Source organism: Myotis nattereri (genome assembly GCF_964212035.1).
Source record: "Myotis nattereri genome assembly, chromosome: 16".
Classification (NCBI taxonomy): Eukaryota; Metazoa; Chordata; class Mammalia; order Chiroptera; family Vespertilionidae; genus Myotis; species Myotis nattereri.
Window position 1 is genome coordinate 24,191,209 of NC_138091.1, and position 126,863 is coordinate 24,318,071.

Genomic DNA, 126,863 nt, shown 5'->3' on the forward strand with positions numbered 1-126,863 from the left:
TTTTTATTGATTTCAGAGAGGGAGGGAGAGGGAGATAGAATAGAAACATCAATGATGAGTGAGAATCATTGATTGGCTACCTCCTGTACACCCCACGGGGGATCGAGTCTGCAACCCAGGCATGTGCCCTTGACCAGAATTGAACCCGGGACCCTTCAGTCCTCAGGCTAATGCCCTATCCGCTGAGCCAAACTGGCTAGGGCCTTACTGATATTTTTTTTAAATATATATTTTTATTGATTTCAGAGAGGAAGGGCGAGGGAGAGAGAGAAAAAAACATTAATGATGTGAGAGAATTATAGACTGGCTGCCTCCTGCATGCCCACCCTACTGGGGATCGAGCCCACAACCCAATCATTACCCTGATTGGGAATCAAATTGTGACCTCCTGGTTCATAGGTCGAAGCTCAACCACTGAGCCACACTGACTGGTCATCCTTACTGATATGTTTACACCTCATCCCCAGCACTGCCCCCTTTTCAAGCAGCTGGGTTGTCTTGTGCTCCTTGCCTCAGGAGATAATGTCTCAGCAATAGAGTTGCTTTCTGACCTACCTCTCCAGACACCTAACCTTGGGGGGAATGGCGAGGCCTCTGAACACAGACTGAATATTCAAAGCAAGTGTCAGGGTGAAAGCTGGGTGGGATAAATCTGAGAGGAGTGGGGACTCCCTCCAGAAACTAGAGCAGCTTCCTCCAGGCTGAGGGAGAAGGAGCAGAGGGGAAGCGATGACTACGGAGGCAGCCATGAGTGTACTGGAGCTGGAGCTGGCGCAGCTGAAAGGGAATGGTGGCATAGGGAGGCTGGCAGATGGGAACTCAGCCCCTAGGAGTTCTGGGCCCTCAGACCTGGCATGGATGTATCAAAGAAAGTCAACAGAAGAGAAATAAAGGACATCTCAGCAGTAACCCCTCTGCAGGTCAATGGCTGGACGGACAGTGAAGGGCCCAGCTATACTAATCAGGGGCAAATGCCATAGAGGGCTGAATGCTTCAGCTTTGCCGTGGGACCCCTTGAAAAAAATCCCAGTGTTTGTAAAGGAAGGGGATCCTAACACAGACTGGGATTGAGCTGAGTTACGTTTAGCACACACACGACGTTCCCATCTGTATCTTAGACCCTCCAGGAGAGGAGAGTCATTCCTGCTGCGCTCATGTCAAGTACTTCATAGCTTTGACAGGAAGCTGTGGAGTTGGAGTCACTAGGTTTGGACTTGAACTTCAGCTGAGTGACCTAACCTCTCCACAGGAGACCAGTGGGCGAAGTGTGGCTCAGGGAAAATGGACAGCACCCTGCACCCGACTAGCCCAGTTGTAGGAGGCCACAATCCCAACAGCGATTGTCCCTGGTATGGAGGACTAAATCACTAAAAATTGGGCTAGATTGCCCTATCTGGTTTGGCTCAATGGATAGAGTGTCAGCCTGCAGAATCGAAGGGTCCCGGGTTCGATTCCGGTCAAGGGCACATACTAGTACTTTGGTTGTCGGTTCTTCCCCAGCCCAGGCCCTGGTTAGGAGGCAACCAATCGATGTGTTTCTCTCACATCAATATTTCTCTCTGTCTTTCCCTCTCTCTTCCACTCTCTCTAAAAATCAATGGAAAAATATCCTCTGGTTAGGATTAAAAATGTGCTGGATCACCCAATTTTTTCAAAAGAAGCCAGAAATGTGGATTTTTATGTGATTCTCTTGCCGTAAAAAATTGGCAACAAATCAAGACATTTTTGAAAACACAATGTTAGCCAAACAAAACACATTTATGTGCAGAATGCAGCCTGCAGGCTTCCATTCATGACCTCTGCTTTCACATGTGCCTCGTGGGCTGTACTGCTGGGGACCTCGGGAGCCGGGCCAGGACGAGCGTGAGGGGAGTGAGGCAAGCCCCAGGCACAACATTTAAGGGATGCCAAAAAACTCAAGAATCAAGATAAAGAATACTTTGATGCAATATTTTTAAAAAATTAAAACTAATGCAAAAAACACCCCATGTTGACCAAAATAACAATGTCTCCTATCAAGATAAGATCAGTTACCACGTGGTTCCCGGCCACAGTGAAGCCTGAGGCCAAAGGAAAAGCCCATGTCAATGATTTGGGACTAAAAGAGCTTAAGGACCCTTCTGTCCAGTGCCACGCTCTGGCCCAGTGTCCTAGGGCGTGGGGAGGGCGAGAATACTCTAAGACTCTTCCTGTAGACTTCCTGCCTTGGCTCTTCCTGTAGACTTCTATGATCTGTGTTACTCGCAGGAAGGCCAAGAGAAGTCTGCCCCGTAGCCTCTCCCAGCCCCAGGATCCACCAGGTGTGGGGCTGATGTTGTGATAAGGCCTGTAGCTGCTGCAAACCTGGGGATTCACTGCTCCTGACTCTGCCAGGTCCTTGCTACGTGGCCTTGCGTGGCTGCCTGGGGCAGCACAAGGTCACATGATACGGGGTGGGACTTCTAGCCAGTCAGAGCATGTCATTGACCCCTTTTGTGGTTTTCCCTTTTGGATCCTAGAATCTAAAGTTCAACTCTTTCATCCCCTGCCTCCACGCAGAAAAACAAAATTGCTCAGCCTAGACCAGTGGTTCCTATGGGGGTGACTTTGTTCCCCAGGTGCATCTGGCAATAGAGATATTTTTGATCGAAGTGACTTGGGGGTGGGGATGCTATTGACATCTGGTGAGTAGAGGCCAGAGATGCTGCCAAACCTTCTACAATGCACAGGACAGTCCCCTATAATGCAGACTATCCTGTCTAAAACGGCCATGAGCTGAGGCTGAAGCTGAGGTTAAGAAACCCTGGGCAGCACAGAGAAATCTCTGTCCCATTTTCAAAGTTCTCCAGAGAGACTATGTTCTCATCCACAGCTTTAAAGCCCTGACAACCAGGAACATCTAACCTCATTCACTCATGTTGTTATTTTAGGATCCTCCCCCCTCCCCGCTCTTTAGCCTTCAAGGGAGATAGCAAATAAGTTTCTCAATCCCCACATTCTTCTTGGGCTAGCTGGCACCCACCCCCCCATCATTTCTATGCCTTGGTGATCCCCCCCCCCCCACTCCCTTCTCATGCCTGGGACTCAGAGCAAGAGGAGGAGGGTCTCAGTTCTGGTTTCTGGGATTTGAGAAAGAGCCGAGCCCCTGCTTTGTGGAGAGGGAGGCTAGGGGGCTGGGAGATGAGGTTTAGAGTCTGTTGGGGGCCACGGACTGACAAGGATGAGCGGGGAGCCCACCTGATGGTTAATAAATATTTGAACAATGGGAGACAGGTAGTTTTCTTTTGCTATTGACTCCTGTCTTTGCTTCGCAAGAAGAGAAGAAAGTTCTCACAGGCCTCCATCTCCCAGGTGCCTCCTCGGTCGGTCGGTCGGTCGGTCGGTCGAGGGCAGACATAGCATGCCAGCTCTGTGGTAGCTCCTACTTCCTGGGGAAGTGTGAATAGTCAGACTGGGAGTTTTCAGTATCTACTTTCATTTATTGATGAGCACCTACCAGGTGTCAAAAACTAGGCAAGGGTGTTTAACCGCCACGGGTTATCTCAATGTTGTGTGTGTGTGGTCAAATATATAGCTTAGGATTTACTATTTTGATCATTTTTTAGGTTTACAATTTAGTGGCTTATATTCACAACATTGTTCAATGATGACCACTATCCATTTCCAGAACTTTTTCTTCATCTCCAGCAAAAATTCCATATCCATTAAACAATAACCCCATTTCCCCCTTCCCCTAGCCCCTGGTATCCTCAATTCTACCCTCTCTCTCTGAATTTTGGGCAAAGAGTTTTAAAAAAAATACATTATCTGTAATCATCACTGTCTCTGCAATTCCATATTAAAATCTCTACTTCCCAGATGAGAAAACAGGCCCAGAAGTTAAGTAATGGCCCTAGAGTCATATAACTAGCAAGCAACAAAACAGCATTTGAACCCAATACACATGTATCAAGCCCCTAATTCATGTTGCACATAGGAATAGTGATAAATAAGATGCAGTCTCTGTCATCAAATGATTCACATCAACTGGTAGAGATAAATTTTATGTAAGTAAATGTGGATATATATATATATATATATATATATATATATATAAGCCTAAGCAACTGGTTGACCGGCAGATCAGCCAGTAGCTATGATGCACACTGACCACCAGGGGCAGACACTCAATGCAGGAGCAGAAACCACAGGCATGGAAACGTGGAACAGACTGATGAATCTCAGAGGGGCGGGGAGAGGATGGGAAGAGATTAACCAAAGATCTTATATGCATATTAGTGGCCCAGTGCATGAAATTCATGCACATTAAAAGGGGATTAATTACAGGAAATATTTTAATATTGCTATTTTCCCTTTCTCTATAATAGGAATGTCAGAGATGAAAGAAAATTAGTAAAATGTATATGAAAATCTTCCTCCTGTCAGAGTCTAGGACACGCCATGGGACCCAGAGTCAAGTCCCCACCCACCCACGTGCACCTCAAAATTGCGTGAGACCCAGACCCCGCCAGCCCCCCCTTCATTGGGCTAGACTCAGACCCAGCCGATTCCAACCTTGTCAAGCCCCGCTGGGCGGGGGTTGCAGCCTCAGGTCCCCTGGCCTGGTGCCGGGGTTGGGTGCGTGGCCTGAGGTCCTGCAGCCCGGGGCCAGAGCGGGGGGCACGCCTTGAGGTCCCCCGTCAAGCCCTGCTGGGTGGGGGGCATGGCCTGAGGTCCCCCAGCCTGGGGCGAGGGGAGCAGCCTGAGGTCCCTTGTCAAGCTCCATGGCGGGGTGGGGGAGTGGTGCAGCCTCAGGTCCCTGCTGATTGTTCGTTAAGGTTTGTTACAGGAACTCAGCCTCCGCTGTGGGTGCAGCCATCTTGTGTTATAGAAACCCTGCTTCCAGTGTGGGCACTGCCATCTTTGTGGCAGAGTGATGATCAACTTGCATATTCCCTCTTTATTATATAGGACTAGAGGCCTGGTGTGGTGGGGTCCCTTAGCCTGGCCTGTGGGGATCAGGCCGAAACCAGCTCTCCGACATCCCCCAAGGGGTCCCTGATTGCGAGAGGGTGCAGGCCAGGCTGAGGGACCCCACTGGTGCATGAATCCATGCACCAGGCCTCTAGTATGTAAATAAATGGAAATGACAGTCATTATGTACAACAGATAATGCACTAAGCAGGAGACCTCCAGGAGGGTGGTCAGTACTTTCTGAAACAGGGTCTGGAAAATTTCTTAGAGAAGGTGCTGTTTGAGCTGAATATTGGGAGGTAAATAAGATAAGAATCAGCTGGAAGGACAGTGGGGCTGGAGAGGCAGAGGGAGTGTGAGTAACTGCTCAGGAGTACGGAACTGCCTGGATGTGTAGGACTTGCAGGAATTTTGAGTGCTAAAGAGCAAGGGGCCAGATCAGGGAGGGTCTTATATGTCATCTCTGGGAGTTTGACTTTATCCTGAGGGCAATTGGTAGCCATTGGGGGCTTTTAAAGCCGGGAAAGAAATCACCAAATATTCATTTTAGGGGTACAGCCATTGAGGGAGGTAGACCAAAGGAGCAAAACTGGAGGCAGAGCTACTTGCTAGGATTGTAATAATCCTGTGAGAGAAGATACAGGGCTGGACTAAGGCTATGGTCTGATGAGAAAGCAATGGATGTAAGAGGTATTAGGAGGTAGCACTGAGGGGACTCAGTTAGCAATTCGAAGCGGGGAAGACGTGAAAGGGAAGAACTAGGGTAACCATCAGGATTCTGAGTTGGCGCTACTCACCAAGAGAGGAAGAGGAGCAGGTTCGGGGGAAAGATAATAATACCTAACATTAATGAAGCACTTTACGATGTGCCAAATACTGTTCTAAATCCTTCACATATGTTAACTCAGATAACCCTTATAACTTCATGAGGTAAATAGCGTTGTCTCCATTGCACCCACGAAGAAAAAGAAGCAGAGAGAGGTTAAGCAACTTGCTCCAGGGCACACAGCTCTGGGCATCTAAGTCTAAGCTTGTGCTTGTAGTCATTATGCCACTCCTTCTGGAGGAATAAGTTCAGTCTAGACATGCTGCGTTGGAGATGCCTGTGGCCACCTAAGGGACCCCATCCTCCAGGATCAGCAAGAGGTGGGAGACACCGTGAGAAACACTTAATGTCTCCATCTTGGAGAGTGGAAGAACAGCACGTTGACTAAAATGGAGCAGCCATTTAGATAAGAATCAAGACAACTTGGCTTTTTGAAAGTTAAGGGGAGGAACGGGTTCCCGTGGCAGCTCCAGGATTCTGTTCAGGAGCAGATTAGGAAAGGCAATCAGTCAGCAGTGAAGGCTGGGTCCTGTCTTGACCCCGAGTTTGCACAGTAAGCACGCTGTTGCTGCTATACTTAGATTGTATGTGTATTTGGGAGACAGGAAGAGGACGCTGATGGAGATAAAGGGTGTAAATGACCACTCCCCCCCCCCCCCCCCAAACTATGCCCTGGAAATGTTTTCTGTAATTCCCAGAACCAGAAGCTGCAGAAATGGAAAGTAAGATGAGATATTTGCAAGGCGAGGCCGTAAAGAGCACCCACTGGGGAAGCAGGGGGCTGTAAGACCTGTCTCTTCCAAATCCTGGCATGGTGACCAAAAGTCACACGTTACCCTGGAACCTGGAGGAAAGACCGTCTAAGTCAGCGGTTCTCAACCTGTGGGTCGCGACCCCTTTGGCGGTCGAACAACCCTTTCACAGGGGTCGCCTAAGACCATCCAGCATATCAGATATTTACATGACGATTCATAACAGTAGCAACATGACAGTGATGAAGTAGCAACGAAAATAATTTTATGGTTGGGTCACCACATGAGGAACTGTATTTAAAGGGCCAGAAGGTTGAGAACCACTGGTCTAAGTCATGAAGCGTCTGCTGTGACATCGTGGGGAAAATATGCCTGGTGTAGGGAGGCCTGAAAAAAGCGCCCAGGACAGTTGGAAGGTTCGAAAGCCCATTTAGTTAGGAACATGTCAGCGGAAACCTAATTGCAGCACGAGCGTGCAGACTGTCGTGGTTAATTTGGGATTGCACTGAGGCTCCTGCTAAGAGTGGCTGCTTCTGTCCTTCATTCTTCTGTATCCTTTTCTCTGCCAGATTGTTCCTCGTGTCCTTGTCAGGTAGTGAGTGGTGCGCCTGCCTGGGTGGCAGGCACAGATGGAACTGGAGCGCTTGCTGTGGGCCAGAAATAGGGATACAAATCATCTAGCTGCCGAGGCTTTACATTTTCACCCCCTTTCCCTTCCTACTCCCACCCCCACTTAGACTCCTTCCTTGAGGCTTGTGATTTCTGTGTCCACAGAAGAGTGACTGGTTATTCCTGGGCGGGCTCCTGACCAAGTGCAGAACCACTCCACCGTGGTGGGCCAGGTGTGGCTCACTGTCCCCCTGGTGGGAGATGCAGTCTACGGGGATGAGAGGTCCAAGTTCTCCTGCAACACCCTGCAGCCTGGCTGCACAAATGTCTGCTCCGACCGCTTCTCCCCACATCTGTTTCTGTTATTTCCAGATTATGCTGGTGGCCATACCCTCTATCTTCTATCTCTTCTATGTCCTGCACCAGATCGCAAGGGAGGAAAGAGTAGCTGTGAAGAGGGAGTACCTGCTGGGCAGATTGCAAAAGCTGGGAGCCCTGCAGATACCTAGCCTGGGGTGCCTGGGGTCTTCTCGATTCTTAAAGGGACAGCTTCTGGTGGGAGAGAGAATTCTCCCCGAAGGCCTTGGGGCTGTAGACAGGAAGCCCAGCCTGCGGTCACACAGGGGCTTGGCCATCTACATGGCCCACGTGGTGCTACGGGCCTTTATGGAGCTGGCCTCCCTCGTGGGGCGATACTATCTGTTTGGGTTTGATGTTCCATACTTGTTTCACCACCACTCCTACCCCTGTCCCACTAGTACCAACTGCTTTGTGTCCAGGGCCACAGAGAAAACGGCCTTCCTGAACTTCATGTTCGGGGTGGGGGTGAGCTGCTTCCTAAAGACCTAGTCAGTCTGTCTTTGCGGCCTGCACCAGCTGCTGCCACTGCTGGGGATGGCCAGTCTAATCTCCCCTGTCCTACTCTGATGAGGACAGGACTGGCCTCCAGGTGCCCTCTTGCCAGTCAGGGCCTGTAGGCCCCAGGACAGCGTGCACACCACCCTGCTTGGTGGTGAGAGGCCGCTCAGTGTAGCAGCAGAGACCTGAGATTGGACTGGGCAATGCCACCAGTCCCCCCCTCCCCAAAAATAAATAAATAAATAAATAAATAAATAAATAAATAAATAATCCTGCCATTGCCATCACTCTCCTGCTCGATCCTTGCAGGTGACGAATGTGGAGTGGGAGTGAGGAACCCTGCTTCCTCCTGAAAGCATTACCTCAACAGACAAGGACAGTGAAGTGATGCAGCGGAGGCCTCTGGAGCCAGTCGCCTGAGTTAAAATCCCAGCGCTGCCGCTCACCAGCTGGATGGATGCCCTTGGACAAATTGCTTACTCTCTCTGTGCCTCAGTTCCTTTACCTGAAGAGCAGGGATAATAATAACAGATCCTACCGCATGAGAATGTTGGGAGGATGAGATGAGCTTATATATGTGAAGTGCTTACCAGTAGAAGCTGGTTGCGATAGGCAAGAGCCATTGTATTAACCTTCGCTGCCTGGTCCACTCAGGATGGTGGAAGCAGTTGTCAACTCCTCCCTCCCTGGCTCCAATAGCAATTGGTAGCCCAGTCCCCACACAAACCTTCCTTCCTATTCTCTCCCATACCTGTCCCCTCCTTCCAGCTTCCACATCATCTCCCTGGCTCAGACGGGCATTCTCACGCCCCTGGAGCCGCCCCGAGCACCTCCCTGCCTACACTGTGTCCTCTCCCTCCAACTCAGCCTGCACTTGCCTCCTGGTCAGCTCTCCTGGAAGCTCCTCAGCCCGGCAGCCAGCATCTCCAGTGAACCAGCCCGGATCTCCCTTTCCAGCCTGATCACCCACTTTTTGCCCATCCAGATTCACCAGGAGCCGAGCCCGGGCCATCATAGGCTTCCTCCTACATTTTGCTTGTGCGCCCTCCTGGGGAGCTCTGCCCCAGGGGGCTTCAGAGCCCGACTAACAGGGTTCGAATCCTGCTCACTCACTGGCCACGCGACCTTGGGCAAACTGCTTGGTGATTTGTGGTTCAATTTCCTTCTCTCTATAAAGAAACTAGTAATACCTACTTCACAGGATTGTTGTGAGGACTAAATAAGATAATGTAAACAAAGTGCCAGGTACACTGTATTTCTTAGCAAGCAGTAAGTGCTAGTATTACCATCTAAATTCTACGATTATGGGCTCAAATCCAACTCTCTTTCTCTACAGCCTTCCTTGACTCTTCCTCTGGTCTTTTTCTCTTCTGAGCCTCCATGATGATTCCACTGGATACTTAGTCACGCACTGTTTGGTGACTTCCCCTTTACTGCGGCCCTGAGCGGTGATTTAAACCCATCCTGCCTGGTAACTTCGCATGCGGCTCTGACTGGTCTTGGACCTCAGTCGCAGGCAGGGGGGAGATGGTAAGCTTTGCAAGTAGAGGACGCACAATCCTGCTCTCAGCTTAGTGCTTTGCATGGAATAGAGGTTCTTACAAGCCAATGTAACTTAGTTTTGATATCTTCAGGCCAGAATTAGGAGTAGGACTAGACAGGGCTACACCTGAGGCATATCAGAAAACCGGAAGAGACTGGCGTTCCTTTACCTCCTTCCACAGCTTGGGCCAATTATAACGATCCTTTCACAGCTGAGAAAGCTCTTTCCAAGCTCTAACTGGAGTCCTGCTTACTACAGCAGAAGCTGTTTTCAGGCTATTGATGGGCCCCAGGCTATTGATGTCTATCTAGGCCCTGAGAAGCAAGGGGGCCAGTTGCCTTTGGGCTATGCTGGGAGGCTTGGATTCTATTTCCCAGTCCAGGGCTCAGCAAATTATAGTCTTCGGGCCAGATCTGGTCCTCCACCTGTTTTTGTAAGTAAATTCTTTTTGGAACACAGACATGCCTGTTCATGTTTGTGTTGTTTATGGCTGCTTTTGTGCTACAATGGTAGAGTTGAATAGTTGAGGCAGAGCGCATCTGGCCCAGAAAGCCTAAATATGTACCATCAGGTTGTCATGGAAAGCGTTTGCTGACCCCCCGTGCGAGGTCATTGGGAGCCATTGGACAATTCTAAGCCAGGGGGAGACATGATCATATCTGTCTTCTAGGATAATCATTCTGGTAGCCACATGGGGGAGAGGGGGGAGGGGATGAGGTGGAAGCAGGTGACCGGGAAGAGGCAGCGGCAATTGTCCAGCTGAGAGCCAGGAAGGCCTGAACCGAGGCAGTGGCCGTGGGGATGAGCAGATGATGCCAGTTGGAGAGATATTTATGGAGTAGAACCAATAGGACTAGATACCTGAGTAGATGGGGGCTGAGGGAGAGGGAAGAGGTAGGGAGAGTGGACTTCTGACTTCATGAACTGAGGGTTAGGGTCATAAACCGAACAGAAGAAGTTGGTGAGGAAGGTTGTACATTTGGCTTTGGACTTAATTCATTTAGGATATTTGCAAGAGATGGTAACAGAATCAGGCTAGCCTATAGAGCAGCCGTGGGCAAACGACGGCCCGCGGGCCGGATCCGGCCCGTTTGAAATGAATAAAACTAAAAAAAAAAAAAGACTGGACCCTTTTATGTAATGATGTTTACTTTGAATTTATATTAGTTCACACAAACACTCCATCCATGCTTTTGTTCCGGCCCTCCGGTCCAGTTTAAGAACCCATTGTGGCCCTTGAGTCAAAAAGTTTGCCCACCCCTGCTCTAGAGTGATTCCTGCTGTGGGAGGTGTTTGGGAGACCTGGGGAGGAACACGAACCTCCAAGGAGGGACTGTAGACCCTAGAGGCAGAAGGCAGAGGCAGAAATCCTGGGAAGCGCCAGCATTGGGGGTCAAACAGAGGCGTATGATCCACAAGGAGATCCAGGAGGGGTTCTGGAGGCCAAGCTGAGAAGAGAGTTTCTGGAAGGAAGGCAGGTCAGATAGGCAGCAGCCAGCAAGCCTGAGGGGAAGATACTTGAACTAGCACGTGGGAGATCCCTGGTTGGGTGGCCAATGTGTCCTCCTGTGCCTGGGCCTTTCTGTTTTAGCACCGAGATCCCACATCCCGAGACGCCCTCAGTGGTGGGCAAACCAGGACAGTTGGTCATTCTACTGCTGATTTTGCCAAGAATGATGACAAGAAAAGTTTAGCTTGCAAAGTGGCCAACTTCTGGAGGCATCCCAATGAGTTGCTAAACTTACGTCCTAGTGATATCCCCTTTGAATCACTCCAAGCATACTGACAAAACAAAGCCCTCTCCTTGTACCCGTGACCATGATATTACCTGATTCAACCCTTACAACAGCCCTGTGAGGTAGGTGGCTGTAGCCCTGACTTTACAGGAATGGAAACTTAGAGAGGTCGAGTCACTGAACTAAGCTCTGATGGGAAGTAAGTGGCAAAGACAGCCCCAACTCCAAACCTGGGACTCCAGAAGCGTGTGCCCCAGCTGTCAACACAGATGCTGTCCATAGCCTAGGACACTGGGCTTGTGCCTGGTGGGGTGTGGATCCCCTGCTCATCGTGGAGTTAGGCAAAGGCCATGAATCTCTGGGACGCACAGAAGGAGCCCTGCACTATGTATCGGTCAGGACAGAATAAGGCAGTTGGTTTAGACAAAGGCCAACATATAAACCAAGGCCATCAGGGTTTGTAAGAGGGGCCTTATTTTATGCAGTAGCCGGGCTCTTAACATAAGTTTTTGTAGTAAAATGTGCATAACATACAATTTACCATTTTAACCCCTTTCAAGTGTACAATTCAGTGGCATGAAGTACATTCACAATGTTGTACAACCATGACTGCTATCCATTTTCAGAACTTTTTCATTGTCCCCAACAGAAACTCCATACGAATTATACAGTGACTCCCATTTCCTCCTCCCCCCAGCTCCTGGTAACCTCTATTCTACTTTCTGTCTCCATGAATTTGCACATTCTAGGTACCTCACCTAAGTGGCATCACAAAATATTTGTCCTTCTGTGTCTGGCTTCTTTCACTTGGTGTAATGTCCTCAAGGTTCAATCATGTTGTAGCACCTGTCAAAACTTTCTTCGTTTTTATGGCTGAATAATAGTCTATTGTATGTAAACACACATTTTGCTTATCCGTTCGTTCATCTGTTGATGAATATGTTCTTTTTATTCTTACATTTCTAGTACAGACAATCATATAATTTTGATCTCTTAAAGTGTCATTTCAGAGACAACAGGACACTGTGTGCTTCCTGAAGAAAGACCACACTACCTATGAAGTATTATTGCCAAAATAAAATAAATAAATAAAAATTCAGCCTAGCCGGTGTGGCTCAGTAGTTGAGCATCAACCTATGAACCAGGTAGTCATGGTTTGATTCCCGGTCAGGGCTCATGCCCAGGTTGCAGGCTCATCCCCAGTGTGGCGCGTGCAAGAAGCAGCAAATCAATGACTCTCTCATCATTGATGTTTCTATCTTTCCCTCTACTTTCCTCTCTGAAATCAATAAAAATATTTTTTTAAAATATATAAATAAATAAATAAATAAAATTCAAAGCTGTTCAAGTCTTTAGATCTATTTACCAATTTAGAGAAAATACAGAGGCCAGATCATCATATTAAACTATACCATTGAAGTGCAATCAGCCAAGTTTGGATTGTAGTAAATCTGCAGCATAAATGACCTAGTTTCTTCACGAAATGAGGTGTGAGGGGGAGAAAGAAAGACAGAAGAGAAACCTGTAGATTATAAGAGACTTGGAAGTCACGTCAACTGACTGCAGTTGTGAATCTCAATTCAAACAAACAAGCAGTTTTCAAAAAGACATTTACAGAGATAATTGGAAATGTGAACACTGATTACTTGATGATATTAAGGAATTATTGTTAAATTTTTTAGGTGTGACAATGACATTGTGGTTTTGTTTAAAACAATCCTTTCTTTTAGAGATACACATTGAAATATTTGCAGATGAAGTGATATGGTATCTGGATTTGTTTCAAAATTATACTGGTAGCAAGGAATGCAGCTAAAACAAGATTTCCATGAGTTGATAACTATTGAGTTGTATGATGGACACTTTGGGGTTTGTTACATTATTTTGCTTACTTTTGTATATGTTTGAATTTTCCTAAAATAAAACTTTTTATGTCATTTCAGAGACAAACTCCTTTATTTTAGGCTGACCTTCGGCAGGTACTCTCTTCTAAGAATTTCACTGTTCAGTTTCCTGGAAAGTACTCTCCACCCACACTCCCAGCTTCTTTGCAAAGGGATAAAGGATCTTAAACTAATAAATGCATTCTGAGGAACAATATTCAAAGTGTGCTTTTTGTCACCTGAACACTTGCTCTCAGGCAGGTTAGCAAGTTGATGGGCCTCTTGAAAAGCTGGCTTGCTTATTTGTGATCCTTTTTGGAGGGTCATATTGCTTACCATGTGAAAAGAATCATCTTACATGCTTTATATTTGCTATTTCTTCTAAGCCTCACAATAACTCTCTGACTTATATATTAATAGAAGCCCGTTGCATGAAGATTCGCGCAATAGGCCTTCCTTCTCCTGGCTGCTGGCACTGGTTTTCCTCCGGCACCCAGGCCTTTGGTCCGGCCGCAGTGGAGAAGCCAAGCCTCTTCAGTCTTCAGTCTTCACTCAGGCCGGAGCCTTCAGTCTTTGCTCCGCGTCTGCATATGCAAATTAACCACCATCTTTCTTGGGTTAATTTGCATAGTCGCTCTGATTGGCTGGTGGGCGTAGCAGAGTGACGCCAATTTGCATGTTTCTCTTTTAGTAGTGTAGATTATCAGCCCCCATTTTACAGATGAGGAAGTGAAGGGTCAGATGTTAACATCTGTTAACCACTTACTATGTGTCAAGTACTAGGATAATAATTGCTTCAAATGAATTTGCTCGTTTTATCCTCTTGTACCCTTATGAGATAGGCACTTTATTATACCCATTTTATAGAGGAGGAAATTGAGGCTCAGAGAGGCTAAGGGACTTGCTAGCAGCTGCTAGATCAAGGGCCTCTCAGTGTGGGGCCCCAAAGTCTATACACTCTACACTCCTCCCAGGACAGGACAGCAGAGTGGCTCAGAGCAAGTGTTCCAGCTGTGCTATTTATTAACCATGTGTACTTGGGCAAATTCTTTCTACTTTTTTCTTTTAAAAAAATATATTTTTATTGATTTCAGAGAGGAAGGGAGAGAGAGAAATATCAATGATGAGAAAGAATCATTGATTGGCTGCCACCTGCTTACCTCCCACTGGGGATGGAGCCAGCAACCTTGGGCATGTGCCCTGATTGGAATTGAGCTGTGACCTCCTGGTTCAAAGGTCAATGCTCAACCACTGAACCATGCTGGCCGAGTTTTTCTTTCTTCCTTCCTTCCTTCCTTCCTTCCTTTCTTTCTCTCTTTTTTTCTTTCTTTCTTTCTTTTTTCTAATACATCCTGGCATTGTGTAAATTTATTTTAGGGTTTTTTTTTTTTCCAATTATAGTTTACATTCAGTATTAACCTGTATTAGTTTCAGATGTTGGGCAAATTATTTCATCTTCCTAAGGCCAAGTTTCTAATCTGCAAAAAGAGGATAATAACAGCACCTTCCTAACAGGATGATTGTGAGGTCTAAATGAGAGGATGCCTGCCATAGTGCCTGACCCGTGGTAAGGGCTCCATTGATATAGATGGTTTTTTATTATTTCCAGATTTCTCTCTGAGGGGACTTCTCCCTTAAAGTCAGATTGCTTCAGGCGCTTAGAGATCTTCTGGGAAAGCTGGCCTTTCCACGGTCATCTGGGCTATTTTATGTGGACACTGCTTTGACATTTTCCTATAAAGGGGGAAGAGGTGCATTACTTTTACTTTTACTTTCACTTTTATTTTACTTTTACTTTTACTTTGAGACAAGGCAGGGATTCTTCTGACCTCTGGGAAGTTAAAGACTAAATACCAAATGACCTAGGATTTCCTCTTACCTGGTCTCTGAAACTGGTTCCTGGTTAGCGATGCTCTTAGGCACACTGTGTGCTACCTCAAGAGTGCCCTAAATGTGGACACACATAAATAAAAGTTGTTAATATGCTTGTTCATTCCCTGCCGTGATGTAGGGAAAAGAACCAAGTGAGCCACACCAGCCAGGGCTTATGGTTGAGTTTTAAGAGTGTTTTGTATATTTTGGGTGAGTCTTTTTTTCCGATGTATCTTTTGCAAATATTTTCCCCCGATCTGTGGCTTGTCTTCTCATTCTTTCGATATTATCTTTTGCAGAGAAGTTTTTAATTTTAATGAAGTCCTACCTATCAATTCTTTCTTTAGGAATCATACCTTTTGGCATTGCATGTAAAAATTCATCGCTACACCCAAGGTCATTTAGATTTCTTCCTATGTTATCTTCTAGCAGTTTTAGGTTTGTGTTTTGATCTATGATCCATTTTACTTTTTTTTTGAAGAATGTAAGGTCTGTGTCTAGATTCATATTTTTGCCTGTGGGTGTCTAGTTTTTCTAGCATCATTTATTGAAAAGACCATTTCAATAAATGATCTTTTTTGTTGTTGAAAAGACTAAACTCATTTAATTTTCAAAACACACTTTGAGACAGGCACTGTTATTAGCGCCATTATTTTCAGATAAAGAAACTGAGGCACAGAGAGGTTTTTATAGATCACCCAGGGTAACACAGCTAGTACTTGACATAGCTGGGATTTGAACTAGCAACCTGGTCCCAGAGTCCATGTACTCAATCCCTAGCTACAACAATAATGTCCCCCTCAGAGGTTTGTTGTGAGGAATAGAGATAGTGTCTAGCACATAGTGGGTGCTCAGGAAGCAGTAGTGAGTCATTGTTCTACCCAGCCTTCAAGGTTCCACTCAAATGTCAAGTCCTCAAAGCAGCTTTTGTTCCATCCCCCTTCCCCCGAGCCCCCATTTGAGGCCCCTGGAGAGAGGTTCTATGTCTTATTTCTCTGTGTCCCCCAAAGTGCCTGATGGGGCGCTTGGCACTTAGTGGCTCTCAGTAAATGTTTGTTGAGTTTGGTCACATGCTATTCTTTTATCTACAACACATATCCTGGGTGTGGTCTATGCCTCACGATCTCCCCGCTCTCATTCAGTTCTTTGCTCCTGAGCCCTCTCCCTCCAGCCTTCCTGGGCCTGTCAGGTTGGGCCACCTCTGCCTGGAGAAGTTCCTGGTTGGGCTGTCTATGGAGGCAACTGCCCTTGTCTGCTACACCTTCTCTTGAACGACTCTTTTCCGTTTCTTCCACATTCTGAGGTCCCCACTCTAATATGAACACTGCCTCTAGGAGTGTCTTCATCTCTTCTCTTTCCTTCTCTCTCTCCTCTCTTTCCAAACTCAAGACAAAGCACCTGCTCCGGAGGCCTGGTCTCTAAATGCCTCTGGCCTTTGCCAGGCAGGCTAACGTTCCTTCTCACTGGGTAGATCAGCTCTCTGGAGATTTACAGAACATGGGAGGCTCAGGGGCAGGCCTCATTCAAAGAGCCTCTGAAAGGGGTTAATCTTGGCATTGTCGGCCGTAAGGCGTGAGTGCCGCTTATGGCTGTGTCCCCTGGGCCTTGGCACACTCCCAGGCAGCTCCCTCTGAGGCAGGGCGCTTTCAGATCAAGCCACCAGACACCTGTGTCCACCTTGGGAGTACATTCCTCCAGTCCCACCTTGGACAGGACAGGCGGTGTCTGCTTTGGACGGGGCCATCTGGCACCATGGAGCAGCGCCCTATGTCTGCCTCTGCAGAGCCACCCTGGGGAGATGTGGCCAGCAAGACTGCTGCTTCCTCTGTACAGCATTATCCTGGGCAGCACCCTCTCGGACACAGCAGAGCCCCGTGCCCGCCTTGGACCGAACCTGTTCTACACATTCAGCATGACCCTGTGCCTGCCCTGGGGATGCCCAGCAGCCTCTAGTGCCCGGTGCAGGCAGGACCTCAGGCAAGGCCTCTCAGACACGAACAGGGGTCCCCGGGGCGGGGAGGGTGCTCGCAGGGCCCGCTCTGGAGGCGCGCCCAGGCGCTGCCCGGAAGGCCGGGCATTTATCCCCGGAGTCGCCAGCAGGGAGCTCCCTTTCGGCTCCGCTCGCGCGGCCGCGGGGGGCGGCGCTGGGTTGCGCCGCGCTGCGCTCCAGCCCGGACCCGGCCGGGGCCGCTGGATGCCGCGTCTCCGCTTGTGCTGCCTGCCGGGCCGGCTCCGGCGGTCGGTGAGTGCGGGGCGGCGCGGGCAGCCGCCTGCAGGGCCCGGCGGGGCGGCGAGGCGGGCTCGGGCCGGGAAGGCGGGCGGGCGGGCGGCGGGGCCCGCCGGCTCCCGCTCCCCCCGTGTCCCCTGAAAGCAGCGGCCCGGACTCCCGGCTCCGTCTCTGGTCCCAGCGGCGCCGGCGGAGCTTGGCGCCCGAGAGTGGGGGCGATCGGGAGGGGCGGGGAGGGCGAACTCCGGCCCCCCTTGCCTGCTGGGGGGGTGGGGAGAGCCGGGGGCGGGGAAGCAGGGCAGGGTGGCTTTCAGTTTGGGGGGATTTGGGGCTCGGGGGAGCCCCTGTGGCCCTAAGCTGCGGGGTGGAGGCTGCAGCCTCGGGGGGTAGGGGCTTCTCGGAGCCAGGCCCCGGTCCCCCAGACGGACCGACCCACCGAGCCTCTGGAAGGCGGCCGGGAAGGCGAGCACCTCCGCCGAGCCCTTTATCCCTCCCAGCGGCCTTCACCCTTTCACTGCCAGGCCGACAGCGGGCTGCTCTCGAAGGAGCAGCTGCCAGACAGCTGGCTAAACAATGGAGACCCCGCTTCCCCAGGCCCCCTCCCCTTGGGACCGAAGATGGGGGCGGCTGGGTGCATGGGGAGCTTTGGAGATTAGGGCGTGCAGGCTGTCCCCGGTGACTGGCTGCTCACCTCACCTTTTCCTGCAAAGGGGTGGGGTGTGTGTGGGTAGGTCGGACAACCTGCCCCAGGCCTCCGGGAGAGCCTGCCCCGACGCCCCGCCCTGCTAACCTGTCACGCCAGTTGTTTCAACAATGGGTAGGGGAGGTGGTCAGGTTAGCTGTCCCCCACCCCCGCTGGGGGTTGCTGCTGGGGGACCAAACCGGGTGAGGAATGGGTCATGTTCCTGGCTGCGATAAGGCCTGCAGGGACACACCACACATTGGGGCTTTGTTGTGGGGGTGGGGTTTGGGGGTGTCACCCTGTGGCAAGGCACATGTGCCCTGCTGATTAGTTGCAAAGACTGCAGCCGGAATGAGCTGGGGGTGGGGTGGGGGAGGCATCAGGTTCTAGCGGTGCTCCTTCTGCCTGGCTTCGCATGAGTTTGACAGTGGCCTCATGGTTTGTGTTTGTGTAGGGAGACTTGGAATGATGCTTCCTGGGAGGAGCTCTCTCTCCTGCCTGGGGCCTTCCTGCCCTCAGAGGGTCCCCCAAGCGTCTGGAGTTGGATTCTCACCCCCATTCACCTTGCCCATAATGACTTGGGCTGGTTTTCGAGGTTTCGTTTTATCTTTTGAGTGCCTGGCCCATCTGTGGCTGAGGAGGCCTTGTCAGTCCCCCTGAGTTTGAAGAGTGTATGCATTGGGCCAGGCTGGAAGGGAGGAAACACATCCAGGCAGTTAAGAGTCAGATCACCTTAGCTTAGCAACACATTGACTGGAGAGGGTCAAGCTCCCTTTCTGTGTACTGATCGGGTCTGGAAGCCCTTTTTCTTTTGGGGTGGGGGGGGGGGCGGGAGCAACTAGGTATCCTGTTGTCATGGCAATGGGCCCGGCCTTGCCTAACTGTTCTCCTCCCTTTTGGTTCAGGGGCTCCTTTCTATATGGGGATACTGAAAGTTGCTCTCCTGAGGTCCCTGGCTTCCTGCCGGCCTCACTGGCTCTTTGTCAATGGCCTGCCACCTCCTCAGCTTCCCCTCTGATGAGGTCTTTCCAGGAAACATCCTCCTGTTTGCTGGACATGACTGGTTATATATAGCCCTGGGTGGAGGTGTGTGTGGCCATTTGGGGCTGGGGACACTGGAGTTGGGGCCTCAATTCCAGGAAGACAGTAGGGGAAGCTATTGTGTTGGGGGCTTAGGGGACTGAGAAGGGTTGCAGGCGGGGGTGGGAGGGATAGCATGCTGGTGGTCACTTCCTTCGGGAGCCTTGAACTTTGAACAGTTGATGACCTGGTGCCCGGCAGCTCTGATCATCTGGTTTGTTTACTCTTTCCCAGTCTGGCTCAGGTGCCAGGGTGTGTGCCTGAGGGCTTCCTCCCATGCGCCGGCTCTCCTCAGCTGCCCTCACTCTGATAGCGCCTTTCCTGACTCCTGCCTGGCCCCTCAGCCTCACTGCCTGGCAGCCGGGCAGCCAGCCTGTTGCCTGGAGCTCCCTTCACTGGCCCAGCTTGAAACTGCTCATTGAGGGGTGCATGTCTCTTCAGAAGTTGGGCCTGAAAACTCTGAGGTCCCCCCACCCCCTCCCCAGAGGCAGGTACCTGAAGGCAGACAGGGCGGGGCAGAGCTGGAGCTGGTCTGAAAGGGAGAATCCACCCTCCTGGGTGGAGCAGGGAGTTGTTGGAACTAAGGGAGGCTTGATCCCTACTTGGTGTGTCACAGGTCTCCAGGGCAGCAGTGCTGTCCTTGCTCCTTCAAACCCAAGGTCTGTCCTCAGCCAGACCTCCCTCGCCTGACGTGGACACCACAGGCTGGAACCAGAGCACCCATGTGAGCAGGGCCCTGTTGGTGGCCTTGTCCCAGGCCTCTCCTGGGTTTGGGGGGTAATGCTGAGGTAGTTGAAAGGTGTGAGGGGATCAGAGGCCCAGTCCGCTTTGTACTGTGATTGACAGGTTCCCGCAGGACTTGGGTGGGGCTTCATGGAACTTTGAAGTCCTGCTTTGGGTCAGGCTCCCGGGTGCTTTAAGATCTGCTCACTGCACCTCACCCCTCATCACCGTTTTTTTTTCTTTCTTTTTTTACCCCCATCACCATTTTCTGAGGTGGACTGAATCAGAGGGTGGGGTGGTGCAGTGGTAGGAGCTGGATTGGGAGGGTGGGGAGCAACCCTGGAAAGCCCCTCTCCTCTTGCTTTCCTGCCCTTTCTCTGGAGATAGGAATTGTTTGGCTAATAAATTATCCACATTCCTTTGACATTTCAAATAGCTGAGAGTCAGGCAGCAGTTTAAGTTGTGGACTGACGATTTTACAGGGCCCAGGGCCCTCTCTCTCTGCCAAGTACTTTTATCGTCACTTACAAGGGATTGTTTTTTCATTATCCTCTGATATTCCGAGATATTGGATGAAGGGCTCACGGTCACACAGCAAGGCGGAGGCAGGCCAGGATTAGAACCTGCAGTTTGTGGTTGAGCAGCATACCTCTCCAGCAATGGGCCAAGTCTGAACTCTCAGGCCCATAGTTGAAATAGCTGAGGCCCGGAGAGGGGACGGGACTTGCTCAAGGTCACACAGAAGGTGGGTGGGGATGGTTGTGTTTACTGAGTTCAGCGCCCAGCGGGCTGCGGCAGGCTCCCCATGGAGCAGAGGCGGTTCACCTGCAAGAGCAGCCCCGGACCTGGACCTGGACCTGGACCTGGCTGGGCTGCGGGCACCTCTCCGGCTCCGGGCCCTGCTGCCTGGCAGTGCTTGGCGGCTGCTGGTGCCCGGAGCGGCGGCGGGCAGGGAAGGGCGTGGGGAGCCGGCGGCGGGCGGGCGGGCGGGCCGGACGGCCAGCTGATGTCATGTGAGAAGCGTGCGGGCGGATGAGGGAGCACACCTGGAGCCAGGGAGCTCCATGTGACCTGGCGGTGAGTCACGGGCTCTGCGGAGCTCAGCACAGCCGCCGGGAGCAGCTCGGCCGGCCGCAGGCACAGGCGTCCTCCTGCGCCGCCCGCTCTCTCGGGCTGGGCCCCCCGCCGGCCGGCCGGCCAGGTGCCCTGGGAGCCCCACCGGCCCCCTTCGCAGCCCTCAGCCCCCGGTGGGCCCGCGCTGAGATGCAGGCCTCGGGGCTGTAGGAAATGGCCACTCGGGGAGGTCAGAGGCCAAGCGAAAGAGGCCGGCTCTCTTGGGAAAGCATTTCCTTTGTATTTATTTATGAGTGTGGTCTGGGGTGGGGAAGGGGGGACTGACCCTTTTAAGTATCCACCCACGGCAGCCAGGCCCGGGGGCCCTCGTCTTGCGATTCTAACGCTATAGTTTCCATTTCCTGGGGTTTCTACTGTGCCAGCTGCAGGGTGACCCATTTAAATCTGTCCCCTCTTAAAGCCACAAGACAACAGGGCCATCTATTTTAGCCAAGTCCCCCAAGCCCCTGACATTTTTTCAAGGCGTGAGAGGGCAATTCTTAAAGTTCCCATTGCAAATCTTGTTTACAGCTTTCGTGCTAAGTTGATTGCTTACTGCTTCGTCAAACCTTTCTTTTTTCTTTTTCGTTTTTAAAAAAAATCTTCACAGTCACGAAAGTAACATGCTGAAAAAAGGTTTAATGCAGGAAGTGTGCTCCATAGAGAGACAGTGTTATCCCTCTTTGCCACTACTCCACAGAGAAAACCACTGATGAATTATTGTCATGGATCTTTCCAGACTATTTCAAAAGCTTGTTATATGTATTTTATATATTATATATATTTATAGGTTAAGATCTTATATGTTATACAAATATAACTTTATAAAAACACTTAAAAATATTTTTTCTGTAGGAAATAAAGAACATGCACAAAGGTAGAAGAAAAATTATATAAACTCCCACTATCTAAAGTCTTAGATTTAAATACACACACACCTACCAGCTAAATTTTCTTATTGTAAAAAATTAAAACAATACAGATAACACACAAGTCTGTTTTGACTCTTCTGAAATCCCTGTCTCTTCCATAGAGCATACGTTTTTCTATGAATATGCAAATATTATACATAACGGAAATTTATATATATGCACACATATACATAATTTTTTTAAAAATTCATAAAAATTATATACTATCTGGCAACTTGCTTTTTTCACTTAATAACATACTATAAAATCTTTCTAGGTCAGCATATACAAATCGACGTTATTCTTTTTAATAACTGCCCAGTTCTATAATTTAGCTATTCCTCCAGTGATGGTCATTTATAGTGACAGCGTTTTGCTATGATAAACAATGCTGCAAAGGTTAGCCATGTTTATTGTGTGAATATATCTATAGCTGTCTTATAAGAGGAACTGCCCAGTCAAAGACTATGTACATTTAAATATTTTCATAGGGACCAACTTACCCTCCTTATACCAATTTATACTCCTACCAGTATGTATGAAGTGCCCTGCTTCCCATCCTCTAATTTATTGATATTATTAATCTCGGTAGTTTTTTACTAAACTGCTAAGTGAACAATGATATACCTCTTCTATTTCACATGTCTGAATATTACTGCTCATGCTTGTTGGCCGTTCGTATTTCTGCCTCTCTGAGTTGCCTGTGCTTATCCCTGGCAGTAACTATATGGGACCTCTGGACTTGAGCCAGCGTGGTCCAGATTGGCCCTGTGCTCACTGGATTGCCTTCACTTCTTGGGCTTTACTTTCTATATATAAAGGTCCTATCCAGCAGTGAGACTCTGTGCCTAGACTTATTTTAGTCACACTCGTGCTGATAGTTATTTGTGTACTTTCCTCTCCTCTCTACCAAGTCCCCCCTCTACTCTAATGGTAGTCTACACATCATTAAGTGGAGTTCAGTCCCATGTAGATGGTGAGAATATGTCCTGCTTCTATTAGTTACCGTTCTTGAGGGCTTACTCTGAGCTAGGCATTATATGAAGGGCTTCTATACATATCTCATTTAATTCCCATGCCTTATGTGGTAGGTACTATTATTATCTCCATTTTACAAAAGGAAAAATGGAGGCACAGAGGCCTTACGTAACTTGTCCAAGATTGTGTAGCTATTAACTTGAATTTGTTCCTAGGTTTGTTACCTGATATCTGAAACCTAAGCTCTTTCATTAGTTTTATTTATCTTCTATCCCTTGCATTTAATAGGTGCTTGATACATACATATTTCCCCAATATTTTATTATAAAGCTCTGTAAGCATTTAGAAAAGTTAAAGAATTTTATAGTGAACAACCCCCATATCCTAGATTTTACAATTAGCACTGTCCTTGCTTTATCACATATTTATCCCTTGATCTATTCATCAAGCTATCTTACATATTTTATGCAGCTCAAAGTAAACTGTAGACATCATACTTTGCACCAAATACTTTAGTATACATATTATTAACTAGAGTTCAATACTTACTTACAATTCTTTTTTCTTTTGATTGAATATTTCACACAATGAAATACACAAATCTATGTGCACAATTTGATGACTATTGATGAATATATACACCTGTTGATCCAACCCCCTATCAAGATATGTAACATGAGCATCACCCTGGAAAGTCTCCTCATGCCCTCTCTCAGGCAATCCCCACCGCCATCCATACTCCCACCTCCCAAAGGTATCACTGTTCTGAGTTTTTTTCCAGCTTAGGTTGGTTTTGCTTATACTAGAACATCATATAAATAGTACTATACCAGCCCTGGCCAGTGTGGCTCAGTTGGTTGGACATCATCCCCTGCACCGAAAAGCTGCCAGTTCGCTGGTTTGATTTCTAGTCAGGACACATCGATGCTCGATTCACATTGATGTTTCTCCCTCTCCCTTCCTCTCTCTAAAAACCAATAAAAATATATATTTTAAAAACAGTACCATACCAGTATGTACTCTTTTGTTAAAGCCTTCTTTTACTGTGACTTGACATAATGTTTTTGAGATTCATCCCTGTTGTGTGTATCAGTAGTTGCTTTTATAAAAATATATATATTTATTTATTATTGTTTTTTAAAATCCTCACCCGAGGATATTTTTCCATTGATTTTTAGAGAGTGAAAGAGAGAAGGAAACACATAGAAATATAGATGTGAGAGAAACACATTGATTGGTTGCCTCCTGCACGAGCCCCAATCAGGGCCCAGGCCGGGGAGGAGCCTGCAACAGAGGCATATACCCTTGACTGGAATCAAACCTGGAACCCTTCGGTCCGCTGGCCAATGTTCTATCCACTGAACCAAACCGGCTAGGGCTAGTTTCTCCTTTCTTATTGCTGAGTAGTATTCCATTATATGAATGTGTAAATTGTTTCGCCTGTTGGTGAACTGATAGATGCATATTTGATTTGAATGGTCCTTGCCCTCAAAATGCTTTCTGTTTTAAAGTGATAAAGCAATTGAATTGACTGAGTCAATGGTACTTTGCTTTGATTCTGAAGATAGTAGGCTCACGATGATTTAGGTACATCCCTAATTTACATACATACTCTAGTTTACATGCATACTTTTTCTTCCCTTAAAATTAGGAAGACCTCCTGGAGTAGGGGGAGGGGAGAAAGGCAGAGAAGGAAGTCAGAAAAACTATAAGGTTGGAGAGAGTAAGAGACGAAGGGGGGCTGGTAGAAACTACAGCCTGGAATGGAGAATGGGGAGGTGGTGATATCATTGCTACTGGAGACGTTGGACACGAGGACAGCAGATGCTGGAAGGTCCGGGGTCTACAAAAAGACAACAGAGCCCAGGTCTCTAGTGAATTGGGTGCTGAGGAGCATAGAGCTGCACTACAGGTCTGACCCAGAAGGGGAAGGTTATAGGTAGCTTCAGGTATTTGGCCCTGGAGAGAACCCCGACCTCAGCCAGGCCTGGCAATTGTAGAGATGACAGTGGGGAATGGGTACCTTGTGAGCTGTCAGATAACAGTGGCAACACAGGGGGGATGAATGAAGGGCTGAAATGGACTCAGTCTCCAAAGGCCCCCGGGTTGGGATGAGAAGGGGTAACGTTAGCAGAAAGTTAATAACTAACCTGTGTCCACAAGAGACTTAGATATTTGGAATTTTAGAGCTAGAAGGGACCTAGATCACCTAGTTCAACCTTGAGCAAAGTGACAGGCTCAAGGTCCCCTGGTGACTTGTTGACAGATCCAGGCCTAGATACCAAATCCCCTAACATTTCTGGCCAGCACTGTCCCCTGCGCTGCTGCTGTGACTGTCTGTCTTCCTGCCTGTCACAATGACAGTGAGGGGCAAGCTTTTGCCAAGACAGGGGTTTACATGAAATTACTTTCCAGGGACCTTTCTAGCCCAAAGATTCTAGAATTTGGGGCCTCTTTTCTGTTGATACTGCTCAAATGTTTAGCCCCCAGCAAAGAGCCACGGTTGTGTAAGGATTGAAGAGTGAGAATCAGAGACCGAACGGTGTTTTGGTGGGACAGCGGTGAAGGCATTTGGGTTCTCTGTGGTTGAGTTGAGGCGGAGATACTCGTTCGTCCCCGCCAGGTCCCCGAGGTGGGTTTCTTTATTCATTTTCCCTCAGGTGGCCCCGGAGCCCTCTTCCAAACCAGCCCTTTAAGACAGTGCAAGTAGTGGTGGGTAAGGTGGGTAGCAACCAGCTGAAGATCTTATTTATGTCCTGGCATGTGGTGGGTCTATGCCACACCCCCATCAGTGGTTCAGGAGGAGACAGAGAGACTCCCCATGTCAAAGGATAGCCCTAAAGCAGTGATGGCGAACCTTTGAGCTCGGCGTGTCAGCATTTTGAAAAACCCTAACTTAACTCTGGTGCCGTGTCACATATAGAAATTGTTTGATATTTGCAACCATAGTAAAACAAAGACTTCTATTTTTGATATTTATTTTCTATATTTAAATGCCATTTAACAAAGAAAAATCAACCAAAAAAATGAGTTCTCATGTCACCTCTGACACGCGTGTCATAGGTTCGCCATCACTGCCCTAAAAAGATGTCTGCTGTTCGGCACTTCCCCAACCCAAGTCAGCCCAGACCCATCTGGCCAAGGTTGCCCCTGGCTGTGTGCCTCTTGGGCCCTAGATTCCTTGTCTTCCTACACCCAGGTAATGTGCATGAGCCTTTGGAACCAAAAAGTTCAGAGGGAACTTTGTTTTACCAGATAGAAACGGAGGTGGAGGAGAAAGGGGGTACCTGAGAGGTTCGCAGGGAGCTAGTGACCAGACCAGATTCCCCACCTCTTTGGATGTGTTCTACACCTGAAGATTTCTCTAGAACTGTACTGTCCAATCCTCTAGCCAAGCCACCTGGGGCTGATGAATACTTGAAATGTGGTTGGTCTGAATCGCAATGTGCTCTAAGCGTAAAATATGCATTGGATTTCAAGGACTTAGCATGGAAAAGAGGCTATAAGATACCTCAGTGTTTTCTATATAGATTACATATTAAGATGACAATGAATATCGGGTAGGTTGATTTCACCTGCTTCTTTTTACCTTTTAAAATGCGGCGGCTAGGAAATTTTACATTACATATGTGACTTGAATTATACTTCTTTTGGCTAGTGCTGCTGGAGGATACACTGCTCTCTCAGGAGCCACTGGGAGAGAGTGCTGGGCAGTTAGCCGGTGTACCTGGGCCCTTGGGAGTTCCTGGCCTTGATCCCTTTCTAGGCTCTGTATCTGGGTTGGAGGTCCCGCTCAGTAGGATGGGGAGCCTGCTTGGTGGTGGGGGTGGGGTACACAGAAAGGAAAGGCCGCTCCAGGGCCTTGCAGTAGGTCATTGCATCTAGAGTTCAGGGGGAAGGCCTTCATGGAGAGAGAACAGAAATGACATTTTGCTTCTAATTAGCTGGTATGGCCTACTTCCACCTCTTGTTCCCTGCTGGTTAGAACGAGAAAGGCCCTCTCCACTCCACCCCCATCGGTTTTTCTCACTCCTGTCCCGGTCAGGTGTGCATTGGGGCGGGAGTAGGTTGGCGCCATAGGCACACGTGCCCTGGAGCTGAGGTCTTCTCTCACCCGCCACAACTTTCCTCCTGAGGCTATATTTAGGTGTTGGTCTGGGGAAACGGATGTGAGTTTTTCAGGATCCTGTTTATCCAGTCGACCCCCTCCCCGCCCTCCCCCATCCCCACCACACAGCTGCCTGTCCTCTGTCCAGACTGGAACTTCCCCTCACTTCCCTCCCGGCTCCAATTTGGGTGCCCAGGACCTAGAAAGAAAACAATGTTTGCCATTGAATCCTGACAGTGCCACCTATTAGCTATTGGACAACTAACATCTACTTAATTTTTTCATGTGTAGAGATAATGATACTTTTCTTGCAGGGATGCTGTGAAGTTCAAACGAGGTAGTGTGTGTAAAGGGCCTGGCATTATGCCTGACAAGTGGTAGCCATTAAGCAAGTGTTGGTTCTTTGAGGTCCTCCTCTGTCGGGCAGTGGCTAAGGCTGCTGTTCTAGGGATACCGGGCTTAGGAAAGAGCCCAGGGGCATGCGATGTCTGTTGCCTTAAGGGACATTGGCTGTGGGAGGTGATGGTGCACAGAGTCTCTTTTCTTTTTCCCTTGTGTTTGCATCTTCAGTCAAGTCCCAACTTGGCTTAATGGCATCCCCTGGCCAGGAGGTCAGATCGCGCAGATGCCACCTCCATGCACACCCAAGCCTGGGCCTATCAGAGATCATAGGAAATGAGAGACTCTGGAGTTTGGGTTTTTACCACCTTATCTAAACCTCAAGTTTCCTTATTTGTAAAATGGGGGTAACAATAGACCTCCTCATAGCAGTGTTCTGAGGCTTCGCTTAACTGAGACAGTATTGTGGGAGGCAGAGAACCTGGCAGAGATCGCTGTGAGGGGTAGCTGTGCTCAGTAATTGGCCCCGTCTGGACTGGAGACGGGCAAGAGGCTCTGCTGGAATCACCTTTCTCTTTCTCTCTGTTTCTATCTGCAGCAGCAAGGTGGAACAGAAAGGCCCTGTGCTGAGCACCCATAATCCTCTGGGGGTGCCCCCCCCAAAACAGCACCCCCACCATGTTTAATCTAATGAAGAAAGACAAGGACAAAGATGGAGGGCGGAAGGAGAAGAAGGAGAAAAAGGAGAAGAAGGAGCGGATGTCGGCGGCAGAGCTGAGGAGCCTGGAGGAGATGAGCCTGAGGCGCGGCTTCTTCAACCTGAACCGCTCCTCCAAGCGTGAATCGAAGATGCGCCTGGAGATCTCCAACCCCATCCCCATCAAGGTGGCCAGCGGCTCCGACCTGCACCTGACTGACATTGACTCCGACAGCAACAGGGGCAGCATCATCTTGGACTCGGGCCACCTCAGCACAGCCAGCTCCAGCGATGACCTCAAGGGTGAGGAAGGCAGTTTCCGGGGCTCCGTGCTGCAGCGGGCGGCCAAGTTCGGCTCCCTGGCCAAGCAGAACTCCCAGATGATTGTCAAGCGCTTCTCCTTCTCCCAGCGGAGCCGGGACGAGAGCGCCTCTGAGACCTCCACCCCCTCGGAGCACTCTGCTGCCCCATCTCCTCAGGTGGAGGTGAGGACTCTAGAGGGACAACTGGTGCAGCATCCTGGCCCAGGCCTCCCTCGACCGGGGCCCCGGTCCCAAGTCCCTGAGCTGGTGATGAAACGGTTTCCGGCTGACCTGCGCTTGCCCCCCGTGGTGCCCCCGCCACCCCCTGCCCTCCGGGAGCTGGAGCTGCAACGAAGGCCCACTGGAGACTTTGGCTTCTCCCTGCGTCGCACAACCATGCTAGATCGGAGCCCCGAGGGCCAGGTCTATCGGAGGGTGGTTCACTTTGCTGAGCCTGGTGCGGGCACCAAGGACCTGGCCCTGGGGCTGGTGCCAGGTGATCGTCTGGTGGAGATTAATGGGCACAACGTGGAGAGCAAGTCCAGGGATGAGATTGTGGAGATGATCCGGCAGTCAGGGGACAGCGTGCGGCTCAAGGTGCAACCCATCCCAGAGCTCAGTGAGCTCAGCCGGAGCTGGCTGCGGAGTGGCGAGGGACCACGCAGGGAGCCGGCCGATGTGAGTGTTTCCCTTGGGACCTGGGCATCGAGGGATGAGCAGGGACTGGGTTGTTGATGTCTACTGTGATTGTACTTAGGTGGATGATCAGGGTACTCAAGAGCTGTAGTGAGAGCCTAGCAAGTGTGTGAGCGGTAAAGCCTGGCCACTCCGTGGGCTTCAGGGACCATTTACCTGGCTGGTGGGGAGAAGGCACCTCAGGTGGGGGCTATACACGGTCATACAAGCTTCATGATACAAGCGGGGGTTAGGGTTTGGGCACCATATTTCCTGAGCCCAAAATTGAGGCATGGAGGCTAACACATGCCAATTCCAGATATGAGAGACAGACAATCTCATATTCTGGACTAAAGTATAGGATTTCCATGTTATTTAGATATTGGAGGTGAAAAAAAAATAAGTTATGTCAAATCAGGGCTGTCATGGGACATCTAGGATGGACAGCTGCTTTGGTAGCTCCTGGGAAGATGATCTCAGGCCTCCTCTTGCCCCTGTGTGAGTGAGGAGTTGAATACCAGGTAAGGTTGCCGAGATAAGCAGGGGCCAAATCATGAAAGACCTTATAAATCGTGGTAGGAGTTTTGAGTTAACCCCATTGAAATGAGACCATTGTATGTTTTGAAGCGTAGGGGAGTGACGATCTGATTTATACAGATCACTTGTGCTCCCAGAGTTTTATTATCTTTCCTGGAGGAAGGCAATGCATGGACCTGGAAAAGTAACAGGGAATAAGCCTACAGAGATAGTATGACCTGATTATCCCTGAGACCCCTGCCCACACAAAGCAAAAGTGGGAGAGGGTGACACAGGCCCAGAAGAGATTGAGGTTAAAGGTATCCATCAGTTTAGCAAATACCTGTTTACTTCCCAAGGACCTACCCAATTTAACTCCTGGAAAGATGGTCTCTAGGGAGATGGAGATCTGTAACCCCAGCGGTCTCTTGATAGGTTGGCTCCTTACCAGTTTGGAATGCTCTGCCTGGTGGCAACCCCTGAAGGACAAGTTGGCCTCTGATCACCCCTCTCTCCAGCTGTGGCTTTTAGGACTGTACATGTCCCTGCAGCCTGACCAGCACATGGCCTGGCTAGGACCTTTCAGCCCTAAGTGACCAGCCAGATGTATCCAAGTCAGAAGTGGGAGGAAATGCTAAGGAAACAGGCAGAGTCCCGGTCCTAGCTTTCTCCCGGGGAGGGGAAGTGGCTGCTCAGATGGCTGCTTAGCCTAGCAGCATGTCGGGCCTGGAGGGCCTGGGAGCCGCAGGGTCAGACTCTGGCAGGAAGCACTGGAGTTGGGTTCCAGACCTTCCTTTACCCGGGGGCTGGTGGGGTCAGGCAGCTTTGCTAGTCAGGAAGGGGTAGTGAGTGGGAGGGAGCCTGTCGTAGAATCCAGGAAGGGGCCTGGACGCATTAATTCCAGAAATACATTGTGCACCTACTCTGTGTTAGCCACCAGGCTACACTGAACTTGGGGGACTTCCCCCAGCTTAGAGGGAGTCTTTATCTCAGCACCAAAGACCACACCATGTTGCCACGTCTGCCTACTTTCTCCCAGGCTAACATTGCCTTCAACAGATAGAACATTCTTCCTCTTAAAGAATGAGTCCCCTGGGGATTGTTGCCAGGTCCCCGCCGAACCACAGCACAGGCCTCTGTGGGGCTCAGGGCTTGGCATCGCAGGTGCTGTTCAGTTCTTCTCTTTATAGCACAGGATCATCCTGGCATCTCATGTTTCCCGGCCGCTCTCCTTCCCAACTAGCTGCTGTTACTGCATCCCTGGGGAAGTGGATGGTTTAGCTTTGGAAACCCCGGTGGATCCCACCTTCCAGCTGGTATCTCAGAAATGCTGGCTTGCTCTGGCCCATGGGGCAAGCCCAGCTGGTGCCCAGAGGACTTCTTCCCCCACCTCGGAGATCAAGCAGGGGACACAGTTGAAAGTCCCTTCCTCATGAGTCTCCTAGAACTGACCGGACAACAAGAAGCATAGGGCTGAAAGAAGCCCCACGTCTCCTCTTACCTGGGTAGGTGGTGGGGTCTCAGGCCACAATGGAGAGGAGCAGAATGAGCCTGGCATTCTGGTTTCCTGAGACAGACCCCGGAGCTGGTGAGGGAGTGCTGTAGCCTCGACTGAGGCTCTTATCCTCTATCTCCTCTTCCTCCCACTCCTACTCCTGCTCCTTTTCTTGGCAGCAGTTCTAATCCTAGTCCCATGCCAAGAAAAGAGCCTTCCCACCTCCTCCATGCTCCCGGGCGGGGTACCCTGACAACTCTAGCCCCACAGGGACAGCTCTGGTGGCCACCCTGCCTGTCAGGCCATCCATCAACTGTGTCCACACGTTGCCTGTCCCCAGGGAGCTCTGAAGGAGCTGGCTAGCCATCTGTTCTCTTTCTGCACACAGATAGGGGCCAGGCCCCATGGCTCCTGTCCATGGCCTGCTCAGAAGGCCCCAGGGAGAGACAGCCCCTTGGGTTTCCTTCTCACATGGTTTGTGTGTCCAGAATGCTTGGCTCACACCTTGTTCATATGTCTCTGTAGCTGCCAGACAAGGCTCCACTGGGAGGAGGGGTGAGCCACAGTCGTCGGATAGACTTGGGACCTGATAGAAATCACTCAGCAAGTCTGAGAGAAGCAGCCCTTCTTCCGCCATCTATTCCTCCACTCATCTGTCTACTAAACACACGTTTGTGGAGCACGTCCTGTGTGGTAGGCCCTGGGACCCAGCCGTGTGCAGCACACAATCCCAACCTCCAAGATGGAATCAAAGAAGGATGTACACCCACCCCCAAGGAACTCAAAGCCTAGTGGGAGAGATGGTCAAGTAGCAGGTCATCAAATGACATTGCCATTTGAGAAGGTCAGCGAAGGACCAGTACGGGGTACTAGGGAGCACAGAAGGGAACTTCAAGTCTAGTCTTTGGAATGAATCAGAGAGAGAGCTGACATATAGGGGAGGCAAACGGAAGGAAAGGACTGTAATAGACACAAATCAGAGAGAGATGGACACACGTGGGGATAAGGCTTGGGGACAGCATAGGGGGACACTATTGAGAGAAGCAGCAAGAGAAGCAAGCAGGGGCCAGGTCACAAGGCCCTGAGAGTCATGCTAGGGAATGTACACTCTAACCTAAGGGCACGTAGCCATTTAATCGGGGAGTGATAGGCACAGATTTTAGAAAATCTCTGGCTGTTTATGGGGAATCCTTTCGGGTATAGCAAGGGGGGGATCGTGAGGGAGCTCTTATAGTAAACCTAGTAGAGTGAATGGAGGCCTGAACTTAGAGAGAGGCATTGGAGATGGAAAGAGGTTTCAGATGTAAGCAACTGAAGTAGGCTCTAGAGCAGCCGTGGGCAAACTACGGCCCGCGGAGCCGAAAGAGCGGAGGGTTCTCTTGCTCTCCCCTCTGCTCCTTCACCAGCAGCAGTGTTAACATGTATTAGTTCACACAAACACTCCATCCATGCTTTTGTTCCGGCCCTCTGGTCTCCAGTTTAAGAACCCATTGTGGCCCTGGAGTCAAAAAGTTTGCCTGCCCCTGCTCTAGAGTCTTGGTGACCAACTAGGGTGAGGGAAGGAGGAGCGGAGGGGGTAAGTGTGACTACCAGGTTTGGGGGAGGATGCTAAATTCTTTCCATGATTCTTCAGGGAAAGTGTTTTGGGGGCATCTGTTTTGAGAAAATTATTCTTAACTTTTCTAAAGGCAAAAAGAGTTCCCTGAGTCTGATGAGATTAAGGAAGGTGTTGGTAAAGGGGTGGATCTTAAAACCCCAGTTGGATCAAAATTCTTCTCTCCAGTTCCATGAGTCTGGGTAGGAAAGTCAGTGCCCATTGAGAAGGAGTAGGGGCCGGGTGGGGACTAAGGTCTGGGAATAGGGAGAGCTGGTCGCTTCCATTTGTATCCTCAGTAGGCCCATCCTGGAGGCCAAGTGGATTGTCTGTGAACGTACGATGGTTCTGCTGAGCTCAGAAAAGCCCACCTGGCTAAACCCTGGCCAATGAGGTTGTTCTCCTGCTGCCAAGAGCCAGAGGAGCTGGCCTGCATGGGAGCCCTACCCAGAAAGCACTGCTTCCTGAGTTTATGAGCTTGTGGTAGGAGGGGAGGGGGGTGCTTAAAGGAAGGCCTACCACCCCTTCCCAGTCAAATCTAGTTTCCTGCGCCCTGTGGAGCTATCAGGCACTTGCTGGAGATCTGTGGTAGAGTGTCTTCTCCCATTGGACCTTGGGGTTTGTCCACAACAGTCACAGGGCTGTGAGGTTCCTTAAGAGGTCATCCTATCCATCTAAACCACCCGCACATTCAGGGGAACCTAGGAGAGTGCATGTCATAGTGGAAAGAACATGGACTTTGGAACCAGAAAGATCTGCTTGAGTTTTACCAAAGTCACCAAACTTTTGTGAGCCTCCGTGTACTCATTCCCTTGAACAGGACCAGGCACTGTACTGGGCGCTGGGGGGTTAAGTAAATAAAGTAGACTCTTTCCTTGAGGAAGCATAAGCATAAGTAAAGAAAGGCAACTCCGCGCATCATTGCTATCATAGGTGTCTGTACAGGTAAACAGTGGGGTGGGGAGGAGGACGTGGCCATGAGAAGAGGCCTCTGAGAGGATGGGACCCTTGTTCTCTATAAATGGGCCTTATTCTGTCCTCTCAGAACTTAAGAAGATGAAATCAAAGAAGGACGTACACCCAACTAACCCACTCCACATCCTCTGAGAAGGAGAAAGGGAGCCTTGTTTTTCACTTTGTGTACTCTCCTTTATGGGTCTTTATTTAAGAGTCTGTATGTATGCGGTGAGATCCCTTTGGCAGACTTTGGCAGGTCGGAAATGCCTAGGAAGATTAGTATCTTTCTCTCTGCCCAGTCTCTGAGGACATCCAGGGAAAGTAATTTTGCAGCCTCCTTAATTAATCCAGCCTAGTGTTCTCCCATCATGGCTCCTGGTAAGGTTTTCTTTCCAATAGGGACTCCTGATGCTTTTGTCCAGACTCTTTCACTGTAGGTTTTTGTTGTTTTTTTAAAAAGCCAGCTTAAAGGTGAGGTGGGCCCCTGGGTGTCCGCTAGCTTTTCCTAGCTTCTTAGAGCCCAGCTTCTCAGGCCTGTAGGCATGGAGACAGGCCAGACAGGGTTGCCTGGCTGGGGGAGAAGGGCAGGTCCCTTTGCCATAGTGGAAGCCCCACACCCCTGGGTGGAAAGTATTTGAGCCTCAGCAGCCTTGTCCACAGGTGCTGTCAGGAGTGGGGACTGCAGATTCCAAGGAACCTCGAAATGGTGCTGCTTCCAGATCCTCTGGGCCAGCTGCCGGCCAGTGGGCTTCCCCAGGGGCTCTGGTGGTGCTGGGTGCTGCCTGGGCTCAGAGTTCTAGAATGCTTCTGTTCCTCATGTTGCTCTAAATGATCCTTGGAGGGGTTTTTGTTTTTTAAACAGAACATTTTTACTTCATTTTGTGCCAAAGCTGCAGGCACTTCTGGCATCAGTCTCCCCATGTGAGAGCCCTGGCTTGGGGGCTCAAAGCAGGACTCAAACAGAGTTCTTTTGGAAATGAGGGGCCAATGGGTAGGTTCAAGGGCATGAGAACTGATGGGTGAAAGGTTTTTAGGGACATTTTGGAGGTTATCTACCCTGGATTGGAGGTTACATAAGGCCAGCAGGATAGAGTGGTGGACTAGGTCATTTCTATTCTGCTAGGTCTCCCTTCTCTGTCCTCATTCTGCCTTCTTCCCAGTGAGATGCTGGACAAACTGCAGCACCCTATGTGCCCTGACCACCCGGCCCGTGGGTGGTGGGCCCAGTGCCCAGGCCACATTGAACTGGGTGTGGGTACATGCCATGGTCATTGGTTGTTTTGCAGGCAGAGCTTGGAGCCCTGGTGCGGGGGCAGGGCCTTGGTTGAGGTAGCCTGCCCTGGCCCCTTGGGCCTTGGCCAGAACCCCTCTGGCCCACCCAGATCCCCTTGGCCACCCTGCCCTCTGCTCCCTTCTAATCTCTCTTATTTACATTGAAATGGTTCTGGAAAATACCAGATATGCAAACACCCAGACTGGGGGGTGGGTGAGGAGTGGGGTGAAGGGGGGTGTGTGGCGGGTGGGAACACAAGTATTTTAAAAATGCTGCAAATCTCTACAGTGTTTCCCAGAAACCACAAGCACGCGTTCTGCCTGCCAGCAGGGCTCCCGCCACCCCACTACTCCAAGCTGCTGGATTCTCCTCCCTGTAGCCTGGGGTGAGAGCAGCATCTGTGGGGGTAGGGACCGGTGACCCAGCTGGGGTGGGGGCACCCCTGCTGCCTGGGCAGGCTGCCTGGCGCCTCCGTTGTCAGTCCTGGGCAGTGGTACGGCTGTGCCCCAGGCACCCAGCAGCTGGCTCTGTGGGCGCCCACCATGCCAGATCTGCACTGCGAAGGAGTGGAGTCTTCATGGCTCCCGGCCTCCTGCTGAGCAGCTTGGAGGGGGAGGGGGCAGACGGACCCCAGCCAACCCTAGAATCCTGCGTGGTGTTTGGCAGCAGCTTCTGTTCTGTTAAATACAGGGGACAGTGTCAGCAAAGCTTATTTTGTTTTCAGTTGTTGGCTGTAGTCTGGTCGGGAAACCGTTTCCTTAGACCCAGGTCACCACTCTGGCTCCCTTGATCTCCCGCCATATGTTCCTCGGAATCAGGGCATGGCATGCTTCCCCATCGCGGCTCAGCCCGGCCACTCTGCAGAACGGAGGGTGCCTGTCCAGTGTTCTGTCTGGCATCCAGTAGAGTGTGTGGCACACACGTGCTGCCTAAGTGGTGTTTAATTGATCTGATAAAGATTCAGCTGAGCAGAAAGGCCTTGAGGAAAGGGCATGGAAACAGCAAGGATGAGGATTATGGCTGGCGTTTGCTGCACATCAGGCACTGTTCTAGGTGTTTTATACATATTAACTCACTTAATTTTCCCAACGGCCCTTTAGGTATTATAATAATCTCTACTTCCTCGGTGTGGAAACTGGATTACAGAGAGGTTAAGGTCAAGTAAACCACCTAAGATTTCAAGGCTGTTAAATGACTTGCCAGGATCTGAACTCAGGGCATCAGCTCCTTGCTCTTCACTAATGTGCTCTCTAGTAAGTCCTCCCTTAATGTCATCAATGGGTTCTTAGAACTGTGATGGAACGACGGATAATGAGACCAATTTTAGCAGAGGCTGATTGACATAAGCAAGAGTTACGTGCCTACCGCATCTCCTCAGTGTTATAATAAAATGACGCTGCACGAGATGACATTATTGGAGGACCTGCTGTACCAGGCAGGGGAAGGCAGTGCCTGGGTAGCCTAGCCCAGGCCTGGCCCTTCTGATTCCTGCTGCCCTAGAGGCCTCTTCTCCAGAAGGGACGGGAAGCCAGAGTGACTACACCCTTGCTCTTGTTCTGTGGACGGTGAGCGTAGAAGGTGTGGCCATTGCTCTCAGGCCCTCCTGAAGATCAACCAGAGGCTATGAGCCCGAGGGGCAGGCAGGCAGGGTTTCACCTGGTGGGAGCTGGGAGAGGTCCTGGCAGGAGAGGCCGAGGAAGAGTGGCGGCATCTGCCTTGGCAGCATTTGGGTGCGTCACCCAGAAGTGGTGGAGGGTGCACTTTTGCCCCTTCTGCATCTCCCCCGTGAGATCCTGGAAGGCAGGCGAGTTGCCCCCTCACCTCTTTGGCCCTTACTGACATACTAGTACCTACCGCCGCAGCCCTTGGGTTGGCAGGATCCCCGTTGTCACCTCTGACCACGAACGGGTCCTCCTCCGTTGCACGGGGCGGATACTGTTGTTTCCTAGCGCGCACTGTGGGGGAAGGCAAGGCGCACGGCCTGGCAGGGTGCCTAGCAGGTAGTGGGTGTGCAGTGCAGAGTTCTCATTTGCTGTTGCCATTGCGCTCCTGCTGTTCCTTCCGTCCGTAGTAATGCTCTCCCCTGCCCACCCTCATGCCCTCACACTCATGGGCTCGGTTTGAATATCACTTCCTCAGGGAAGCCTTCCCTGATCCTCCCCGACCCGGTCAGGTCTGCACTCTGGTGGCACCCCGTCCTTCTCCTTCATAGCATTCACCGAGATTGCAATTACGGAGTTGTCTCCTTTCTCCAGGGCTGGAGCACATCATGAGAACAGGGGCTCCTTTTTGAAGAAGATGGTTCTCTAGTCAGGAATTGGTTTCCCATCCTCTGTCTAGTTTTCCTTGTGTAGCTCAGGTTGGGTTCCTCAGACCCTCCCCGCTGGCCTGGGTGACCTGTCTGCAGTACATGACCATGCCCTGCCTCAATAGAGGCCAGAGGGAAACTGGGCCCCCCCACCCCAGAAGCCTGGGGGACCACAGTGGGCTGTGACTTGTCTGCAGACATTACCATGACTCTGTTTCTTGTGTCCCTGGCACTTGGCAGCTCCCACAGGCGTGGAGGAGAGATGGGCTCAGGCGTCTAGGAGCAGGAGCCTGGGGAAGGGGCTCTGGGAGGGGGGGTTCCTGGGGATGGCCTGTCTCCTGCCCCTGCACTGGAGCCCCCGGAGGCACAGCTTGGGTCAGAAGCACATGCCGGGTCACACCGTGTCCAGCCCTGGGAATATGGATTACAGAGGGGTGAAGGTTAAGTAAGTTGCCTTAGGTTTGTTGCCTAAGATCCCCCAGGGGGCCCTGGAGGAATGTGCCTGTCTTGCTGGCTGCAGGTCTCGGGAGGGGGCGGAATGTGGCCCTCAGGGCTCATGGCTTCCTCCTCCCTTCTGCTGCTTTCCCTGGCCGCCTTCCTGCTGGAATGCCACAGGCTGGGAATTTTCACGGCCAGGCTTTTTCCCAGTCAGAGCAACAGATTGCAGCTGGAGCCCGGGGACAGCTCCTGGCTGGGCAGAGGCTCCTGGAGAGGGCCATGGTGGATGCCAGGGCCGCCCTAGCTCCTCGCTCAGTCCCCACCCTCTTTGGAGATGCAAACATCTGTCTCCCCATTGGGCCGGGTCTGGGGGAACCTGGGCTTCTGGAGCTGTGGGGCTCCCGGAGAGGTCATGGGAGGCCTTGGGCACCAGAGACTCCACCTCAGTGAGGAGAGATCATGGCCATGGTCTCACTTCCTCCAGCCACGCCTGAGTCATGAAGGGAGCGGCCTCGGTTTCCGCCCTCAGGTGGGGCTGTGCCTGCCAGGCCCAGGCTCTCTGGCCCATGGAGGCACCCAGCCTTGGTAGGAGGTGGCGCTGCTGAGTGTGTCGCCTGTATCTGTCCTCCACTTGGTGAGCCTGGTTCCCTTTCCTAGTGACCTTTCTCCTGTGCCCTTTGTCCCCTGGGATAGTTTTGCTGGCTCCTCCCTCCCATTCCCATTTTTGCAGGGAGCTGACTCACTTCCTCTCTCCCTCCCCAACTTCTGTCACTGCCAGGCCCTGTGGTGTGCAGGGTACCCACAGGGAGGCAGCTTCCTCACTTCCCAAGCTCTTTTCTCTCTCTGGCAGCAGAACAGGCTGCCCCTGGCTCCGGGTAAAAGAGGGCTGGGGGTGGGTTGGAGCAGGAAGGGGCATGGCTCTGGACTCCAGGGAAGGCCAAGTGTGAATGGCCCCGGAGTCTTAGCACAATCAAGGCAGGTGTCAGGAAGCCTCAAAGAGCACCTGCTCCATGTCACACACACTGGGCTTGATTCTGTGGAGGAGAAAGGCTGAGGATGCCTCCTTGTGATCAGGGGCCCTCTGCCTCCTCTAGAGCAGAAGACATCTGCAGCAAGAGAGAGCTCAGCCCAGAGTGGCATGGGCTGGAGGCCAAGCAGTGACAGCCCCGTCAGGCACATGAGACAGGCACGACTCTGTGATACCCAGCTTCATGTCCAGCCCCATCACAACAAGGGGAAAATGTCTGGAGATGCCAGGGGAGCTTTCCAGGGATGTATCGAGGGGAAGGGCCTGATACTATCTCTTGTGTTTGTTCTTCTTGCTGGGGCCTGCAGCCTGCCCCTCCCCTCCCCTCCCCTCCCCTGCCTCCCTCATCTGCGGTCTGGTTTGATGGTTGAACTGATTGCAGAAGCACAGCTTCAGACAGTGAAAGATTTCCTCCCAAGTGGGCTGGTATCTCCTACCTCGCTCTCCCCGGAGCTGTCCAGGCTGTAGGAGCCTGAGTGCCTGGCACCTCAGGCACAGAAGACCCAGCCCATGCTGGGCCTGGCACAGCCTTGCACCCTTTGCTGCCGGTAGCCTAGGTTACCTAAAGGACACACGGGCGCAGGATAAGGTCCCCACTCACTTGGCCATGCATCAATATCAACGGAGACGTGGAGATGGGCCCACCGCCCGAGAAGCCTAGGGGACCGCTGTGGGCTGTCTTCCTGCAATCCAGTGACCAGCAAACACCCTGATTCCCCTGAGCGCTTGGCCTTGCCTGGCAGAGCCCCCTTGGCATGATTCTGGTGTCAGGATTTCTGGCAATGACAGCAGTCTCTTGTTCAGGTGAGGCTGAGGGTGGCAGGCAGGAACGAGGCTTGGGCTTGGGAAGGTGAGGGTATCAGCCTGACCACCCTGCCCTTCCTGGTGGGATGTGAACTATCCCCACAGGCACATAGATGCATGCAGCCTGCACGCTTCCCCCAGGGCCCTGAGCTTGGGTAGCAGAACCAGGCCCTGTGAAGGGACACCCAGCTTGGAAACGGACACACACACACACACACACACACACACACACACACACACTACAGACTTTAGTCTGGGTTATCCTTTTGTCCCAGACTCTTCCAAAACACGTCTGCAATCAGCTTCCAGTCCAGCCAGCCCTCACCTTCTCTGTCCGGAGGAAAGCTGGCCTCAAACTGGAGGGCCTGGGCTCTGGGTGGGGGGAGGCAGACTCTCCTAGCTTTTATCCGGGCCCTGGATTCTCTGCCTGGCCCCTGCGTCTTTCTTTGCGGTCTCTCTTCTGTGCCTCTGAAAGAGGGGGCCCTGCGTAAAAAGTCCCCTATCTCCTTCCCCACCCATTCTCTTCAAAATCCAACAAAAATGGCAGCTCTTGTTGCTGTAGAGACAGACGCTCGGCAAATATGAAGTTGGATAGAAGAGCTGGTTTGGGCTGTAGGAAGTGCCTTCAGTTCATTTTGGGGCGGGAAAGAGGAGGAAGACGGCCGTAGGGCCCACAGATTGGGAGCCGCATAGGACTGTGTATGTTTTATTAATAATCGGTGTATATGGACTCTGGGGCTAGACCGCCTGCCTTCAAATCCCGTCTCTGCTGCTCACTAGCAGGTGGCCTTGGGGAAATTATTAAATTTCTCTGTGCCTCATATTCCTCATCTGTAAAATAATAATAAATAATAATAATAATAATAATAATACTTTCCTTGTAAGATTGTTTGAGGATTAAATGAATCAATACATAAAAATCACTTAGATTAGCATGATCGTTATCATCACTAACCTGTCTCTGAGTGTTGGGAAGCCCTTGGTGCTTGGAAGTTTGATGAGTCCTTTGCCCGCAGGCCTGTTAATGGCTCACTCTGCTGGGGGTGCGGGCTTTACTCTTGTCCTTAAGACGGTGCTTTTGATCAGGTGGGCATAGGGAAGTTAGGCTCGGACGGGTCCCCAAGGGCCACAGCGTAGCCTCAGAGTGGGATTGCTTTGCCCTGAGCTTCTGGTCTGTAACTTGATGCCAGTCTTTAAAACTGTGCTACTTTCCTGCGACTTCCTCCCATCAGATTCTTGGCTGATGCCAATACCTTTGGAATGCCAGACTTCTTTCTGCCTATTTGTGTTCCAGTGGAACAAACTTGACTTTTTTGTGGTCTCCCTTCACACCTGTCTTGCCTCTGACAGCCCTTCTGGATTAAGGCTAAGCAGGTACGGAGGACAGAGCTGAGGCACCCAACAGAGAGGCGGCCTCGACCTGCCAGGTCCTGGGTCTGATTTCCGCTGCTCCTGTCACACACAGAGCTTGCCCAGACGCTCCCACTGGATTTTCTAACAACGGTAGCAAAACCTTCCAAATAAAGTGCCTGTGATAGACTCACAGATCTGCACCCTTTTCCCTCATCCCCCTCCACCCCGCCCCTTGGATACAGGGCTGGGGGAGCTTGTCTCTCTATCATGGCAAGCATGCCCCAATGTCCTTTCTCCATCATGTCCTCCTTCCCTTCTTCCTCATTTGGTTCATCCAGCTGGCGACACAGGAAGGCGTCCCTTTATGGCCCTCACTGCCCCGTGGCCGAACTCCTGGCATGCTGCTCCAGGTGAGGCTTCATTGGCCTTATTTGCCCTTGAAATTTCAGGGTTCTGCTGTGACCTCCCTCTCCTGGAGCGTTAATATCAGCCGAGTCCAGCAGCGGGTGGTGTGGGGAAGCCCTCAGGCCACTACATTCCAGATGTCTTACCCGTGCATGGTCCAGAGACTCCAGAAACAAGCCATGATTGTGTGGCACTGAGAGGCTTTCTTCCAAGCCTGGGATGCCTCGGGGTGGGGGCTGGCTTCTGTTCAGCCTTGATTTTCAGCCCCTCGGCGTGGGGCTTCTGCTCCCAGGCTGGGTGGTCACAGTGGCTACAGTCCCCTCCCCCACTTCTTTCTGAGGCCTAGGGGTGAAGGCCAGGCACACGGGGACATGAGCAGGGCAAGCTGAAAGGGGATCTTCTAGGCCAGGTGGACTTCTGCAAAGATGGAAATGTCCCATCGCCTGTGATTTCCAACTTGGTAGCCATAAGTCACATGTGACTATCAAGCCTTTGAAATGCGGCCAGTGGGACTGAGGAACTGAATTTTTAATGTTATCTGATTTTCATGTAATCAGGAAGATTAACACTGTTTCTATTTAACTTCAATGTATGTTTTTATTTTTTAAATATATTTTTATTGATTTCAGAGAGGAAGGGAAAGGGGGAGAGAGATAGAAACATCAATGATGAGAGAGAATCATTGATCAGCTGCCTCCTGTACGCCCCCTACTGGGGATGGAGCCCACAACCTGGGCATGTACCCTTGACCGGAATCAAACCCGGGACCCTTCAGTCCGCTGCAGGCCAATGCTCTATCCACTGAGCCAAACCGGCTAGGGCTTAACTTCAATTTAAGTAACCACACATGGCTCGTGGCTACCACGCTCACTAGCGCAGCTCTAGGCAGCTCTCCGAAAAGAGATGCGAGCTGCTCTTGAAGGCCTGTCTCCTCTCGCAGCCGCCTGGTGAGGCTGGGGAGGGTGGCCTGTTCCCTTCCTTTCATGGAGGAAGTCTGTCCTCTCTGGCAGTTTCTTCACTTCACCAGCTCTGGAATCCTGATGCCCCAGAGCCAGCAGGGCCCTGGCCGAGAGCCACCGCAACTGGGGCAGTGCTCCCCCGCTCGCCAGGCATGTTTTCTGCCCAGCTTTGTGGCACAGGTGCTCACATGCCCCAGTGGGTTTGGCCGGGGCTGTTAATGTGGGGGTGGTGGGTTGGTAGGAAAAGTCGGAGCTTTTACTTCTTCCTTCCTGCTTCTACGGAGGTTGGGTTTGTGCTTTATTTTTACCTCAAAGAGTTCTCGAAACAGGCCCAAGAGGGGCCTCCAGAAGTGCACACACAGATCCTCCCACGTTTATTGAACGTCCAGTGTTTGGAGGAACCTGAGGCGGATCTAAAGCCTCTGACTTTGAGAATAAGCATCACAGGCCTCCAGTTCTCACCCTTTAGATGTTACGGCAGAAATCAGGTCGGCGGCGGGAAGCACAGACCTTGCGCACTCAGAGGCTCAGAAAAGGACTGTTTATTCCAGTATTGCCGGCAGTATGGGGGAGCAGCAGGTCGTCCACAAAAACCTGCTCTCCTGCCCCCCATAAACCAGCTGCTTATATAGGGTAGGACACAGATCACACAGGGAAACTGGGTTATAGGCATGGGGAAGTAGGGACCACAGGCCTGGGGAAGTAGGAGGCTGGAGTGGGACTCCAATCGGTGTGTTAATCTTTCCATGAGAATGGACCGCATTCCAAGGTTGACTCCCAAATCCCAAGGGTGTACAACTCCCAGCCAGGTTAGAACGTCCCCTCTTTAACCAGCACAAGGCAATCCTGGTTAACAGAGCACGATCAATATTTCCCACAACCATAGCCAGTCCCCAATATTCCTTTCTTGCCCCTAACACAAGACAACCTTATCGATATTTTATTTAAATCGGTGTGGCTAACCCTTAAACTGGGTTTCCTGTTTTTCTTCTGTGGAAATGGAGAAGAGTTGTCATTTATGTGGAAAAGAGAACAACACTTCATTATGTTCATTCTCTCATGTCTGCCAGAGAGGGTGGGGATGGGACTATGCGTGCGGGGCATTTAGTAGACTCAGAACTGACCCAAAGAGGATTTTGGGAAACCATCCTCAGGGCCGGCCCTTGGCTTTGGGCCTTGTGGGAGCTTGAGGAAGCAGAGGCAGCTTGGAAATCCCCAGGGCGACGAGGAAATCCCCAGCAGCTGAAGAATCCTCCGGGAACTGAAGGCTACGCGAGCTGCCAGTCAGGTGATTCCTGAAGGCAGCCAGGACCTGACTCTGAAGGGACAGACGCCTGGTCTTAGCAGAGCATACAAGCCCAGACATCCCTGCGTGGGCTCTGTGCCCATGAGATGGTGTGGTGTCACCAGGCTCTGAGCAGACCTTTGGGTGTGCCAGGGCCGGGCTGGGGAGTGTGGAGCCCTAAGCCTCAGGGATCACCTCTGGGGCAGTGATCTGGGCCTGGCCACCCCAGTCCACTGACCTTCCTGCTTGTCCCAGACCTCTGCCCACCACACAGGTTCAAAGTGTCGCTGGAGTCTTCGGTTTATCCACTCATTCATTCATTCATTCATTCTATTTCATCCCTAAGCATTTATTGAGTGCCTGCTATAGGAAGGGCTTTGGGGATGAAGCAGTGATGAAAGCAGAGTCGGCGCTGAGCTCATCTTTGCCTCTTCTGGCCCTGCCCTCCAGGGTAAAGCCAGAGGCCATGTTGCAGCTGGCCCCGGGCCCCTCAGCCTGGAGATCTCAGTGGGGCGCCTCTTGGAGGTGGGACCCGGGAGCCAGCCCCGCGGAGGTGAAATCCGGTGGCCTGGGCCTCGGTGCGGCCGGTGAGAAGGGGCGGCCCGCCCTCTGCTGGGCTCCAGCGGCGCTGCAGGGCGGGTGCAGCCTGGGTTCCAGCGCATGTGCCGGCCTGGCCCCGCCCTCAGCTCCGCCCCTGCGCCAGCCGGCGGGCGGGGCCGGGGCCGGGGCCGGGGCGCACCGGGCGCACAGTGAGCCACCAGCCTTGGCCTGTCTGCCCCAAGGTCCCAGTGCCTGGGCCCAGCGCTGGGCGTGCGTCTTTCGCCCAGACAGGTTCCCCCCTCCTTCCCCTCCCTGTGGCCGTCCCTAGGCCTCTTCAAGGGGGTCCTCCGTCCTCTTCCACTTTGGTACCCACTGGTCATCTGGTCATCAGTGCCCAGTGAAACTTCAGACAAACAAACAAACAAACACATTGATGCCTCAGAGGGTCCCAGGTACTTCTACTAAAACTGGCACTCCATAAAAAAGAAGATATATATTACACACCAACCAACAAACACATAAGGAATGAAGGGTAACCCTTCTCTGGAGAGGGAAGGCACCGGTGCTGAGGGCCGAGAGCAGGCATCTGTCACCCGGCTGGTGGGGCGCCCTCCTCAGCCCCGAGAGCTGAGTGCTTGAAACGCGACACCCCAACGTCCCCAAGTAAAGAGTTCTCTCAGTGACAGTTTATACATTGCAAATTAGTAATGACACAAGCACCACACAATAGTGTACATGTATGGAAACGGTGTTTATAGTCTTTTTTTTTGTTTGTTTGAAAGGCGTTTTGACTTAACGGGGAACCAGTGAGACACATGGGGTCGGAGGAGTATCCTTTCGTTAAGATGTTAGTGAGAAACTCAGTCTCAATGTTTTCCAGACTCTCGCTTTCCATCAGCCTCAGGAGCTCACAGCCTCGTGGTGAGGAGGCTGGAAGGAAGCAGGCGTTGTGCTTCCCCACAGCGTTCACCCAGGGGTACTACAGGGCACTGCTAGTTGAGTCAGCGAAAGACATTTACTTCTCAGAACCTCCTGTCTAGCCTATGCCCCCACCTCTGCTCAGCCACCACGCCTGGCCCAGTGCCTGAAACATCCAAGGACCTTTTACGCCCCCCCGCCCCCCGTGCCGCCCCCTCCCCCCACCATGGGACAGCAGAGGAGTTGAAGTTGTTAATCTGTCTGGATATCCCTTTGTTCCCCGTTCTGTGCTATCTGGCTTATTGTCCCTGTGCCTTTCAGATCAGTTAGTTAACTCCAATGGGTATTTATTGAACACCAGCCTTGTGCCTAGTGCTGGGGAGTGGGGTGAGACCTAACAGAGGTAGGAAGTGGTCCCTGCTGTCCAGGGAGAGAAGGCTTAAAACATACGACACAAAGAGCTTCCTATCCAAGCGTTAGTTTATGCTGTGTAGTCATGGCATCTACACCTTAAACTCCAATACATTCAAGTATCTGTTTGTATAATAAACTATATTTCTGTAGTCTAACATTGTAAACATTGTATTTTGTGTGTGTTTATTATAAGCTGTCCTTGACTGCCTACATTATGCCTTTATGCAGAATATATAGAATAGTATCTACAAAACCATGTGTTTTTGAGCAGGTAAGGGATTTTTAAAGGTAATTTTGACTATGTTCTATTTTTGCCTAACATGCTGACTTTAGAATCTAACCCCATGTAGTATGTGACTCCACTGTATCTAATAGAGTACCTTATTGATTTGAGTATAATCTAGAACCACCAGGTGTGTGGTGATATTTAGGTGTAGACACTGAGTGCTGTGGTTTTTACTTAGACTTTACCTACAATTCACCTGGTGCTTACATGTATTTTCTTTTAAAATTCTCACAGCTCCACCCCTCAAAAAGAGGAAACTCTAAGAGGCCGAGCTGGGACTCAGACCCAGGTGTGTCTGACTGTGAGTCCACGCTTTTGCACTGCATTACCATGCAGGCCCTGGGGTTCAGGGAAGGCTTCAGAAAGGCGGGGAGACTCGAGATGGACTTTGAGAGATGCTGGGGTCCAACCCCAGCAGATCCAGGGGTCCCCAAAGGTGTGGACGGAGTCGGCGAAGAAGGAATGACACAGAGGCAGTGTTCAGGTGGTCATCATAGCCGGGTTCTCTTGTCAGGGTCTCCAGCCAGGTTCTGTAGCCAGTTCTCCAGCCAGGTTCTGCCTAGGATCTCCAGCCAGGTTCTGTAGCCATGTTCTCTCGCTAGGTTCTCCAGCCAGGTTCGGTCGCCAGGTTCTGTAGCCGGGTTCTTCAGCCAGGTTCTATCTAGGTTCTCCAACCAAGTTCTGTAGCCAGGTTCTGTCCAGGATCTTTTGCCATGTTCTCTCGCTAGATTCTGTCTCTAGGTTCTGTGTCTAGGTTCTGTGTAGGTTCTGTGTCTAGGTTCTGTCTCCTGTTGTCTTGTTACATCTGTATTTATACCAGTTGATTCAATCCTATCAATCTCTATTACAAAGGTTAGGGCGTTTCTTATCTCTATTCCAGGGAGCAAAGATTATGTAGCTTAAGCATGATTGTTCATAGTTAAAGTGATTAATTACCCGCCTGGCACTTAGTTAAGAGGTTTTATTCCCTTCCTAACTTCAGGGGAAAATCCCTACCTGGGGAAACAACCTTTCTCAGAGAGGTGACCTTGGTTAAAACACATAGTGCCAAGAAGGTGAGCAAACATATTAAGAACAGTATGCCATATATGCCAGGTCCCTTGAAACAGCAAGGATGGACCGGCTCCCGGCAGAGAGATGGGGAGGGTTGACAAGGTAGAGGGGCTGGAGGAGAGGCACTTACAAGTCTAAGCTCCGGTGGTGAGGAGGGCAGGGGACTGTGGGAACGTCAGCCTGAGAGAGTGAGAGCCAGGTGGGCTGGGGAGAAGGAGATGGAGAAGCGACTGTGACGTGCAAGGAGGGGCCAGGTTGGGGCTGTCCTTGGAGGCAAGCCGAGGGGCCTGAGCGTGTCTGGCCGGCTGTGGGAGTGACTCCAAGAACCATAGGTTGAGTTTATTAAAGGCACGGACCTGAGATAGCACCGACCTTTGAGCAGCAGAGGGACTGAGCGGGTTGTGAGGGCCCGAGGTGTCCCTTCTGAATGAAGAGGCCTGATCTTTTCACTCAGGAAGGTGACCCTGATTTGAGATGCTCTCCATCAGTAGCACCCATCATCTCAGAGGCAGAATGGACAGGATCTAGTCATCTGAACAGAAAAGAGGAGTGGATGGGCACATGGGTAATAGTAATTCAGAACAAGACTCTGCGGATACAGGGACACCTCCGGGACCCAGAAGTCATCTTCTAGAGGACGGCTGAATGGCGGGAAACCTTGAGCTGCCAATATAGTGGACACCACGTCTGCGTGTGAAAGCCCAGGTCCTTCACTCACAGGAGGGCCTGCCGTCTTGCTGACATTCCCCTTGTTCTGCTCTGGACTCTGTTCTCCCAGGCGTGGTTATCTGGTTTTCTAACCTTTGGCAGAAACAGCATATATAAGGAAGTGAGACTGCTGGAGACAGGCATGGTGACAGGCAGAGTGACAGGAGTAGGGGACAAAAGAATGAAAAAGCAGATATCCAGACACAAGGGGTGCCTGGCCTGCCTAACATGGGCATATAGCGAGGGTGCTTGCTGACTGTGGTGTCTGGATAGGGCTGGCGTCCTTGGAGAGTGGCTGGCGGGTGGCGGGTGGCAGGGGCAGAAGCCAGGCTGTGAAGTCAGGCGTCACCGCAGTGGGGACGACATGCCCTTCAGTACAGGATGGAGTGGAAATGATTGGGTTCAAGAGGGGAAGCTCGGAGTTTTTGAGACATTTGAGATGAGTTCGGAGTGTTTTACTTAAGACAGAGAGTCTATAAAACGTTTATTATTTTTATGATTGTAAATAGGAATAGAATTTGGAATCTAGGAAACTACTCAAGATAGAAAATGTTTTGTTCCTTAAAAGGGGTGGGCTCCAGTGACCTAGAAATTTTGCTTATGATGTGCCTCCCCCCCCCCCTTTAATGATAACAGATAATAGTAGTTAAAATGTATTGAAAGCGATTGTCCTGGATACTGATCTTAGAGCTTTGCAAGTACTAATTCATGTCCCCCCTACAGTAACCCTATGTGGTAGATGCTATTATGCTTCCTGTTTTACAGGTGAAGAAATGGTAGCACAAGGCTAAGTTGTATAGTTTACTCTATGGGAGATCAGAGAATGAACCAGGCAGTTGGCCTCTGGAAGTCTCACTAACAACCATGAATAATCCCTTTAACACAGTGGTTCTCAGAATCACCCAGAGGCCTGGTTAAAACACAGATACTGGCCCTGGCCAGTGTGCTCGGTTGGGCGATGTCCTATGCACCAAAAGGTTGCTGGTTCAACTCCTGGTCAGAGCACATGCCCGGGAGGGGGTGTACAGGACTCTCTCTCAACCCCTGGTAGGGGGTGTACAGGACTCTCTCTCAACCCCTGGTAGGGGGTGAACAGGACTCTCTCTCTCTCTTTCCCCCTCCTTTCTCTCTCTCTAAAAATTAATAAAAAATAAAATAAAATAAACACAGATACTGGTCCCCATGACCAGAGTTTCTGACTCCGGGGGTCTGGAAGGGGCCCTAGAATTTGCATGTCTAGTAAGTTCCTAGGTGACGCTGATGCTACAGATCTGGGAACCACACTTTGAGAACGAAAGCTCTTTCTTCACTCACTGGGATTTCACCAGTCATGCTAACCGTGTAAGAGTCATGCACTACAATCCTCATTTTACAGACGAGGGAAATTTATGTCACCTGCCCACAGTCACAGTGGACTTTACAGCTAAGGCATTCATTCATTCGCTGACTCACTCATTGACTGAACAAATGGGCACCTCGGCACTAGGCCTTATGTTGGCTTCCGAGTTGAGCAGTTCTCAGCCTTGGCTGCATGTAAGAATCACCTGGGGGAGCTTTAAAAAAATCCCAGTGCCCACGCCTCCCTCCCAGACTGATTAAATCAGAAACGGAGCGTGTGTGTGGGGTGGTGGGAGGGTCCAGGCATCAGTATTTTTAAAGTCCCACAGGGGATTTCAGTGTGCGGCTGAGGTTGGCCCCATTGTGTCAAGCAAGCCGTGAGGATGGGATGACCGAGACACAGCACATGCCCCAGGAGGGGCAGACAGACGGTCATCCCGGGATGACACACCACTCCTAGAAAGCGGAGCCAGGAGCCCAGTGTCCTGCCGGCTCTGTGTAGTTGTGCTTGCAGTGAGTGGTAGGCAGGAGGCAGAGCTGGGCTTTGGACCGCTCGGGCAGTTTACAGCCTTTTCCCAAGGAAAGTGATACTGTTTGCCCACTGGCCTCACGGGACTGGCTGGGTGTCAGGCCTGGGGTCTCTAGCACTCTGGTTGCACACTGGTTAGGAGACAGCTCTGCTGCAGGGCTTCCAAGCACCACCACCACCCCCACCTTTTTTCATTTTTTTCCTTCAGAGGAAGGAGGCGATGACTGTTTCCTTTTTTTCTGCAGAGCCGAGAGCTTCTGAGACAGCTTCAAAAGACCTGTCTTTTGACTCCTTCCCCCCTGCTCCCAGCTCCCATGTCGGCCTCTCTGGTGCCCGCGGCCCAGGTCTGGCACCGTGTGATGCTAACTGGAGAGCCAGGCCAGTTTCTCTTCATGAGGAGCCCTGGCTTTTCACCGGCAGCCCTTGCTCATTGGCCAGACACCCACAATTTCCTCTGTCTTCAAAGCCAAGGCCCACCCACCCCACCCCACCCGCCCCGCCCTCCTCTGTGCCTGCGCAGTCACTGGCTGTGTGGGGAGAAGGATGTGTACACAGAGTGCGGTAGATTCCACGCATGTCCCCGGTGCATTCATCACGGCGAGGCAGCAACAGGGGGCCTCAGACCGACAGTGCGGATCTCTGCTCCCGCTGGACTGCACAGGGCTGCCCGGCTGCTGCCTGGGCACAGGGTGCAGTGGGCCCTCTGGGTTGTATCAGGAGCGACGATAGAGGTCGTCTTGGCCTCTGCCGCAGTAATTAGATGGCTGGGGTGAGCCTGTGATTTGCGTGTTCTTGAGAACACTGCTGTGATTGAGTGTTCGTGTGTGCTCGTGTGTGTGTGTGTGTGTGTGTGTGTGTGTGTGTGTACATGAAGGCCCATGTGCTTGTCCTGATCCTGGCCTGTGGGGCCGGGGGCTGCAGGTCTCAAATTCCACTGCTATTTTTAGGGGCCATATCAGCTCAGCTGTCTGGAGGCTCTGGTGTGTGTTGGTAGGAAAGTCCCACTCTCCCTGCCCCTGGCCCCTAACCCTCCAACACGGCCTGTCCCCCACCCAGTGCCTTTTCTCCGAGGGCCTCCACGTCCCTTCCACACACGCTGTTATCACCCTCCTCCTCCAGGCGGATACCTGGTGCCCGCAGCCTCCCAGGCCGCGCTCTCTCTCCCGCTGGCTCTGGCCAGGGCTGGGCAGCTCCGGACGGGAGGGGCCTGGGGAGAGGGAGGGGCGCAGGGGCGGGGCTGCGGCCGGTGCTATTTTGAGCTGCTAACGGAGCAGCATCTGAGAAGAGACTCCTTGCTCTGGGCCATGCGGGTGAGTGTCCCTCTGACCCCCACCCCGGAAATGTCCCACGCTCCTCGTGCCATTTCCTCATTTAGGAAAGGAGGGGCCCGCTTGTGATTTCCCCAGATGTGGCTGAAGGAGATGAGGAGGGAGGGAGAGGCAGGGAATTCCTCAGCCCGGGCAGCCTCCCGACTCCTCCGAGGCGAGGGGCCAGGCTGCGTCTAACCCTCCGTGTCCTGGGACTGTGCCAGCCTCCCCACAGCCTGACACGCCCTCCCACAGACCATCAGTGCTCACGGCCTTCCTTCCTCGGAGCACTGTTTTCTTCCAGAGCCCGGAGCCCCAGGCCCCCCAGGTCTTAGAGGTCTTGTCCCCTGCTCTGTGTTGCCAGGACAGCCTCTACCCCCTGTCCCTCCTGGTAGACAAGAGAGAGGGGCTGGAGAGGGGTGGTCCTTGGAGTAGTCCGCGGCCTTTCCTTCCGCTGTCCCCAAGAGTGGACTCGGCACCGCCTCCTCCGTTTCTGTGGGTCGGACACTGTGAAGGGGCACAGATGGCACCCCGGGGATGCCCTGGTGGTATGTTGGTCTCTTTTTTAGAGGAGGAGTCAGTTCCTTTAAAAAGCAAGTGAGGAGAGACATAACTGCCTGCGATCCCCCCACGCCACCCCTCCCAGCCACCAAGGGTGAGGTTTTCAGTGGTGTCAGCAGTTGGCAGAGTGTGGGCTGGCCTGGTGTGGAGGTGCAGCAGGAGCCTGAGATGTGCCCCTGAGCATTTGTATCTCTCTGTGCCCAACGACTGCCCTGCCCCAGCCATAAATCTGGCACCGGGGTGGAGGTATGTGGGCTGGTGGGGGTGGGGCCTGAGGTGGGTGTTTCCTGGTCCCGCTGACTCCCCACCCCAGCCCACCCGGGGCCACCAGCACCAGGTCGAGGCTTTGGGGCCGGGCAGATGGCAGAGTGCCCGGCACAGGGGCAGTGAGGCCGGCCGTTAGGGGAGGAAACCCAGGCCCTCTCCAGCTGTGGTGGCAGCAGGAAGCCATTCCAGGGCACCTGCTTCCTCCTGCCTGCGGGGCAGTAGCTGCAAGCGCTGGGCTGCTTTCTGTTCCGCCCCAGGTCGGGGAGGGCACCGCATGTCCCTGCCCAGCTCGTCTTCCTCTTCCTCTGCCTCAGGCCACTCCCTGCAGAGCCCTGCTCCCCTCAAGCAGCTCTGTGTGCAGTTTACTGGGGTCACGGGCGGAGGAGCCGCTCGGTTGTCTATGGAAACCCTGCTTTCACCCCAGCTGTGTTCTGGCAGGTGATGCCGTGAAGGACAACAGTGCAGGCGGACTGGGAGGTGGAGGCAGGGCTTGCTCCGTCCCTTACGGGGAGCCTGGGAAGCTCTGGCTGGAGGACACACCTGAGTTCTGATGTGGCACTTGCTGCTGCGAGGCTTGGGCCAGTCATTTCTGGGCCTCCTTTTGCTCGTTTGTAAAGTAGGAATCATACCCGTATCGACTTCAGAGGGACGCCGTGGGGATTACGGGAGATGATGCAAGTGAAGGGGTCAGCACAGTCCCTGGCACTTAGTACCTGCTCAGTACTGTTACTTCCTTCCTCCCACCCCCCCACCTTTACGTAAGCTGGTGGTGCTGGGTGGGGCCGTCAGGGAGGGGTGGCCTGGGACCCACCTTCTGCACCTCAGAGTGGGACAGGAGAGAGGAGGGTGCTGTGTATGAATGTTGGCAGAGAGGGGAGGTGCCAAGTTCTCTTCTTCTGGGTTTCTCTCTCTCTCTCTCTCTCTCTCTCTCTCTCTCTCTCTCTCTCTCTCTCCTTTCTCGGCACCTGCTGCTCTTGGGAGCTGCTAGAGTGTGGGCATCCTGCATGGGCACTTAGGCCTCGATGCATTTGTCCACGTGGGGCATTCCATGCCTAAGGGGTATCTGGTGGGTACAATGACCCTCCTGGGAGTATTCGTGCCTCCAGTCCCTCCTGTGAAGGGCTCAGAGGATAGTACGTAAGTTAAGGGCAGACGGTCCTCGCTGGCCATGCAGAGGGTGCAGCCCAGCCTGGCCCAGCCCCCTGAGTGTTGGGAGCCTCTGGGGCTGCGCGAAGGTGGGCCCCTCAGCACCTTGCTTGGGTTTCCTCCTCTTTGAGAGCAAATGCTTCTAGCTATTATATAGCCTCAGCATTTTCTTTTTTATTGACTAGTCATCTTTACAGTAGAAATAAACAGTAAGTAATCAATACATAAAATAGCATCTCTATTGTATCTAATTCACACAGTTTACAAGATTATCATGGTCACTGTTCTATTTAGTTTCTAGTTTTTTCTGATTGATGTTATTTCAGGTGAAGTTTTCCATGTGGTTACATCGTCCACATATTTGTTAGTGCATTGTACCAAAGTACCATAGTTAAGTCACCCTTAATTCTAGGCATTCGGTTGCTTCCAATTGGGGGCTATTATATAGAGTGTATCTTTTAAAGTCTTCGCATGGATTTGTAGATTTTTTTCTTTCTCATCCTTTCTTTTTCAAAATTAAAAAAAATATTGATTTGAGAGAGAGGAAGGGAGAGAGAAACATGGATTTGTTGTTCCACTTATTTATGCATTCGTTGGTTGCTCCTTGTGTGTGCCCTGACCAGAGATCAAACCCACAACCATGGTGCATCAGGACTACACTCTAACCAACTGAGCTACCCGGCCAGGGCCTCTCTTCCTTTCCTTAAGCCAGTGGTTCTCAACCTTCCTAACGCCGCGGCCCTTTAATACAGGTCCTCATGTTGTGGGGACCCCCAGCCATAAAATTATTTTCGTTGCTACTTCATAACTGTAATTTTGCTACTGTTATGAATCGTAATGTAAATATCTGATATGCAGGATGTATCTTCATTGTTACAAATTGAACATAATTAAAGCATAGTGATTAATCACAAAAACAATATGTAATTATATATGTGTTTTCCAATGGTCTTAGGCGACCCCTGTGAAAGGGTCGTTCGACCCCCAAAGGGATCGTGACCCACAGGTTGAGAGCCGCTGCTGAGCCATCTTATTGCATACACATTCCTGAAGATGGGGTGGCCAGGCCAGGGGATGATGAATTTCATGTCTGTTGTTGCTCCCAAGGAGCTGTGCATGGCACTGAGTTTACTATCTCTTTATTGTTGCCCAGCTGTTTTTCCCACTTCCCTGGGACTCGGGGTGGGCAGGTGTGATCCTCCATAATGCAAAGGAAGCCCTCGCAGCACTGCTGTGCAACAAGCATTTATGAAGTGTCCGCAGCAGGATGGGTAAAAGAGAGGGCTGCCCATGAATAAGTCAGAGTCCAGGGAACATTGCAGACACACAAAGAGCTCCCGGTAAGTATTCAGTGAGGATTGGGTTCTCTTCCTTTCCTCCAAAGAGGAGGCCAGAAATGCCAGAGAGGAGGGGGATGGGATGTCCGGGCCTCAGCGAGGGGTGGGGTCCGGTGGGATCTCCCTTTGCAAGTCCAGAGGCTCCGTGTGATTGCATTGGACACCAGTAAACACCGCACCACCAACCCATGCTTTGGCTTGACCCAGCCCTCCTGAACCTTGCCGCGATGCAGAGTATTAGCCAGAGTTGGCCACTCTGACCCTGCCTCACACAGCAGAAAAGGTGACCTCTATGGGAGCAGCACAGGCTTTGCCATCAGAGCAGCTTGGGTTCAAATCCCAGCTCAAACACTTATCAGCCTTGTGACTTAATCTCTTTCTGAGTTTTTTTTTCCCTCATCAGGAAAGTGGGAGTAATAATAATCCCATGTCAGGAGACGGTTGTGAAATTTGGATTAGAAAATACACGTTGAATACATTGACAGGGCCCATCTCACAGCAGGCATCCACATCAGTGATTCCTGTTGTTGTTGGAAACAGCCGAACTCTCCCGGGGGGGACCAGGTCAGGGAGCGGGGCCTCGGCTCCCAGGCCCCCTTGCTCCATGGGGCCTTTAGTTCGCAGCTCTGGGGGTGACTGTCGCAGGGAAGGGACATTGCCGCCATCTTTGGGGCTGAGTTCCTATATTGGATAAAAACAGGTCGCCGAAACCGGTTTGGCTCAGTGGATAGAGCGTCGGCCTGCGGACTGAAAGGTCCCAGGTTCGATTCCGGTCAAGGGCATGTACCTTGGTTGCAGGCACATCCTCAGTAGGGGGTGTGCAGGAGGCAGCTGATTGATGTTCCTCTCTCATCGATGTTTCTAACTCTCTATCTCTCTCCCTTCCGCTCTGTAAAAAATCAATAAAATATATTTTTAAAAAAACCAAAAAAAAAAAAAACAGGTTGGTGTCGATCCTAAGCAGATCAATCCAGCGATAAGGAAGAAGGAGAAATATCCAGGCCATTCTGCACAAAAACCACAGAGAGAACTTCCTTGGGGGAGAACCCCACTTCTGTGTTCAGAGTGATGTTCTTAAGGAACAGCTGGTGCAAAGGAGTGGCCCCTGGTGTGAATGGCCTGGCCCTGGTGTGAATGGCCTGGGCCTGGTGTGAATGGCCTGGGCCTGGTGTGAATGGCCTGGTGTGAATGGCCTGGGCCTGGTGTGAATGGCCTGGTGTGAATGGCCTGGTGTTCTTACAGCCTGGGGTAGATGGGCTCCTTCTGCATGTAGAGGAAACCCAGAGCGGGAGGTCAAGGAACAGAGCAGTTCATTAAGCAAACTGGAAGTCTCCTGTATATGAACCGCGCGGTAAAATAGAAAAGTCAACAAAGCAAATTAAAAACACTAATTCTTTCATTTTTCACTGTCACTTCATGATAAGCCGTAATAAGAATGAACCGGTTCTTAAACACCTCTGAGCTGAATGGCTTCTCTGGATGAAGGCTCTCCCGGGACTGAGGCGGATTTTGCTCGTTGCTTTTCAAGAGGAGCAGCTGGGGTTTCTAATCTATGGGTGGGGTGGCTTTACGTTCTCCGGGCCCCTCGCCCCTCGCCCCTGCCAGGTAATGGTGTGTTGTAAGTCAAAGGCAAAGTTGCCAGAGTTCTGGATCCCCTCCCGGGTCACAGTCCTGCAGCTTTGGTTCACTGAATTAGGGCCTGAGTGCCTCTCCCCACCCACACTCCCAGGGCTCCAGACCTAGAACGCCCTTTAGCCATTGTCTAGGCTAGCCCAGGCCCTGCTTCTACAGAGAGGCTCAGAGAGGTGGAGTGGCTTATTTAAGGGCACACAGCGTTCAAGGGCAGGAAGTTCTACGTCCTAGACCCCACGTTGCCTTCTCTTTCCTCTAATGTTTTATTCCTTACTCCTCTTCTGACCTTTTGAGCTTTGTAATCCTTCCCCCTCTGCTCCATCCCTTTCTCCCCCTGTTGCCTACAGTGTTCGCCCTGGCAGATCCTGGCCCTTAGGAAGACTCCGAGTCCCTGAGTCACCCCCATTTCTTCTCTGACCCGGGGTGCAGGCTACTTTCGGCGCCATGGCCTTTTCGTCAAGGTTTGCCTTCTGGGAGCAAAAGGAAAGTTGGATTTCAAAACCGTTTTGCTTTTCCTATGTGCTTGGCATGGTGTGTGCAGGCAGGAGACTGGCTTGCGAGAGAGGGAGCTTTGGAAACTAGAGATGGACTGGGGCATGTGTGCATATTTGGGGGTTGGGGAGAATGACCAGGGGGCCAGTGAACTCACTCCTGTCTGAATGGGCTCGGGCGCTGAGTCATGCTCCTCTCCTGAGCTCCACCTCTAGTAAGCTGAGCTCCTTTTGTCCCACTGGTGCCCCTTCAAGTTAACCCTTCCACCCCCTTCCCAGCCCCCCAAACCCTGCTGTTCCGACTCACCCCTGGGAATGTGGACTGCTGGGAAGGGGCCACCGGGAATGGCTTTGGCCCTGAGGCCTCGGAACTGGGTCTCCCCGTGTCTGGGGGCTGTGGAGGGTAAGGAGAGAGCCTGGCTGCCTGGGCCCAGGGGGTGATTCAGGCTGCAGAGCTGGGCGTGCCTCCGTGCAGTGCACAGTCCCCAGCTGGGCAATGACCTACAACAGACAGAGCCCTCTGGGCGGGGGAGGGGGCAGTGAGTCAGCCTCGGGCTAAATCCAGAGCTGAGCTCAGAGCTGGGCCTCGTGTCCCAAACATTTGTGGGGAGAGCCAGTGTTTCCCCAATGCCTCACCACTTGGGTAAGACGCTTGGGGTCCCAGGCTCGAGTCCCTGGAGGGAGAGGACAGATTTGGTGCCGGTGAAGGATGCGGAGTGGACTTGGAATCCGGGCCACCCCTGTGCCTGAACTAACAGCACTGCGTGCAGTAATGAGTGTGTCTGTGAGGTTTGTGAGCATCTGCCGTCCCTCTAACCTGTGTGCCCCGGGGCATGAGCTAGTGCACGGTGTGGGCTCTGGGGGAGGGGGTGGGTGAGGGATGGGCATCGGCGGGGGCAGCAGGCACAGACCTACACTCTGCCCCTCCTCTCCATTCCCTCTCTACCAGCCCCTCCCTTCCCTTTCTCTGCTCCAATCCCAGTTTCTAAAGTAGTAGAGTCCACGCGGATGAAAAATTGCGTTTTCCCTGTGGCAGCATGAACTACCTTTGAAGCTGGAGCCCATTGAAAGTGGTTCTGTGGGCAAGATGCCGCTTTCACAGGGCCGTGGCCATCCTGCTGGTCAGCGCCCCGGGCCCTGCTCATTAGAGCTCAGAATCAGCCATGGCCCTGGCTCCCAATGAGGGTCCCCCAGGTGGATGCTGAACGTCACCCTGGAAGAGTTTCTGAGGATCCTTCCGTTGGGAATGAAAGACTCCTTCTTAGCACATTGTGCTGGGAAAGAAAGGCGTGCGGGGGGGGGGGGCGGGGGGGGAACGGGCGCGGGCAGGGTGATAACAGACCTTCTTTTTCTACTGTCCTGAGTGACTGAGGGAAGAAGAGAAAAGAAATCCACTCGGACTGCCTGAGCTTGTGGAGGGAGAGATGCTAGTGGAGGGGAGGGGGCCCCCCCAGCCTGGAGGCCTGGCCCCCCTGGGTGTGTTCTGAGCCAGTCTCTGATCTGAAAGAACCTTCAGAGCGTCCATAGTGTCTGTCCTTTTTTCCCCGATTCATTATGGCATCCGAGTTGGCCCCTGACTCTGCTCCTCTCCTCTGACCAGGCCAGCTCGCTCCTGGGCCGAGCACAAAACCCGGCCAGAGCCGCCGTAGCTCAGAGCTCAGGCAGCGTTCCTTCCTCCACACCCGCCCCAGCCCCGGGGTTCCCTCCCTCCGCAGCATGGTTGGCAGTTTGTGGCAGGGTCTGAGGTTGGGAAGATAATCTGGCCTCCTCAATCCCTGCCTCTGCCCCACTTTCCGCCTCCAGCCAGAGCTCAGCCAGCGGCTTGAGCAGGCACTCGGGCTCTGTGCTGAGGGCATCGTGTGGAGCCAGAGCCAGCCTGACGGAGCCGCCATTCACCTCCACGGAGTTCTGTGGGCCCTGCAGCCCCACACTGGGTCATCCGTCTCCTCAGCTGGCGGCTAGGTCAGACCACTCCTTGTCTGAGCTGGGATGACCTGTGCAGTTTAGCCTGAGTTGAATTAGCCAGATCTCTCTCTCCACCCCGTAACCAAGGCCAGGACGCCGCTTTCATGGTGGACCTCTTTACACAGCCCCCCCCCCCCCCCCCCCCGGGCCACATGGCTAGTCAGTGAGGGCAAGGGTGCTTGGCCTCGGCTCCCACCGAGACTCTTCATTCTTTTCTTTCTTTTTTTAAATATATTTTATTGATTTTTTACAGAGAGGAAGGAAGAGGGATAGAGAGAAACATCGATGAGAGAGAAACATCGATCAGCTGCCTCCTGCACACTCCCTACTAGGGATGTGCCCGCAACCAAGGTACATGCCCTTGACCGGAATCGAACCTGGGACCCTTCAATCCGCAGGCCGACGCTCTATCCACTGAGCCAAACCGGTTAGGGCAAGACTCTTCATTCTTGAAGTTGTCACCGGACAGTTTTGACCCCAGTGTATCTGTTGTGCAGGTCCGAGGCCCCAGTATTCCCGGACGCTCAGGAGCTCTGCCCTCAGGGAGAGAGGCCTGTGGGATGCGCGCCTTCTGTGCTCTGAGTGCCCGGGTCCCCAGCCCTGCCCTGCCAGTGACTGCTTTGTCTGCTCCCTCAGGTGAAAGAGGAGGACAGAGCTCTGCCGAAGCCTGGCCCTCCTGCCAAGGAGGAAGGGGCTGTAAGTGCTTCTCCAGGACCCCTGTGTGTGGGTGTGCCCGGCCCCGCCTGGCCTGGGAGGCAGTGCCATGGAGCGGGCGGGCATGGGGTGCTCTTTCTGTGTGGGTGGCTGGGGGCATGCCAGGGAAGGGGTAGGAAGTGCAGCCTGTGTGAAGCTAACCTGGGGCGGGTGAAGGCGATGGGAATGCCCAGGCACTTTGGAGACCTCCCCCAAACGCCCCAGCCCCTTTAGCTCCTACCTTTAGTTCTGCTTTCCTGAGCCTTTGGGGCTGGAGAGGCTTAGGTGGGCAAGCTCTTAGGTCGGGAGCACCGAACACGCAGCTGTTGGGACTCTTCATCCCGCTCTGGGCGGCACCAGCCAGGGCAGGGAGGAATTCCAGCGCAGCTGCTGCTGTCTCGTCCTGAGACCCCGTCAGCTGCTTGGGGCGGGTGACCTGGAGGCCGGCTCCAGCTGCCCAGGGCCCCCAGCCACCCCCTACCCCAGTCATTCTGCCTTGGGATGGAGACCCTGAATAAAGCTGGACTCCTTTAAGGCAAGAGAAGGGAGACGGTTCCAGAAGAGCCAGGGCTAGAGATGTGCAGTTGGGAGGTGGGCGTGCCCAGAGCTCGGGAGCAGAGCTGGCTCACCAAACAGATCCGCACGCCATTACCCCAGACGGCGCCTGTCCCCGCTCCCCCCACTTCCTTGGGCGGAGATTTGATTAGTCAGGCATTGTGGCTTCTACCTAATCTGCAAACAATCCTGCCAGGCCAGCCTCTGATTTCCAAGGGATATGTTTGAGATATAGGCGGGAGGGGTCTTGGAGAATGCCAGGTTTTTTGGGGTGAAAATTACATGTAAAGTGTTTAGAAGACGGCCCAGCGTATAATCAGCACTGTATGGATGTTAGCAGTCACTGTCATCATCGTCATTGCCATTGTCCTCATCATCTGCAGTTCGAGGGGACGGGAGGAAAGCCAGAGGGGGAGGGAAGGGGGGTAGGACCCAGCAGCCAGGGCCACCAGCCAGCACCGCAGTCTCTGGCATGCCAGTGAGGAAGAGCACCTTCAGGCCCTCCCCCCTCCACCCCTGCAGCAGGGCCACAGTCCCGCTGAGGCTGGGCCTGGGCTACTTGGCTCAGCTCTTCTCAGGATGTGGGGCCACCTCTCCACATGGCAGCCAGAGGTCTGCCCACTCTGCAGGCATCTTCCTACCAAGCAGAGCTGGCAGGCGGCCCCCCATGGAGCCCGGTGCTCAGATATACCCCAGAACCAAGGTCACTGTTTTGGGGAATAAGGGCACGAGCACGGCTCATTAGTGGCAGGGCCTGACCAACAAGGAGCCCCTAGGCTGGCCTGGCTGCCCCGAGGCACTGTGGCTACCTCTGCAGGCAACTCTGCCCTGCCGTTCGCCAGCCTGGCCTTCCCAGTGGCAGTCCTATGGGTCCACAGACAGTCCCCCCAGTGTTGGGGGGAGGGGAGGCACAGCAGGTGGAGTGTGCCAGCACACTCCATTTAGTTCCTGGGTGCCCAGAGGCTGTAGGACATGGTAGCTTGAGTGCTTAACCCTTTGTGGGCCACAGTTGCCTCCTCTTCCTCTCATTATTCCACACGTACCTTCTGGGAGCTAGGAGACGGACAGAGAGCAGGCTGAGGTGGAAGCTTCCTGGGCCAGCACTGGGTTTCTGCAGCCTTGAGAATGTGGGTGAGGAGTGGACAGGTGGGGAGTAGACAGTGGCTGCCGACCAGAGGAGCAGGGAGGGAGGACGCTTGGCATATATTGGGGCCAGGAATTGCTCCCTGACTGTTGTTCTCATCAGGATGAGCAGACTCTGGGTCTGACTGCCCAGAAAACCAGGTGACCGAGGGACCACAAAGGCAGGAGGCCCCGGCGTGAGGCCTAGGAACAGGTTGCCTGCCCTCTCCATGCTCCATCTCTGCTGTGTTTGGGCTGTGAGGGACTGGGCTCATCTGGATTGGGGCTTGGTCGCTGCCCCGATGGATGGCAGTAACTCTGGGGCACCTCATGGGCCTCCAGGGATTCTGTGTTGGCGTCTCACAGCTCCATGCTAAGCCTGGCAGGTGACAGCAGTTCCTGCTTGTCTTTGTGGGAGAGAGACACCACACTCTCAGAGGCTGGCTGGAAAGCCTCTTGGAGCTATGCGTTGTTTGCTGCATGAATGGAAGGTCTGTTTCAGGGCTGGGCGCGAGGCCACACCTCTTACTTCCTCTGCGTGGGGTGGGCAGGGGCACGGGCTGATGCTAATGTCTACCTGTATCTGTGTGACTGTAGCTAGAGGGCAGCTCCAAGGACGGCAGTGGCCCATCTAAGAGTCCGCAGCCTCCCACCAGCCCCGCGCCTGCGGAGACTTCCCAGAGAGCCAAGAGCCCCGTGCCCACACCGGCCATGAACGGCCTGGGGGCCGCCTCAGCGGAGGGCCCAAGCGAGGAGGCCCCGGGCCTGTCTCGGAAGAAGGTGGCCAATGCAGTGAGGAAGGTGGTGGGCAAGGTGCTGCCTGGCGAGGAGCCGGGGAATGCCAGGGAACCTCCGAGCAGAGGGGTCAAGTCCCCCGAGCACCCAGCTCGAGGCAAGAGGGGAGAAAAGGCAGCCCCCGGCCCCAAGCCCCCTCCCCCTCCCCCTCCGCCGCCTGCTCCACCTAAGCCGGAAGCCAAGAAGGAGGCAGCCAAGGATGAGCTCTCCGTGGGCCTGCGGAGCCTGATGTCCCGGGGCAAGGGCAAGGACCACAAGCCCCGCAGCAGGCAGTCTCCTGGGAAGGGAGAGTCACCCCCCAGCCAGGAGCCAGGCTCCCCGGGGAAACCAGGCTCCCCGGAGGTGGTGGACCCCCCAGCCAAGCCCGGAACCCCAGAGAAGCAGTGTTCCCCAGCCGCGCCACAAGAGCTGGCCGACTCGGGCTCCGCTGGCCCGAAGTCCAACCTCACTGGACCGCAGCAGTGCAAGTCACCAGCCCCTGACGGGCAGCAGGAGGTACCCGAGTGTGCCACTAACCTCCCCTGCCCCTCACCACCCTCCCTCGCTCGCTCGCTCGAGGGCCAGGCACCCTCACAACCGGCTTCCCCAAGGCCACCCCACAGGCCCCGCATGATGCAGAGGCTAGGCCGGCGCCTTTGCTGAAGTCGGGGCTACATGGCTCTCCTGGATGGAATGCCGGAGTGCCGGCGGCCTGGGCTCTGTGATGGGGCTGCTAACCAGCATGCGGCTGTTCGGTGGGAGTCAGGGCTGGTCCTCAGCGATGTGGGCTCAGCCTGTGGCTCCAGACGCTACATCGAGATCAGGAGTCTTAGCAGATCCGTGCTAGGGTGGGAAGAACCAAAGTCAGGAGGCCTGTGTGCGTTCACCTCCCAGCCATTCCCCCCAGTGGGATCTCGGCGAGGTCCCATCCCCGAGTCTTCATCTGTCCAGTGGGGAGGACGCAGGCCTTCAGTTCTTCTCTGCAGCCCTTGGGTCCAGAAGTATTTGGGAAATGAGTAATTTTTATATTTTAGAATGCCAGGCAGTGTACATAATGCGCAGCCTCTCATAACCAGACATTAGTATTTCCACCGCAAAACCTGTACATGTTCGCACCGCAGAGGGATAGAATATAAACAGTCAGGACCGGCCACCAAAATAGCTGAGAAGCATCTTTTGGTCTTGGAGGGCTTTTGGGATGTTGGAATTGCTTTGAAGGGTTCCTGTGAAGGTTAGAGGTGGTTCAGATAATGAATGCTCCCAGCCCAGTCCCTGGCATGGTGGGTGCTCCATACATAAACGGGAGTATTGATGGTAATGCTAATAACAGTAGTTATTAATACCATCATCGCCATCACTGCCTTCAGGCCTGGCACCAGTCCCCGGTGGCAGCAGGATCGCGAAGAGCCCTGTGCCTGGGCGGCTAGTGGGCACAGTGGGCCCCCTTTGGATCTGGGGCGCAGTCTGTCCACAAAGTGCCTTCTGGGAGGGACAGGATGCTGAGACGCAGAGGGGATAGGCAAGGGTGGTCAGCCCAGCCCTTGCCCATGGAAGGTGATGCCTGCTTGGCTGGTCCTAGGCGTGGGGACGGTTCTCTTTAAGCTTTCCCATTGTGTGTAGACCCTTCTGAGACCTCATGAGGTATGTGTGTTGCGGGGGTGGAGGGGGTGCAGTTTCACCACTGCTTCTCCTTGCTCTTCCGTGCTCCTGGCTGGAAGGGGAGGGGCAGGGCACAGCCTACAGGCCTGTCCTGTCTCCAGCCCCTGGGATTCCTAAGGCCCCACAACCCGTCTTGCGCCTATCCCATTCTTCTTGGGTTTCGCAGAACCTAGAGAGGAGCAGGCTGCCGCTCTCTCCAGCCCTCGTGGCTCACTCTGCATCAGGAAACGGACCTCCTAGCACACAGGAGTTGGCAGGGGCATTTTGGCTTGATGGGCAGGGCATGAGGTGAACCATCCATCCCTGAGAAAACCTCCAAGAAGCGGGCTTCTGGGCTGCTGCCCTCCCTCTGGCTCCCTGTCCTCCACCTCTCACGAGAGTGGAGTTGGGATCAGAGAGGAGCTCTGCTTGGCCTTCAGCCGCCTTGGCCGATGGCAGAGGCCAGAGGGTGCCTGGAAGAGCAGGGCCATCCTGGTGCTGAAGCGGTTAAGATGGTGAGAAGAAGCAGCCTCAGAACTCTCAGGCACCCGTTCTTTCTTTCTTATCTGATCGTGTAAAACCTCAGATTGGTGCCTGGCTTGCCTTCCTGTCCCTACTCCACTTCCCCACTGGGTCCTGGTGGCCTCCTGGGCTAGCAGCTTGGCATGCGGTGTCCCCACCTCTCCGGGGCCAGGACTAATGGTGGTTTAACCTCCAGGCAGGAGCTGCCCCCGAGGTCGAGGTCCGGCTGAGCCCCGCGGAGGAGGCCCACCTGCGGCTGGAGAGGATCTTCACCGCGTCTGTAATGCCACCTCCCGCGTGCGGTTCCCTAGGCCCTGGCCTCCTCCTGCCTGAGGCTGGCGGCCAGAGTGTGTGTGTTAGTGTGCGTATGGGAGCACCTGCCTATGGAAGCATGCTCCCTGGGTCCTGGGGTCCTCACAGTGGGCTTCCCACTTCAAGAAAGGAGAGAAGGCCTCTGTGGTGGGTCTGAGCACAGTGACGCCTGCTCCTCCAGGGAGCCCAGTGCCTGTGGGAGGGACCCCTCTTGGCTGGGGATCCAACCCATCCTCCTTTTCTGGCCCCATCCTCTTGCCATGAGGACATGTCTTGGTGCCAAGGTCTGGTGGGTGTCGAGAGGGGAGCTGACACTCCCCTTTTTTGATGCCCTGGCTCTCCAGACCCAGGTGGGCCTGTTAACTCCTTGTCCATTTCTAAGAGGCAACGCCCAAGGCTTGGCTGACTCCCCTTCCTCTGCAGAAAGGCCTTTAAGTGACTAGGTAGAGGCCGAGAGGCCAAGGTGCCTTATACTCGGGCAGTTGGCATGTGGACCCAGATGGGGTGATGCCTCCACGTGCCATGGGTAGTGTGCCCGCCTGGGAGTGGCGTTGTGGTTCCGTGGGGGTTTGAAGAAGGGTCCTAGACTTGGGGCTACTGGTGGTCATGCTGTCTGAGAAGTGCAGTGATGACATTTCTGAAGGGCAGCCTTGGCGGGGGGGGCGTGTATGGAGGCCAGGGATAGCCCTGTCCTGGGGTCTGAGGGCTGCAGGGGAGCTGGGCTGGAAAATGCCCTATAGATAAGGCAAGGGGCTCCCAGGGAAACAAGGCCCTGGATATGGTGAGGGGGCCTGGCCTGGCAGCACACAGAAGAGGAGCCTAATTCAGAATGGACTCGATGGCCAGCCTGGGAGAGACTGTGGCCAGGATGGCACAGCCCTTTCCTGCCCTGGGCTCAGTGCACCTGCCCGGGCCAGCAACCCCCCTCCTGGTGCTAAGCAACTCCCACCCGTACCCCACACCTTGGGCAGCCCGAGAGTGCCCGCCCACTTGGCCCAGGGCGCTTGCGGAAGGGGACGTGCGGATGGTCTGCTTGTCTTCACCCCTCTTCTTCTCTCTTCTTTGCTTGCTGCTGGTAGCTGGACCCTGAGGCCGCCTCTCCTGCCCACAGCCAGGTAGGGTGTTCCTGTCCCCCTCAGGAGCCCTCCACTTCCTCCGGTGACCACCTGCCACCCCCGGCCTGTACCTGGGCCGGCGTCTGTGCTCGGGCCTCATGCTGGAGTGTAAGGGCTCTTTCCCCTTCTGGTCCCCACCTGCTGTCCAGCGGGATCCTCCCGGGAGGCAGTGCTAAGAGTTGGAGATGGCAGCTCTGTGTCAGGCCCTTGGGGAGAGTCTAGACTCAGTGTCCCCACTTGAGTTTGGCTTCTGTGGTACATGGTGCTTAGCCACTGGAGACCCAGGGTTTTGGTTTCTGGGTGTTTCAGTTCTGCTCGCTCTGGGTAGCTGAAAAGGCTCAATTCCTACCCCCCACCCCACCCCCAATCCCCATCCAAAACCTGAAGATGCAGCTTTCTCTGTCTCCACCTGCTGGGCAATGTGGGAAACCCACCTTCGAATTAGCTCTGAAGGAGTTCGTTATAGGCCATGGCCCTTTGATGTCACCTTATACATCAGTCTTCAAACACTTGACCCGCAGAACGTGCCCATTCAAGACAAAGGTTTCGCCTGTCTCACGCGATTTTCAGAAGACAACACATGCAAAATAATTTTGTTTTATAAAGTTACATTTCTTCAAATATAACAAACGAACCATTTTTTAATGTCTGCACTTAATTTAAGCTATAGACACCCCATAGTGAGCCTCCTAATTGAAGGGTGATTTCACTGCCACGATTGCCAGAGGCCGGGGACCACTGGGGTAGCCCCGCCTCCTCACTCCGTAGCTGGGAAGGGCAGTCAGCGAGGGAGAGAGTTCTCTGAACCTGGAATCCAACCTGGGAGCAGAACCCCGATCTCTCTTTCAGCTCTAGGAAACGTGGCAGAGAAAATGCTCCCTCTTGTTATCCGTCTCGGCCCCTCACCAGGGCTCAGTGTCACAAAGCAGTGTGTGTGCCCAGGTCTCAGAGGGTGGGGGACGCTAGCAGACGAATTGTACCTCAGAGCTGAGGATCCTCAGAGCGCGGGGTGCAGCCTAATGGCTGCTTCATGCCATGGGGGGTGGTGACCATCCCCCCAGCAGGGCCCCTGGATCACCTGTTGCCCCTTTGCCCACACACAACTAAAGGAGCCTAATGGGTCTGTCTCCTGTTTGCCAAGCTCCCCCTGGCACCATTCCTGCCCAACCCAAGTCGTCTCATGGAGTACCAGGCTTGGCAGCCCCACACCCTGCAAATGCTTCTTTCTGATGGAGCCACTTGGGGCCTCAAGGGGCTCCCAGCCCCTCTATACCCATTCTGGTGTCCATCTGTGTGGCATTCCTTGTATGACCTTAGCATGTCCACGTAGGTCTGTGTACCTCCCGCCTTCTGAGGAGGCAGGGAGTAGGAGCCGCGAGGCTGGCGTGGGCATCTGGGCATTGCCCTGCCCCGGGGAGCATCCTCTGCAGGCGCAGGCCAGGCCGAGGCTAGGACTCCGGCCCCACTTATCCTTGTGCCCTGTGAGGTCCTCAGGAGACACTCCCGCCCCAGGCCTTGAGGAAATGCCCTTCCCCGGCTTGGTAAGGGAGGGCCCATCGGGATGCGGGAGAAGCTGGGCCTGAGAGGTCACAGCAGCTGTGCCCAGGGAGGGCTGTGGGCTTAGGACACTAATCCCACCGGCTTCGCAGGGAGGTGGGGGAAGGGCAGCTGAGGGTGGAACCTGCTGATTTGTTTTCCAGGGATCGCTCTCTCCTGGACACATGCTCCCTGTGCCACTGGCCCTCAGGACACTAGCCCCGTGTCCTTGTCCTCCAGGCTCCCCAGGACCACCCCCCTCCTGGCTTCCCCACCTTTTCCCTCTGACACCGCTGACATGCCTGTTCTGTGTCTGCCAACCAGCTGCGCCCCCCCCCCCCCCCCCCCACCGCCCAGTGGCTCCTCTGGAAGCCCTTCCCCTCAGTACCTCCTCTCTCCCGTTGTCCTTGCCTCCGTTTTCTAGCACAGAGTCTGACTATGTATCCTTCCCCTCCCTCTGCCAGGTGAAGACAGAAGAGCAGATTGCAGCGGAGGAGGCCTGGCACGAGACAGAGAAGGTGTGGCTGGTCCATAAGGATGGCTTCTCTCTGGGTGAGCCTGGGGGCGCCCAGGGGCAGGTGCCCCGGCCTCTTGGGTGTCAGGGCTGGGGGGCTTTCTGCATCTGGAAAGGGCTGGGTGGTGAGCAAGGAGAGGCCGGTGATACCGTGGGGAGGAGGAGGCAGGACCATAAAGGGCCCAAAGAGGGTAGCAAAGCCTTCCCAGGCCCGCGCCTGACTGTCTGCGCCACTCTGCAGCCAGTCAGCTCAAATCCCAGGAGCTCAGCTTGCCCGAGGGGAAGGTGCGCGTGAAGCTAGACCACGATGGAGCCATCCTGGATGTGGATGAGGACGACGTGGAGAAGGTTGGCAGGAGGCTGGTGGAGGGCACAGGGGGTGGGCTGCGCAGGGCAGGCCTGTCCGCTGGCAGGGCAGGCTGGTCCAGCTCCTTCAGTGCCCTCCCGCCTGTCCCTTCACGCAGGCCAACGCCCCCTCCTGCGACCGTCTGGAAGACCTGGCCTCGCTGGTGTACCTCAATGAGTCCAGCGTGGTGCACACTCTGCGCCAGCGCTACGGCGCTAGCCTGCTGCACACGTACGCCGGCCCCAGCCTGCTGGTCCTCAGCCCCCGGGGGGCCCCTGCTGTGTACTCCGAGAAGGTGTGATGCCCCCTGAACCACTGTGTTGCCTCATGGACCCACCCAGCCACTACCGACCCCACCTTTTCTGGCCCTGCCCCTGCCCCTGCCCCTTGGCATCCCACTGGGCCCTGTCCACTCTCTCAGTTGACCTTGGGAAGAGGTGTCATTTCAAGGGGTGAGGACAGAAAGCCCTTCCCCAGCCTCTAACAGAGGCCGGAACGTGGCGGGGATCCCTCTGCTGCCCTGGAGTGAAAGGCCCAGAGAGACGTGGACCTTGGGGGCGAGGGGTGTCTGAGGGGACCAGCTAAGAGCCTGTCCATCCTCCCCACCCCTCTCCTGCCCAAGGTGATGCACATGTTCAAGGGGTGTCGGCGGGAGGACATGGCACCCCACATCTATGCCGTGGCCCAGACGGCGTACAGGGCAATGCTGATGAGCCGTCAGGACCAGTCCATCATCCTCCTGGGCAGCAGTGGCAGCGGCAAGACCACCAGCTGCCAGCACCTGGTGCAGTACCTGGCCACCATCGCAGGCACCAGCGGGAACAAGGTGTTTTCTGGTGAGGCAGGCGCAACTGAGGGACTGAGAATGGGCTTGGGAGAGAGGGTGGGGACGGAGGCCCCTGCTAGGTCCCAGCGTTTTTCTCCCTGGCCTCTCCGTGCCCCGGCTCTCTTGACGGCCCCTGGGCCTCTCTTCTCCAGTGGACAAGTGGCAGGCTCTGTACACCCTCCTGGAAGCCTTTGGGAACAGCCCCACCATCATGAACGGCAATGCCACCCGCTTCTCCCAGATCCTCTCCCTGGACTTTGACCAAGCTGGCCAGGTGGCCTCGGCCTCCATCCAGGTGAGGGGACAACTCAGGGTGATAGGCGATTGACCACCCGGTTTCATGCCCTAGGAATCAGGCACTCCCCTGTGTCCCGTTTTCCTGGGATTCGACCCCAACAAAACGGACCCTGGCCCTGGGGCTGGCCTGCTCTGCCCACGCCTCGCCCATTCTGTTCCCTGTGCCTGCTGCCCTGGGTGGGGCCCAGCTCAGCTTCCTGTCCAAGCCCTGCCCCATGCTCAGGGCCTTCTCTCAGGTGGTTTCACCCAGGGAAGACTGGCTTGTCAGTAAAGGTAGGCCCCTTCCTTGCTAAATGAAATCTCTCACCACAACGTGTCCAGCTTCCCGCGGAGGCTGTGCTGAGGAAGTAGGCAGAGTGGCAGTGTCCTCCCGTGATCTGGGCCTGTCTCTGTCCCTTCCCCGCCCCAATCCCCACCCCGACACACACACCCTGGTTTCTGCCCGGGTTTGCCCCAGAGGTAGTCTGGCCTCTGGTCGAGCACCTGGAGATTAACCAGCGGCCGCTGGCTCCGTGGGCCCGGTCCTTCCTGCCGTGGGGTGGGAGAAGCTTTTCCTGACACCTCTCTCCTTGGCCCACACCCTTCCTGCTCCGCACAGACGATGCTTCTGGAGAAGCTGCGCGTGGCTCGGCGCCCGGCCAGCGAGGCCACCTTCAATGTCTTCTACTACCTGCTGGCCTGCGGGGATGGCACCCTCAGGTGAGACGGGACAGAGGAGACGGGAGGGAGCTTTGGGCTCCAGCCCCCTGAGAGTTCCTAGACCTGGCCACTCGGTTGCATCCCGTCCCGTTGGCGTATCGCCGGGCCCAGAGGACGACAAGATGAATGAGCCGAGGCCCTGCCCGGCAGGAGCTCCCTCTGCCTGGGCACAGGGGTCTGGTTATGTGTGAGGGGCACAGCTAACCCTTCAGTGTTCCCAGTGCTTAGCTAGGATCCCTGCTAAGCCAGCCCTAGCGAGAAAGCTCCCTGAGGTACAGGCCGTCAGGAGCTGGCCTGCGGTCACACAGCTAGTAGGGGGCTGAGCCGGTCCACATGGGCGCCAAGAGCCTAACCCCTTCCCAGTGCCCTCCCTCTAAGCTGGCCCTCCTGCCCCACGTTGGCTCCTCTGCCAGGCGCTTCCCTATAGGCCTTCAGACTTGCTGTCGGTGTTCACTGACGAGAGGATACATGATGAGGCTGAGCCACAGCCCGTGGGCACTTCCTCTTTAGCTCTTCTTGTAACAGAGGGCACAGTCCCTGTCCTGCTGGACTCACCCTTCAGGCAGGTTTCCTGCCCCCCTCCCAGGGGTCTGGCTTGACACTCTGCACCAGGGCATCTCTGGTGACCTGTGCTAGGGAGACTGGTACCCTGACCAGGCATCCAGCTGATGAAGAAAGGCGGTAGCAGCTGGCCTGGCTGCAGGGCGTGATGAGCCGACAGAACTGAGTCTGTCTGTCTCCACACTGGTAGGGCGATGGCCTTGGCATAGGGACCAAGCACTGTGGTGATGCCTCATTTGTACCCCTAGGACAGAGCTCCACTTGAACCACTTGGCAGAGAACAATGTGTTCGGGATTGTGCCGCTGGCCAAGGTGAGGGGGCCTGTGGGGACTGGGTTGACAGCCCTGGGTGTTGGGGGTAAAAGAGGCCTCAGATGCCTGGCCGGTGTGGCTCAGCTGGTTGGAGTGTTGTCCCTCCTTTACACCGAAAGGTTCCTGGTTAGGTTCCCGGTCAGGGCGAGTATGGGAAGGCAACCAATCGATGTTTCTCTCTCTCTCTTCCCTTCTCTAAAGTCAATAAGCATGTCCTGGGGGGAGGATTAAAAACAAGAAGAAGCACCCTCCAATGGATTGCAGTGCCCGTGGGAATAGCAGGAGCCTGGCTCCAGCTGGGTGGCTCTCCCCTCGCCTTGCCCTCCCTGAGGGCATGGGGGTCTGCCGCGGGGGGAGGGGCAGCCCTTCTGAGATCCGGTGCCAGTGTGCCCCTCTGTCCCTGTAGCCCGAGGAGAAGCAGAAGGCAGCTCAGCAGTTCAGTAAGCTACAGGCGGCCATGAAGGTGCTGGGCATCTCCCCCGATGAGCAGAAAGCCTGCTGGCTCATCCTGGCTGCCATCTACCACCTGGGGGCTGCAGGAGCCACCAAAGGTAATCTGCCCTGGGCCCCCACAGTCTGGCTTGTCGCCCAGAGACCTTTGGGGGACCCTCCAACTCCCAGTTTGTCCTTGCCCAGCACAGACTCATCTGTTATCAGACACCCCTCTTTCACTGCGCCTCTTCCCAGCCCCCCACATCAGAGCAGAAGGCTCCCGACACCTGGAGAAGCATCTCGGCCCATGGTGGCCGGAGGCCTGGATTTAGGTGGCCGTGAGCGGGAGCTCTGTGAAAGCAGGGGGTTGGGGCTTGGAGGCCGAGGGGGAAGAGAAGGGCCCCGACTCAGAGCAGTCCCCTGGAATAACTCTCCTTCTTGTTCCCTTTCTGACAGAGGCCCCTGAGGAGCAAGAGGGTAACTGACCTTGGCCCCTCCCTGGGGTGTGGGGCCCCCTGGCCCCCTCTTGGTGCTTGCCCTGGGCTCTCTCTGGGGGCTGGGCTTGTTCTGTTGTAATGCGGGGACTGGCCTGGGAGAAACCTCTGGGTTGAGGTGGCGAGGGCAGCTGCTGGCGGTGGGCTTCTGGGAGTCCCCAAAATAGCTGCTCCTATCTGTTTTGCATCCAGACCCTGGAACCTCTCACAGCGCCCTCGTTGGGCTCAGGCGGGGTAGGGTGGGCCTGCTTCCGGGGGTTTCCTAAGGCCAGTTTCCCCCCCACCCCAGTCCACCCTTCTCTCCACGGGTTTGGTAGCAGGTTTCTTCCTCTTGCATGTCAGGGTGAAGGCCACTAGGGGGCAGCAAGCACCGTGGTAACCGATGGGCTGCAATTTCGGCACTTGTGCTGGGGGCTTGTGAATGGCTAGAGCAGTGATGGTGAACCTTTTGAGCTCGGCATGTCATCATTTTGAAAAACCCTAACTTAACTCTGGTGCCGTGTCACATATAGACATTTTTTTGATATTTGCAACCATAGTAAAACGAAGACTTATATTTTTGATATTTATTTTATATATTTAAATGCCATTTAACAAAGAAAAATCAACCAAAAAAATGAGTTCACGTGTCACCTCTGACATGCGTGTCATAGGTTCGCCATCACTGGGCTAGAGCTTGGCCTGGCTTGGAAACGCCGCTGCCTTCCTCTGAGATGACGCTGGTGGGCGGGCACTCCGAGCACCTCTTCACCTCTTTCTCCTCCAGTTTAGGGAAAGGGGAGCCTCTCATAGCACCCGGGGCTTTGGCTTCATCTCCTTCGGGACGTGAAGGGCTGCAGGCTGCTCAGCAGGACGAGGAAGCGCTGGGGGGTGGGTGGGTGGATACACAGAAGAACCGGCATCTGGGTGTTAGGCTCCTTATGATCCCAGCAGGTGGCATCTCTGCCAAAAAGGAAGCAGGCTCTGTTTTAAAGAAGTTATTCCCCAAACCGTAGGCGGCCGGGCGGGTGGGTGGCTGGCTGTGCCTTAAGGAAGTTCCTTCGTTCTGAGGAGGTGACAAACCCCGGTTTCCTGTAACCAACCCTACCCAGTGCTGCCTGCAGTGGAGAGAGAGCTCTGGGTGTGCAGCACATGGACCTACCTTGTGAGGAGGGTCTGTTACCTCCTCAGAGCTTCCAGGGGGGTTGGGGCCTTGGAGGCTGAGGGGAAAGAGAAGTGTGTGTGTGTGTGTGTGTGTGTGTCTGTCTTTGGAGGGTCTTGTGTGTGTCAGGGTGATTACATACTCCTGTGAGATTGTGAGTGCGTGTGTGTTTGTGTCCCCGAGCCTGAACGTGGTTGTGTTTTCCTGCCTGCTCGTCCTCACAAACCCCCACCCTCCACCGCCCGTCCCCGTGGGCCTGGCGGGCTCCGTTGATGACTGTTTGCTAACATGCTGTTTTTCTTTGCATGCTGCATGCTGGTCCTTTGCCTTACAGAAGCTGCTGAAGGTAAAACCTTGTTTCTTGTTAGCTTTCCCTAATTGCCGTGATTAGACACATGTTGGCTGAGGCACTTCTGTCTGCGTGGGCTGCTTTCTTTCCTCTGAGGCTTCCCCACGTCCCCACTGCTGGGCCGTGGGTGGGTGTCCATGGTCTCCCCTGGCGGATGCCTGGAGGTAAGAGGGAGGGTCCTGATGCGCTCATGGAAGGGAAAGCGTTGTACTCCCTCCGGACCTGCCCCCCGAGGCACAGGGGGATCTCGGTGCTCATCGTAGGTGGGTGCTGGCTCATCCTCTGACTGCATTTCCCCAAGTTGGTACCTGGGAGCCAAGCCCTAAAAGGATGTTGGAAGCTGGCAGGATGCCCTCTGGTGGCAGCAGTGTGTATTACCTCTTTTAGGACCTGCTCATTCTCTCCACCCCCCAGGGGCACAGGAAGCTGGCAGTTGCTGGCTGCCCTGGTTCTGCCTGAAGCCCTCTGGTGTCATCTGGGCTGGTTTTGCCTCTGGAAGATGCCTACTCCCCAGTCCAATGGGAACAGGGAGCCAAAGGGCATCAAATGGCCTAAGGAGGAAGGCCCAAGGTACCAGATGGTTCTTTCTACCCCGTAGCTGGGCGCAAGCAGTTTGCCCGCCACGAGTGGGCCCAGAAGGCCGCGTACCTGTTGGGCTGCAGCCTGGAGGAGCTCTCCTCGTCCATCTTTAAGCACCAGTACAAGGGTGGCACCCTGCAGCGCTCCACCTCCTTCCGCCAGGGCCCCGAGGAGAGCGGCCTGGGAGATGGGACAGGTACCCGGAGCCCATTGGCTGGTGAATGTCATTGGGAGGCTTCACCCAGAGCTCACTGCTCTCTCTGCCATGGGGAGATTGCTGGGGTGACTAGAACTTCCATCAGGGGGAAAGGAAGCCCCAAGACCCCTGCTGACTTGGCCCTGGGTAGGGAGGGCGCATACCCAGGTGGGAAATCCCTGGGAGCAGAAGACACGTCTGATCCTCTTGCCCCACAGGCCCCAAACTGAGTGCGCTGGAGTGCTTAGAGGGCATGGCGTCCGGCCTCTACAGCGAGCTCTTCACCCTTCTTGTCTCCCTGGTGAACAGGTGAGTGCCAAGCGGGAGGGCCCAGGAGCTCATGAGCCTCCTGCCTTGACCAAGATGGAATAGAAGCCTCTGTGCTGCGTGATTGCCGAGGCAGAGCCATGTTCCACCAGCAGATGGCTCCGTGTCCTTATAGGCCAGTGATGGCGAACCTATGACACGCGAACTCATTTTTTTGGTTGATTTTTTCTTTGTCAAATGGCATTTAAATATATAAAATAAATATCAGAAATATAAATCTTTGTTTTACTATGGTTGCAAATACCAAAACATTTCTATATGTGACACGGCACCAGAGTTAAGTTAGCGTTTTTCAAAATGCTGACACGCCGAGCTCAAAAGGTTCGCCATCGCTGGCCTAGGCCAAGGGAGGCACATCCTCCCCACCGGGGCGTTGGGCACGCACACAGGATGGATGGGAGCTTGCTTGGGGCAGGGCTGGGCTGCCGGTGGGGCCTGTTCAGTGGCCCTGCCCTCGCCAGCGCTGACCCGGCCTCTCCCTGTGAAGGGCTCTCAAGTCCAGCCAGCACTCACTCTGCTCTATGATGATTGTGGACACTCCGGGCTTCCAGAACCCTGAGCAGGGCGGGGCGGCCCGAGGAGCCTCCTTCGAGGAGCTGTGCCACAACTACGCCCAGGACCGGCTGCAGGGGCTCTTCCACGAGCGCACCTTTGTGCAGGAGCTGGAAAGATACAAGGAGGTAGCGCTCGACCTGGGCCCGGCCTGCCCCCTCCCCCCAAGCCTCACCCTCTGGCCTTGGCCCCTCAGGGAGGGCATCTGTGGGTGAGGGGACGAACCACCTTCCCCGCTGGCTGCTCCTTCCCAGCTTCTACGCTCTTGTCATTTCTGCCCAATGGTGTTCTCTGCACTGGGCCTCTTTTCCTGCCCAGGCTACATTCTTACTTTGTGGGGTTTGCTCCCCAAGAACTGAAGATGCATTCAGGGTCCCAGGAGCCCTTTCTTGCCCACCTTTGAGGCGCCACCTAAGCCCTGCCATCGCCACTGGGCGTCGGGCGTGGCCCTCCCTGTCTCCTGACCTGTTAAGATGGTGATTGATCCTTTGGGGGCCCCTTCACAAAAGGGGGTCCTGGATGTGCCTTGGGAGGTAGTGAGCATGGTCACTCGGGCTGCTAGAGGGGCGCTCCTGGGTGGGACAGGAGGTCAGACTTGCTGACCGCCTCGCCTGCTCATAGAGCTGCGCCCACCCACGGCCCGGTGCTCACTACGCTCTGCCTTCCTTCCCAGGAGAACATCGAGGTGGCGTTTGACGACTTGGAGCCGGCCACGGACGATTCTGTTTCTGCCGTGGACCAAGCCTCCCATCAGTCCCTGGTAGGAGTTCCAGCGAGGCCCTGGACCGGTCTCCTCTCTCCTCTCCCATTCCTCTTCCTCAGCAGGACCCTCCCAGTGGTGCCCCTGGGTGCTGAGGCCGGGGGGAGGGGGCAGCAATCAGGCCCAGACACCAAGCACTTTAGAGCTATGGTCCCTGCCCCTCCCTCACCCCTCAGCCAGTTTGGCCAGGAAGGTGGCACTTTCTTCTGCCCTGGTGTAATGGGGAGCCTCAGCCCCTGGGTGTCTGAGCCAGACAGGAAGGTGCACCTCCTCTCTCACCAGCCGGGCTTAGGCCCCCTGTCCTGTGACTGGCTGAGCCTCAGGTCCTCCTAGGTGGCGAGGGCCTGGCTGGACTCAAAGGACATAGTCATTCCCTCCCATTGTCCCCAAGAAGAAGACTGATGCACCTGGCAGAGTGGGGTGAAGAGGCAGCATTGCTCCCCAACAGGGAAATAGCGCCCAGCTATAGACGCCCACTGAGGGCCATGTGGATATGAGCTCCCCCCCCCTCCCCCTTGGGATGGGTGGGCTCTGTCACCCTTGGGACTAGTGTCTTGGACACCTTATTGCCTGGGGACTGGCTGGCCTGAAGTGCACTTGGCATTTGGTGATGATCTCCAATTAGGGAAGTCACCTGAGGCGTTTCACTGGAGAACTGACATTTTTGCCAGGCTTGCTGATCTCCCCTCGGCTTCGAGTCCTGTCTCCCTCTCCTTCCTTGTGGGAAGGCCCCCGTTGGCTAGCAAGGGAGTGGAGCTCGGAGAGAGTGAATGTCCCCCCGGGACAAATGCCTGAAGTGCCCAAGGTTCACGTCTCCCCAGGAAAGCGGCTTTCCCTGACACCTGGGCTCCCGAGGTGGCCTCCCTCCAGTACCTTTGCCGTTCCCACGAGTATGAGGAAGTCAGTCCGTGTGGCTTAGGAGCAGCAGTGGGTCAGGCAGTGTATTTGGATGGGGGTCGGCCGTTCTTTCCCTTCTTTGCTCTTCCTATCTGATGGGCCTTGGCATCGGGCAGTTGTACCCCTGGGGATGAGGGCCCCTCAAGTGCCCAGCCGGCCCCTCGCCATCTGATGACTTCATTGCTCATTCCTGCTGGCAGCTCTGGCCACTCTGGGACTGTAGTTGCTCATCAGTCCTTGGTCCCCTCCTGGTAATCACACTGACTCCCTTGGGCAGCTTCAGGGAGGAGAGGTAGGCAGCTGGGGTCCAGGAGGGAAATGGCATTTCTCTTCGTTCTCTTGTCCCCCAGTCCCTAAAGGCCAGGCCAGAATGGGTGTGGGGAACGTTCAGTCCTTCTTCCTTGAGGAAGACTTGGAAACTCCATTGAAAAGATGCCGTCAGACCAGATTTGGCCACAGATATAGGTGGTTTGGCTTACATGGGGCATTAGAAATCAGAATTCAGTATTTCCACCTTCTCTGGAAAAACTGGGGGATTTACCAATACTAGGCCAACATTCTTGCAGGACAGCAGTTGGCTGCTGCTGAGTGGTGGCTGTTTCCTTTCGATGGGGACACCTGGTCTCCAGCCAGCCTCCATCTGCCCATTTGGGCTTTCACAGCCACAAGGTCACTTGTCTTAGGCTCTTCACACTTGAGTTTATGACTCTGCAATGACCCCACCTGCAGTGCCCTGGGTGCGCCTCTCTGAGGTGAGCCCACAGCTGTCACTTATTGACAGCTTCCTTTAGCCACGCGCTATGCTCAGAGGTGATGCCCAGGGAGTGACTGCAGCATGAGGCTCTCGCAAACCCCATGTGACCTGCGAGAGGATGAGGATGGAGGAGAGCCTCTGGATGTCAGAAGCCTTTGCTGACTTTGGACACGAGTCCTGGGAGTCATATTTTGCCGTGGGCTTCTTCCTCTGATCTCTTTCTGGCCTCCTCTTTTTCCTCTCTGCCCACCTGCTCCACAAGGTGTCAGCAGTGAGGGGCGGGAGCGGCTCTGTGTGTGCGGTGTGTGTGTGTACGTGTGTACGTGTGCAGCATATTGATCGTGTGTGGTTAGGGACTAGGCGCTGGCTCCTTTTCCACAGCTCCATGTGACACTGGGATTTCTTCGCTTCTCCATAGGTCCGCTCACTGGCCCGCACAGACGAGGCCAGGGGCCTGCTGTGGCTATTGGAGGAGGAGGCCCTGGTGCCAGGGGCCACTGAGGATGCCCTCCTGGAGCGCCTTTTCTCCTACTATGGCCCCCAGGAAGGTGACAAAAAAGGTAGGTGGCACCCCTGGAGGGCAGCTCCTCTACTTCCTCTCCAGGGGACCCACCTCTATGGGTCCAGGTGGCACTGCCTAGGGGCTCACGGAGTCCCTGGGCTTTGTGGAGCCGGTGCCCTGATGGTCTGAACCTTGCATCTCCCACCCTCAGGCCAAAGCCCCCTCCTGCGCAGCAGCAAACCACGCCATTTTCTCCTGGGCCACAGCCATGGCACCAACTGGGTGGAGTACAATGTGTCTGGCTGGCTGAGCTACACCAAGCAGAACCCGGCTACCCAGAATGCCCCCCGGCTCCTGCAGGACTCCCAGAAGTAAGAGTACCACTCACTCTGCCCCTGTCCCACCCCCAAAGGCTGTTTTGGGCCCCCTGGTCAGAGGCGTCCCTCTCCAGCAGGGTAGATACCCTCTGCTTCCTAAGAGGCAATATCCAAGGCTAGCTGAGAGCTTGGGGGTGGCCTCCTGGAGTAGAGGTGGGGACAGACATAGTTGGAGGGACCTATAGGTATTTTTGTTTTCTTGTGTGTGTATTTTAAAAAATATTTTTATTGGTTTTAGAGAGGAAGAGAGAGGGAGAGAGACATCAATGATGAGAGAATCATTGATTAGCTGCTCATTCACACTCCCTACTGGGGAGAGAGCCCACAACCCAGGCATGTGCCCTGACCGGGAATCGAAACGTGAGCTCCTGGTTCATGGGTCGATGTTCATTGAGCCACACCAGTCGGGCTTATTTATTTATTTACTTATTTAGGGGCGGGGAGAGCTATAATTTTAGATTTGACTAACACCTCCTGCATTCCTCACAAAAGGCAGGCATAGCCTTAGAAACCTCTCAGGTGTATAATCCTTGTCATCCATTCATTTATTTAGCAGATAATTATTGGCACCTTCTCTGTGACTGAATAAGACACAAATCCCTGCCCTTATGGAGTTTATATTCTAGTGGGACTGGAGACAGTAGACGTAATAGATTCTATCTTCTGTTAGAAGATGGCTCAATGGATAGAGTGTAACCAGTTTGGCTCAATGGATAGAGCGTCCGCCTGCGGACTGAAAGGTCCCAGGTTCGATTCCGGTCAAGGGCATGTACCTTGGTTGAGGGCACATCCCCAGTTGGGGGTGTGTGCAGGAGGCAGCTGATCGATGTTTCTCTCTCATCGATGTTTCTAACTCTCTATCCCTCTCCCTTCCTCTCTGTAAAAAAATCAATAAAATATATTAAAAACAAAAAAAAAGAAGAAGAAGATGGGCTCCACTGTCTCCTGCTTCATGGGCACCCTTTCCCCCCTCTGCCCTGCCTAGCAACAGGGAACAGAGCTCCTGCTCTGTCCAGTCCCTGGCTGCGCCTCCCTCGGCTGCTGCCCACCCTGGTTTTGTCTTCTCACTATTCAGAGATCTCTCTACAGTGTCTCTGTAGGGGGAGGGGCACGCAGCCCTAGGCCGGGTAGGCCAGGCCCCTGGCCATGGGGGTTGTCTGGCTTCCTAGGAGCTCAGAGCAGGAATGGCCTCTACTGCTCTGTGAATGTGACTTCTTCTCCTCCCCTGCCCTCCCTCCTCTGGCAGGAAAATCATCAGCAACCTGTTTCTGGGCCGAGCGGGCGGCGCCACGGTGCTCTCGGGCTCCATCGCGGGCCTGGAGGGGGGCTCGCAGCTGGCGCTGCGCCGGGCCACCAGCATGCGGAAGACCTTCACCACAGGCATGGCGGCGGTCAAGAAGAAGTCACTGTGCATCCAGATTAAGCTGCAGGTGGTGAGTCTGCCAGCCCCGGCCCCGGTGCCCCTGCTCACCCCGGCAGATAGCCTGGGCGTTCTGGGCACACTCAAGTCACCCAGTGCCCGCTCTGCATCCCACTTTGACTTGATCGATGCTGGTGGGGTCCCCTTTTTCAGTGCTGTTGCCTGAGCGGTAACTCAGACCTGTTTTTGTTGTTGTTGTTTTAATATATTTTATTGATTTTTTACAGTGAGGAAGGGAGAGGGATAGAGAGTTAGAAACATCGATGAGAGAGAAACATCGATCAGCTGCCTCCTGCACATCTCCTACAGGGGATGTGCCCGCGACCAAGGTACATGCCCTTGACCAGAATCGAACCTGGGTCCCTTGAGTCCACAGGCTGACGCTCTATCCACTGAGCCAAACCGGTTAGGGCTGTTGTTGTTGTTTTAAATATTTTTATTGATTTCAGAGAGGGAGGGAGTGCCAGAGAGAGAGATAGAAACATCAATATTGAGAGAGAATCATAGATCGGCTGCCTCCTGCACGCCCCACACTGGAGATTGAGCCCACAACCCGGGCACATGCCCTTGACCGGAATTGAACCCCAGACCCTTCAGTCTGCAGGCCAGCGCCCTATCCACTGAGCCAAACCAGCGAGGGCGGTCACTCAGATCTGTGAAGGCAGAGTTATCAGGCTTGGCATGTCCCCAGCAGTGGTGGGGCGCCTGCCAGCCTGCAAGGAGTGGAGATGCTGGCACCAGTTCCCTGAGGACCATCCCTTCCCCTTTGGCAGGACGCCCTCATTGACACCATCAAGAAGTCGAAGCTGCACTTCGTGCACTGCTTCCTGCCTGTGGCGGAGGGCTGGGCCGGGGAGCCCCGGGCCGCCTCCTCCCGCCGAGTCAGCAGCAGCAGCGAGCTGGACCTGCCTTCAGGGGACCACTGCGAGGCTGGGCTCCTGCAGCTGGACGTGCCCCTGCTCCGCGCCCAGCTTCGCGGCTCCCGCCTGCTCGATGCCATGCGCATGTACCGCCAAGGTAGGGCCTCCATCGCTCTCAGCCTCCCTTTTCTGGACCTGCCTCTGTCCCTCCCCATCTCTCAAAGGGGGACCATGGGCCGAAGAGGGTGCTGCTCCCCTCCAGTCTCCAACCCGCCCTTGATCTCTTTTCCGCCCCGGTGCCTCCTCTGTGGGATCTCGTCTCATCTTCCAGCGCAGCGTGCTCCCTTCTCTTTCTTTCCACTCTGCCGACTCCTCTCTTCTGCCTCTCCCTTGCATATCCCTGTCTTCTTCATCCCCCTGCCCCCCCACCCCCTACCGCACATGCCTTGTACCCAGAGCTCCGTCCTTTCCCCTTCACTGGTTTGGATGGTCACCTCTGCCCACAGCAGCAGATGCCCTCATGGAACCATCTGCCCAGTGGAGGTACCAACCTCCAAGAGCAGGCCGGTGGCTGGGTTCCCCGCAGTGAGAAATGAGGTGCTAGTCATAGTTAACATCCATAGAGCATTTACAGAGTACCAGGCACTATTCCAAAGTCATCACACACACTGACTCACTTAATGTGCGGAGGCAGAGCTGGACTACCTCATGACATGTAGGTACTCTGACCATCCCCAGATGAGGAGACTGACGCTCAGAGAGGTTAAGGAGCTTGCCCAACATCACACAGCTCGTGAGTGGCAGAGTGGGATTTGACCCAGGCAGACCAGCTTCCCAGTTCATGCCTCTCAGGTAGGGTTTTGCTTGTCTGAGAAGTTAGGAATGGCCAGGTTTGTGCCCGTTTCCCTCAGCGAGAGGAGCGGGCAGGGTCCCGCCCACCCACAGCCGGGTCCCCTGGAGGCCTCCCCATGGGCACCACCACTTTTCCTCAGCAGCCAGGCCAGGAAACGGGCTCCCTGCTCTGCTCCAAATAAATCATTGATCTGTCTCCACGTCTCGATATGGAGTTGGTGTTTATTATTTCAAAACCAGATTGTTACCGCTCTGAACAAAAATCAATGTGCTTTACTCAAACAAGCAGATCGATGAGGCCAGCAGCAGCCGGGCCCCCCTTCACTCAGCCCCCAGCCACCATCGATAGCGCTGATGATTAATTAAGATGCCTGGCGCTCGGACCTGCTATCCCGGCCCATCAATTTAATTGCAGTTCAGATACAATCAATAGCTCACTTTGTCTTGGCCCCTCCGCGGCCCTCGCCTCCTGTTTCAATTATCAGGCACATGCATCAGCCTCATCTCCCAGTTGGAGGCTTTCCCAGAGCCAGCGAGGCCGGCACGGTGGAGAGAGCCCCCGACCGGCTGTCGGAGTTTGGGCTCCGGGTCCAGCTCTGCCTCCAGCCACAGCCTTTGTGATCTTGAGTATTCAGTCGGTCTGCCTCTCAGGCCTCAGTTTCCATGTCTGGAAGATGAGCTGTGTCTGGTTTAACACCTTTAGCTGTTTGAAAGTCCATGATTCTGTAGAAGTTGGTTTCTTGGTCCTCCGCTGTGGGCTCTGGCCTCCTTGGGTGGGTCCGGGTAACCTTCTTCCGGCCACCATCCTTTCCTTGCTCCAAACCGGAAGCCATCTCACCCTTGCCCTGACCGCAGGCCCAGGCAGTAAGGGCATCTCTGTGAGAGGCCACACTCTTTAGGGAAAGAGCGTCTATAAGTCTTTTTGGGTCACATAGCCTAGGTCGGCAAACTGCGGCTCGCGAGCCACATGCGGCTCTTTGGCCCCTTGAGTGTGGCTCTTCCGCAAAATACCACGGGCGGGCGCGCACGTACAGTGCGATTGAAACTTCGTGGCGCATGCGCAGAAGTCGGCATTTTGTGGAAGAGCCACACTCAAGGGGCCAAAGAGCCGCATGTGGCTCGCGAGCCGCAGTTTGCCGACCACTGGCCTGGGACTCAAGGTCAAGGTGGGGCTAGGAAGGGAGCCCTTTCCCACGTCCTGCTTCAGTAGACTGAGGAAAGGAGCCACCACGTGAGTCAAGCTTTCTACATATTTTCTAATTAAATGACTACCATGCAAGATACGTGGTAGGGCCCCCACTTAAAGATCGGGAAACCGGGGCTCAGAGAGGCCTAGTGACCCCTCTAAGGTCACATGATACCGGGAGCCAGGGCCAGGCTCCACCCCCAAGCTCATGTGCTGTTTCCCTCAGCTACCGTCCAATGCCCTATTTTTATTTTTTTTCTTCTTATTAAGTCCTCAAGACATTGTTCTCTCTGGGTGATGACAGTCATGGATTGGAGGACTGGAAAGCGTCTTAGAGGCCATCTGGCTTTTATAGCATCCCTTCCAGGTGGTCAGCCACCCCCATGTGCACCCCTCACGGACAGGGAACCTGCTTCCTTCCAGAAGAACCCGTTCCCCTTTTAAACCTTGTAATGCCACTGTAGGGCAGCCCTAGATGTCCTCTCGGCTTCCTGTCCCTCGCCCCTGCCTCCTGCCTCTCCGCTCTCTCCTTTCCTGGGCCTGCCTCCACCGCAGGCCCTCCTCCCCCAGCCGGCTGTGTCTTCCCCTGCGGGTGACCCTCCCCGCCAGTGCCTGGGCGTGGTGGCTGTTGGAGAGTGTGGGAGCAGGGGAGGTGCTGATGGGCCTGGCCCTGGGCTGCGCTCTCTCTAGGTTACCCTGACCACATGGTATTTTCCGAGTTCCGCCGCCGCTTTGATGTCCTGGCCCCACACCTGACCAAGAAACACGGGCGCAACTACATCGTCATGGATGAGAGGCGGGTAGGTCTGGGCCCCAAGGCACCCCCTGCCAAACCCCCTTTTCTCAGCTCAGAGCCCTCTGAGCAGCTACCCTTCCTTCCCTAGAGAGAATTGGTCTGGCCCTTGCTCAGGCTCCTGGTTCTGGCCATCCAGAATGAGGCGAGGGGCAGGAGGCAGCCAGCCTGTGTCAGTAGAGAGAAGGTAGCCTGGGGAATGGACTGCAGGAATCTGAAAAGAGCCACCCTCTTTGGAGGCCCGAGGTGGGGTGTCTGCTGACAATCCTTCAGGAACCCCCAGGGGCAGACGAGAGCTCATGCTTTGGTGTGCCGCTGGTAGCCCCATGGGCCCCTCAGCCTTGACCTCCACTGGGACTAGTTCCTGCAGAGGAAGCTGTGCCAGGGTCAGCCTCAGGCCTCCCGGGCCCCTTGTCAACCCCGGGTGGGTGATTCCTGGCTGTGGAAGGGGATGTCCCCCTGCCATTCTAGGCTATCGCCTTGACCCCCTCTTGAGCAGAGCAATCCTCCCTCACTGTGCTCTGCCCTTAGGCACCCTGCCTGACTCTGAGGACGTCTGACCTCAGGATGGCTTCCCTGAAAGGGCGGGTACTCTACAGAATGGGCAGAAAGCCCCCCTCCCCTTGTCCCGAGTCACACACAGACCTACACTCGCGGAGACCCCAGAACCTTCTCTCATTCAGGACCTGCCAGGGTCCTCAGCAGTCTTGGTGTGAATGTAGATGACCTGCCCCACAACCCCTAACTCTTCACCTTCATTCCAACCTCCCACTCATGGCCACGCCCAGCACCTTGCCCGCCCTGGAAATGCTCCGCCTCTGAAATTCCAGCCTGGCCTTCTCTGACTTCAGCCTCCCTCCTGTGCGTCTCACTCCTCTCTGTCCATTGAGACCTCTCATTCCTGGATCCCTCCGCATTCTCTCTACTCGGTCCATCCCCTCTCTCTTTACTTCCTTTTCCGCTCAGCCTCGAGGCCACAGTCTAACCCTCTGGTCGCAGCCTTCATCACCGTCCTCAGCTCTTCTGAGCCTCCCCTAGCACCTGCCCTGCTCCCCTAACCCCCACCCTGAAGGACCAGCCTTTGGGCATCCACACGCCTCTGTTTAGTGCTCCCACGTTGCTGTGGGAGAAAAAGACACAACCATGTGGACCTGAGTTCCTACTTCATGGTCTCCAGCCCCAACTGGGCCCTTGGGGTGGCCTGGCAAGTTTCCGTGTGCCCCATCCTTACCTGGGCCCAATTCTAAGCTCCTTCCCTGGCACTCCATCCTCCACCTTCTCCTCTAATGCTCCCCAGCCGTGTCTTCCCAGGTCTTCTGGCCGGCAGCTGACCTGGCCTGTCAATGCTCATAGAATCGAGGCTTCCTCCTCTGTCTTCTGTACTCTGCTCTTCAGGGGCCTCCCTCCTCCTGTCTGGGTGGGAGAAGCACCCTTCCCTCGTCCAATCCCGTCTTCCTGTGCTTCGGACCCCATTCCCGGTGGTCTCCCTGGCGACCTGCTCCCTTGGTGGTAACACTCCTCTCCTGTTCCTTCGGCCTCTCTCCTGCTGGCTCTTCTCTCAGTGGAGAGACATCCCACAGACGTTGCTGTCAGAAAGGAGCCTCCTGTTAACTCTCTCTCATGCCGGACCGTTGCCTGTCTCCTGCCTGCCCTGTGCCTTCAACACTTCCTCTCCTCCCGCGCCCTCCCACCCCACCGCCATTCACCCCTCCACCCACAGCTGCCTGGTTCCCATCCCTGACACCTGGGCTTGGTCCCCTTGTCTCCTCCTGCACTTCGTGTGCAGAGCTAACGGGCACCTCTCTGTGCTTCTCCGCAACATGTGACTCTGTGGACAGCTCTGCTCTTTTTGAAAATCTCTGCTCAGCCTGTTGGCTGCCACTCCTGGCTCTCCCTCGTCTCTCTATTCTTTCCTTCTCAGAACTTCTGAGCTCCCCTGCTCCCACTTGCCCCTGAAATAAAGGTCTCTCTCTCCTTTGAGACTCTCTCCTTGGCCATATGTGTTTTCTATTCTGCATCCTCTTCCAGGGCAACCTAATTCACACCCATCACTTCAATTACCACATATATATTGATGACTCCCAAGTCAATAGTTCTAGCCCAGGCTTCTCTCCTGAACTCCAGACGTGCATTTTTATCCAGCTCATTTCTGGACTTCTCTACTGGTGTGCCATAGCACCTCGAACTCAGCATTTCAAACCAAACTGATTATATCGCCTCCAAAACCCACTCTTTCTCTTGTATTCTCTACCTTAGAAAACGACACCATTGTCTATTTCTTTACATAAGTCAGAAACTTCAGTGTGTCCCTAGATTCCTTCCTCTCTACCCTTCCTCATACCTGGCAAGGCTCTATCTCCTTAACATCTCCTGCATCTACCCCGCCTCCCCCCCCTCCCCCACCCCCACCCCTACCCCCGTCGCCCTTTAGGTCAGGCCCTATGTAACCTTCTCTCCTGTAGATTATTACAGTAACTGCCTAAGGGGGTTTCCATTCACCCTCTGCCCTTCTACCAGTGATATCTCCTTAGAATGCAAATCAGATCTTGTCCTTCCTGAGAGAACCCTCCAGGACCTCTCAAATCACACAAATTCCAAGTATTTTGGCTACTGCTCACCTCCCTAATTGTACCCTAACTGTTCCCACTTCACTCCAAAGTATGCTGACTACTTTTCTCAGCACATTCTGTTGTCTTCTGTTCCCGGGCCTTTGCTCATGCTAGTCTCTCTGCCTGAAATGCTCTCTCACCTACTTTGCCTGGCTAATTCTTGTATCTAAAGACTTAGTACAATCCATACCTCCTCCAGGAAGCCCTCCAGGATCACCTTGGCTGACTTAGATGCCTCCTCCTCTATGTACTTCACTAATTCACTTGTCTCACAACACCCAAAAGATAGCTTGTATCCTTATAGCCCCAGAATCTAGCAAATGCCTGACCCTGTGGGAGCCACCGAAAGTGCTTGGTGCACAAATGAGGGACTGAGTGGAGGACAGGGAAGGACTAAGTGACTGGGCGGGGCCCTCTGTGGATGGGGAGTCCCTGGGTCGGCTCCTGACAGAGACCTCTCTCTCTGCAGGCGGTGGAGGAGCTGCTGGAGTCCTTGGACCTGGAGAAGAGCAGCTGCTGCATGGGCCTGAGCCAGGTGAGTTGTCCCCACAGGAAGGCAGTCGGGCCTCACTCTCTGGTCACCCTTGTCCACATGGCTGGCCCTCCCCCCACTGCCCTCCCTGCTAAGTCTTACTCCAGGAATCTCTTGGTGCCCCTTCTGAGTCTTGCCCCCCGAGCCCCCTTATCCACGGCCCCAGCCACCCTGGGGCCGTCCTTCCTCTCAAGCTGCCCTCGTTAGGGCGAGGGGCCAGGAATTCAGATATCCCAGCTGCCGCAAACTTGATTTTCCTCCCTCTGAATAACTGGCTTGTTCACTGCCGTGAACACCTTGTGATGTCAGGAGGGAGTGGGTTGGAGAGTGGCCCTGAACTTGCCCTGGGTCCTGGTGTGGGGAGTGGGCAAGCCAGAGGGAGGAGGGCTAGAAGAATCGGGAAGGCAGTAGGCAGAGTTCTCCGGGGGGCAGAGCCCCCTCTGGCAGCTCGTTTGGGGCTGCCAGGGTCCCAGGAGGGCAAGCAGGACATGGTAATGCTGTGCTGCCACCCCCTGCCCACGGGCCGAATTCCTCATCTGAATGGAACGTAGCACATGAAAGGCAGGCACGCCCGCCCCGGGTGCCAGTCTGCGCTTCACCACACGAGAGGGTCAGCTGAGCATTCCTCCCGTGCGCCAGGGAGCCCTGCACGCCACTCTTTCCCGTGACTGGGAGGCTTGACCGGCAGCGTCCACGTATGTGCTCCAGGGCTGTAGTGGGAGGGAGAGGAGTTGGGAGCCAGACAGAGGGTTCTGGACCTGTGCGTCTGTCAGCAGACAGGGAGGAGCTCCCGTCCCAGGGCCTCAGGGGGAGAGTGAGGTGGAAGGGGAGGCTCGACAAAAACCTTAAGTATGGTCTGTCCACCCTGTTCTCTCTGTTCTGCACTCGGAGCCTCATTCTTGGCACCTCCTGCCCCCTCCCTCCCTGGGAATCCCTTTCCAGGCCCCTCGCTGCATCTGTGTCTCTACTGCCCTTGGCGCTCCCTTTGGCCCTGCGGTCCCTGCTGGCCTCGGTTCCTCAGTTTCTGGCTCTATTATTCTATTTCTTTCCTCGACCTCTGTGTCTTCTGCATCCCGCCCTCTTTCCGTGTCATTTTTCTGGTTCTGATTTCAGCTGTCTGGCTCACCTCCTCCCGCTCCCCTTCCCCAACTGTCTCTAAGCTGGGGGCTGCCAGCTCAGCTTCTTCCCTGGGAAGCCTGCAGTCAACGATTTCACTTCAGCCTCTTGGTCCTTCCCTGGGTGGGCTCCTGCCCCTCGGGCAGGCTGAGCTGCTATTGGCTGGCATGGGGGTGGCATCTCCTCCAAGGCAAGTTGTGGGCAGGACAGGGCCTGCCCAGGCTGGTCCTCCTCCCGGCTGCCATCCCAGTCCCTCTGCCTGGGTGAGGCAGTCCCGCCCCAGGGGGCAGAATTAGGGGCCACGGCAGATGTTCGCTCACATCTGGTTTGGGAGAGTTTAGGACTCCTGTGGTTAACACTGGGTGGTGAGCAGGACTCCCTGTTTGTCATATCATTTCAAAGGAGGAGGGGAGGGGTCTCCGTCTGAGCCCACAGGACCTTGAGGGTTTAGGCAGGGAGTTGGGGGATCTGAGGACCCCTGGTTATTGTTTGTGAAATTTGTGTGGATGGCTATGTTGGGGAGGAGATGGCCCTGAGATTTCACCTAATACTCAAAAGGACTCCTTACCTCACCAATACACAGCTGTTCAAGACAGGTTTGAGGTTCCCTGCCCTAGCCTCTAGACCAGCGGTTCTCAACCTGTGGGTCGAGACCCCTTTGGGGGTCAAATGACCCTTTCAAAGGGGTCGCCTAAGACCATCAGAAAAACACATATATAATTACATGTTGTTTTTGTGATTGATCACTATGCTTTAATTATGTTCAATTTGTAACAATGAAATTGGGGGTCACCACAACATGAGGAGCTGTATGAAAGGGTCGCGGCATTAGGAAGGTTGAGAACCACTGCTAGACCATCCCTTTTCTTCTCAGGTGTTTCTGGGCCATTATCTGTCCCCCACCTGGCCCCTCACTGCTTCTGTCCCAGTCAGACAACTGTGCATGCCGGCCACTGGCACAGGGGGCTGGGATATTCCCTCACCCCTGGCAGGGTCGCAGGCTCACACGCTGTGGGAAATCAAGGCTCAGGTGGGACCCGGGACCCATGGGAGAGGCCAGGCGCTTGGCCCCACATGTGGGGCTGGGGAAAGTGTTATAGAAGATGGAGCTGCCTTTCTCCCAGGCCAGCCTCAGGGGACTAGGTTTCCTCGGCGTCGCCAGAGGCAAAGCTTTCTCAGCAGAAAGCGGAGGCCCTCTCCCCACTGGTCCCCTGAGGGAGGCCTGGAGCTTGTACCTAGTGGTTTTGAGTCTTTCCCGTGGAGTTCACGTCTTCTCTTTGCCCCACAGAAGGGGATTGTGTGTGTCCTGGGCGTGGTGGAGGTGGGCATATACCTGTCCCTCTGCCCTCTCCAAGGAGACTAGAGCCTTTTCTCACCTGACCATCTCCCCCTCTTCTTCCTCTCTTAGTAGAGAAACATTTACCCAGCTCCAGCTCAGGGCACCAGAGAGTGAAAGGAAAGGCTGGGTGTGGGGGCACCCAGCTGGTTCCTCTCACATCTGCCCTCCAGCCCCCAAACCTGTATGACAGGTCCCTTGACTGGGCCAACCTCCGCCCACCACACTGGCTTCTTCATGAGATGAAACCTGGGTGTGTGGGTGGGGGTGGGGTGCTGGCACATGAAAGAAACTGAGCTGGGAGGGTACAGAGAAGGGGCTCCCTACCCTTCCCCACCCCCTTTCTCTGCACACTGCTTTCTGGTCCTTTTTCTTCTTCTTACCCACGGACACCACCGTCCACTTCACCTGGCCTCAGGCAGCTGGATGCCAAAGGCAGCGGGAGCATGTGGCCGAGGGGTGTCCTCTCCCCATTTTCCTTCTCAACCCGACACCTTCCTTTGACTCCATCTCCTTTCATCTCTCTTTGAAGTTGGATTTCCCACCTACTCCGCCCCTTCCAAAACCTCCCAGCCCCCAGCCTGGCCCTCGTCTTTCCGCTTCCTGGGGCCTCTTGTTGCTCCTTCTCTCCCGTCTTGGACACTTGGATTCTCAGGCTCTTCCCAGGCCCAGGGTCTCGCGGGTAGGCCTGCTGGTTTCCTGCGCCTGCTTCCGGTTTCCTCGCCCAGGCTCCTGCCTTCACCGGCCCGCTTCTCCACAGGTGTTCTTCCGGGCGGGCACGTTGGCACGGCTAGAGGAGCAGCGGGACGAACAGACCAGCAGGAACCTGACCCTGTTCCAGGCGGCCTGCAGGGGCTACCTGGCCCGGCAGCACTTCAAGAAGAAAAAGGTGCCACGCCCCAGCCTCGCAGGCAGAGCTGAGTTCCCGGGGTGGGGTGGGGTGGGGTGGGGGACTCGAGGGGGGAACATGGAGGGGCAGGAGGCTGGTCTTGGGGCTGTGACCTATTGCCATCTGGGGGAGAAGATGTAGGGGCCTCCAGGGGCCACCATGCCCTGGGCCAGGCTGGGGAATGGACAGTCCCTTGGTGCCAGCGAGAGTGCTGGTCAGCTCAGTGATGAGACCATGTGGCCTGGTCCAAGAGTTAGGGTGGGGTGGGGGCCCAGGGCCCAGGGCCCAGACAGAGGTGGGCTGAGGATCAGAGGCTGCTCCATGAAGATTAAGGAGCTGTGTCAGCGACTCCTTTTCTTATTAGCAAGTCCATAAAACAGCCAGCACCGCCGCCTCTGTGTTTCAGCAAGATTAGGTTTTATAGCGTTTGCAGGCCAGGGTGCTGGAAATAATCAGGCCGCAAATAAAGCAGATGGAATTATATTCCTAATGATGGTGGAGTGGCCGGTGCCCAGGGCCGTGCTCCCAGGGCCAGTCTCTGTCACCCACCCTCTGAGGGAGGCAGGGAGGCTGGGGGCAAAGGGCAGCAGAGGGAGTTGGGACTCCAGGATAGGTGGCCAGAGGAGCAGCCCAGCGGGGAGGATCCAGGCTGGGCCTGGTACTGAGAGCCCCACTGTGCACCACCCCCACCCCAACTTAGATCCAGGACCTGGCCATTCGCTGTGTGCAGAAGAACATCAAGAAGAACAAAGGGGTGAAGGACTGGCCCTGGTGGAAGCTCTTTACCACCGTGCGGCCCCTCATTGAGGTGCAGCTGTCCGAGGAGCAGATCCGGAACAAAGACGTGCGTAACAGCCCCGGGAGGCCCAGGTGACCGGGAGGAAAAAGACCAGTTCGTCCACGTGGGCAAGAGCCTTACCAGCTTTTCTTGGGCTCCCAAGTGCTTCTTTGTTTAGTCCAGAGAGCTGGTGTCCTTAAAGTAGGCCCATCAAACAGACGGCCTCCCTCTGGGGTGCTGGCTGAGCCCCTGGCGAGCCTCATAGGATGAAATCTTGGGCACCCCCGGAAGGCAGTGGCTTCCTGTTTCCGCGTGTCCTGGCCCCAAGCTTTCCCAGCTTTGTTCACCCCAAGGGTGCAGGTCCCGGGGCCTCACCTCTCGCAGCACCTCTGGCTCACTTTGCTCTCCTCGCTGCCCCCAGGACAGTGATGGCGAACCTATGACACGCGTGTCACCTCTGAACTCATTTTTTTGGTTGATTTTTCTTTGTTAAATGGCATTTAAATATATAAAATAAATATCAAAAAGATAAGTCTTTGTTTTACTCTGGTTGCAAGTATCAAAAAATTTCTATATGTGACACGGCACCAGAGTTAAGTTAGGGTTTTTCAAAACGCTGACACGCCGAGCTCAGAAGGTTCGCCATCGCTGCCCTAGGAGGAGATCCAGCAGCTGCGGACCAAGCTTGAGAAAGTGGAGAAGGAGCGGAATGAGCTGCGGCTCAACAGTGACCGGCTGGAGACCCGGGTGAGTGGCTCCTCGCACCAGGCAAACTGGCTCCCCTCCACAGGGAGGCTGGGCCTCCGAGGCCTCCCTCCCTCCCCCACCTCCCCAGTGTTCTGGCTGAAGGAGGCAGGCAGTTCAACTGGTAACTGGTGGCATCTCCCTCGGCCCCCCCGCCCAGATCTCAGAGCTGACATCGGAGCTGACAGATGAACGTAACACGGGAGAGTCCGCCTCCCAGCTGCTGGACGCGGAGACTGCAGAGAGGCTCCGAGCCGAGAAAGAGATGAAGGAGCTGCAGGTGAGGGCAGGGCCGGGGTGAAGACAGCCATGCTAGCGGCTGCCACACTCTAGTGCCCATCGGCTCCCCCCAAGGACAGGTGGCATCTTTGCCACTAGCCCAGCACCTCTGTCTGCCCTGGGTAAGCATGTGACCGTGGTCTGTGTGGTTCAGGGATGTGGGGGGTACTGAGTTAGGGGTGGAATGGCACACCTCCTCACCCCCTCTCCTGCAGACCCAGTATGACGCACTGAAGAAGCAAATGGAGGTGATGGAAATGGAGGTGATGGAGGCCCGTCTCATCCGGGCAGCCGAGATCAACGGGGAAGTGGACGATGATGATGCAGGTGGGTCTCAGGCCGGAGCAGCTCGGTAGTGGCCTGAGCGGCAGCTCTGATGCCCACCCCTGGGTAACCACACTCCTTGTCCAGGCGGGTCCCTTCGTAGAGTTCTGTGATAAGGCTATAGTGCAGTGGTTCTCAACCTTCCTAATGCCATGACCCTTTAATGCAGTTCCTCATGTTGTGGTGACCCCCAACCATAAAATTATTTTCGTTGCTACTTCATAACTGTAATGTTGCTACTGTTATGAATCGTAATGTAAATATCTGATATGCAGGATGTTTTTTCATTGTTACAAATTGGACATAATTAAAGCATAGTGATGAATCACAAAAACAATATGTAATTATATATGTGTTTTCCGATGGTCTTAGGCGACCCCTGTGAAAGGGTCGTTCGACCCCCAAAGAGGTCGTGACCCACAGGTTGAGAACCGCTGCTATAGTGACATAAATGGACAGTAGAGGTGCCAATAAATGCAGGGGATTATCATGGAGGGCCACAGTAACCGTGGTAATGACCATGTTTGAGGGCCAAGGTCTGGCAGTCCCCGCTATTGGCTCCTCCCACCTGGGGACGAAGCCATCATTCCAGAGACATCTCTCTGAGTCCCTGTGGCTGACTCCACCTGCTGCCCCTCCCTGCCCCATCCTTCTTCCCCTCTGCCCTTTCCTGGGGACTCTCAGAAGCTCAGGCCTCCCTGTCTGCCCCCCCACCCCACAGGTGGCGAGTGGCGCCTGAAGTATGAGCGCGCCGTGCGGGAGGTGGACTTCACCAAGAAGCGGCTCCAGCAGGAGTTTGAGGACAAGCTGGAGGCGGAGCAGCAGAGCAAGAGGCAGCTGGAGAGGCGGGTGAGTGCCCGAAGCGTGGAGGCCTGGCCTGGGAGGGCAGGGAGGGCGCGGCCCCACATGTGGGCCCAGTGAAGGGCCAGAGGCAGGCCGGCCCTGGGAGCAATAGGAGAGGAGTGGAGTGGCCACCTCTCAGTGCAGGGGACCACCAAGGGCAAACTGTTGTTCGAGTGTCTTAGTTTCCTGAACGTCCCTGACGTCATCCCTCGTCTCTGGTTTCCCCTTCACTTATCCATCTCCTCCCCCTCACCTTCTCCAACACTGCCGGGCCTCTCAATGGCTGATTACCCTGCACCCATCTGGGCCGCTAGCTCGGGGACCTGCAGGCAGATAGTGATGAGAGCCAGCGGACCCTGCAGCAGCTCAAGAAGAAGTGCCAACGGCTGACGGCTGAGCTGCAGGACACCAAACTGCACCTGGAGGGCCAGCAGGTCCGCAACCACGAGCTGGAGAAGAAGCAGAGGAGGTGGGTGGGTCCCCTGCCCTGGGCTCAGAGGACCTTCTAGAGCGGCCCCAGACAGGACTCCTTGCCTCTCCCTCCAGGGAGGAAAGAGGAAAGGGCCTGAATTTGGCCAGGGGCCTCGCCTGCATGCTCACTCGTCTAGAATGTGAATGGGTCTTACTCCTGACCTCTGAGAAGTACTCAGACCACATCCCACGGAAGGCCTGCTCAGGCCTCTGCTCTCGGAGATGCTCCCCCGGAGTCCTCGTCACCCTGCCTGGGCCTGTAAGGACAGGCACCAGCCAGGCCCCCTGCAGGGATCGTTCCACCAGGGCCCTGCCCTCGTGCCCACCCCGCCCCCCAGCTCCCCTTGCCTCAGCTACACAATCACACTCTCCTGAGTAATGCCATTAAACCACCGTGCCACTTCCATCTCATTATGGTAATGACACGAGGGAGGGGGGCAGCCCTCACAGGAGAAAATCCAATCTAAATTAATTTCCCGGGCTGGGGATGGGAATGGGACGCCTTTATTAGCAACGCCGAGGAACCACACACCCTGGGAACAGCAGGGCGCCCCAGGGAGTGGGAGCAGCGCCCCGCTTTCCTTTGCAGGGAGAGGTTCTCAGCAGAGGCACTAGGGAAGGGGCAGCCCCACACCCACACCCCGGAGGTGAGAACTGCAGAGCCCCGACCTTCCAGTGACCCCAGGTTCCCCTCGGCCTCCTGGCTGGGCTGCTGCTTTGTGGAGATTGAGAGGAAACAAGGTCCGAAATTTCTTCCTCGCAGCACCCTGACTCTCTGCTTCCCTAGTTCTTACCTTTACACCCACCCTCCCTTTTCCCTGGCGGCGGGCACCCTTAGCGGGAACCCCCTTCTGAGCACCCCGGTGGCAGTGCCAGTGAGGCCTTGCTGCACTCCCCACTGGGCAACTTATTAGGTTTCAGCTGCCTGGAGTTTTCTTACTTATTTATTTTTTTTTTTGGTACAGTGCTGGGGTAGGAGGAGCTGTTCAGTTTTCGACAGGAGCCTGATTAGCTATTCAGGGAAGGTGCTAAGAGGAATTTCAGTCATTTGCTCCTTATTTAAAGTCACTGGGCAGGAAATGGAAGGCTGGGAAGTGGAGGTGTGAAGAGGCCCCCAACCCTGGATGGATGCGCACTTGCCCATGGGAGCCTGGGGCCAGCTGGGCACAGTGGGGCTGCTGGCTTCCAGCCCAGTGTGGGGGTCCTGGGGGCGGCATGCGCACCGCTGGGGCAGTGGGCCTGGCCAAAGGCTAGTGCGGACAAGTGGGGGCAGGAGCCAAACTGAATTGCAGGAAGTGAGTTAGACGAGGCGGCGGGATGTCCATTTCTACCGATTTTGATAACCCTCGCTGCCCTCACCCGGGGCCCTCATTCTTGATCTGTTGAAATGAAAAAGGTTGCGACTTACGCCAGAGGAGAGGATGTTCTCTGCCCGGGCACAGTCCGTGGGTCCTCGTAGGCCCCCCTGGTGAAGGGGCTCCTGGGACCAGCTTGATGAAATGCCTCCCTGCCCCACCAATCCCAGACCAGGCTCCTGAGCAGGGCCTGGATGGCTTGACCCCCGAAATGTCACCTCGCCCCGGCCGCAGTGCAGGCTGTATGAGTACCCCCTCCGCTTGTATCCCATCTGTACCTGCGGCGTCGTTTCCCGGAGGCCTCTGGGTGCTGGAGACCCAGACTCTTCCCTCGTCTGACGGGGCCGCGATGGCCGTGCTCCCTACAGGTTTGACAGTGAGCTCTCGCAGGCGCACGAGGAGGCGCAGCGGGAGAAGCTGCAGCGGGAGAAGCTGCAGCGGGAGAAGGACATGCTCCTCGCCGAGGCTTTCACCCTGAAACAGCAGCTGGAGGTGCGTTGGGCTGCCCACCACCCACACCCCGTCCCCGTCGCAGGCCCAGGTCGGCCCAGGACCGGCCTCAGCTTCTCTTTTGCTCCAGGAGAAAGACATGGACATTGCAGGGTTCACCCAGAAGGTCGTCTCCCTGGAGGCTGAGCTCCAGGACATTTCCTCCCAAGAGTCCAAGGATGAAGCCTCTCTGGCCAAGGTCAAGAAACAGCTCCGGGACCTGGAGGCCAAGGTCAAGGACCAGGAAGAGGAACTGGATGAGCAGGCGGGGACCATCCAGATGCTGGAACAGGTGCTGGAAGGCTTGGCTAAGGGAGGCACCGCAGTCCCCACAGCTAACCCGAGGCATGGGCAGAGGAGGGCAAGATCTCCAATTCAGCCCCTCATTCCCTTAGTCACCAGATGCTGAGTGAGCACCTGACCTGTGCCAACCACAGTGTGCGGATAACTAAGCTTCCGCAGTGCTTTCCACACGAACCAGCCTTGGTTGAGCTCTAGCGGGAAGGGCAGGATGCACAGCAGCCCACCCCGGCTGCCACTGAGCCACCGTGTCAGCTAGGCCTGGAGGCCAAGAGGAAAAGCTTCAGGGTTGTCCCACCCCAGCAGCCTTCTCTGGGCCTGGGCTAGTCACCTAGAAAGGGAGTGAAGCCACAGGAGCAAGGTGGGAGCGAAGCGAACTGCCGGCAGAGGCCCTCCCTGCTCCTGGGTCTGAGAGAGCTGCCCATCAGAGTGCAGTGGGCAGGGGTCAGAGTGCCATGGGCAGAGGTCAGCGAGCTGCTGGGAAAGGAACCCAGCCTCTACTCCCACCCACCTCCAGGCCAAGCTACGACTCGAGATGGAGATGGAGCGGATGAGACAGACCCATTCCAAGGAGATGGAAAGTCGGGATGAGGAGGTGGAGGAGGCCCGGCAGTCATGTCAGAAGAAGGTAAGGCAGCGGGGACTTACCGGTCCCGTCAGTATCAACACCGGTTCCCCCAGCACTGCTTCAAAGTAAGGGACTTCCTGTGTCCCGGCCTTAGCCACGCTTTCCTTCATGGCCCTTCTGGACCAGGAATCTCCGCTCCTGACGAGCTGGGACGTGTGCTCTCAGGGTCTGTAGAGAAACTCAGGCCCCGAGGGACTAGTGCTCTCTGCTGTCTCTGCTAATCAGCAGCCCACCCTGAGCCACCCTGTGCCGCCAGCTCGCCTGGCTCCGTGGGGCCTGCCCGCTCTGGAATGAGGGCTCCCGCTCTGGCTTGGGGCCACCATCATGTCCTGCCATCCCTCCTCGCCCTCCTAGGCTGCTGTGAAACCTCAGGGACCTCAAGTGCAGGGTCTGACCCCTCTGGAGTCATTCATGCTCAGCCCTGCCCACTGTTTTCCCGGGGGGTGGGGGTGGGGGATTTAGGAGGAAAGGGGACCACCTGGCCCCAGACACTGGGCACTGATAGGGCTCTGTCCCCACGGTTCTCCAGTTAAAACAAATGGAAGTGCAGCTTGAGGAGGAATATGAGGACAAGCAGAAGGTGCTGCGAGAGAAGCGGGAACTGGAGAGCAAGCTCACCACGCTCAGTGACCAGGTGAGTGCAGACCGCTGGCTGGGGCCCGGCCGGCTGCCTGCCCCATCCAGACTTAGGGGTGGGACTCTGGGCAGGGGTCAGAGTGCAGTGGGCAGAGGTGAGAGATCTGGGAACATGGAGGGTGGTGCTGGGATCTGTGGAGCCCACCGCCATCACGTGTAGAACGGGGGTGATAATCATACATCGCACATCCAGGCTTTCCTCACTGGCCGGCGTGATCCTGGCACTTGCACTGTCGTTGCTCATTAGGGGGCCTCAGAATGAGAGCCAGGGTGAGGCGTGAGCTGGGGGAAGACAGGAGGGGGCCCTGTGGTAGAGCCCAGAGCCTCCACTTCTGGTGTCCACCCATCCGTGGTCGGCAAGCTGCGGCTCTCGAGCCACATGCGGCTCTTTGGCCCCTTGAGTGTGGCTCTTCCTAAGCCTTAGGAGTACCCTAATTAAGTTAATAACAATGTACCTACCTATGTAGTTTACGTTTAAAAAATTTGGCTCTCAAAAGAAATTTCAGTCGTTGTCCTGTTGATATTTGGCTCTGTTGACTAACGAGTTTGCCGACCACCGACCCAGGTGAGCCAGCGGGACTTCAAGTCGGAGAAGCGGCTCCGGAAAGACCTGAAGCGCACCAAGGCCCTGCTGGCTGACGCCCAGATCATGCTGGACCACCTGAAGAACAACGCGCCCAGCAAGCGGGAGGTCGCCCAGCTGAAGAACCAGGTATCTGCAGAGAGGGCGGGGTCCGCTCTCAGGGCACCTGGGCTTACTCTCCCAGTGTCCCTTCTCTCCCTCGCGTCCCTCTCAGTGGGTCTTGAGTCCTTGGGAAGGAAGGTAGCAGGGAAGCGGGAGAAGCCACTTGGAACAGCCATACTCCCTGGGGTCTCTGCATGATGCCCAGCGTGACTGCCAAGCCCCGGCTGCTGGGGATGGGCCCGGTACCCACCCCTGTCACGGGAGAAGATGCCTGTGCATGCACCACAGCACCCTGAGGTCCCAGGGTCTGAGTACATGGAGGAGGAAAGGAGAGCGCCTGGGGCCCCTCTGCCCTGTGAGCACCCTGCACAGCCCGCCTGTCCCCAGGGAATGGCTGACGTCTCTCTCTGGGGCGGGGGTGGCTCTGTGTCCAGCTGGAGGAGTCCGAGTTCACCTGTGCCGCCGCCGTGAAAGCACGCAAAGCCATGGAGGTGGAGATCGAAGACCTGCACCTGCAGATTGATGACATCGCCAAAGCCAAGACAGCGGTGAGGAACCGGGGCGTGCAGGCCCGGGCTGAGGGAGAATAGAGCCGTGACAGCGGCTGCCTTCACTCCAAACAGGGACCCTTCCCCAGCCAGGTCCCTTCACGCCAGGACGTTCTGCAGGGAGAGCAGGCCTTCCTCCCCCGTCGCCCCCACTAATAGCCGAGGACCGACAGGGGGCGAGGTGAAAGGGAGCCAGCCAGGGCCCCTTGCCCTGCGTAGCCACCTGCCTGTGAGAGCTTGGCTGCAGGCCCCAACACCATTAATAAAAGCCGCTAATGTGGCTGAGGGATGTAAGCAGGTGCCTAGAGATTAGCAGAAGCACCGATAAGGGGATGGGATGGCTCGTTTCCCTCCCTTACCCCTGGCCAGCCCACTGACAAGCCCAAGCGGCAGCTAATTAGCACTCTTATTTAATGCCTCCCTTTTTAATTCCCCACCTCTCCCACGGCCCATGCAAAGCTGGGCGAGAATTCATTACTGGGATGTAGCCACCGGTGCTATGGTACTATCTCCGGCAGGGAACGGGGCAGGGGAGGAGGCTGGGCTGGGCTGGGCTCCACGACCCCATAGCTAGCCACCCGGCTACCGATGCCAATCTTCCAGGCTTGATTTATCCCCGTGACATTTGTGCTTTTCAGCAGTTTTCAGGTGAGTAATTCAAATTCCTTAATTGTGTTAAAAAAGGCTGTTATAAAATTACCATTTTATTTAAATCCGAGTTAATAAATTTCTTGGCAGAGGCTTCCCCAACTCCCCACAGCCCGGTAACAAGATGGATGGGGCAGAGAAGGAGCCAACGCAGTCATTTTGGTTTGGAATTACAGGCTAATAGATTCATTCATTTCCTGAAGCTGCTGTTGGCTGTCTCTTCCCCTCCCCCCACGAGTGGCCTGGCTCTGGGGGCTGGAAGGCCAGGGAGCAGGCAGTCCCTGGGGAAACAAGAGCTTCGAGGATTTGAGGGGTCCTTCCTGGGACCTGAAGGGGGCCGAGGGCACGAAGGTTAGGGCTGCTAGTGCCTGGGTGCTGGGTCACTTGTTCTGGGCAGATCTTTTCTGCCTTTTTAATTAGCCTCCAAAGAGCTGCCAGGAAGCAGCTGTCATTTAGCTCAGGGTAGGCCTGAGCTGCAAAGACAGCCCTTTCCCTCATCTCCCCGGCCCAGAGCCAGACAGGCAGCTCCCTGATGGTCCTGGTCCTGGAACCCCCTCTAGCAGGGGGACCTGGCCTCGGTCACCACCACGCCCCTCCCATTGAAGGTGACGTGGGGAAGGTGACACTCAGACCGAGGCCCTCTGATCTGCCTTTGTTTCTGTCCAGCTGGAGGAGCAGCTGAGCCGCCTTCAGCGCGAGAAGAACGAGATCCAGAACCGGCTGGAGGAGGATCAGGAAGACATGAATGAGCTGATGAAGAAGCACAAGGCAGCTGTGGCTCAGGTACCCGGCCAGGAGTGCCCACCGCACCTGTGCAGGCACTGCCCTCCTCACAGGTCCCCAGCGCAGCAGCATCTTGGGAGCGGCGGCAGTGCCTGCGGTCCCTGGCACTCGGAGTAGGGTGGAGTGGGCTACATTCGAGGGTTATGGAGGATCCTGTTCAGCGCTCACTCCTTTCCCAGGCCTCCCGGGACCTGGCTCAGATGAATGACCTCCAGGCTCAGCTAGAAGAAGCCAACAAGGAGAAGCAAGAGCTGCAGGAAAAGGTGGGTACCAGGGTCTGCCTTGGTAGAGAGAGAGGGTGCCCAGGTCCCCATACGTGGGGATGAAGCCCCGCGCTCCCGGATAGCAAGCACTTCTCTCTGCCATCGGCCATCCAGGGAGCAGCGTCAAGTGCAGAGAGCTAGGCTTGGAGCCGTGTCGCCCTAGCAGACACTTTGGCTTCAGCTGCCTCGTTTCACATTTCTATTCCCTCCCTGGTCCTCAGCTTTCTCCCCTCTCTCCAAAGGGCTAAATCTGTGCCAGCGCTGGGCCAGGTGGGGGCCGCCTCTGGCTCAGGGCCCCATTCTTCCACCTCCCTGCGCATCCCTCCCTCCCTCCCTCAGCCTTCCGGTCACCATGGTGATCTCTCCAGCCCCAGACTCTACCCCCTCCCTTGTGGGCTCAGTTCTGTCTCCTCCTGCTCCGCACCCCCAGCTACAAGCCCTCCAGAGCCAAGTGGAGTTCCTAGAGCAGTCCATGGTGGACAAGTCCCTGGTGAGCAGACAGGAAGCGAAGATCCGAGAGCTGGAGACACGCCTGGAGTTCGAGAGGACCCAAGTGAAGCGGCTGGAGGTGGGTCCGCAGTGACAGGCAGCGCGGCCCGTGCAGCGAGAGCCACACGTGCTGAGCAGGGCTGGGCAGAGGCCGCCGCCAAGCTGCCAGGCCAGCTGCCAGGGCGGTGCCTTCTCCCCTGCCCGCCTGGCCTGTTCTCTGGGCACCACGGAGCCTGCCTGCTTTACATTCTGTTTTCGTGCTTACTTTCTGCCAAGGGACCAGAGCAGCTTAGCTTTTCGTCTTCATATTTTCCTCCACCATGAGCTCCCCCCGCAGGTCCGCCTCACTCGCTCTCTGGCAGGGTCATAAATATGCAGTGAATGGCGCCACTTCTGTGAGGCTGGAGTCTGTTCTCTCATCTCACTGCTCTCTCTTTCTCTCCCTTCCCTTTTTCCCACTCCCTTTTCCCCTCACTTCTTCCCACCCTTCTCGTCTCTGCTTTTTCTCCTCATCGTTTCCCCCCCGTTCTTTCTTCTCTTTGTATTTCTCTTCTCCCTAATCTTATTCCCCTTTCTTACCCCCTTCCTGTTTTTTCCCTTTCCCCCCTCCCATTCCTCCTCTCTCTCTATTTTTCATTTTCTTCCCTTCAACCCTTCTCCTTTTTCTGTTCACCTCTTTTCTTTTTCTCTCTCCCCTTCCTCTCAACTGTAATCTCCATCAATCCTTTCTGTTCAGTGTCGCGGAGCCAGCATGCTCCAGCTCCCTCCCTTTCCGGCTGAGCAGGTAAGAAGAAAGAGGCAGGCAGCATTCTGTCTCCGGGTTTCCACCCCTCTCGCCCTGTTTTTTACGTTCTTGTCCTTCTCGAGCTTGTAGACACATGTCTAAGCACCCACATTTCTCCATGAGAACTGTGTTCACGGGTGTGGGTGCTGAGGAGCACCCCTGCCACCTTCCATCAACCCCTCATCGGTGGACCAGGCACTAGGGTGGGGATGGAAGCAGTGGCTGTGGGCTGGCAGTGGGCATGGAGGGTGCCCTTGACCCAGGAAGAGAATATGGCTGAACCTCCCGAGATGGGGTCACAGTCCGCAGGAGAGCTAGCGAGAGTTAGAAGAGACTTAATCATAGTTCACGTTCTGCCTTTACCTAAAGGAAGGGTTAGGTAGGCTGCCTAAAGTCACAAAGCTGTCAAGGGCAGACGAGGCCCTGGTCTGGTGGCTATCGGACAGACCTGCTATATTTGTCTCCTTTTCTCGTGGGCCCCAGTCCCTTTCCTCAGCTCTCTCTTTCATTTTCCCTTCTGCTCAGAAAGGCAGTATTGTGGTTTAGACGCATGGAATAGTAAACACAAATGGCCCTTAGAGGTCACGTAGCCTCACGCCGTTATTTTACAGACACAGAGATGGAGAGCGGGGGTGGGAGGCGGAGGCCCCGCGGCAGGCAGGGTGGAACCAGGGTCCTTCCCCCACCCTCTGCCCAGGCTCCAGGCCATCTCCTGCTCAGCATCCTGTGGCCCAGCAGGAATAAGTGTGTTCATGTTCCTGGGGGAAGAGATGCATCAGGCTTAGAGGGATGGCTTTGTGCTAGGAATCTGATGACAGCTAAGTCTCCTCCCAATCTGGGAATTCTCAGTAAAGCCATTTACCTCTGAGCTCAGGATGTAGCTTTTGGTGCTTCTGAGTTCGGGGTCTCAGAGGGAAGCCTGCTGTTCGTGGAGGCCCCACACGTGGTGTCAATAGGACAGGCGCAGCTGGAGGCAGCCCTCGGTAGTGAGGGTGATGCTGCTAGCACCTGTCATCTTCCATGCCTTCACCTACTTTACCTTCCTCGGTCCTTAAAAGACCCACGGGGACTAGGTGTTATTCGCCTACAGAAAGGCAAAGGAGGCTGCCTCAGAGGGCTTTAGTTGCTTGCCCACCAGTGAGTGGGGGAGCCGGAGTGGACCCCAGGCCTCCTGACTCCGGAGTTCCGCCACAGCCCTCTCTCTGCCTGGCTGATGGGCCCCTCTTCCCGCCTCCCTGTCCAGAGCCTGGCCAGCCGGCTCAAGGAGAACATGGAGAAGCTGACTGAGGAGCGGGATCAGCGCACAGCCGCTGAGAACCGGGAGAAAGAGCAGAACAAGAGGCTGCAGCGGCAGCTCCGGGACACCAAGGAGGAGATGGGCGAGCTGGCCAGGAAGGAGGCTGAGGCAAGCCGCAAGAAGCACGAACTGGTAATGCACCCCACCCTGGGGCCCCACGCTGGCAGCTCTCTGAGTACACCTTACCCCTGGGCTTCTGGGTGGGGGGTCCCAAAGAAACCATGGTTTAGAGAATTGGAGGAAAGAGGACCGTCCAGGGAGCCCTGAGGGCAGGCCAGAGGCCAAGGGTGGTCCTGGAGTCTCCATCAGGCGAAACTAGGCACCACCGCCCAGCAACACCAAAGCAAAAAACAAACAAAAAGCCCTGTAGACTTACACCTAGGTAGCTCCTGCCTGGCTGGGCGAGCCTCAGAGTAGGCTTTCTCTGGGGCAGCTGTTCAAGAGACTGGTCCTCCTGTGGACTGGACTCCCCACTTCCCTCCTAGGAAATGGATCTGGAGAGTCTGGAGGCTGCTAACCAGAGCCTGCAGGCCGATCTAAAACTGGCATTCAAGCGCATTGGGGACCTGCAGGCCGCCATTGAGGATGAGATGGAGAGCGATGAGAACGAGGACCTCATCAACAGGTGAGAGGGGCGTCCAGGGCAGCTTCAGGCAGCACGGAGGCCCTCTCGGCCGCCTCTGGGCCAGGCCACCAGCTAGAACAGTTACAACGTCTGTCTGCCCATCACGGAGCCACCAGCCTCCCTCCCCTCATTGCCAGACCCCAGCACGGACCTGTCGAGGGCAGAACAGGTGCTGCCTGGGTGAGACTCCTCCCCTCATCCTCGCGGTCCTCCCTCCCCAGGCCTCCCCGGACCTGGCTGTCCGGCGCTGCCTGTTTGGGATGAGTTATTCCCCCGTTTAGCTGCATTTCCGATGGCGCCTGCCCTGCTCTGGGGAGAGCGGAGATTTAAGGGCCGTGGTGCCTTGTTACCATGCCAAAGGTTTTCTCTCATAAAACCCACCCGAGGAATGGTTTAGGAGAGACAGAGAGATTTGTAGTCTTAGGCTGGGGAGGAAGTCATGAGGCAGGCAGACTGGCAGTCGAGGGCGTGGGGTGGTCAGGCCCTGGAGAGGCTCCCAGGGCTGCCCTGAGCAGCGTCCCCAAAGCTGCCCCCTTCCTGCATGAGGGCCAGGGCCGCATCCTGCAGGCAGGTCTCAGGGCGTCTGCTCCTTTGTGTCAGGGGAAAGGTGCCTGGGGCGGCCCAGACCTCCCACTGAGGACAGCACCATCACTCCTCCCACCCTCTGGTCTCAGCCAGCCAGCGCCATCTCTTGCTGAGGAAAGAGGGGTCCTCAGCTGAGGGGTCCACCTGGGTTTGCCTGATTTTTTTGTCTTCTTCTGGCCCCCCTGGCCCACCATTTTCTTTCTGTTTCCAGTTTGCAGGACATGGTGACAAAATATCAGAAAAGGAAAAATAAACCGTGAGGACTGGAGCGCATGCGCTCTCTGCCTCTCCTGGCGTGGTGTCTAACCGCCCCTAACACTGGCCCCCAATTGGCCTGCTGCATGACGCATGGGGGAGGCGGGGAGGGACACACAGCCTCTCGCATCTCCTCTGAGCCAGGCTCTCACACTAACACTGCTGACTCTGTCCTGAGGGAAGGCCGGGTGACAGGCTGGGCTGCGCGGGAGGCAACCAGGTACGCTCCCCCAGGAAGGCTCGCCCGCCCGCCCTGGCGGGCAGGATGCGGGCTCCATCAGCAAGGAGAGCTCAGCCTCAGGAGGTAGCACCCACAGTCTGCCTTCCTGAGCTCCAGCCCTCTCCTCCCTCCGAAACCAAGTGTTGCCGCCTCCCCAGCCTATTTCTCTGGGGAGAAGTCTGTTTGGGATGGATTTGCCCGCATCCTGGGGCTCCTTTGGAACCTGAGAGAAGCGGGTCTGTCTCGTTTTGCAAGGTCTGCCACCTCCGTTGGCAGACAAGGGCAGGAGGTGAGGGGCATCGAGCAGTCACTTGTTTGGAGAAAGCATTCAGGCAGCTAATCACGGCCGCTCTGCTGTGGCTGGGAAGGGAACACGGCCAGATGTGTTTACTCTACTCCCTGCGGGCACGTCGGGCAGAGGGAGGCCCCGGGCCTTGAGCTGGTGGCAGGAAGCCCAGTACGTCCACCCGCTCATCGTCTCCCTCGCTCTGGGTGGGAGCCGGACAGCAGGTGCAGATGTGCAGGCCTTCGGGCGGACCCGGGCGTCCCTCCGCCAAGTTCGACCGGGCTGTTTTGGGGAAGATTGTTCCTGTAGCTTGCGTTGGGTTTCCTCCCCCACTCTCTCTCTCGCCTGGCAGGCCTCCTGCCCCGGGCAGGATGGGCTGGCGGCCGCGCAGAGGACTTCGTGAGCTAATGATAAATGTAATAGTGTGTAACAGTGACAGAGGGCCGCCGGAGCCCGGTTGTCACACACAATTAATATCCCCCGCCGTTCTGCCTCCATTTGTTGGTTCCCCCGCGACTCGGCTCCCAGTTAACTAATAGCACATGAGCCTGGACATAAATTGTATTTGACACGAGGTTTAATTCCAACCATTTAAAATTTCAACTGCCCCCTGAGCCTGCCTGCCCCTGGAGTTTGTTTACGGGCTTGATTATTTAAGGGAAAGAGCCCAAACATCATCTATATGCTTGAAACGGCAGGGAAGGCGAGGGCAGGCAGGCCAGCGTCTCCCCCGACTCGTCGCTCTGAATGTGAGGAGCACGATTCGTATGCTGGGCCCACGGCGTCTGTCCCCTGTGTGTACCAGCCCCGCCATCCTTGGGCTGTAGCAGCTTCAAGGACTGATAAAACGTGCACTTAAGATCATATTCTAAATCATTGCCCGGCACAACACATGGGTGCTTACACACACACACACACACACACACAGAGCGGGCACTCACGCAGGCGCACAAGGGCATGCAGTCCAGGCCGGGTTCCCGCTGACGGCAGCGAGGTGATGCGGCTCCTTCCTCAGCAGCCCTGGGCCTCAGCTCCAAGTTATCGAGCGAGCGTGCTAAGGCGGGCAGAAAAATAATGTTTCGATTTACTTAGAGATACAGTTGTTATTGCCATAACCTTAATGAAAGCAGTAAACAGCGTGGTATTAAGGGAGATTTATACAGAAACGCTTTTAACATGTAGACATAGATTTTGCGATGCATACAGCACCTCCTTTCTAAAGGCAATCAATATGGTTATGAACGGCGGTGATAAATTACCGGCTGCGAAGCTGGAGGAGGCGGTTTTCTGCGCGGGCGTATAAATCAGGCGGTATTGGCATTCCGTGGGGCCCTTGCACCACGGTAAATCTGCCGGGCTCGTTTGGCACGGGGCTGGCATTAGTGGTTACGGAGCTGTCTGCTAAACTCCTGTTTACCCGGGGCATCAGCCAGCCTCGTCTTTGTTATAATTCTGTATTTGACAGGAGCCCATAAAATGTGCCTTTTTATTCCCCTCCCCACGAGTCATGCTCTCTCACAGTCCCCAGAAGAGAGTCTGGCGGTGTCGTGTGTGTGTGTGTGTGTGTGCGCGCGCGCGCGCGTGTGTGTACACGCATGCATGCACACGCACACACGCCTGTGTGGCTATTTATTCAAGAACATAATTCAGGGACAGGGCTGCTCCTGTTGACACAGATGAAAGGAAATTTATATCAAGGAGAAATCCTAGCGTATCCGTAGCAGGGGAACGTGACAAGCAGACATTTTGCAGAATCCTGGGAGCATTCTCGCTCGGAAGCCGTCTCCAAGCCCCTGCTGCTCTGTGAGGGGTCGCCGTGACTCCGGCCTCAGAATTTGACTCCTTTGGGCTTCCCTGCAAGTAGAGAGGGCTCAGGCCAGCGTGGCCAAAAGAAGCACCGAGGGGCAAGAGCTGGAGGCTTTCTGAGGGGCGGAAGAGGGGACTTGGAGAGACAGAGCCCTTGTCCGGGACTTTCTGGGCCCGACTGGATCTCAGGGTGCAGCTCCTTGGGAAATGCTGCTGTCCCCTCTGTTTCCTAAGGGCCAGGGCAGTCGCAGGATGGGTCGGGGATATGGCCTCGAGGGCCCGGTTTGGCATTGCCATCAGCTCAGGAGACTCCAGGTTCAAGCTAACTTAAAGTCACAATGAATCCCTGCTCTTTCCTGTCTCAGGGCCAGCAGCCCAGCTCTTGCAAGGAAGGCATGGAAAATTACAGCAGCTAGAGCCACATTTTGGGGAGTGGGTAGATAAGAAATAGCAGAGTAGGCCTCAGGGAGTAACTGAAGGGCCCAGGACTCCTCTTTTTAACCAAGAGCCCCCCAGGTGTCATTGATGAATGAATGGTCTCCTCATCATTCTCTCCGGGTTGGTTTGCTGAACGGTCACACAGAGTGGAACGGGGGTGCCCCCATGCTCCTCAGGGTCTTGGTGGCTGTCACACAGTGCGGCCTGCCGAGTGGGGCCAGGGTTCTGATGAACAGCGCGCTCTCTCTAACCTCTCTGTTCTCCCTGACTCACTGATGCGCATGCCACCCTGCATCCCACCCCCGCCCAAGGCACCCTGCTGCCCCTTCAGCGCTCCCTGCGGGGCAGCGGGTGATCACCTGTTCCCCAGCCTCGCCTACCCTTCTGCTCCTCATCCCATAGCGAGGGCGACTCAGATGTGGACTCGGAGCTGGAGGACCGGGTCGACGGGGTCAAGTCGTGGTTGTCGAAAAACAAGGGGCCTTCTTCCAAAGCAACGTCCGACGATGGCAGCTTGAAGAGTTCCAGGTGAGCACGTGGCCTGGAGCGGGGAGGAAAAGCCACCCACGCCCCAGGCTGGACGAGCAGTAGGCCTTTATCCCAAAGAGGTAGGCCTCACGCCTCCTGCGTCTGTGGTGTGGCTTGAGGGTGAGGGGCTTCGGCCCCCCCTGCCCTGCCCCCCGCATGTGGAATGAGCACAGGAGGCGCGGTTTCTTCTTAGTCAGAGTCTGCGGTGCCCCAGGCTCGGGGCTTGGGTTTGGTGTAGGTTTAACTTCATCCCCACTTACACTTTCAACAAATGTTGACTGGACTGCCTGATAGTTTGGGCCATCGGAGGTCTTAACAGGAGCAGCTGCAGCAAAGGCCCTGGTTCCGACTCCCCTGTCACCGCTGCAAACACAGCGCCGACTTTCTCTGCCCATTCTCTCCTTCCTCTAACCTTTTTACTGCCCACCCCCCCACCCCCACCCCCCGCCATGCTTCTGTTCACACCCATGGTGGGGGGCAGGTAGACTTGCTCCCCTATTTTCTAGCCCATTCACAGTCTCCTGATCAGACAGCTACTTCTGGTATCCAGGGGTCTGCCTTCCCCATCCCTCACCCGCCAGCCAGCATGGCAGCAGGGAGAGCAGTCCTCTGCTCCCACCCTCCCGGCGTCCCCTTCCCCCTCCTCCCCAGCCCAGAGCCATCGCACCCCACCTCCTTCCAAGACAGCAGGTGGGCTGGGTAGGAAAAGGAATCCCTCTTCTTCTCCAGCCCTCCTGAGGCTCCTTCCCAAGCCCAGCCCCTCACCACAAGCACCCAGTGGCCCCCTCTAATTGATTTAATTTATTCGGCCGAACAACATTTTGTTATTGCAGATAACGCTGCCTTCCCCGCCCCACTGCCATTCACCACTGCGTGGCATGAGGCTCCAGGTAGTTGACAATGAAATAAATTGAACTAAACGTTTTAGAGGGGGAAAAGTGATGAAATAGAACAATAGTCTAATTTACATGACATTCTCCATGAAGCTATTTTCACTGACGCAAATTATTTTGCTTCATTTCCTCCAACGTTCTCACCGCCACTTTTCCAGGGCTGCTGCCGATTTCTCCTCCCTCCCCCTGTGTCTGTATTCTCTAGGTTTAATGCCTCTCTCCCTCTCTCTCTCTCTCTCTCTCTCTCTCTCTCTCTCATTCTCTCCTTGTGCCCCTAATCCACTATCGGTTCTCTCTTCCCCGGTCGCACCTCCTCCCTCAGAACGGCCCTCAGCACCCTCGGGAAGGAGGGCAAGGAGGGCAAGGGGGTGGAGGAGAGGCCGGCCTCGGCACTGAGCTCCCTGAGCTATCGGAAGAGGCTCACCCTGAAGGACTCCATCGGGGGCACGGGGGACGCAGAGTCACTCTTCAGCACCCTGAGCGAGCGGGCCGCCTCCCCCGAGAGGCCCCCGCGGAAGGCTCGCCCGAGCCCCAGGGGGGAGCCAGGCCAGGGCAGGAGGTCCGAGGAGCCCAGTGAACGTGGCTCCATCGTCTCCGCGGTCGGCAGCCGTGCCAGCCGGGGGCTGGAGAAGCGGTGGGGCTCAGACTTTGACGGGGCCTCGACCGTCTCTGCACCTGTCAGCCGGGCCTCCTCGGCCACACGGTGTGGCTCGGGCGAAGACGGGGCCCGCTCCGCCATGAGCATCTCACTGTCGGGCTCCCCCAGTTCCCGCCGCAGCACCTCCCGGCTGGACAGCCTGTCCAGGACCTTCAGCCCTTCCTGGGGCCGGGCCTCGGGCCTCGGCCGGGAGAGCCCTGACTCCCGCCTGTCCCTGGGCCGGGGCTGCCTGGATGAGTGGGATGACGGGGCCAGCGTGGCCCTGAGTGAGGCGCACTCGCAGTACAGCCACCCGTCGCTGGCCCGCAGCCTGTCGGTGCCGCCGCAGCCACGCCTCTCGGCCTCCGCCACGGAGGAGCCTCTGGGCTCCAGCACCCGCCCTGTCAGCCGCCGCTCCTACCTGGACCCGGACCTGGAGGCTGCCATCAATGAGGTGTTGAGCTACAAACCCGTCCCGTTCCAGCGGACCAGCCTGGAGCCCGGCTCCGAGGAGGACGACCGGAAGAGCATCCAGAGTGCCCGGAGCGCCCAGCGGGAGTCCCCCGAGCAGGCCACCAGCATCCGCCGCTCAGCCTCTGCGGCCGATGTCTCTCGGTCCCGGTCCCGCAGCAGCCGCAAGAGCCGGAGCAAGAGCCGGAGCAAGAGAAGGAGCAGCTCCAGCTCCAGCTCCAGCTCCAGCTCCGAGGATTCCTCAGAGCACAGGCGGCGGAAGAAGGGGCGCTCGCGAAAGGGCAAGAAGAAGTCCAAGTCGAGGAGAAAAAGAACAGAGTCGGAGTCGGAGTCCTCGTCCTCCAGCGGCTCTACGGTCTCAGGCCATAGCCGCTCCAGCGTGAAGAAGGGCCCAGCCGCGGAGAAAGAGGAGGCTGGGCAGGCGCCCCGGCCGTCTCGGAAGGAGGAGAAGAAGCGTAAGAAAGAGGTGGACAGCCTGATGATGCGGTACCTGTACCGGCCCGAGAGCGACTAGTGCAGTAGGTGGCACCTGGCGTGCAGTGCAGCATGGCGTGTGCCCCTCGGTGTGAACTAACATGCTCCTGCCACCACCTCGGCCCCTCCCGATGCCTCTGGGGCAGGCCTGGCCTCCGAGAGCCCCCGGGCTACCCCGGAGGGCAGAGGCCAGCTCAGCTGGCTAGTCATTCAGAGCCCTGAGCCCAGTCAGCTGAACGTGCCGGTGATGTCAATCACAGCTCCCACTCACCGTGTCCTACCCTGGGCCAGGCACCCTCCTAGGTACCTTGCACGCTTTATTCACTCGATCCTCACACTAACCCCATCGTAAAGGTCTGATTAGCCCCATTTTATAGAAGAGGAAGCTGAGGCTCAGGGAAGCTAAGTCACTTGCCAGGAAGTGATATTGCCAGGATCTGAATGGAGGCGATTCAACTCGTCCTTAACCGCTCCTCCATACAGCCCAGGGCGGAGCACATGGGGCCAAGTCCTTACCTGGCAGCACACCTATAGGAGCCCTTGTCTGTGGCCCCAACAGGCTGGGCCCATCCCGGCTGGCCCCCTGGTCTGGATCGGTGCATTAGTGGCCACCAGCTCTCATGGGTTCTTTGGCTCAGCTATCCCCTGCCCTGCAATGCCACCTTCCTCCCTGGCATGGGTCTCAAGCCGAGGAGTGCCAGGTGCACTCCCGCCCCCACAGCACTGCACCCTGCAGCAGACCCGGAGATGCCTGACTCTCTCCCCGCCCCTCCCACCTGAAGAAGCCCACGCATGGGCGTCACCTCTTCTCCGCTCATCTTGTAAAGTTTTAATGAATAGAAATTAGCAGCGGCTGAGTGACAGCCCCCTCCCGGCTTCCCTGCCTCCCCTGTCTTCTCCCTGTGGGGAGGGAGAGCTAGCAGTCAGGCCCTCTCTGCCCACACCCCCTGCCTCGGAAGAAAGGCAGAGACTGACTCATTGGAATCCCATTGTTGCCAGTTCCCCTGGCGGGTGGTGACATTTGGCTCACCCTGCCTCTGTGAAGCCAGTTCCGGCATGGCACCCTCCCAGGGCCAGCTTGCTGCTTCCCAGGAGGCCTGGCCCCAGAGCGCAGCCCCCTGAGGCACGGGCGTTTGTTTCCTGGATGCATGAACTAACACACACCTGTCGCATGCTTGTGGGCTTGCGCAGTGGAGCAGCTGAGGAGTACACTGACTTTGTCCCTTTTATACCGAAGGGACCAAGTTTTGTTTTAAGGGATGGAGCAAGTGGAAGTGAATAGTATCCGAAGCTGTTTGGAGATGGTGATGGGATGGGATTGGGGGGGATGGGATAGGGAAGATGAACTTGAACCCAACCAGGCTCATGGCCAACTCGGAAGCCTTGGGCCCTGGGCTGCTCTGAAACCAAGCCCTTGGGCTCAGCACTGCTCTGTCACTCCCCTCAGGTAGCAGATGGTTGTAGGTGCTCTGGGAAGAGCAGGGAGTGTCTCGATTGCACTGGGGTGCCATGACAGCTCAGTGAGAAAGGACAGGAGTCGTCATATGTCTACCACCTCAGCAGCCCCGGGGGTGCCCTGCTGCCCCCGCACAGGAAGGCAGTTGATGGACCATGGAGGGAGGTGAGGAAAGCGGAGAGGGCCAGGCCCCTCTGAGCACTGCACCTGCAGAGGGAGGCCATCCCACACTGGCCAACAACGTGGATTTCAGACTCCAGTGGGTGCTCTCAGCCCATCGTCACCCTTGACTCCACCACCAGCAAGAACAAAAACACAGAAAGCCTGTTTCTTCCCCCAGCCACCAGCGCAGTTCCTCTTGTCCACTGGGAAAACAGGAGTAGTTCTGAAACCCTACACACCACCACCTCCGTGGAGGATTGTATTCACTGCGGGGAGAGTGGGCACCAAGCCAGCAGCCAGCCAACCAATACAGAGCCGGCGAGACAAGGGCCGGGGGAGGGAGGACCTAGTTGGACTCAGCATGTCCTGGCTTTGGATGGATAAACTGCCAAGAGTGAGGGCGGAGGCAGAGTGGTGGCTTAGCTTCCCATCTGGCGATGGGGACCAGCGAGAATTCAGAACACGAGTGCACCGCGTCGTAGCTAAGGCAAGGGGAGGAGGCTGCCACCCTGGGCTCGCCCGGCAGGAATTAGCTTATGTACCAAATTGTTTGTGACAGCGTTGAGCAGGAGACAGTGGCTTGTGAGGAGGAAAGCTTTTTAAACAATTTGGTTAAAATGTTCAAATTGCCAGCCCTGACTCTTGCCCTGGGGAGGGGGCTGGCTGCCTGCTGTAGGCTCTCTGACAGCTGTGGCCGATAAGCCACGGAGGAGACTGGCTACAGAGCACCCAGGGTCGGAGCAAGGGGGTCTTGAGGCTCCACAGAGCATGGAGTTACCCCCTCCCCACTGCCCAGCAATCGGATGGAACAGTGTTGAAACCTGGTTGTCATTTTGCCAGGGGCCTGCCTGGCCCGCACAGCAATGTGGGAGTGGGGGCTGCAGCCCCACTCTGAGAAGGGGTGAGAGTGGAAAGGAGCACCCCGGCCTCTCCAGCAGCACCCAGTTAGCATCTGGGTGTCAGCCCTGGTATCTGCCTCGCCCCCACCAAATAACCCCACTGTCTTTTCACAAAGCCAGTCCTTCCTTTGCCTAACAGCAGACCTCAGCATTGGATGCCCAGAAATTGTGTCTAAAAAATGAAAATAAAACCCACTAATTTAGAATTCAAACAACCCAAGAGCTAAAATAACCCCAATTTTTTTTCTACGTTGCGTAGTCATCATTGGCCTTTATAATTTTGTCCCTGAGACACCCCAGCGTCCTTAAGTGCCTTTGGCCCATCAAAGTAAGACTCATTTATGTTCAGTCTAGTTTGTATTAAATGTGTTTTGTGCTATTGTGATTCCGTTAAAAATGGTAATTCATTCATGAGAAATACGATAACTATTAAGCAGACTGCCCCATTCCTGAACCACTTTGCATAATTGAACATGTATTTTATCAGGCTGTTCCTTCTCCCCAGGGAGGGATAGAGAGAGAGAGAGAGAGAGCCCTGGCTTCACACACACCCCGGCCTCTCACCCAGGCCAGCGGGAGAAATCCGCTTTGGTCTTGTTTTCTCCTCAGGTCACCCAATCTAGTGGCAAGGCTTTGAGGTCTAAGAGTCCCAGGTTCAAATTCACCCACTGGCTGTGTGACCTTGGGCCAGATGCTCCGTCTCTTTGAACCAGCTCCCTCGTGGCACTGCAGGGGTGGTTGTGAAGATAACATAGCACATCCAGAGCGCCTGGGGAGTGTCTCACACAGGAAGTCCTCGGTGGCCAAATCCTTTCTTCACCACAGAGTGTAGTGCACCCATGCAGAACTGATTCTTGCTCCTTTGCTTTGGGGATAGAACCTTGAAAGGACTCGTAAACAAGGCCCCTCCTCCTCGGAGTCTTAGAGCTGTCGGCAGAGAGATCACAGAAGTCCCGTTTAGCCCAGTGGAAGCTCTCCAGGACCTGCAAGCAGGGCTGTGTCCCTGGAAGCACCGGGCAGGGACCCGCTGGGTGCAGGGCACTGGTAGGGGTGAAGCCACGCTGAGCTGCGTTTTCTCCAAGGAGGTTGAAATGATAGTGCACTTGAACTGGCAGAGGCAGTGGAGGTGGAGGTGGGGGGTGTGATAGGGGAAGGCTTTGGGAAGGAAAGAAAAGAAAATGATACCGGACCTGGAAGATGAGGTTCCATCCTTGCTTGAAGCCATGAGCCTGCTCCATCCAGGGGTGATGCTGCTCAACATCTTGGTGGGGGCGGATACAGGTGGAGGCTCTCAGCGGCCTGAGGAAAGCTCTATGGGGCTGGGTTATGGTGCCAAGAGTGGGACATCTGTGCCACCCTGAAACAGAGGTCTTGCCAGCTCCTACATCCTGAGTCTGCATTCTGTATGGTAGGTTGATGATGCCATGGTCAGGGGCAGACATTCTCACAGGCCTTCGGAAAACCTGATGAGGAGAAAGGGTTCGGATCTGGGAGTCTTCAGTGGGTCAAGGCCCTCCTTCTTGGAATCTTTTCAGGAATAACTTTACCTTAGACAAGTTGTAGTCATGTGATCACCAGACCTTCCGTCTCCACATCAGTGTGGCCCATGGACTCCCTGCACCTGAATCTTCTGGGAAGGGAGTTAAAAATGCAGAATTCCTGGGTCCCACCCAAGAGCTAGCGAGTCAGAATTTCTCAGGGGAAGGACCCAGGAACCTGCAGCTGATTCTTATGCACTCAAGTCTGAGACCCACTGCTCTACGGCATCGCTTTCCTTGGAGTTTTCCAAGTTTTCAGAGTCGAGACCATGTGCTCCTTTCTCTTACTACTCTGAATATCCTCTGGGGAAGCCAGGAGAGGTTTTTACTTCTCAATGTGTGGCTTTTGGAGAAGGCTATGACAGCTTTGCGGGGGGGGGGGGGGGGCGGCTCCCCAGGACTAAAGGCTGTGGTGCTGAAGATTCGGAATATCGTTCCTCTGTGACCTCATTCCTCTCTCCCCACAGCCCCACCAGCTACTGGAAGTCCCTTGCCCCTGACCGGTCAGATGAAGAGCACGACCCTGTTGACAGCACGTCCAGGCCCCGACACTCCCACAGCTACCCGAGTGACAGCGACACAGAGGCCAAGCCAACGGAGACCGACGCGTAGCCTCCCACCCCATGGGCCGCCGCCGCCACAGCGCCTCTCCCAGGAAAGAGCAGGGCACAGGTCTCCCCACCTGACTGCTGATCTGCAGGAGACACACCTGACCCTCTTGGGTCAGGCTGTGGGGTCTGATGTCTCCACATGGAAGAGGTGGGGGAAGAGGAGTTTCTGATAAGAGAACTTTTTGCTCCTTCTGCCTCCAACAGGCCACCCTCTTGGCTTCGACCTTGGGCCACTGTGGGCAGTGGCAGGTGGCGTAGCACTGCACGGAGCCAGCAAGTTGACCTCCATCTCAGCCCTCTGCTCAGGGACAGTGGACAGATCGCCTACTGGGACATTCTCGGTTGCTGGGTCCATGGGGCGGAGTTGGGGGCTGGAACAGCAATTCCTTCCCCCTGGCTTGGGGTGAGGGCTTTCTCTTCTCAGTGCCTGCTGTCTTTTTACTTTTTAATTTAAATACCCAACCTCTCCATCACAGCTGCATCCCGGAGCGTGGGCGGGGGCTGTGGTAGCAGCTGGGGCCCCAGGATGACTGGGGGAATTTCATCTCCATGTTCACTTCGGAGAGCAGCCCTTTCTCTGTGCAGCTGGAGAGACGGCTAAGCAGAGCTTCCAGGTGCTTCTGGGTTTGGACCGAGCAAACCTACATAGACCGGGGTGCATATGTACATCCGGAACGTCCAGCCCCCTCCTCCTCGTCAGCTCATCAGCGTGTTAAGTGCAATGACCTATTTAAAAGTAAACCCATTCCACCTACGCCAGTTTGGGGCTCAACCAAGCACTGTCTCCCTCCCGCTCTGGACCATAAGCTCAACTTGAGAGGGAAGGCCTTGGGTTGAGGACTTGTGATCAGAAAAAAACTAAAGCTGGAAGTTTGGGTCAGTACTGATATGTATTAGACACGGGTCCTCACCCTGTGTCCTGAGCCTAAGTCATTTTTCTTCTTCCAATCACCCTGCCCGGCCCATCCCCCCCCCCCCCCACCACCACCACCACCACACAAACACTTATCCTAGACATGACAACATGTGGCCTGACAGTCCCAGCCCCGACACTAAAGGTCATCCCTCCAACATCACCAAACTTGGGGGCCCAAGAGCAGTGCCTGGTGCCGCTCCCATCTGCTGTCCCCTCTCCTGCAATTGGTTTGTATTCACTGGGCTGTGCTCTCTCTTCCCTGATTACCTAATGTATGGAAATAAACGTCCTTTTCCTCCTGGCTCTGCCCATTTCTCTGCCTGTTCCATCGGGTAGCAGAGTCAAGATTCTGCTGGGGACCTGGGAGGGATCGCCTACATCAGACCAGAGCCACTCAGAGAGCTTTGGCAGGTCATTTGGGGCAGGCAAGGCAGTGAGATGAGAGGACTGGTCAGAGGAGATACAAGCCCCACTTTTAATTTGAAGAGCCTGTGGATGGTAATTCAGGTTGGCACAGCTACCAAGCCTCATCTTCCCCTGGCCTCTACTTGGAAATGTTGAGGTCCCTCTGTTAAGTCTCACCAATTACAGAGCTCCTGCCTGCTCTACCTTTTTGTTGTTGTTAAAGGAATCCAAGCCCTGTGTGTTAGATTTTTTTAAAGTTTAATTTTAGTCATTCCAAAGATGACTTTTTGATCAAAGTTGACAGCACTCTGTCCAGCCCCATGGACCACAGGGCAATTTGAACAGGCTGGGACTTCTGGCTTCTCTGCCTTCCTGCCCCAGTTGACACTTGGTCTCCTCACTGAAGCCAAGAAGCAGTTCATGCAGAAGGACTAGAAACAAATGGCTTACTCCTCCTCCTCCTCTACCTTCTGTCATGTGACCCTTATAAGCCTCCTCCTCCTTTACCTTCTGTAATGTGACCAGTTACAATCCCTGCACCCATGACATGTTGGTACAGCTGGTTGATCTGGCTCCCCTGGTCTGGACAGGTAGGCAGGACAGAATATCAGACAGCTCTCGCTAATGCTGAGGTTTCGGTGATATCAGCTACCCAGAAAGGGTCAAGAAAGAGAAGGAGGGAGAAAAGTCTCCCCCAAAATGAGTGGGAGAGAAATATAAAATGGATCCATCTTAAACTTGAGACTGCCTCTCTACACTTTCCCCCAAGGTTGAATAGAGAAGGTAGTAAAAGCAAAGTTATTTTTATATACTTTTTTCTTAAACTACTGGTCCCTCATGTTCAGTTCTATCACATCTTTCACTCCTGTTTGCATAGACCTTGGTGCGTTTTCTGTTTTCAGGAACTAGTATGACAAAGTCCCTGCCACCTACAGACAAGATCCCAATTCTGTTCACACACGGACTCGGGTCTCTGGTTCACTGGAAAGTCCAGCATCGATCTCCAATAGCCTGGCCTGGGACAGAGGGGCTTCGTTCAAGTCAGCAAACTTACATTATTCACTTATTAATTAACTCAACAGTCAATTATATTATCCATCCACTCAACAAATATTTCGTAACTGCTTGCTGTGGTCTAGGCACTGATCTGAGTGCTGGGGATGGATGAGGTCCTTTCTCTCATAAAGCGGATATTCTGAGAAGTTAGACACAAAATATGTACTGCACTTACCAATATGTGCAAGCTGTGGGTGAGTAGAGAGGAGCAAGTCATAGTGTTTGTCCTCCAGGGGCTCGTGAATTAGGGCTAGGGCAGACCCACATGAAAATAGTTACATGAGACATAATAGGACAAAAGAGTTGCTTTGGGCATATTATGAGCAGAGACACTCACTGAGGAGGGGGGAGGCCTAGAAAGGCTTCTGAAAGGAGGTGGTATCTGCCCAGCTGGCATGGCTCAGTGGTTGAGCATCTACCTATGAACCAGGAGGTCACAATTCCATTCCCAGTCAGGGCACACGCCCGGGTTGCCAACTCAATCCCCAGTGTGGGGTGTGCAGGGGGAAGATGATCAATGATCCTCTCTCATCATTGATGTTTTTCTCTCCCTTTCCCTTCCTCTCTGAAATCAATAAAAATATTTTTTAAAAAGTAAACGGAGGTGGTATTTGAGCTGGGGTGGGAAGAAAGAATAGCATTGCCACAGGTAGATGTTGCTGGGACAAGTATGCAGAGAAGAAAGAACTTGAGCAAAGGCTCTGAGGCAAGGATAGAGAGGTGGTGGTTGGAAACGCCAGGCTGCCAGGGGAAGCCGGCCATTGCCTCATCTGACCAAGGCTTCTCCAAGCTCTAGCACAGCCTCTTGGCCAGGGTGCTGGGCTCCAGGCTGGGAAGGAGGCAATCCCCTCAGCACCAATTCCCAGGGGAGCTCAGGGGCCTGCAGGATCCTCAAGGCCCTGCTTCATTTTGGGTGTGCCTTCAGCACCCTGTAAGCTCCTGCCCTCACCTGCACCCTGAAGTAGCTCTGGTCCCTAAGTTGTGAGTCCCACAAACTGACAGCAAATCTGTCCCAGTGCCAAGTTCAAAGCCACCTCAATAAACCCTCCTCTCTAATCTCAGCCCCTCAGGGTCGCTCTGACTCTTGGACAAGAGGCATGGGCGAGGACCAAAGCCTGTGAGGCTCCCCATGGTCCCCGGAGACAACAGCTGCACGAAGTGACCCTCCTCCCCCCCCCCCCAACTACCTCCTCTTGTCCCTGTGTCCTCTTGGCAAATTATACCAGTTGTCCTTCCCCCCCATGCCCCGCCCCTATGCCTGGTGGCACAGACACTTAGCGATTTGCTCCTTAATTGTCCCCCAGCTAGGCTGCGCAGATGCTGCTCTTTAATCTCTCCTGATAAATGAATCACGCCGCTCCTTTAATCATATGTTCATATCCAAGCCAATTTGAATCAATTTGGCAGGGAGTGTGTTGCAAGAGATGCCATGACGGCTGCTTCTCCCCCCAGGGCCCTGGAGCCAGCATGTCTGCTGTCCTCACCCTCAGCAAAGAGCCCAGGGGGCCGATCCAGGAAAAGGATCTCCTACCTGAATGGTGGGGACTTTACAAAGTCAACTGTCATTCCTGTCCTCCACGCAGGCCCGCCTGGGACTGGAGGCTAGATGGATTCCCAGTGGCCCCAGAAGCGGGAGGAAGTCGGGTGAGTCCACATCCTTCCTCGGTCACTGAATAAAGGGCCCCATTATCACCCCTGGGAGAAAGTGCTGCCTTAAATCTAACCCTCATCGTTCCTGTTCCCCTTTAATTTCCTCCGAGCTGGTTCTCGGGGAAGCTGGAACACTTTGTCACCTTTACATGGCAACACACTCCAGGCCAGTCTATGATCATTTGTCCTTGCTTGTTATTGCTCCTGGCTGCCACCCCAGCTCCTTTCATCTTTCCCCAGGAAGTATTCCTTCCTAAAGCCTCCAGCCGGTGGGCAGTCCTGGACTTGCTTGGTAATGGACCAGGTTTGGCCGCCTTTGGGATTATTGCCTTTTCACCTACAGAGGGGGGTCCACGTGCCTTGGTGAAAACAAAACAAAACAGACAAATAATACCTGCTCAACCGAGCACTTCTACCGAGCACTGAGCACTGCGACCTTGGAGAAGGGACTTAACCTCTTGGACCTCAGTTTCCCCATCTGTAAAACAAGGTGGCAAGAACCTTTTGGCTCCTAAGTTCTGAAGGAGCCCCTCAATGCTGCCAACATCCCCACCCGCATCATCCTCAGTGAGGAACCGAGGGACCTAGCGGTGGCACTAGGGGGGCCGTGAGATCCCCATGGGGGGAGGCACGTCTTTTCCCAGCGCGAGGTCTGTCAGGGTTGGTTCGGTCCAAAGCCTGGTTGCACCTCTGCATCAGCTTCAGGCTTCACAGCCCTTGGCTTTTAACTCGAGGGCTCGGCCAGTGCAGTCTGGTGCCCTCCCATTGATTGGGAAACCGAGGTATATTAGCATATTCACATCTTAGTTGCAGGACCTGGGCCCCTAGCTCCCTCCCCACCAGCAGGTTCTTTCCACTCTTCCAGGAAACCACACCCTTTTAAAGATTCCTAACCAGTTGACCAGGCCAAACCCAGTCTCGTTGCCCTTTAAGGATTCCAGAGATGTGAGGACACCTGTCTTTGCTCAGCTCTTTTAAGGGCTCCTGGAAGTCTTTGGCAGGAGCTGAGGCTGAGTAGTGACTGGGGCTTCCGGCCTGTCAGTGGCGATCCGTGCAATGAAGAGGATGATAAAAACCAATAATAATTCCCATTTGTTGAGCACTCACAATGTCCCCAGTACTGATGCACTTTGCCTACCTAATCTCATTTAACTTTTGTCACAATTCTATAAAGTGTCCTTATCCCCGTGAGGAAACGGCATCTGTCCTCTCAGGGTTCTCAGCTTGGTTCCAGCAATCGCCAGGGACTGCGAGCTATTCTGGCCTTGTCAGAGGATGAAGAGGGAGGTGAGAGAGCCAACAATCACTGTCATGATCTTCATCTCAAATAGCGGATACCAGCTATTTCTTAGGACGGAAACATTTCTTGGCAATTTTAGGGGGAAATGCCAGCTTCCCATTTGTGTTGCTCCTTAACAATTTCAGAACATCCCCCACACGTTACCACATTGTGCTTCACACATACTGTGCCAACAGTATGAATAACAGTTCCACGTGGCCCGGGATGCATATTTTAAGCCATATTCGCCTCATTCTAATTCCATTACAGTACAAAGGAATGATCCAGGCCATTCTCTGAGATTTGATCTGGGAGGAGTGATTTCCAGAGCAATAGCCATTTTGGAGTTAACAAGAATGCCGGATTTGTTTAGAAGAAATTTCACAGAGAAATTGAGTCTTCTGTAGTATAAGCCCCGGTAATGGGTCATACACATAAGGGAGATTCCAAAAAGCATGTGTGCTTTGCGATTGAAGTCAGTGACATAAATCTCCCAGGGGAATCCTTAAATGTGCAGATGGAATTTGCTTTAGATATCAAAAGTCAGCTATGACAGTTTTACCCAAAAGCCTCAAAAAGGATATTAAGTTTTGACACTCTTCAGGCAAATTATATTTGAGGTGGCTTAAGAGTCAAAGAGTTTCCACAGTTTAATAAATTTTGATCTGTTTTGTGCCATCTATGATCTGACTAGATTAGGAAAAGAAGCAAATGGATTTGGGGAAGAGAGAACGCTAAGGAATTTGAAAGTAGAGAATACCAAAAAAGGGAGGGGGAGGGGTTTTTTTAAAAATAAATCCTGGAATAGGGAAGATGCAGCCAATAGTTTCAGAACCATTAGGTCTTTGAAGGACAGAACAATGACTGGTAACCAGGCAAATATAAAATTGTCTGCGGTGAAATAGGCCTCATGGGTCATATTTCTCAAAAGACTGGCATCAGTTGCAAGTTGGCATTCTTTTTTTAAAAAATATATTTTTACTGATTTCAGAGTGGAAGGGAGTGGCAGAGAGAGAAAGAGAAACATCAATGATGAGAGAGAATCATTGATTGGCTGCCTCCTGCACGCCCCCTACTGGGGATCGAGCCCACAACCCAGGCATGTGCCCTTGACTGGAATCGAACCGGGGAGCCTTCAGTCTATAGGCCGACGCTCTACCCACTGAGCCAAACGGGCTAGGGCAGCAGGTTGGCATTCTTGCTTGAGGGCTGCTTCTGGCCCCCACGGGAATATCTTCCTCTGGAAAGCAAGGAGAGTGACCTTAGTGAGGACACTGCCCCAGAATGTTCCGCACCGGAGGCCCGGGTCTCATGGCCTGCCTTCGAGGGTCCTGGAGCTCATCTGTGGGGCTGTTCTTTCGAGTGGATCACACACTGAGCCACTGGGCAGGCTGTCATAGTAGAAACGGAGCTTCTGCTCCCAGGAACTGGCAACATAAGCCTAGAGAACCAACTAGAAAGGGAGGCAGTCTTGCCGCTCTGTGAATGGGTTCTTAAGGGAACGCGTACATGACCAAAGTACATGTGAAAACAGAGAAATAGTAGAAGGGACCTCTGAATGTTATAGTTTTATTCTGTCACGTGGGGCGATAGATGAGGTATCTGTGCTCATATTATTAAAATTTCAGCCATTTTTTTAAAAGTCGGTATAGGTGTGTGTCTGTGCCAAACACTGAAGAAGGCCCCAAATCGTCCTATTAGTGTAAGAGAAGCTTCTTCCTGGCATTTCATATATAGAAATAGTAGCCGTGGGGGGAAAGCCATGTGGAGAAGCTGCTTAGAAACTGCTTGGATCCCTTGCTCAGGGAATGCCATTCTTAAAGCAGCAGGCAACTCTTGGCATGGCTGAGAGTGAAAGCAGGAAGAGGAACAGATTGGAGGGTGGAACTTGAACAGGGTATTTCGGGGAGAGAAGCAGCCGGGAGAAGAGAAAAGCATCTCAAGACGGTGCCCTCCCATGCAGCCTGGGGCCCTGCAGGTGACAGGTTTAGGTGAGGGGACTCATGGACTGGGTGAGGAGAAGCCAAGAAGGTCATTTAGAATATTTGGGTCATGGTCATATACATTTTTTTTTAAAGATCTGTAAGGGTGGACACGGCTCAATAACCAGACTTTGTGTCTGGCTGATGGATTTGTGTTTCTCAGACCTGACTTCATCAAAGAAGGGTTAGCCCCTTAAGGAAAAAGTATTTTTGCTCTTTCGGAGAGCAAGTGACCAGTGAATTCTCTGAGAAAATGAGAAAGCATGGGTTTTGAAGGGAATGCCTGGGGTTCAGGCATCACAGAAGGTCTGGGAGGAGTAAGTCCCCTGAGGATGGGGGAGGGGGTGATCTTCATCTCCCTCCCCTCCCCCTCTCCTTGCTCCCCAGTAGAAATCAGCTACAAATCTCAGCTTGTTGGGAACAGATGGCCTTGGCTGACGAATAAGCCACCGCAGGCTGCTCCACCTGTTCTCGGGCTGGAATAATCAGCTCGAGACAAACATCGGCGCTGAAATAACTCATGGCAGCGGGTGATGCGCAGGCACAGATCCCAAAAATCTCTTAAATAGACCCCCTCTAACTCTCTCCCTCCCCAGCCCCGAGAGGCCATCAGGGGAAGGTAATGGAGCGGAGAAGACAGATAGGGCCTCAAACTGAGCATGATGCCCAAGCTGGTGGTGGCCTGGGGTGGGGTGAGAGGGAGGGGCTGAGTGTTGTTGGGTGTTGGGGGGGGAGGCGGCGGGAGGAATTGGGGCTGGGGTACCACTCACCTGGAAGGGCGGAAAACATGGGAATGGTGGGTCCATGCCAGGGATAAGAATGAGGAGATCCAACCAGTCAGGGATGGTAGAAAACTGAGAATTTGTGATTCATTTGAATTTGTTCATTACAGGAGTGATATGCAAATGAGATCAAGCTACCAGCGCCTCTCTCAGCAGCTCAGCCAGCTCTGCCAGCAGCCACTGGGCATGGGTGCCTGGGTGCCCCTACTTCTGTGGACTTGCGTGCAGCCTCCCCTCACCTCCTTGATGAAGTCAGCTGTGCTAATGTTCCCTGGCAGAGGCAGATGAGCCCGTCCGGGGAGTGACAGTGCAGGGAAGCAGTGGTGACGGCAGTGGGGGAGGGGGTGTCCAGCTGAGATGGGGGTCCAGCCCCCGGGGGAGTTAGTCAGGCGACAGCGGGAATTGAGAAAGGAGAGCAAGGCTGAGCACTTGCTCTGGGTGCCTCAGGCAGGCAGCTTAGCTGGCTTTGGTCCAAGTGCACCGAGCATGGAGGCTCTGAGTCCCCAGCGGCTGTGCTGGCCAGGGAAGAAGGCTGGACCCCCAGAGCTGCAGCTCTAACTGCCAGATATTGTGTCCCCAAGGGGGCCCACGCAGCCCGGCCCGAGGCCCAGGGCCCTGGAGGCCAGTCCCACAAGCTGGCTCTTGCCCTTGAAGCTGGTGTGTTCGCAGAGGTGCCAGGTGGCCCTGTCCTGCTGAGGGCCTGGCTCTGGGCTTCTCACCTGCCTGGTATCAGAAACACGCAAAGAGCTGTTGTTTTTGTTTTGTTTTACATACAAGAAGTGAAAATAAGAGTATAATGAATTTCTTTATCAAGTAGCTTTAACAATGATCAACCCAATGTTTTTTAATCTTCACCCAAGGATATGTTTTTTAATTGATTTGAGAGAGAGAGAGAGAGAGACATTGATGTGAGAGACACACATCGATCAGTTGCCTCCTGTATGCACCCCAACTGGGGATCCAACCCGCCACCATGGTATGTGCCCTGACCCTGGAATTGAACCTGCCACCTTCTGGTGTATGGGATGATGCTCCTACCAACTGAGCCACACTGGCCAGGACAACACAGAGCGAATCTTGCTTTATCTGCACTGCTGTCCACTTCCCCACTCCACTGGGTTATCTTGAAGCAGACTCCAGATAGATCACTTTGTTAATAAATACTTCAGTATCTATTCCCCAAAGAAAAGAAAGCGACTCTTTTTAAAATGTAATCACAAAACTCGTATCACACCTAAAAAATTTATCAAAACCTCCTTAATACCAAATATCCAGCCAATGTTTAAATTACCCTGATTTTACTCTATGTCAATATGTTAATAAGTACATATATTAAGTTAGTTCAGTGGTTCTCAACCTTCTGGCTCTTTAAATACAGTTCCTCATCTTGTGACCCAACCATAAAATTATTTTTGTTGCTACTTCATAACTGTCATGTTGCTACTGTTATGAATCATAATGTAAATATCTGATATGCAAGATGGTCTTAGGCGACCCCTGTGAAAGGGTCGTTGGACTGCCACAGGGGTCGCGACCCACAGGTTGAGAACCGCTGAGTTAGTTCAAATCTATTAGTTCGTTGGTTGTATCCAAACAACACTGAGGAACTTTTTAAGAACTACTGTGCCCAGGACCTTCTCCCTCAGGGACTCATGTGATTGGCCTTGGGTGGGGCCCAAGCTTTGTATTTCTAAAAGCTAACCAGGTGGTTTTAATGTGCTGCCAGGGTTGAGAAATGCTCTACCTTTCCCCTACCGGCTTCCTGCCAGCTCCCCCTCATCTGGGAGGAGACTGTTAAATGCCTCTCCCTGCCTCTTGCCGCGGACCAGCCAGATACCAGAGCAGCTGGCACTAGCGTGCCTACCTGGATGCCCCTCTTCTCCGGGCTCCTCTGTGGCGTGAGCTCCAACTCTCTGTGGACACAAGCATTCCTTTTCCCTGCATATTTATATACCATGTGCACGCGTTCCTGTATCTTCCTCCCCTAATGTGCCTGGTGCCTGTTCTTGCCTTGCAAGCGTAGCAGAATTTTTTTTTTTTTCTTTTTGTGTGAAAATAGCAAAATTCCTACCTCAGGAAAAAATGAGCACTGCCCGGGGGGTGGTACTCATTTAGCTGCTCAAGGGGCTCTGGGCTGTGATGGAGCCCAGCCACGTGCCTGCTGGGGATCGAGTAGGACTTGAACCCAGCACCTTTCAGGGAATCTAAGAAACCTTTCTCTCCTGAGGATGTTGGCCCCGGGGTTATTTTAGAGAATGATGACCGCGTCCCTAGCTCACAGCCAAGCTACCTGACTTCCCAGGGCCGCTGCTTCTGTTCGCCCCCTACCTCTCCACTCAGCCTGCCTTTGGAGGCCTCCCTCTCTCCTGTGGTCCCCACTCCGCGCCTCACTGAATGTTGGTGAAACAAATCTAGTCTAAAATAATGAGCAATCAACTACCCTGATGCTTGGGGCAGGCGGGGCAGGGCTGGGGGCAGGGGTAGGGAGCTGAATCATTTATAAAGCTTTAATAAAGATGTAGATGAGCATGCTGACTAAGAGCCCCAGAGCTGGGCTTATTCATTATTCAAAGTTATGTAAATGCCTCTGGGTCCTTCGTGTTAGAATCCTGCCCCCTTGATCCTGCGGCTTCTCCCAGCCTGACAAACCCAATGCCCTTGTGCATCCCCCTCTCCCCCACTCTCAGGTGCCCTAGGCCCTGGCCCGGACAGCCATTCCAGACCCTCTCTCCAAGATAATAAAACCCTCCGTCTCCCTTCTAGCCAGAAATCTTCCAGAGGTGTTGGGGGAGGTCCCAGCCTCCAGGCAAGCCTAGAGGCCCACATAGACGGGCTTCTCATTTTTAAAGGTTTCCCGGGAAAGAGTATCATAAGAGTGCTCATATACATGTTTTACTATCTCACAAATCTACTTACTGGGATAATATCCTGAGGTCTAACCTGAACCCCTCTGGCTACAATGGAAGCCCACCATTGAAATGGAATATCCAGCCCTAACCGGTTTGGCTCAGTGGATAGAGCAGCGGTTCTCAACCTGTGGGTCGCGACCCCTATGGCGGTCCAACGATAATTTTATGGTTGGGTCACAACATGAGGAACTGTATTAAAAGAGCCAGAAGGTTGAGAACCACTGGGATAGAGCATCGGCCTGCGGACTGAAGGGTCCCAGGTTCGACTCCAGTCAAGGGCATGTACCTTGGTTGCGGGCACATCCCCGGTGGGGAGTGTGCAGGAGGAAGCTGATAGATGTTTCTCTCTCATCGATGTTTCTAACTCTCTGTCCCTCTCCCCTCTTCTCTGTAAAAAATCAATAAAATATATGTTTTTTTTAAAAAAAGAAAAAGAAATAGAATATCCACCTACCAAACTCCCTTTAATCACTCATGAGAGGTAAAATGCGAGCATTAAGTCACACTCCAGCCTGCTAACCCCAGAACAACTCATCCTCGTGGCCTCCTTGTACCTTTCCCGACAGTTGACCCGCCTTCCAAGTTACACTCACACTCCTTAAGCTCTTCAACCTGTTCCGGGTGCCAAACTCTCGTGAGGGTTTAACCGACACTGACTACATACATACACTACATACCTCCTCTTGTCCACATCGCCATGACTGATTTGTACCCCACCATCGCCTCGGTCTGAAGACTCCAATTACTTTCCTCTGACTCTCCTCTCTATCTGGACCAATCTGTCCCTTTCCCCCGTCACCCCCGAGTTCTTCAGCTTGGTGAGGCTGAGGGATGAAGAATTGGGTCAGAGGCGCGAGGGCATCAATGGCCTCTGCTTTCCCTTCTTTTCTGGACTGGCTCTCCTCCCTCCCTCCCCCAACCTATTTTTAGCCTGCTTCTGTTTTCCTCCGTCTGGTTGGCAACCACTCGGGCCTCTTTCCCTCCGCTGCCCTTATCTCTCCCCTGCAGCCTTGCAGACCCCAGCTGCCCTTCCACAGGTCTCATCGCCCGCCCGATTTATTTTCATTTTCTTCCATCTTGAAGATATGTCGGGTCTGCCTGAAAGGGGATGCCTGGCCACGCTCAAGCAGAAGAAAAGCCGGGAGATAATGCGGGTGAGTCTGTTTGGGCAAATCCTTCAGTGTTATTAAACCCTCGCGGATCCTCTGACCCTCTCTACAATGGCTGATCCTCTTCTCTACACCCGTTGGCTGTTCTCTGCATTTCTTCTCCCCGTCTAGAACCCCTTCCCACCCCCAATAAGAAATGCTCCCTTGGCAGTTGCATTGCGTGGCCCGTCCGGACCCGTTTCCCCTGGCTCAGGAGATGTGCGGCATTCCTGGAGGTCCTTGCCTACCTTTTTGGCCTGCACGTTGCCAGTCTCTTCTTACCCAAGTCTTGCTTCTCTCCACTCTGTCCTGGCCTCCCCACTCCCTCCCACCCGTCCGACCCTGCATGCCCTGGTCCCCGCCCCTCCGTGCACCCTGTTTCTAGGACACACCAGCTCATTTGTCGAGGGCCTCAGCCAGCTCAGGCAGGGCTTGTCAGCATCCCCCACTCGTCCTGTCTCAGCCTCCCCTAGACCTCGCTCCCCTGCTTTCGCTGCCACCAGCACGCTGAATGAGACTGGATATTTTGGAAGGGATGCTGCAGCTGGCTGGGGGAGGAGGGTGGCACAGCGAGAGGCAGAGGGAACTGCGGGCAGCCGTGGAACGTGAGGGAGAGGTTCCCAGCACCCTTTCCCCCCAGCTTCGCCAGCTTGGGAGCTGGCAAGAACTTAATTGATTCCTCTCTGTACCTCATTTTTCTCTCTCACACACACAATGCCTAGCTTTACAACTTACCACATTCTCTTACATACATCCGGATACCTGCCTGGCACACTCCCTCTCCTCCAAGCTTGCTCAAATGCTCCCTCCTCAAGAGTCCCACCCTGACCACCATCAAAAAGGGTAGTCCCTCCCCCCACATTTACTATCTTCCTCACCCAGTTCTGTTTTTCTCCAGCATACTTGTCACCTCCTAACATGCGATGTAACTTACTTATAGATGTCATTTACATTTCTTCCCCTCCCTGGACTGTTCATTTCATAAGAGCAGAGATTTCCATCTGTTTTGTTCACAGTTACATCCACAGTGCCTAGCACAGTGCCTGACACACAGCAGAAGCTCAATAAATATTTGTGTATTGAATGAATAAATGAATGAATGATCTTATTTAATCCTCACACACTCCTGCAGAGTTGGTTGATATTATTACCATTTTTTTATATTGTGGTAAAATATATATAACATAAAATGTACCATTTTAACCATTTTATGTGTGTAGTTTAGTGGCATTAAGTACACTCAATTAAACCATGATTGTGTTTGTGATGTGCTAAATTAGGATGTGAAAGCATCATAATATCCATCTCCAAAACTTTTAAAAAAACATGTTTCCTCCTTTATTTATTTTTAACTTATTTCAGAGAGGAAGGGAGAGGGAGAGAGAGATAGAAACATCAGTGATGAGAATCATTGACTGGCTGCCTCCTGCATGCCCCCCACTGGGAATCGAGCCCACAACCTGGGCACATGCCCCTGGCCAGAATCGAACCCGGGACCTCTCAATCCACAGGCCCATGCTCTATCCACTAAGCCAAACCAGCCAGAGCCCACTTTATTGATTTTTAGAGAGAGAGAGAAGGGGAGAGGAATAGAGAGACAGAAACATCAATGATGAGAGAGAATCATTGTGCCTCCCACATGTCCTCACTGGGAACTGAGTCCACAACCCGGGCATGTGCCCCAACCAGGAATCAAACCAGTGACCTCCTGGTTCCTGGGTGGACACTCAACCACTGAGCCACACTGGCCGGGCTCCAAAACTTTTTTATCTTCCCAAACTGAAACTCTGTGTCCATTAGATATTAATTCCTCATCCTTCCCTCCCCACAGCCCCTGGAGACAACCATTCTACTTTCTGTTGCTCTGAATACAATATGTGTCCTTCTGTGTCTGGCTTACTTCACTTAGCATTTGATCTTCAAGGTTCACCCAGGTTGTAGTATTCTGCCCATTTTGCAGATACGACGATGGTTATTATTA

At 54.5% G+C, this 126,863-nt stretch overlaps 1 protein-coding gene across 1 annotated transcript; it reads left to right on the top strand.

The window, feature by feature from the left end:
• The first annotated feature begins 17,141 nt into the window (after positions 1 to 17,141).
• On the top strand, positions 17,142 to 113,720 carry MYO18A (myosin XVIIIA). The gene is made up of 41 exons (XM_081109558.1): positions 17,142 to 17,253; positions 27,771 to 28,849; positions 64,448 to 64,483; positions 66,484 to 66,571; positions 66,775 to 66,881; positions 66,998 to 67,174; positions 67,502 to 67,715; positions 67,858 to 68,000; positions 68,601 to 68,701; positions 69,511 to 69,574; positions 69,981 to 70,125; positions 72,568 to 72,765; positions 72,984 to 73,074; positions 73,580 to 73,772; positions 74,318 to 74,404; positions 76,474 to 76,615; positions 76,769 to 76,928; positions 78,181 to 78,367; positions 79,128 to 79,371; positions 81,943 to 82,052; positions 85,124 to 85,189; positions 88,399 to 88,527; positions 89,228 to 89,371; positions 89,963 to 90,052; positions 90,210 to 90,329; positions 90,544 to 90,655; positions 91,374 to 91,501; positions 91,810 to 91,964; positions 93,690 to 93,813; positions 93,902 to 94,102; positions 94,628 to 94,738; positions 95,268 to 95,372; positions 95,940 to 96,086; positions 96,494 to 96,607; positions 97,922 to 98,038; positions 98,218 to 98,301; positions 98,732 to 98,869; positions 100,818 to 101,003; positions 101,357 to 101,496; positions 105,489 to 105,614; positions 112,612 to 113,720. The coding sequence occupies exons 2-41, from the start codon at positions 27,851 to 27,853 to the stop codon at positions 112,754 to 112,756; spliced, it is 6,168 nt and encodes a 2,055-aa protein (XP_080965684.1). The 5' UTR covers positions 17,142 to 17,253; positions 27,771 to 27,850; the 3' UTR covers positions 112,757 to 113,720.
• Positions 113,721 to 126,863: the final 13,143 nt, after the last annotated feature.

Excerpts from the sequence above, each read along its gene's own strand:
- MYO18A (XM_081109558.1), top strand. The coding sequence starts at position 27,851 with ATGTTTAATCTAATGAAGAAAGACAAGGACAAAGATGGAGGGCGGAAG. Across the intron at positions 28,850-64,447 it reads CACGCAGGGAGCCGGCCGAT|CTGGACCCTGAGGCCGCCTC; the intron begins GTGAGTGTTTCC and ends TGCTGCTGGTAG. Across the intron at positions 98,870-100,817 it reads CCCAAGTGAAGCGGCTGGAG|AGCCTGGCCAGCCGGCTCAA; the intron begins GTGGGTCCGCAG and ends CTCCCTGTCCAG.